At 41.0% G+C, this 144,179-nt stretch overlaps 1 protein-coding gene across 1 annotated transcript; it reads left to right on the forward strand.

The window, feature by feature from the left end:
• The first annotated feature begins 19,955 nt into the window (after positions 1–19,955).
• LOC124553737 (ankyrin-1-like) lies at positions 19,956–118,486 on the forward strand. The gene is made up of 5 exons (XM_047127668.1): positions 19,956–20,028; positions 94,097–94,670; positions 96,839–96,979; positions 112,816–113,331; positions 118,292–118,486. The coding sequence occupies exons 2-4, from the start codon at positions 94,108–94,110 to the stop codon at positions 113,294–113,296; spliced, it is 1,185 nt and encodes a 394-aa protein (XP_046983624.1). The 5' UTR covers positions 19,956–20,028; positions 94,097–94,107; the 3' UTR covers positions 113,297–113,331; positions 118,292–118,486.
• The last annotated feature ends 25,693 nt before the right edge of the window (positions 118,487–144,179 follow it).

Below are 144,179 nucleotides of genomic sequence, written 5' to 3' on the forward strand. Positions count from 1 at the left end.
TCACAAATGATAAGTTTACAAAGGTACATGTATCACATTGGAACAACCGAAATAAAATGTTCAAACTTGCCTACGTTCTGGTTCAAAAATGGCTCTGAGCACTATGGGACTCAACTGCTGAGGTCATTAGTCCCCTAGAACTTAGAACTAGTTAAACCTAACTAACCTAAGGACATCACAAACATCCATGCCCGAGGCAGGATTCGAACCTGCGACCGTAGCGGTCTTGCTGTTCCAGACTGCAGCGCCTTTAACCGCACGGCCACTTCGGCCGGCCCTACGTTCTGTATTTTAATTTAAAAAACCTACCTGTTACCAACTGTTCGTCTAAAATTGTGAGCCATATGTTTGCGACTATTACAGCGCCATCTATCACAAGCGAAAAATGGTGTAACTAAAACATTCATATGTCTTTACGTACTACATGAATATGTAATAAAAAATTGGGGTTCCTAGTTTAAAAAACGCAGTTGATATCAGTTTGACCTATGGCAGCGCTATCTAGCTGGCCAACCATAGCGCCATCTGGTTTCCCCCTTCAAGCTAGACAAGTTTCGTTCTTTGTAGTTTTTTCGTTTGATGCTCCTTTCGTGAGATATTTGGCCCGGTCACTAACAATGAACCACCCTGTATACAGCTGCTGCAGACAACACGTGCGCATGCACAGTGTTTATGTTGGACGGCAAACGTACAGTACATACTTCATTATTGATTCTGCGTGTTGAAGATTTACAAGCACATCCTTAAATATATCCTGCCATTCAACACAAAAAGTCAAACTAAGTAACGTAAATTTACCGATTATACACTGCACAGCCAAAGAAACTGGTACACATGCCTAATATCGAGTAGGGCGCCCGCGAGCACGCAGAAGTGGCGCAACACGACGTGGCATGGACTCGACTAATGTCTGAAGTCGTGCTGGAGGGAAACTGACACCATGAATCCGTAAGGATATGAAGGGGTGGAGATCTCTTGTGAACAGCACGTTGCAAGGCATCCCAGATATGCTCAATAATGTTCATGTCTGGGGAATTTGATGGCCAGGCGGAAGTATTTAAACTCAGTAGAGTGTTCCTGGAGCCACTCTGTAGCAATTCTCGAAGCGTGGGGTGTCGCGTTGTCCTGTTGGAATTGCCCAAGCGCGGCAGAACGCACAATCGGCATAAATGGGTGCAGCTGATCGGACAGGATGCTTATGTACGTGTCACCTATCAGAGTCAGTCGTATCTAGCCGTATCAGGGGTCCCATATCACTCCCACTGCAGACACCCCACACCATTACAGAGCCTCCACCAACTTAAACAGTCCGCTGCTGACATGTCGGGTCCAGGGATTCGTGAAGTTGTCTCCATACCCGTACACGTCCATCCACTCGATAGAGTTTGAACGGAGACTCGTCCGACGAGGCGACATGTTTCCAGTCATCAACAGTCCAATCTCGGTATTGACGGACCCAGACGTGGCTAAACCTTTGTGTCGTGTACACGAGTGTGCCTTCGGCTCCGAAAGCCCATATCGGTGATGTTTCGTTGAATGGTTCGCATGCTGACATTTTGTGACGGCTCAGCACTGATATCTGCAGCAATTTCCGGTAGGGTTGCACTTGTGACACGTTGAACGATTCTCTTCAGCAGTCGTCGGTCCCATTCTTGCAGGATGTTTCTCCGGCCCCAGCGATGTCGGATTCCTCATATTCACGGTACACTCGTGAAATGGTCGTATGGGAAAATCGCCACTTCATCGCTATCTCTGAGACGCTGTGTCCCATCGCTCGTGCTCCGACCATAACACTTCATTCAAACTCACTTAAATCTTGATAAGCTGCCACTGTAGCAGCAGTAACCGATCTAATAACTGCACTAGACACATGTTGTCAGGCATTACCCACCGCAACGCCGCATTCTTCTTGTTTACATATCTCTGTATTTGAATACACATGCCTATCCCAGTTTCTTTGGGGGCGTCAGTGTAAGTTTCACTGTTGTTGTGGTCTTCAGTCCTGAGACTGGTTTGATGCAGCTCTCCATGCTACTCTATCCTGTGCGAGCTTCTTCATCTCTCAGTACCTGCTGCAACCTACATCCTTCTGAATCTGCTTAGTGTTTCATCTCTTCGTCTCCCTCTAGGATTTTTACCCTCCACGATGCCCTCCAATACTAAACTGGTGATCCCTTGATGCCTCAGAACGTCCTACCAACCGATCCCTTCTTCTAGGCAAGTTGTGCCACAAACTTCTCTTCTCCCCAATCCTATTCAATACCTCCTCATTAGTTATGTGGTCTACCCATCTAATCTTCAGCATTCTTCTGTAACACCACATTTGGAAAGCTTCTATTCTCTTCTTGTCCAAACTACTTATCGTCCATGTTACACTTCCATTCATGGCTACACTCCATACAAATACTTTCAGAAACGACTTCCTGACATTTAAATCTATACTCGATGTTAACAAATTTCTCTTCTTCAGAAACGATTTCCTTGCCATTGCCAGTCCACATTTTATATCCTCTCTACTTCGACCATCATCAGTTATTTTACTCCCTAAATAGCAAAATTCCTTTGCTACTTTAAGTGTCTCATTTCCTAATCTAATTCCCTCAGTATCACCCGACTTAATTCGACTACATTCCATTATCCTCGTTTTGCTTTTGTTGATGTTCATCTTATATCCTCCTTTCAATACACTGTCCATTCCGTTCAACTGATCTTTCAAGTCCATTGCTGTCTCTGACAGAATTACAATGTCATCGGCAAACCTCAAAGTTTTTATTTCTGCTCCATGGATTTTAATACCTACTCCGAAATTTCCTTCTGTTTCTTTTACTGCTTGCTCAATATACAGATTGAACAACATCGGGGAGAGGCTACAACCCTGTCTCACTCCCTTCCCAACCACTGCTTCCCTTTCATGTCCCTCGACTCTTATAACTGCCATCTAGTTTCTGTACAAATTGTAAATAGCTTTTCGCTCCCTGTATTTTACCCCTGCCATCCTCAGGATTTGAAAGAGAGTATTCCAGTCAACATTGTCAAAAGCTTTCTCTGTCTACAAATGCTAGAAATGTAGGTTTGCCTTTCCTTAATCTAGCTTCTAAGATAAGTCGTTGGGTCAGTATTGCCTCACGTGTCCCGATATTTCTACGGAATCCAAACTGATCTTCCCCGAGGTCGGCTTCTACTAGTTCCTCCATTCGTCTGTAAAGAATTCGCGTTAGTATTATATTTCACTAGTATGCACAAATACCACACAATAAAAGGATAAGAAACTTCACTAAACACCAATGGTACGAATATAATTTCGGCGTTCATCCAGTGTGACTAGCAGAACGCTAAACTGTACCTAGACAGAAGCTGTTTTAAAGTATTATCCATCTGAAAATTTGCCTTGGTACAAATTTACACCGTCTAATAGAAGACGCAGTTCGTAAACCTGTATGAATAGCCCATTGCAAAATGTTGAATCAGCCAGAAATGCAGGTTTTTCTTGTAGAAGGTTCATTGGCCTTGTGGCTTAGGCTGGGCCGGCCTGTGTGGCCGTGCGGTTCTAGGCGCTACAGTCTGGAACCGCGTGACCGCTACGGTCGCCGGAAAGCCTCCGGGCGCGCTCGAATCTCTCTAATTTTACATTCGTGATCGCCTCGGGACGTATAAGTAGGGGGAAACCATATATTCGATACCTCATCCAGAAACGCACCCTCTCGAAACCTGGACAGCAAGCTACAACCCGATGCAGAGCGCCTCTCTTGCAGAGTCTGCCACTCGAGTTTGCTAAACATCTCCGTAACGCTATCACGCTTACCAAATAATCCTGTGACGAAACGCGCCGCTCTTCTTTGGATCTTCTCTATCTCCTCTGTCAAGCATGCCGGGGTGGCCGAACGGTTCTACGCGCTACAGTCTGGAACCCCTCGACCGCTACTTCGCAGGTTCGAATCCTGCCTCGGGCATGGATGTGTGTGATGTCCTTAGTTAGGTTTAAGTAGTTCTAAGTTCTAGGGGACTGATGACCTCAGAAGTTAAGTCCCATAGTGCTCAGAGCCATTTGAACCATTTTTTTTCCTCTGTCAACCCGACCTGGTACGGATCCCACACTGATGAGCAACAAAGTATGGGTCGAACGAGTGTTTTGTAAGCCACCTTCTTTGTGTCCGGTCGTCTCATGAGCTTTAAAAATGAAGGATACCAACCACACACGTCTCTGTAATTACTTTATCTACATCTACATTCATACTCCGCAAGCGACCCAACGGAGTGTGGCGGAGGGCACTTTACGTGCCACTGTCATTACCTCCCTTTCCCCGTTCCAGTCGCGTGTGGTTCGCGGGAAGAACGACTGCCGGAAAGCCTCCGTGCGCGCTCGAATCTCTCTAATTTTACATTCGTGATCTCCTCGGGAGGCACAAGTAGGGGGAAGCAATATATTCGATACCTCATCCAGAAACCCACCTCCTCGAAACCTGGACAGCAATCTACACCCCGATGCAGAGCGCCTCTCTTGTAGAGTCTGCCACTTGTAATGGTACTTGAATTACGTTACCATTATGGTACCTCACCTGAACCTCTCGATACCAGTAATATTCTACTGTGTTTCTGTTAACTACTTAACATATTTCTGAGACAACATTCAGATTTGATTTCATTTGTGATACATCGATATGTTTACATTGCAATGATATTATTCTTATGTGTATTCTTTCTTTTGTCACTATGATCTTTGACGTACCTGTAACTCCGATTTTTGGGCGCGTAAGCGATTATTAGTTGGTTGTTAAGTTGTTAGACAGTCGGACCTTGAAAAGGTCAAGTCTTGGACGTCAATGTTGGAAAGACGCATGTTATAGTTGGCTTATAAAATGTCAGGAAGATGTTTTCAAGTATGTTTTGTATATTGTGAAGTGATGTTTTGTGTTTACGTGATATTGCAATTAAGAGGAAGTATAACTTAATTTCGGAGTGCTGATTTTTTTTTTATATCACCATTGTGCTAACTTTGAAAGGTTTAATCTCCAAGAATGGTTTGTGAAGCGCATGTAAATAACTTTTGAATATAGCAGGATAAAACCTAGGCATTTTTGCATCCGAGCTTGGAATCATAACCCCCTAGATTTTCAACGATTGAGCCATGATTTTACGACGAGACCAGCGTGGGAAACACGAAAAGATGAGTGCCTAGTTTTTTAATTATTACATGAAATGACTATTAACTGTGCTCTAATGACACCTGCCACACAATATGACTGTTGTTGCCCGAAAATGCAGTATCTAGCAGCGTGAGCAACACCACAATCGTTATTAAAGTTTCACCTTTGTTGTGGTAGGGTTGTTAAGACACTTCCGTAACGCTACCACGCTTACCAAATAATCCTGTGACGAAACGCGCCGCTCTTCTTTGGATCTTCTCTATCTTCTCTGTCAACCCGACCTGGTACGTATAAAGACACATTTGCATGCCGTGCATGAGTTTCCTCGGAAACGCGAAATCTTAATTAAATAATTAATCTCCGACAAATAAATAAAGCCTATGGCACAGAAATGCAGCGCTATGTCGCTGATAAAACAAAAATACAATTAGGACACTCTTATGTTTCATTAAGAAGAAGTAGGTCTGGTACAATAGCTGGTGCGGGAGGCACGTATATTTTATTAACTGGCACACCGCCATATTTGATGTTATATAAGAACACTGCGAGCTGCAATCTCACTAGGCACTCGACTCTGTAAAGATTCTATATTTTTGAAAGTAAGTTGAATTATTTAACTGCAGGCTTATTCGTTGAATATATCTGATTTAACTAACTGTGTAAACTTTTTTATGTTTAGCAGACAGTCAGCTCTGTACGACGTATTGACATGGCTGGCAAATTATTCTAATATTGAGATTTTGAGTCCGCACCTACCGCAGTAGTCTTTGGAAACGATTTAAATACGAAGTCCGATTATTTGAGTCACATTTCACGGTCAACTACGAATAACATTGCATTTAAGAAAAAGCCATTGTCAAGCGTCTGATACAAAATAATTATAAGTCCACGTTCTAGATAAGCAAATATTAATTACAACCAATCACTATCATACATATATAACAATTAATATTTTATTTTATTTTTTTATTTATTAATTTTATATACGGATCCCACAGTGATGAGCAATACTCAAGTATAGGTCGAACGAGTGTTTTGTAAGCCACCTCCTTTGTTGATGGACTACATTTTCTAACGACTCTCCCAATGAATCCCAACCTGGCACCCGCCTTACCAACAATTAATTTTATATGATCGTTCCACTTCAAATCGTTCCGTACGCATACTCCCAGATATTTTACAGAAATAACTGCTACCAGTGTTTGTTCCTCTATCATATAATCATACAATAAAGGATCCCTCTTTCTATGTATTCGCAATACATTACATTTGTCTATGTTAAGGGTCAGTTGCTACTCCCTGCACATCTTCCTGCATTTCGCTGTAGTTTTCTAATGCTGCAACTTCTCTGTATACTACAGCATCATACGCGAAAAGCCGCATGGAACTTCCGACACTATCTACTAGGTCATTTATATATATTGTGAAAAGCAATGGTCCCATAAAACTCCCCTGTGGCACGCCAGAGTCTGTAGACGTCTCTCCATTGAGACATAAAAAACTGATAAGCTAACAACAACAAGAAAAGAAAACTCGGGACCTCACATCCAAAAAAAAAAAAAAAAGAAAAGGCGCGAAAAATTTTCCCGCGCAGTAATTCACGTACCATCGAGACGAAGCACGACTGAAAAATTTAGAAATTCATAAAAAGAGCTTCAATTACACTACTGGACATTAAAATTGCTACACCAAGAAGAAATGCAGATGATAAACGGGTATTCATTGGAAATATATATTATACTAGAACTGACATGTGATTACATTTTCACGCAATTTGGGTGCATAGATCCTGAGAAATCAGTACCCAGAACAACCACCTCTGGCGTAATAACGGCCTTGATACGCCTAGGCATTGAGTCAAACAGAACTTGGATGGCGTGTACAGGTACAGCTACCCATGCAGCTTCAACAAGATACCACAGTTCATCAAAAGTACTGACTGGCGTATTGCGACGAGCCAGTTGCTCGGCCACCATTGACCAGACGTTTTCAGTTGGTGAGAGATCTGGAGAATATGGTGGCCAGGACAGCAGTCGAACATTCTCTGTATCCAGAAAGGCCCGTACAAGACATGCAACATGCGGTCGTGCATTATCCTGCTGAAATGTACGGTTGCGCAGGGATCGAATGAAGGGTAGAGCCACGGGTCGTAACACATCTAAAATGTAACGTCCACTGTTCAAAGTGCCGTCAATGCGAAAAAGAGTAGACCAAGACGTGTAACCAATGGCACCCCATACCATCACGCCGGGTGATACGCCAGTATAGCAATGACGAATGCACGCTTGCAATGCGACCATCGTGATGCTGTAAACAGAACCTGGATTAATCCGAAAAAATGACGTTTTGCCATTCGTGCTCCCAGGTTCGTCGTTGAGTACACCATCGCAGGCGCTCCTGTCTGTGATGCAGCGTCAAGGATAAGTGTCAAGGGTAACCGCAGCCATTGTCTCCGAGCTGATAGTCCGTGCTGCTGCAAACGTCGTCGAACTGTTCGTGCAGATGGTTGTTGTCTTGCAAACGTCCCCACCTGTTGATTCAAGAATCGTGACGTGGCTTCACGATCCGTTACAGCCATGCAGATAAGATGGCTGTCATCTCGACTGCTAGTGATACGAGGCCGTTGGGATCCAGCACGGCGTTCCATATTACCATCGTGAACCAACCGATTCCATATTCTGCTAACAGTCATTGAATCGCGACCAACGCGATACGATAAACCGCAATCGCGATAGGCTACAATCCGACCTTTATCAAAGTAGGAAACGCGATGGTACGCATTTCTCCTCCTTACACGAGGCATCACAACAACGTTTCACCAGGCAACGCCGGTCAACTGCTGTTTGTGTATGAGAAATCGGCTGGAAACTTTCCTCATGTCAGCACGTTGTAGGTATCGCCACCGGCGCCAACCTTGTGTGGAAGCTGTGAAAAGCTAATCATTTGCATATCACAGCATCTTCTTCCTATCGGTTAAATTTCGCGTCTGTAGCATCTTCGTGGTGTAGCAATTTTAATGGCCAGTAGTGCATCAGTCTTTCTTATTAATTTCGTCCAAATCAAAACCTCATTCCAACTTGTTTATCATTTAATTACGAGAGTGGTCCCCGTCCTCGGACCAGTTCAGATTGCAGCATTTACCAGCTGACGTGATCAGTAGACTTGGACACTGTTTCTATGTTTCGATACAGTGTATCGATACGTGGTACTGTCTCAGTGTTTCGAAGCGGCTATGTTTAAATGTTTCGAAACAGTGGTGTTTCATACCGCTCTGTCTCGGATACCGGGACCAGATTCGATCTCGAGCCAGACACAGAAACTGTATCGCTGTTTCAAAATAACGCTGATTCAGTCCACTTGTGCTTGGAAGGGACTAATTGTGTTGACACACTGACGTTTCATTCCGCTCTTGTGTAGGACGAGATTCGGGCACGGTACAGATACTGAAACATTTAACATCTCACTTCATGAAACACTTTCAAGTGTGTCGAAATCTTTTTGACACACGACAGCACGAAGCTTAAGGCTTCCGAAAATAAAGCTTCATTTCTAATTGACTGCCCTATTCCGAAATGGCGTAATATCTGCTTTATAAACACCAACAAACAATAAAATAACGCACATTATTTGCATTCAAATTAATAAAAATGTGAAAATATTCAGTTAATTTACACATCTCTTATAACACACACGTGCTGCAACTACAGTCGAGCTTGATCAATGCATGAAGATGCCACTGATACACGAATCACAAGATCCATTGCTGTGGTGGAAAGAAAATTATGTGTTGTTTCCTACGCTGTTTGAAATAATGAAACGACGTCTTTGTGCTATGGCCACCTCTGTTCCATGTGAGCGCATATTATCAAAGCGGGGGCAAACAATAACAGACAGACTATCCCGTCTTTCAAGCTAAAAAGTATCAAAAATGGTATTTCTAAACTACAACTTAGAACAGGTACAGTAGATCTATACAGAAATGAAACAGTAAAATTTCAGATGAGTTTGTTCTTCTCCGGCAAATATGCACTGAATTTGTATTTGACTGGATTTTGTTTAGTCCACTAAATCTTAGATGTAGCTACCTTATAAGAACATTTTTCTCAGTTTTGTTGCACGCAAAAGACACCTCCGTATTTGCTCACCATTCAGTGAGTTTAATTCTTTTTTTGGGTACATTCATTTATTTATGTGTTCGAGAATAATTATCTGATTTATGTATGTATATGTTTGTCTGTTGTAAATGTGCTATGTTTGGTTATTACACACTATAGGCATCTAACTTGTGTATCATAGATAATTCTCAGGCAAACCAACAACAGTACTTAGAAACTTTTGGATTTGGCTTTCAGATGCTGTGATAAAAATTGCATTTCGACAGCAACTTAACTTTATCTCTGATTTCCTGGGGAAGTTTGTAATAAAATGATAACACATCTGCTTGTTGTGAATACTTGAGGGAACTCGATATACCTGTACTTCAAACAAACTTCCGTAACAAGAATTCTAAGTTGTGTAGAGCCAGACCTGCCATGATGTAGGTATCACAAAGGCATTACACTGTATGAATTGTTTTAAACTTTAGTTTGGATTTTATACTTCAAGGAAACATACCGCAAACAATGGAGAATTTAACTGTGAGTAATAAAAGTGTGAGTGGGACACTCATAAACGTTAATTCAGTGCATCGCTTCCCAGAATGCTATCTCAATAAATTATATTCTACGATATGCCTTTTGAAGAGCACATACAGATCATCACTCATGAATCCTATCAAAATTAGGCACTAGAATACAGGGAAACGAGTTTGGCGAAATCTGTTATGTCAAACATACAAACTCTGACCTCAGCCAATTGAAAATATGAAAGTCACATGACACGAAAACAGCGCATTTGCTGTAGCAAATACGAGACTGCCAAGACACCTAAGTGAAATTTTCATACTTTCAGCGATATGATTGGCGCTCTCTCACCTTATTTGTGTTTATATGGCAATATTTGTACAGTAGACACTCAATATGATATAATGTGTGGGCCTATACAATTACGAAACACGAACTGTTTCACTGTTTCGAAACCGTTTCGAAACATTATATTGTACTGTCTCATTTGTTTCGAAACAGTTGCGTGTTTCAGTTTGCCCATGTCTAGTAATCAGTAAAGCTGCATGCCCTCAGGAAAAATTACAGCTGTAGTTTCCCCTTGCTTTCAGCCATTCGCAGTACCAGCACAGCAAGGCCGTTTTGGTTAGTTCGAATGGTTCGAATGGCTCTGAGCACTATGGGACTCAACTGCTGAGGTCATTAGTCCCCTAGAACTTAGAACTAGTTAAACCTAACTAACCTAAGGACATCACAAACATCCATGCCCGAGGCAGGATTCGAACCTGCGACCGTAGCGGTCTTGCGGTTCCAGACTGCAGCGCCTTTAACCGCACGGCCACTTCGGCCGGCCGTTTTGGTTAGTGTTACAAGGCCAGATCAGTCAATCATCCAGACTGTTGCCCCTGCAACTACTGAAAACACTGCTGCCCCTCTTCAGGAACCACACGTTTGTCTGGCCTCTCAACAGATACCCCTCCGTTGTTGTTGCACCTACTGTACGGCATGGAGAGCTGCATCAAACCAGTCTCAGGACTGAAGACAACAACAACAACAACAACAACATGTCTAGTAATCAGTAACGTTAGGTACCAGTAGCAGGTGATAACGACTGCTACCCCGTTAGTGGGGAAGACCGCCCGAGCTGTTGTCTGCCACTGTGACTGGCTGCTCTGTTCGGAGACGGCGTGCCAAAACGCTAACTTTTTTATTATTAATATTATGAAAACTGGGCATTAAAGTTCCTTGACACTAAAATAAAAGCATATCTAACTAGCAGGGTATCGCCGCTTATTTCAAAATTCATAACAATGAGCAAAACTAAGAACAAAAGTTAAACAAAAATAGAGACGAAGCGCTTCGGGTATCTTCGGGTCACTGAAACGCGAGAACAAGCGAACGTTGTTGTGATGCCTCGTGTAAGGAGGAGAAATGCGTACCATCACGTTTCCGACTTTGATAAAGGTCGGATTGTAGCCTATCGCGATTGCGGTTTACCGTATCGCGACATTGCTGCTCGCGTCAGTCGAGATCCAATGACTGTTAGCAGAATATGGAATCGGTGGGTTCAGGAGGCTAATACGGAACGCCGTGCTGGATCCCAACGGCCAAGTATCACATGCAGTCGAGGTGGCAGGCATCTTATCCGCATGGCTGTAACGGATCGTGTAGCCACGTCTCGATCCCTGAGTCAACAGTTGGGGACGTTTGCAAGACGATAACCATCTGCACGAACAGTTTGCAGCAGCACGGAACTATCAGCTCGGAGTCCGTGGCTGCGGTTACCCTTGACACTGCATCACAGACAGGAGCGCCTGCGATGGTGTACTCGACGACGAACCTGGGTGCACGAATAGCAAAACTTCATTTTTTCGGATGAATCCAGATTCTGTTTACAGCATCATGATGATCGCATCCGTGTTTGGCGACATCGCAGTGAATGCACATTCGAAGCGTGTATTCATCATCGCCATACTGGCGTATCACCCGGCGTGATGGTATGGGCTGCCATTGGTTACACGTCTCGGTCACCTCTTGTTCGCATTGACGGCACTTTGAACAGTGGACGTTACATTTCAGATGTGTTACGACCCGTGCCTCTAGCCTTCGTTCGATCCCAGCGAAACCCTAAAATTCAGCAGGATAATGCACGACCGCATCTTGCAGGTCCTTTACGGGCCTTTCTGGATACAGAAAATGTTTGACTGCAGCCGTGGCCAGCGCATTCTCCAGATCTCTCACCAACTGAAAACGTCAATGGTGGCCGAGCAACTGGCTCGTCACAATACGCCAGTCACTACTCTTGATGAACTGTGGTATCGTGTTGAAGCTGCATGGGCAGCTGTACCTGTACACGCCATCCAAGCTCTGTTTGACTCAATACCCAGGCGTATCAAGGCCGTTATTATGGCCAGAGGTGGTTGTTCTGGGTACAGATTTCTCAGGGTCTATGCACCCAAAACCGAGAGAAAATGTAATCATATGTCAGTTCTAGTATAACATACTTGTTCAATGAATACCCGTTTATCATGTGCATTTCTTCTTGGTGTAGCAATTTTAATGGCCAGTAGTGTAGATCGCAATGACAACAAGGTCAAATCACAGCCACACTGGAATATATAATAAGCACGCCCCCAAATTATCATGGAGCAATAACATTACCCGTCTCCCAGTAAATTACCAGGAAACTTAGAGATCACTTCCAGTTCCCTTAAGGCACTTTCAACAATAAATAAACATACCAAATTCTGCCTTGACAAATGATCAAACCATTAACTCTACAGCTGCCGGGCACGTACACAACCGCAGCCAGTCCCAAAGCGGACAGTTTGTCCTAAAACAAGTTAAAATTTTGCATCAAAACCATTTAAAACACACACTCCACAGACGACGAGAAACGAAATGAGGCACATCAGCCTGCTTAAAGTAGCCACTGTGGAACAAAGTTCAGATCCATCTCCGGCAGCCTTCCATGCCACAATAAGTTTCAACAACCTTCTTAGTTAAACACAGACTAACTTGCAGCTTGCAAATTACGATCTGGGGAGCTGTTTTGCACGTCAAGGCGGCCAATGATCGGCACCGAACATCCAGCGCGACCCAAAAGACAAGGGCGGCGAGCACGGCGAGGCCCGTGTACCAAGGTCAGGGGCGCGGGTTTGTTTTCGACACAAGTTGGCTCGTTCAACGCCGACCGGAGACTCTCCCGTCACACGTTCACCCGGAAAACCGCCTGGGGGACCAGTCAAAGATAGCAGGACAGCCGAATATCGATATCAGTGATGCAAGTAGAACACCTTAGCGCCAGCTTCCACAGCTCACCTGGAAAGGATAGATGCGACGGGATTTCACTTGTTTGCAACAAGCGTCGCCACTCGCATGTCCCTAATTTTATTTCTGTTGCACGAAAAGAAGGGCCAGCCACCGCAATTTTTTTTTCCTTTTTTTTGCGTATTTCGCACTGCACCTGATCGTGTTGGAGAGTCTCTGTTTTAATAGATTATGCTGTGGCGGGATTCGAAATGGCTTCCTGGAACGTCAGAGTGGAAATATTCAGAAAAAAGTCCAATTACTGATTTATCACACTGCGAAATGTTTTTATTGGCGAAATTGTTCCATATTTACTCTCTCGTACCACGTGTTTAATCTTCCTTCGTGCTTAGAGAAACTAAACTACACTACTAGCCATTAAAATTGCTACACCAAGAAGAAGTGCAGATGATAAACGGGTATTCATTGGACAAATATATTATACTAGAACTGACATGTGATTACATTTTCACTCAATGTGGGTGCATAGATCCTGAGAAATCGGTACCCGGAACAACCACCTCTGGCCGTAATAACGGCCTTGATACGCCTGGGCATTGAGTCAAACACAGCTCGGATGGCGTGTACAGGTACAGCTGCCCATGCAGTTTCAACAAAATGCCACAGTTCATCGAGAGTAGTAACTGGCGTATTGTGAAGAGCCAGTTGCTCGGCCACCATTGACCAGCCGTTTTCAATTCGAGAGAGATCTGGAGAATGTGCTGGCCAGGGCAACAATCGAAAATTTTCTGTATCTAAAAAGGCCCGTACAGGACCTGCAACATGCGGTCGTGCATTATCCTGCTGAAATGTAGGTTTTCAAAGGGATCGAACGAAGAGTAGAGTCACGGGTCGTAACACATCTGAAATGTAACTGTTCAAATTGCCGTCAGTGCGAACAAGAGGTGACCGAGACGTGTAACAAGTGCCACCCCATACCATCACGCCGGGTTATACGCCACTATCGCGATAACGAATACACGCTTCCAATGTGCGTTCACCTCGATGTCGCCAAACACCGATTGGACCATCACGACGCTGTAAACAGAACCTGAATTCATCCGCAAAATGACGTTTTGTCAATCGTGCACCCACGTTTGTCGTCGAGTACACCATCGCAGGCGCTCCTGTCTGTGATGCAGCGTCAAGGGTAACCACAGCCGTGGTCTCCGAGCTGATAGTCCGTGCTGCTGCAAACGTCGTCGAACTGTTCGTGCTGATGGTTGTTGTCTTGCAAACGTCCCCGTCTGTTGATTCAGGGATCGAGACGTGGCTGCACGATCCGTTACAGCCATGCGGATAAGATGCGTGTCATCTCGACTGCTAGTGACACGAGGCCGTTGGGATCCAGCACGGCGTTGCATATTACCCTCCTGAACCCACCGATTCCATATTCTGCTAACAGTCATCGGATCTCGACCAACGCGAGCAGCAATGTCGCCGATACGATAAACCGCAATTGGGATAGGCTACAATCGGACCTTTATCGGAGTCGGAAACGTGATGGTGCGCATTTTGTCTTACTTAAGCGAGGATGACAACAATATTTCACCAGGCAACGCCGGTCAACTGCTGTTTGTGTATGAGAAATCGGTTGGAAACTTTTCTCACGTCAGCACGTTGTAGGTGTCGCCACCGGTGCCAACCTTGTGTGAATGCTCTGAGAAGCTAATCATTTGAAAATCACAGCATCTTCTTCCTGTCGGTTAAATTTCGCGTCTTTAGAATGTCATCATCGTGGTGAAGCAATTTTAATGGCCAGTAGTGTATTAATCGCGCATACTCTTTTCGACGTCGCAGATGCCGTACCGCAGTTTCCTATAGCGGCGACTGTAAAATAAGATGGATTGTCTGATGATCCGCACAACGCGGAGGTGATGACGCAGGGCCCTGACAGCGCTCCAGCGAGGCGCTCGTGGCTGACCTCTACACCTGGCGGTTCCGTACCGCCCCGAACAACGGGCAGAGCCAGCCGCAGCTGCTGCCTTGTCGTGGCTGCACACACGCCGAGCCCACATTCAGCTCTCCGAGCGAGACTGCGGGGCTGCCGTCCAACGCCTTCCTGTTCGCCTGGGGCAGCGCGGCATCCGACCTGCCGCACACTGAGGCTCCTGCAGGCGTTAAACACGGCGAGCTCAGCGTGAAGCGCGCTCCCTAACTGTACAGCTGACCGGCGACAGTGATACACGCCCACGATTTACTGCGCCTGTACAACGGTCCGTCTGGAAAACGTGCACTTTTTTGTTCCCAATTGCCTGGTACTCTAGGGCCAACGGCTCCCGTCACATTACCGAAGTTAAGCGCTGTCGGGCTGAGCTAGCATTTGGATGGGTGACCATCCGGTCTGCCGAGCTCTGTTTGCAAGCGGGATCCACTCAGCCCTTGTGCGGCAAACTGAGGAACTACTTGGTTGAGAAGTAGCGTCTCCGGTCTCGTAAACTGACATACGGCTGGGAGAGTGGTGTGCTGACCACATGCCACTCCGACCCGCTACCAGTGACGCCTGTGGGTTGAGGATGACACGGCGGCCGGTCGGTACCGTTCAGCCTTCATGGCCGGTACAATAATAATGTTGTTGTTGTGGTCTTCAGTCCTGAGACTGGTTTGATGCAGCTCTCCATGCTACTCTATCCTGTGCAAGCTTCTTCATCTCCTGGTACCTACTGCAACCTACATCCTTCTGAATCTGCTTTGTGTATTCATCTCTTGGTCTCCCTCTACAATTTTTACCCTCCACGCTGCCCACCAATACTAAATTGGTGATCCTTTGATGCCTCAGAACATGTCCTACCAACTGATCCCTTCTTCTAGTCAAGTTGTGCCACAAACTTCTCTCCTCCCCAATCCTATTCAGTACCTCCTCATTAGCTATGTGATCTACCCATCTAATCTTCAACATTCTTCTGTAGCACCACATTTCGAAAGCTTCTATTCTCTTCTTGTCCAAACTATTTATCGTCCATGTTTCACTTCCAAACATGGCTACACTCCATACAAATACTTTCAGAAACCACTTCCTGACAAATTAATACTCGATGTTAACAAATTTCTCTTCTTCAGAAACGCTTTCCTTGCCATTGCCAGTCTACATTTTATGTTCTCTCTACTTCGACCATCATCAGTTATTTTGCTCCCCAAATAGCAAAACTCCTTTACTACTTTAAGTGCCTCATTTCCTAATGTAATTCCCTCAGCATCACCCGATTTAATTCGACTACATTGCATTATCCTCGTTTTGCTTTTCTTATTCTTCATCTTATATCCTCCTTTCAAGACACTGTCCATTCCGTTCAACTGCTGTTGCAAGTCCTTTGCTATCTCTGACGGAATTACAATGTCATCGGCGAACCTCAAACTTTTTATTTCTTCTCCATGGATTTTAATACCTACTCCGAATTTTTCTTTCTTTTTCCTTTACTGCTTGCTCAATATACAGCTTGAATAACATCCGATAATAATATATATAATTAATAAGTTAGTTATTTTTTTTGGAATGTGTAATCCATAATTGCTTTGTCAGGAGGAAAGCTAATAAATGAAAAGTACAATTAATTTAAATATCTCTTCCGCATACACAAGTCACTTACTTAATCTTTTTTTATCTTTTTTGTTGTTTGAAGTGAAGATCAGTAGACTCTTAACGTGCTGGAGAAACGTTTAGTTTGCGATCTTAAAATCTCAGGGGAATGGAAAATTGTCTTCTCGCCTCGCGAGAAAATTCAGATTAGCTCTGAATTAATTTCGTGGGTATCGCGTTGACAACATAAGAAAAAATGTAGTAAAGAAAAATGTGTAACGTTTTATAAATTGTGGATTGGTAACCGTTACTATGAAATGAAAGCGGAAATGCCGAACACAAAGTGCGTTTTTTATACAGACATCTGACATCTCGAACACTAATCGTACAGTTTTGAACAAAATAAAGAATTGTGCCGTATTTCGGCGAAACAAGTAGAAATTACAGTAAGCTCGGTTCAGGAGCGAAAGAAAAATATTCATAGTAAAATCATTTCGGTAATTACAATTGTCGATAATAATGACACAACTAAACAAATTCCTAAAACGAATACAATTTCAGTTCATTTGAAACAAAATGTAAGAACATAGGAGTCTGGTAGCGTAAGATGCTGTCGGAAGGGTGCGCGAGTAAAGAGAGAAAGAAAAGACGAGCGCGCATTCTTATATGGGACAAAATACAGACGATAATGCTACGCCGTTCTCATTATCCTGGTCGTACATATTCGCTGACTTCCAGCGCAGTCAAGTGACACAAAGATTAAATTCTATCTTTAACTTTTGATATTTCGATAGGAAAGGAAAATACTACATTATTACGTCGCGGGCAGGACACAATATTACACCAGTTCGGGCGCAGTAAACTGCCGCTGTCAGAGCACAGATTCTTTCGGTTAATCTTTGCAGTATCTCACAGTTATCTCGTCCAGATGCCTTTCCTCTGCTGAGCATTCTTCGTTCTCCTTGTATTCCGCGATCGCTTCTTTACATAAGACGAGAAATTCTTAGTATTTTTAGTCAGATACATTGCCGATATTTTATTTACGAATTCATCAAACACTTCTGCATTGCACTCTTTGCGCTAATTTGGACTCTGACTAGCATTTGTTTGCCAACCAAACCTTCACTTCGTTTAACCCATTATTTGTCATTGTCTCTTTGTTGGGACGCAAATATCTTATTTATTTTTGCACAAGCAATTAATCCTTTAGCTTTCGTTTTTGTATCTAACGGCTGAACTGACTGCTACAATGCTTGCAACCGAAAAGGAATAATTTTTCTCTAACTAAGGTTTTTTTTTTGGGGGGGGGGGGGGGGGGGAGGAATTAATAAGCCCATGTTCTGTCCATGCACTTAGCTTCGCTGTGTGCCTGCAGGTAGTTTCTGTATAATAAGTAATTTTTCAGATCTGCTGAAGTAACTGCCAAATCATTTTATGCGTCCCAATAAAGGGCAATGGAATGTTACATTATTACTACTTTGTTGATGTGCCATATGACTTCTTCTTAGCGTTTATCCCACACTAGCAGAGTTTGCTTGGTGACACATCTGACTGCATTTGGGTCTAATGGTTCAAATGGCTCTGAGCACTATGGGACTTAACATCTGAGGCCATCAGTCCCCTAGAACTTAGAACTACTTAAACCTAACTATCCTTAGGACATCACACACATCCATGCCCGAGGCAGGATTCGAACCTGCGACCGAAGCAGTCGCTTTGTTCTAGACTCAAGCGCCTAGAACCGCTCGTCCACCGCCGCCGGCTGCGATGTATTTATGTCGTTGTCATAAACAGGCATACAACTTAACGGCATTTCTTATATGGCTACTGTAGGACGAGTGATACTTAAGATATTGTTATAGCGGATTGGTCATTGTGAGGGAACCTGCACAGGTAACGTGACCAGTTTTGACGCAACTCAACAAGCAACAAACCTATGATGAAGTAGAAATGAATACTGGTTAAATGATAGATGAAACTGTTAGTAAATATTAGTTTCTCTGTGACAGAAAACTTCTTTTAATCACAAGTAAGTACGTCAAGAAATGCGAGATTTTTATTGTTCAAAGAGGTGGGAGGGGGGGGGGGAGGGGAGGGAGGGTTGGGTCTTTTTGGGGGAGGAGACCAGACAGCGAGGTCATCGGTCTCATCGGATTAGCGAAGGATGGGGAAGGAAGTCGGCCGTGCCCTTTCAAAGGAACCATCCCGGCATTTGCCTGGAGCGATTTAGGGAAATCACGGAAAACCTAAATCAGGATGGCCGGACGCGGGATTGAACCGTCGTCCTCCCGAATGCGAGGGGAGGGAGGGGGAAGAGAGGAAGAATAAACACCACTTTCACAAGAGCCTATACATGGGTAGAAATTGATAAATAGGCAGAGGTTGTTACTACATAACAGCCATATTTAAAGACATTGTTACCGAGTTCTTAACTCGTTACATTTACTATTTACAAATTATCACGCAAGTTGCGAGCATAGATTCATACAGCAGAGTAATATTATATTTCAGTCTTCCCGTTATATGAAAATGGCTTTCTAGATACCCCCATACACATTAATTGCTGTTTAGAAAGCTTCTACGAGTAATATCAAATATTTTATAAGGCATATCGTATAAAGTTGCGTGTATAGTTTCATCACCCGCGAGATAAACATTGCCGATTGCTCAGGGTTGGGGGAAAACATGTCGGACGATTCAGCCTATTATATAGGAGCTCCATGTCCCGCAGTGAGGACGCGCTTGACGAAAACACTTGCGCAACCGTGCTTGATCAAGCACGCCCAAAATCCTCCCGCCTGTACATGGTTCAAGGATACTTGTACAAGCATCAGTTCATTTGTCAGGAAATGTCAAGCTCAGACAACGATGTCCTGGCTTTGGCAGCCTTTTGGCTCGTGTTAATGAAAAACAAAAGAAAAGAGAAAATATTTTATGTGTATCGAAGAATGGTTAAAGAAAGGAAAACATTATTCCCGTAATATTTGCGGTAGACACACTGAGGAGGTTGTCTCATTGTACTCTTGTTTTCCTTCTATCTTCTCCCTGAAATATTGCATTCTTTGAGTTTATCTACATTATAGTACAACCGAAGCGGTCGCATTGTTCTGGATTGAAGCTCCTAGAACCGCTCGGCCACCGCGGCCGGCCATTTGGATCTGTCAAGGGCATTTTCATAGGTGACACTGATTAATTTCATATGCTTCTTGATACTGTCCGTGCATCGTGTGCGTATTGTATTACTGTATGACGTCAGTCGCAGCAAGTCGTTCGTGGAGAAAGGCTGCAAGACGCGAAGGTCACGACTCGCGCGGTTGGCCTTCCACCAGCATTGGCGTGGGGGGAGGGAGGGTTCCGCGTGACGTCAGAGCTGCTGCCGCGCTGGCTCTTGTTGGGCAGTCGTTCGCGATACGTGTCAAGCAGAGCGTGCAACAGGGCAGACGCGTGAACAGCAGAGGTAGGACAGCTGAGCCAGTTTTGAAAGACGCGATATTATAAAGTCAGACATCCAGACAGTTATCTACTGGAGCTGGAAGTGGCGAGTCGCGAAATGTGTGGCCTCAAAAGCGGCGTCCACTGGTGTCAGTGGCTGTGCGAATTTCGCGAAATCGCAATCTGTGGGCTTTCGTGTTTACGTGGTTCATTTGCAGTAAAACATGGCATACCGCACAACTGCAATGCGACAGCTGCTACGTCGATATCTTGTCAGCAGTAGAAATCAACGTATCGTAGTAACCGAGTGTGTAAATAGCGTTGCATGTCGGCGTCGGTATTTCGTTTACTTTTCTGTAAGAGTAACCGCGTGGTCATTTGCTGCCAGTACCACAAAATTTGAGGCAAGTTCCTAACATATGATTTCTTCAGTTTCAATTACGACGACTTCCGACTCTCGCTTATTGTGCGAAAACTGTATTAGTTTCTGTGTACGCCTAAATGGACAATGCTAGCGGGTCAGAGTGAAAGCGCACTCATTTTGATTAATTTTTCTTTTGCTACGAATATACAAGACAAGAGGAGATGTTGAGTCATAAGCTGATTTACCAAAATGTTTAATACCAATTTCAAACATATGATAGGTACGATAGGCAATTACATCTCTATCATTAAAACTTTCAAGACCAGGTACACTAGAAACTCCGCTACCACCTCTTACTATGGCAACGGTGAACCATCCCTTTCCATGTGAAAAAGTGTCGTTTATATCCAAGCTAAAATTAAGAGAACATCCAAGAAATACACAAGGTCCATAACAGTCTTCACTGGAATGCGATTTTTCTTGTCTCCTGATGTTGTAAGTTCAATGCTAGCGGGTCAGAGTGAAAGCGCACGGCTAAACAGACAGTTTTTGCATAGAGAAAGTAATAACAATGTGGACATTACAATGATAATAGCGATCATAATTTTAATACGTGACCATCGAAAATTGAACTAAACATTTTTTAAATTAATTATATAAAGATGTCAATGAAACTTATACAATTCGGAAGGAACTTCTACATCTACATATCTACATATATACTCCGCTAGCCACCAAGCGGTGTGTGGCGGAGGGCACAATTCGCGTCAGTCATATTCCTTCCCCCCCACCCCCCCCCCCCCCACCCTCACCCCGTCTTTCCACTCACGGATCGCGCGACTGCTACGGTCGCAGGTTCGAATCCTGCCTCGGGCATGGATGTGTGTGATGTCCTTAGGTTAGTTAGGTTTAAGTAGTTCTAAGTTCTAGGGGACTAATGACCACAGCAGTTGAGTCCCATAGTGCTCAGAGCCATTTGAACCATGGATCGCGCGAGGGAAAAACGACTGTCTGAATGCCTCAGTACGAGCTCTAATTTCTCTTATCTTTGAATGGTGATCATTGCGTGATTTCAAAGTTGGTGGTAATAATATATGCTCTTCATCTTCGGCGAAGATCGGATTTCGGAATTTAGTGAGCAGCCCCTGCTGTTTAGCGCGCCGTCTATCTGCAAGAGTGTCCCACTTCAAACTTTCTATGAGATTTGTAACGCTCTCGCGATGGCTAAATGTGCCAGTCACGAATCTTGCCGCTCTTCTTTGGACCTCCTCAATCTCTAGAATCAGACCCAACTGGTCAGGCTCCCATTCAGACGAACAGTACTCTAAAGCTGGTCGAACTAACGTACTGTAAGCAATTTCCTTTGTTGAAGGACTGCATCGCTTCAGGATTCTACCAATAAACCGCAATCTAGAGTTCACCTTACCCGTTACTTGTGTAATCTGATGATTCCATTTGAGATCATTTCGAATAGTCACACCCAGACACTTGACGGACGTTACGGCGTCCAAAGACTGGGCATTTATGTTGTACTCGTACATTAATGGGGATTTTCGCCTTGTTATACGCAGTAGGTTACACTTACTAATATTGAGAGACAACTGCCAGTCATTGCACCACACACTTATTTTCTGCAAATCCTCACTGATTTGTTCACAACTTTCGTGTGATACTACTTTCCTCTAGACAAAAGAAAACAAAATCATGTGTATACATAGCCATTAGTTGAGGAAATATAGTCACACACACATGCACACACTAGAAAAGTTTTCCTTCTAGGTGACGAAATATAGTCACACACACACACACACACACACACACACACACACACACACACACACACACACACACACACACATACACGCGTGCGCGCACGCGCCACACGTACACACAAACACTAGAAAAGTTTTCCTTCGTGTTTGCTACCAACAGGCTTAATGATCAGGTGCTATGATAGAAACTAAACACGAAAATAACAACGTTTCGTGAAGTTGCATTCCAGAGACAGTGATGTTTAAACGTTGCAGATAGTTCATTTGCAGTAACACTCGTATACTGGACAGCTGGGGCGCCGCAACTGATGATGTTTTCAACAGTGGAAAACGAAACGTAATAACGAAGCCGTCGGGGACAACAAACGTGGTTTATTAGCGTCTTTTCAAAATAGCTCTGAGCACTATGGGACTTAACTTCTGAGGTCATCAGTCCCCTGGATCTTAGAACTACTTAAACCTAACTAAGCTAAGGACATCACACACATCCATGCCCGAGGCAGGATTGGAACCTGCGACCGTAGCAGTCGCGCGGTTCCAGACTGAAGCACCTAGAGCCGCTCGGCCACCCCGGCCGGCTAGCGTCTTTTGTTCAGTTAATTTGGTATAAGAGTAAACGGAACTAACTCTTTTTCGTTTGCCGCCATTGCTACAAGATTTAGTGTGTTCCCAACTTTCAGTATCTTTATTTTGAGTAGTCACAGCGTTTCTTATGGCAAGGAAACAATACTTGTTTTACCCTGCCCCGAAGAAGAACATTAAAGGGTCGGACAGTCCGAGGAAGAGCTAGAGGGACACAGCTTTTGCATAGGAAAAGTAATGCAGATTTTGATAGTAATCATTCTATTGTCGTTCTGAATGATGCATTTAAATGTGCACTGAACAGAATTTCAAATACTTCTGAGAACTGTAATTACAGTTTGATGAATTTACATTGGAGATTTCGCCGGCCATGGTGGCCGAGCGGCTCTAGGCGCTACAGTCTGGAACCGAGCGACCGCTACGGTCGCAGGTTCGAATCCTGCCTCGGGCATGGATGTGTGTGATGTCCTTAGGTTTAAGTAGGTCTAAGTTCTAGGGGACTGATGACCTTAGAAGTTAAGTCCCATAGTGCTCAGAGCCATTTGAACCATTGGAGATTTCGTAAAGCAAATTATTTCGCGTCTGAGGTGACTTTACGGCATTCACATTGTGTTGTAATAAGGGATAACTTAATTTGCCGCCATAAGCACAAAATTTATTTTTCAAAGCATTGTATCAAAGACATCTTTCAAACGCACCTTAATCTTGTCATTGTAGATGAAATTCAAAAAAATATCATGTCTCCAAAAAGTAAGAACTCTGCAGGGTTTGGTAATATTTCTAGTAATTTATTGAAATATTCTTGTGTCTGGATAAGGGACACACTCTGTCATATTTTCAATGGTCCCTACAGAAATGTGTTGTTCCCAGCAGAATTAAGAATGCCATTGTGAAGCCCCTGTAAAAAAAGGACGATCAAACTGAACTAACTGTGACCTATATCTCTGCTGGCAGCTTTCTCTAAATTTCTAGAAAAGCTAATACATGTAAGAGTTACTGATCATCTCATGAAGAATGGAATTCTCAGCAAGCCAATTTGGCTTTCAAAAGGGCCATTCAACAGAAGACGCAATCTATGCACTTGCAAATGAAGTCCTAGAAACCCTTAATGAAGAAATGGCAGCACTTGGCGTTTTCTGTGATTTGTCTACTACTTTAGATTGTGCTGATCACCAGATTCTCTTGCAAAAAGCAAAATTAGTAGGAATTAGTGGTGTTTCAGGTAATTGGCTACAGTCGTATCTCTAAGATATAAAAGCAAAAAGCTGTCTTGAATAGCTCAGGTGGAGTATGTGATGTTTCCTCACATTCTGAACGGACTTCCGTTACAGGTAGAGTGCCTCAGGGCTCAATTCTTGGGCCTCTATTATTGCTGATTTTTATAAATGATCTACCATCATGTACAAGCTTGCCATGTAAATTTACACTATTTGCTGATGATACGACAATTTTTATGAGCAGTAGAACAGATAGTAATCTTGAGGAATCCATTAATCACATACTCTCAGATGTGGTTAATTGCCGGCCTCTGGTGGCCGAGCGGTTCTAGGCGCTTCAGTCTGGGACCGCGCGACCGCCACGGTCGCAGGTTCGAATCCTGCCTCGGGCATGGATGTGTGTGATGTCCTTAGGTTAGTTAGGTTTAAGTATTTCTAAGTTCTAGGGGACTGATGACCTCAGATGTTAAGTCCCATAGTGCTCAGAGCTATTTGAACCATTTTTTGTGGTTAATTGGTTCAGAGTGAATGGTCTCTCATTAAATTCCAGTAAGACCAACTTTATTCAGTTCTGTAGAAAATCAGAAAAAGAGAGAGATAAGTGTGACATGTGGTAATCAGCGAATAGAAATAATGGAAACAACAAAAATTCTTAGAGTGCACATTGGCAAGAAAATGAACTAGTCTTCACGTATTATAGAGCTCTGTAAGAGGCTTAACTCTGCTACGTATGCTTTACAGGCTGTCACTACATGTGTTGAACCTAACACTACAAAAGTGGCATACTATGGCTATTTTCACTCACTCCTTGAATACGGCATTATTTTTTGGGGAAACCAGCCACTAGCAAGGAAAGTGTTCATTGCTCTAAGAGTTATATGTGGTTTGCTCCCAAGAGACTCGTGAAGAAATTGCTTTCGAAAACTTAAAACATACACAACTACATGCCAATATTTTTACTCTCATGTGTTTTGTTTGTAAAAACTATAGGTATTTCAACCAAACAGTAATTATCATGAGCGTAACACACAGAGGAAGAATGATATACACAGTGAGCATAGAAATTGGTGCAAAAGGTTGTCCACTATACTGGAAAAAAACTCTTCAATGCTCTTCTTCCTGAAATAAAGGCAGAGATTCATCACAGGAGTATAAGAAAGCACTAAAAATATTTCTGCTAGAAAAGCTTTTTACAATCCAGATGAATTTTTAAATAAATAAATTATAAATTTTAATATTATATTAATACAAGTTGACGTAACACCGCTAAGAAGGTTATTTAACTTGAGCTCGGTATCTGTGTGTATCTGTTTTCCCGCAGTGCTTTATTGATTCTAAGAAAATATGTGTCGTCTTTTTTACTGTATTGCTGCTCAAAGACACTGTATAAATTTTTACATAATCATGTACTCAAATGTCTGTATATGCTATAAGATTATCATGTTGTATTTGTAAAAAAGTGACTCGGGTCCTTGTGAACTCAACCCAGTTGGACCTATGTAACACTAAATAAAATAAAATCAACTGGGCAATTAAAGAGAAATGGAAGAGCTATTTCTAGAACACTCGTAGCTACAGTGTAGCACGTGCCACAGATCAGTTCTGCAGCTAAAATTTCAGATACGCTACATGACATTTGCTATCACAGATAAGGTCCACTGACGCAGTTGGTCAAATTTCGACCACAGGCGATACTAGGAAACACTGAGACATGCGGAAAACTACGTTTTGCTTCTGGAGCGCAAACTACCGAGACTATATTCATTCAGTGTTAGATAATGACAACAGTTAGTGACTTCAAAAAATATTAAACGTAATTTCGAAGCTTTCCTACGTTTTTCTCGCTTACATGCTTAACGTAAAAGATTAATTCATTTGTAAAGTAATCAGAAGACTGGAACTGGTACATATATTGGAGCGCATTTCGTTAAAGCATCTTGGGTGGGTCATTTACTGGTTGTAGTGTAAAATGAATAGTAAACTATGCGGTGGAGTTTATGCCGTTCTAGAACTAGCAGAATGGTTACGTCTGTGAAGTATTTGTTGCATCTACACTGCACGCCTAGATGTGTTTCAAGCTTTGCTGTAAGATGTGGTTGGATAACTCAGCTGGTAAGAACTAGGGGACCGGGCTGATGCCTCATTCACGGCACAGACGTCCGATCTGCCTCATCGTCCAGGCGTGGTTGGCGTTCTGTTGATGGACGCTGCAGTAAACATTCTGTCTGCAGGTGCGAAGGCAACACACGTAACTGCATGCTTGACGAGCACACTTGACCAAGAACGCTTGAGCGAGTGTGTGACAAACTTGCGAGGCGTCAAAACCGTACAAGCAGCTTGATGGTGGATCGAATTTTGATTATGCATGCGTGTGCAAGCATTCAAGGGTCTGTATGGTTCAGCATGTGTGCCAAGAATAGGGGAGGCTTGTGGAAGCATTCGTCAGTGACTTCACTTTATTTTTATTTCGTCCTGTTATACTGCTTTTTTTTGTTTATGAATTTGGCCAGCTATGGACCGCATACAAATTAAGACTTATGGTGTTTCTTTTTATTCCTTTCTTCACAGTACTTCTTCATTTTCTCTCCAACTGCTTGTCTCTGCTCATCTGTCCACACTCTCTTAGGTCGAGGTTTTGGCTCATCTTCTTCATAGTTTGCGTTTCTTATCAGTAGCCTGAAGTGATTGCTGTCACATATTGTTTCTTCTGTAACACCTATTTTGTTGGCATCTTTCTTTACTGCTTCTATCCATCCTACAGTTTTTTTTCAGCTTACTAACTTAATTAAAAATTTTCTTTGTAATGCGTGTTTCTTCCATTCTTATTAAATACCCATAAAATTCTAGCCGTCTGTTCCTCATTGTATCTGTGATATTTTCCGTATTTTCGTATAAATCTTCATTTCTCCTTTTAATCCATCTATTTTCATTGTTTTTCTCAAGAGCTAGAATTTTTCTTAGTATTTTTCTCTCTTTTTTTCTAGTTCTCTGAATTCGCCTTTTTTTCAATGTTAGGCGCTGTGAGCCTAACATTGAATAAATTTGAATAGTACATTACGTGTAAAGGTTGTACTATAATGTAGATAAACTCAAAGAATGCAATATTTCAGGGAGAAGATAGAAGAAAAACAAGAGTACCATGAGACAACTTCCTCAGTGTGCCTACCGCAAATAGTACGGGAATAATGTTTTCCTTTCTCTGACCATTCTTTGATACACATATAACATTTTCTATTTTGTTTTGTTTTTCATTAACACGAGCCAAAAGGCCGCCAAAGCCAGGACATCGTTGTCTGAGTTTGACATTTCCTGACAAATGAACTGATGCTTGTACAAGTATCCTTGAACCATGTACAGGCGGGAGGATTTTGGGCGTGCTTGATCAAGCACGGTCGCGCAAGTGTTTTCGTCTAGCGCGTCCTCAGTGCGGGACATGGAGCTCCTATATAATAGGCTGAATCGTCCGACATCTTTTCCCCCAACCCTGAGCAATCGGCAATGTTTATCTTGGGAGTGATGAATCTATACACGCAACTTTATACGATATTTCTTATAAAATATTTGATATTACTCGTAGAAGCGTTCTAAACAGCAATTAATGTGTATGGAGGTATCTAGAATGCCCTTTTCATATAACGGGAAGACTGAAATATAATAATACTTTGCTGTATGAATCGGTAACAATGTCTTTAAATATGGTTGTTATGTAGTAACAACCTCTGTCTACTTATCAATTTCTACCCACACATAGGCACTTGTAAAAGTGGTGTTTATTCTTCTTCCCCCCCCCCCTTCCGACCCCTCTGTGCAATAAAAATCTCGCATTTCTTAACGTACTTACTTATGATTAAAAGACGTTTTCTGTCACAGAGAAACTAATATTTATTAACAGTTTCATTCATCTAGCATTTAACCAGTATTCATTTCTACTTCATGATAGGTTTGTTGCTTGTTGAGTTGCATCAAAACTGGTCACGTTACCTGTGCAGGTTCCCTCACAATGACCAATCCACTATAAAATATCTTAAGTATCACTCGTCCTACACTAGCCATATAAGAAATTCCGTTAAGTTGTATGTATGTTTAAGACAACGACATAAATATGTCACAGCCGGCCAGGGTGGCCGAGCGGTTCTAGGCGCTGCAGTCTGGAACCGCGCGACCGCTACGGTGGCAGGTTCGAATCCTGCCTCGGGCATGGCTGTGTGTGGCGTCCTTAGGTTAGGTTTAAGTAGTTCTGAGTTCTAGGGGACTGATGACCTCAGCAGTTAAGTCCCATAGTGCTCAGAGCCATTTGAACCATTTTTTAAATACATCACAAATATTGCTCTCCACTTTGGAAACTACGAAAACTCTCAGGAGCCGAAATCTTTTTAGACGAACTGCTTCAGTAAAGTTTTGGCGGTGGGAAGAAACGCAGTTGCCTACGACTGATTTCAAAAAATGGTTCAAATGGCTCTGAGCACTATGGGACTTAACATCTATGGTCATCAGTCCCCTAGAACTTAGAACTACTTAAACCTAACTAACCTAAGGACATCACACAACACCCAGCCATCACGAGGCAGAGAAAATCCCTGACCCCGCCGGGAATCGAACCCGGGAACCCGGGCGTGGGAAGCGAGAACGCTACCGCACGACCACGAGATGCGGGCGACTGATTTCATTTTTATAATTATTTATATTATTGTAAATTAAACTGGTAGAAGCCGATCTTGGGGAAGATCTGTTTGGATTCCGTAGAAATGTTGGAACACGTGAGGCAATACTGACCCTACGACCTATCTTAGAAGAAAGATTAAGGAAAGGCAAACCTACGTTTCTAGTATTTGTAGACTTAGAGAAAGCTTTTGAGAATGTTGACTGGCAGGAGTAAAATAGAGGGAGCGAAAGGCTATTTATAATTTGTACAGAAAGCAGATGGCAGTTATAAGAGTCGAGGGACATGAAAGGGAAGCAGTGGTTGGCAAGGGAGTGAGACAGGGTTGTAGCCTCTTCCCGATGTTATTCAATCTGTATATTGAGCAAGCAGTAAAGGAAACAAAGAAAAATTCGGAATAGGTATTAAAATCCATGGAGAAGAAATAAAAACTTTGAGGTTCGCCGATGACATTGTAATTGTCAGAAACAGCAAAGGACTTGGAAGAGCAGTTGAACGGAATGGACAGTGTCTTGAAAGGAGGGTATAAGATGAATATCAACAAAAGCAAAACGAGGATAATGCAATGTAGTCGAATTAAGTCGGGTGATTCTGAGGGAATTAGATTAGGAAATGAGACACTGAAAGTAGTAAAGGAGTTTTGCTATTTGGGGAGCAAAATAACTGATGATGGTCGAAGTAGAGAGGATATAAAATGTAGACTGGCAATGGCAAGGAAAGCGTTTCTGAAGAAGAGAAATTTGTTAACATCAAGTATTAATTCAAGTGCTAGGAAGTCGTTTCTGAAAGTATTTGTATGGAGTGTAGCGATGTATGGAAGAGAAACGTGGACAATAATTAGTTTAGACAAAAAGAGAATAGAAGCATTCGAAATGTGGTGCTACAGAAGAATGCTGAAGATTAGATGGGTAGATCACATAACTAATGAGGAGGTACTGAATAGGATTGGGGAGGAGTTTGTGGCACAACTTGAGTAGAAGAAGGGATCTGTTGGTAGGACATGTCCTGAGGCATCAAGAGATCACCAATTTAGTACTGGAGGGCAGCAGCATGGAGGGTAAAAATCGTAGAGGGAGACCAAGAGATGAGTACACTAAGCAGATTCAGAAGGATGTAGGTTGCAGTAGGTACTGGGAGATAAAGAAGTTTGCACAGGATAGAGTAGTATGGAGAGAGCTGCATCAAATCAGTCTCAGTACTGAAGACCACAACAACAACAACATCGTAAATTACAGAACAGAATTGAGCAACAGGTCCTGGTTCCCAGTTGTCTTTGCGAAAATCTATGGCCCGTCTTTTCCTTCATGTTAGATTACGTGGAAATCTAGAAATGCAAAAACTATGTTTGCAATAATTAGTGCAGTTCAGAGTTAAGCGCCCGCCCGTATTTACGACGAATTCTTTGGCACATTTAGTTAGAAATCTCCACTCTCATTGTGACTCATATGTAAATAAGTGAGAATATGTTATACAGGGTGACACAGGAAAATAGGTACATTTCCATAATCCAATAAACCTAGAAGTAATGAAAGAAAGAACTTGCATTCGTAGTAATCGGAACCTTTATAACTTTGCCCTTTGCCATTTGATGGCATTTATCTTTTTTTTTTTTTTTTTTTTTTTTTTTAATTACGGCTTAGATGGCGTATACATTCGTGAAATCTGCTGTTGAGATTCCTCATTGACCGCTGCGACATCTCAGCTGGGATACTATGAATTGCATCCCCAATTCTCTGTTTTAACTCACCAGAGTTTTTGGTCGAGTCCTGCAGACTTTGCTCTTGAGGTAGGCGCACAAGAAAAAAATCACAATAGGATAAATTTGGCGATCCAGGGGGCCAGGGAATATCATCGAATAGTGAGATCGCATGGTTGCCAAACAACTGTCGCACATGTGCCGTTGAGTGCCGTGCAGTGTTTGATGTCGCTCCGTTCTGTTGTGATCAGGCTTCTTGAACGTTTGGAAACTTGTTCAATGCAGGTGTAACGGAAGTTCGTAACATCTGCACATAACGATCGGCATTGACAGTTACTGTGTTTCCCTGTTCATTTGCGAAAAAATACGCTCCGGTAATCCCATGTGATGAAACATCACACCATACTGCCACTTCACTAGCGTGTAAAGGGCGTTCACGAACGTCCTTAGGATTTGTGTAACGGTAGTTCTGTTTATTCGCATAATGTGTGAGATGAAAATGTGCCTCATCTGACAACCACAACGTGCTTAGAAATTCGTCGTCATTCTTTACTTTTGTCATCATTTGTTGACAGAATCCTACTCTTAACTAGCAATTGTTGACCTTCAATTGTTGCACCATCTGTAGTTTGTACGGGTGAAATTTTAAATCAAGATGAAGAACTCTGTGAACACTCTCCCGGGACATCCCGACCACTGCTGCTTGCTTACGAATTGAACGCCGTGGCCTCCGTAAGACAGACTCGTGTACATCATGTACGTTTGTTGGAGAACGCACACTTCTCGGTCGTCCTGTTGGTTTATTCTTGAGGGCAGATCCGGTCTCTTCAAAGTTATTAATCCAACATCTTACCAAGTGTTTCGACGGAACGGCATCATGACGGCCTAAATTATAGAAACGTCGAAACCCCCCAAACGACCACTAGTTTTATAAAACATTTTTATGGCTACCGCACGGTGTTGTCCGTTCCACTGATCCATGATTACTGAAATGGCGGACTGTTTACTCGCTAACTGTCACGAACCTGCAGTGCTGCCACCTGCCCATGGGTGCCGCTACTCATTTCGAACAGTCCCGTTATTCTGTGTCACCCTGTACTTTGGCGAAAAACATGTCCGTCAGTTGGGCTCAGATTATAGGACAGCAAGTGGTCTGTAGGCTAGAAACGGCCGCCCGCACAGTGCAGGCAAAACAGCTGAGGCTGGGAGGTGACGTCACGCGGCCAGACTGGTTGGAACCCGTTGTGGTGTTGCAAGTGGAGGGGAGGGGGTAGGAGGGCGGTGGGGGGGGGGGGGGGGGGGGGAGAGGGGCAACAACCGCTCTACCGCGACGGCGGGGCGTAGTGGCGTCTGTGACGTCAGTGCAGTTTGCCGCACACTGCACAGTGCCTTGAGCAATAGAGGTACAGGTGGTTATTTATTCATTTTTGCAGCAGACTCCAGTTCACTGTTAATTCTGTACATGTTTTGCTTTCAGTTTGATTCAAAATACGTGACCAACAAGACTTACCGTGAAAAATTACGATTTAATTGACGAAAGTACACAACTGGCCATTAAAATTGCTACACCAAGAAGAAATGTAGATGATAAATGGGTATTCGTTGGACAAATATATTATCCTAGAACTAACACGTCATTGCATTTTCACGCAATTTGGGTGCATAGATCCTCAGAAATCAATACCCAGAACAACCACCCCTGGCAGTAATAACGGCCTTGATACGCCTAGGCATTGAGTCAAACAGAGCTTGGATGGCGTGTACAGGTACAGCTGCCCTTGCAGCTTCAACATGATACCACAGTTCATCAAGAGTAGTGACTGGCGTATTGTGACGAGCCAGTTGCTCGGCCACCATTGACCAGACATTTTCAGTTGGTGAGAGATCTGGAGAATGTGCTGGCGAGGGCAGCAGTCGAACATTTTCTGTATCCAGAAAGGCCCGTACAGGATCTGCAACATGCGGTCGTGCATTATCCTGCTGAAATCTAGGGTTTCGTAGGGATCGGATGAAGGGTAGAGCCACGCGTCGTAATACATCTGTAATGGAACGTCCAATGTTAAAAGCGCCGTCAATGCGAACAAGAGGTGACCGAGACGTGTAACCAATGGCACTCCATACCATCACGCCGGATGATACACCAGTATGGCAATGACGAATACAGGCTTCCAATGTGCGTTCACCGCGATGTCGCCAAGCACGGATGCGACCATTATGATGCTGTAAACAGAACCTGGATTCAACCGAAAAGATGACCTTTTGCCATTCTTTCACCTAGGTTCTTTGTCGAGTACACCATCGCAGGCCAGCAGGTCTGTGATGCAGCGTCAGGAGTAACCGCAGCCACGGTCTCCGAGCTGATAGTCCGTGCTGCTGCAAACGTCATCGAACTGTTCGTGCAGATGGTTGTTGTCTTGCAAACGTTCCCATTTGTTGACTCAGGGATCGAGGCGTGGGTGCACGATCCGTTACAGCCATGTGGATAAGATGCCTGTCATCTCGACTGCTAGTGATACGAGGCCGTTGGGATCCAGCACGGTGCTCCGTATTACCCTCCTGAACCCACCGATTCCATATTCTGCTAACAGTCATTGGATCTCGACCAACGCGAGCAGCAATGTCGCGATACGATAAACCGCAATCGCGATAGGCTACAATCGGACCTTTATGAAAGTCGGAAACGTGATGGTACGCATTTCTCCTCCTTACACGAGGCATCACAACAACGTTTCACCAGGCGACGCCGGTCAACTGCTTTTTGTGTATGAGAAATCGCTTGGAAACTTTCCTCATGTCAGCACGTTGTAGGTGTCGCCACCGGTGCCAGCCTTGTGTGAATGCTCTGAAAAGCTAATCGTTTGCATATCACAGCATCTTCTTCCTGTCGTTTAAATTTCGCGTCTGTAGAGCGTCATCATCGTGGTGTGCAATTTTAATGGCCAGTGGTGTATATTCACAACAGTTCATTTCAGTAAGTTTCGCGGTAGTGTTCTCGCTACTCGAACCCGTTCGATTCGCAGTGGGGTGAGGGATTTTCACCTGCCCCGAGATGACTGGGTGTTGCTGTGTCGTCTTCATCATCATCACTCAGCCCCATTATGGTCGGAGGAAGGCAAAGGCAAACCACCTCCACTAGGACCTTGCCTAGTACTGCAGTGCGGGTATTCCGCATCGCTGCCGTATGCTTTGTCAAGGACATGATTCATCTGGCTACTGTTAATTTCTATACGAACTGTGAAATGTCTGCCATTAAGGTTTCACAAAGTCCGCCGTCTTCGGCGCTGCCGGCGTGTCTCCTGCATCAACACAGCGTCACCGTGGAATTCCCAGCCACGCGGCTGGACCCCTCTTGCTTCGGCCAGCGTCTGCCAAGACATGGTCGGCCTGCCGAGCGGCCCGTACCGCCACTGCTTCCTCCGAACTTAGAATATTATCAAGGCGCGACGACTAGCCCGCTACCTCACAAATGAAACGATAACAACTCGCGATAAGCTGACCGAACCGCCCTCACTCTGAGGTGCTATAATACTGTGGTCGACCAATAAATACATCTGCCACAGTGCCAAAGACTGACCATTCTTGCGAGCACAGAGGGTCACTACAGCAAGGTTACTGATAGCAGAGTCATCGGCTCCAATCACTGAAACGAGTAACATGTTCTGTACACTAGTGCTGTTCACATGCATGGTATTTTCTTTGTATTTATTGGCTTTTAGAACGCTCCCATATGGCTACCTCAACAGTGGAACGTCATTTCTCATGATACGACCGTAAGAACAGCACAACACCCACTGCCCGAGCGACAAAACCTCCAACTCCGACGGGAATCGATCCCGGACCTCTCAGGCTAGCAATACGCGACGCTGAACAAGGTGGACCATATGTTGCTTGAAATTCAGCCATAGTTGCACAGAATCAGTCACATGGTAAAAAGATAACAACGTGGCAGTTAACTTCATCAGAGACTTACCAATCAACACCACATTATCGATATTCATACTTTGTTCACCAACTGTATGGATAAATTACGTGATACAACTGAAGAGTGGTAAATAATGATAGTAAGTTACTTAATAAAACATATGTTCTATCAGTTGATACGGGCAAGTCTTCAGGTCCAGATTGTATACCAATTAGGTTCCTTTCAGATTACGCTGATACAATAGCTCCCTACTTAGCAATCATACACAACCGCTCACTCACCGATAGATCTGTACCTACAGATTGGAAAATTGCGCAGGTCGCACCAGTGTTTAAGAGGGGTAGTAGGAGTAATCCATCGAACTACAAACCTATATCATTAACGTCGGTTTGCAGTAGGCTTTTGGAGCGTATGCTGTATTCGAGCATTATGAATCACCTCGAAGGGAACGATCTATTGATACGTAATCAGCATGGTTTCAGAAAACATCGTTCTTGTGCAACGCAGCTGGCTCTTTATTCGCACGAAGTAATGGCCGCTATCGACAGGGGATCTCAAGTTGATTCCGTATTTCTGGATTTCCGGAAAACTCTTGACACCGTTCCTCACAAGCGACTTCTAATCAAGCTGCGGGCCAGTGGGGTATCGTCTCAGTTGTGCCACTGCATTCGTGATTTCCTGGCAGGAAGGTCACAGTTCGTAGTAATAGACGGCAAATCGTCGAGTAAAACTGAAGTGATATCAGGTGTTCCCCAGGGAGGCGTCCTGGGACCTCTGCTGTTCCTGATCTATATAAATGACCTGGGTGACAATCTGAGCAGTTCTCTTAGGTTGTTCGCAGATGATGCTGTAATTTACCGTCTAGTAAGGTCATCCGAAGACCAGTATCAATTGCAAAGCGATTTAGAAAAGATTGCTGTATGGTGTGGCAGGTGGCAGTTGACGCTAAATAACGAAAAGTGTGAGGTGATCCACACGAGTTCCAAAAGAAATCCGTTGGAATTCGATTAATCGATAAACAGTACAATTCTCAAAGCTGTCAATTCAACTAAGTACCTGGATGTTAAAATTACGAACAACTTCAGTTGGAAAGACCACATAGATAATATTGTGGGGAAGGCGAGCCAAAGGTTGCGTTTCATTGGCAGGACACTTAGAAGATGCAACAAGTCCACTAAAGAGACAGCTTACACTACACTCGTTCGTCCTCTGTTAGAATATTGCTGCGCGGTGAGGGATCCTTACCAGGTGGGATTGACGGAAGACATCGAAAGGGTGCAAAAAAGGGCAGCTCGTTTTGTATTATCACGTAATAGGGGAGAGAGTGTGGCAGATATGATACGCGACTTGGGATGGAAGTCATTAAAGCAAAGCCTTTTTTCGTCGCGGCGAGATCTATTTACGGAATTTCAGTCACTAACTTTCTCTTCCGAATGCGAAAATATTTTGTTGAGCCCAACCTACATAGGCAGGAATGATCATTAAAATAAGAGAAATCAGAGCTCGAACAGAAGGTTTAGGTGTTCGTTTTTCCCGCGCGCTGTTCGGGAGTGGAATGGTAGAGAAATAGTATGATTGTGGTTCGATGAACCCTCTGCCAAGCACTTAAATGTGAATTGCAGAGTAATCATGTAGAAGTAGATGCCTTACACCGACAGTGATAGGGACTGCCCGCGCTTAACTGAAGGTGCTTCAGTGTCTAGAACACGTTTACTCGAATACTGGCGTGTAAAATAAATTACGCACAAAGATGCCCTTATCTGTTAGGCAAGGGGGTCCGACCCTCCTTCCCCCGCCTCCCCTCCCCCGGCCAGCTCCCAGGGGAAGGAAAGAAACATCCAGGTGTTTTTTCTTCCAGAAATTTACATGAAAGTTGGTATTACGCAGGTTTTTGTGAGGTCAGAACTGCGCCTTTTTTTTTTGGCTTCTTACAAGTTGCTCTGTTTCTTCCAAAATACTAAAATTACTCCACATCCACAGATCTAGGAACCCCCCCCCACACACACACCTAGAAACTATCCTAATGGTTCCCTTGCTTATAGATTAGGCGGTAGGGACGCGAAAAACTGACCGTCTGAAACGGATACTGCTAGTTTAGTTCTGAAGAACCGATATTTTTCTGTGTTTGTTTGGTCTAGGATATAACGGTTTCTTCACTTTTTTACTAACATCTGGATGACGAAACCAGAATACAAATTTTCCTTAGCACTAGCTCTTGGTCTAGCGTTGTTGCCTCTGGATCACAGGGTGCCGAGTTCGATTTCTGGCCAGGTAGGGGATTTTCTCCTCCCGGGAACTAGGTATCGGTGTTGTCCTTATCATGTCATCATCATTCGGGTAGTGGTAAGACTGAAAATGGAAAGAATGGAACTTGTAAGGGCGCTGATGACCATGATGTTGAGCGCTCCACAAACCACCACCACCACCACCACCACCACCACCACCACCATCATCATCATCATCATCATTATCATCATCATCACACTTTCCGTCACGCTACCTCACGTCACATCCCGTCACAACATTCCGCAACAATGGATTTCAAATGGCAGCATCCATACTGGCCGTCGTGTCAGCTCATATCACATCACGTCACCGTTCAGGTTTGTCCGGAAGAAAGATTTGACGGCCGGCGTTGTCGATCACGTGACCTCGGAGCTCGTTTCCGCCCCATACAATGCCATGTGCACATTTCCCTATTTCGCTTCGTCGTGGTTTTCATGGTTGTTATCAGTTTTTTTGTTGTTCTTTATTCGTTATAAATTGTGTCGTTTCGTTACTTCTTTTGTTCAAAGTTATAATTTTATAATAGATGACGAAAAATTAACTGAAGCAGTGAGGCAGCCGTCTGAATTGTGAGCGTACAAAATTACTTGTCCCATACTGCATTTATAAAGTTCATTTTTGTACATACCGGTATCGTACGTAATTTTTTAGAATGAAATGGTTCAAATGGCTCTGAGCACTACGGGACTTAACATCTTAGGTCATCAGTCCCCTAGAACTTAGAACTACTTAAACCTAACTAACCTAAGGACATCACACACATCCATGCCCGAGGCAAGATTCCAACCTGCGACCGTAGCGGTCAGGCGGTTCCGGACTGCAGCGCCTAGAACCGCACGGCCACCAAGGCCGGCTTAGAATGAGATGCATTGCAGTATGTCTGTAAGTTGAAGCGAAATATGTGCTGTGGGTAGAACCCAACTGATTAGGAAATGGGAATTATTTGTATGTTGCCAGGTATTTGTGCTGTTGAAACCTTCAGGCACTGCAACACTGACATAATGCCGATTTTGTGAAGTATACATCAAATAATGTACTAGAGCTGTTTGTTTGAATACGTGTTTCTCGCAAGTTTAGTTATTGTTAAGTAGTTGTCTGTATTGTGTGTGAAACAGTTTTGCAAACATCAGTGGTCAATATTTATGTGGTTTCACTAGCTAATCCCAGTAGAAATAAAGCACTTGAACAATTAGAAGCCAAATACAAGGCGTAAAAATTATTCTATAAATCTTGAAGGGAATGGTAACGTGCGAGAGATGACTGTTGCACAAAAATTTGCACTAGCTGACAACTAAACTCTGTAAGTAGGCTGTTTATGTTTTCTTTTTGGCAACGTTACGTAGCGCTCTGTATGAAAATCACTGGCTGTGCTGTGTGTAGTCTGTGGCCAGTTTGCATTGTTGTCAGCCACTGTAGTGTTGGGCAGCGGCAGCTGGATGTGAACAGCACGTAGCGTTACGCAGTTGGAGGTGAGCCGCCAGCAGTGGTGGATGTGGGGAAATGAGATGGAGGATTTTTGAGTACAGAATGGATGTCATGAACTGCTATATATATTATGACTATTAAGGTAAATACATTGTTTGTTCGCTATTAAAATCTTTCATTTGCTACTAGTAGTTAGTGCCTTCCGTAGTTTGAATCTTTTATTTAGCTGGCAGTAGTGGCGCTCGCTGTATTGCAGTAGTTCGAGTAATGAAGATTTTTGTGAGGTAAGTGATTTGTGAAAGGTACAGGTTAATGTTAGTCAGGGCCATTGTTTTGTAGGGATTATTGAAAGTCAGATTGCGTTGCGCTAAAAAATATTGTGTGTCAGTTTAAGCACAGTTCTGTACAATTGTTCTAAGGGGACGTTTCATATGTCGACCCTTAGCCTAGGGTACCTCACTGGAATCTTCTGATTTTTTCTTGTAGTTTGTGCAATTAGTGTAGCTATTGTTTATTGCTAGCGCGTAATTATAGAGAGAATTTCCTTTGTAGTTGCAGTCTTTCATTGTTGTACAGTACAACAGGTGTGGCACGCATGTAGATTTGCACCAAGTATTTCGCAGCTGCAATTAACTAGATATTATTTGCAGTGCTATGTTAATGTGTTCTCTTATTTTTGCTCTTCAAATTGTGCTTTTCTGTGTTGTCGTGTGAAATATTGTGACAATAATGGCGTGTGAAAAACGTAATACTAGGCTCCAAAGTAAACTGAGAAAAAACAGTGAAGACGAAAGCAGTGTGTTAACGCCACCATGTAATGAATTAACAAATATTCAAAGTAGTAATTTGGTAACTGTGCATAGGGAAATGGAGCGGGCGTCAAATAATGGAGTAGACAGTGAAACAGGTAGAGAACAGGGAAGCATTATCGATCGATCGGTCGGCAACAGCTCGCCTCAGGAATCGGGAATGACAGAACACAATATTGCAAATACTGTAGACTAAGGTTTTGGGTTCTCACCGTTTTCTCAAATGAGTCAAGACACATTTTCCGCTTGTCAAAATGTGAATGTTCCGGTGCAAATTCACTGCCGAAAAGCGCTGAGGAACATGTTTCAGACACCAGTGCACTGTTATTACAGTTAATGCAACAAATGGGACAAAGGCTACAAAAGTTAGACACAACGCTTGAACAAAATCAGAAACAAATGGGACAAAATCTTCAAAAGTTAGACACAGTGGAACATAAGCTTGAACAAACACGTGAAGATTTAACTACTGAGTTACATAACATTGAATCGAAATGTCAAAAAGTCTGTAATGATGTAAAAACACAAATTTGTGACCATTTTCAACCTATTTTTTCGCGGCATGAAAATGCATTACAGAATCACGAAGCAGCCATAAAAGAACTGCAAACTATTGTTCATGAAAATCATGAGACCTTGCAAGCTAAAATTGACTCAGTTGCATCTACCGATTTGGTTACGCAACTTTCAAATACTCAAGAAAACTTAAAGGACACAGTAGATACTCTGAAAATTGGTTCAGAAAGACACATGGAGGAAATTAGTTCATTATCAGGGAAAGTAGTTGAACTTTCGGATCAGCTAAATAATTTATCTACGAAGGTAGATGATAATCTGAATGACACAAAACCAGTAGTCTTTAATGACACAGAAGAGTGCGAACAAATTAGGAAATTCAAACAAAATCAAAATGAAATTAATACACAACATCAAAGACAAATCCGGGAAGTACAAGATCAGCTGACACAGGTAATACAAGAATTACGTAGTTCAGAGGACACTCGCGCCCCAATACGGGAAGAGGGACATAGAAATACGGAACAGCCACAAAATAATAACACAGGGCATTTCGGAAATTATGAAAGAAATTGGCAATGTGAACCGAATTTTGAGATGGAACCGCCGACACGACGTAACAATGACCGACATGCGACTCGCCGACACGATGATTTTGACTATAAGCTGTTCATTACTACACGTAAATTCATAACGTTTAAGAATTCTGCCAACGACATTCATCCACAAGCGTGGCTCCATCAATTCTCTCATTCTTTTCCTCCCAAGTGGTCATTAGAACACGGATTAGAATTTATGTGTGGCTACTTGGAGAATGAACCAGCTGTAAGAATGCGATCGGTCATTCACGATTGTCACAGTGAAGGAGAATTTTACCATGCATTCCTCTCAGCATATTGGTCTCAAGCTACACAAGACCGAGTAAAGCATAGCATCATAATGATGAAACATTTCGAACAATCTGAATTTTCCAGTCTTGTGAAATATTTTGAAGACATGTTGCACAAGAATCAGTACCTGTCAAACCCATACAGCCCCACAGAACTCATCCGCATTTGCTTAATCAAACTGCCTGAACATTTGAGACATATTATTTTAGCAGGACGTTGCAAAGACGACATTGAAGCTTTTCAGGGACTGTTACAAGAACTGGAAATTGACACAGACAGTCGCGGGATGCAAAAACAGGGAAACAATCACTACAGGTCACATCTGTCAGAATTCCGTGACGACAGAAATAATAACTGGACACGACAAGGCTATTCTCACAACACAAATCGTGACCAAAACAGACACCACCCGTATGACAACCACTGGCAGAGTAATAGTTACAGAGAAAGATCGCATTTCCGTAGTAAAGAATATGATAGAGACAATCATAGAAACAGACAATATGGTAACCAGAACTATTATTATCAACGGAGACAGAATAATTTCAGACGCAACAGTTCAGCGGGCAGTTAAGATTCAGGGAGAAATTCTCCACGACGTGACCGACAAGAAAGAAACTGTGGGATCTACCGACATGACGACAGACGATATAATCATAACGACAAACCTGAATTTCATCAGAACTGGCGGGACTCAAACAGAGCAGGGCCCTCTCGGCAAGGCGAATTTGTAGAAGTTAGGTCTCCTAATCCCTGTAACGACGCGCGCCAACAAAGAAACAGACAATGACTCGCAGGCAGCCACTTGCGCCCGCTGGCTCAGGGAAAAATAACATTGACGCTAACCTTGAGCAGAATTCCAGTATTCTTTACGGACGAATACCGCACGATAATTGCATTCAAGTTGAAACTCTGCGTACTAGGAAGAGCAAAGAGCTACACCACATTTCACATGTGAAACCATTTATTGAAAGATAATCTGCTTTTTAACTTTGTCTTTGCCATAAAACGTTTCACTTCACGTTACTAGCATGCTTTAGAAACTGTTACCATGCAACAATGTTTGAAGTTAAATATCCATTCAAGAACCAAGAGAACTTATTTAAACAGAAATTACGAGTGCATTGTTATTGCGAACAGACGACACAGTGTTATTGTGTGTGTACATTCTTGCTTGTTAGTTACACAATTAAGTAACGACTATAAGGCTCACATACTTAGAACATATACTGGTACTGCTAATGAGATTCTAATGCAACATTTTGGTTTACTTGAAAATACATTCTGGATTTAAAGTACTTTCTGTGAGATACCAGATGAGACAGTGGTTAGTTTATGTGACAGCTACACGATTTTATCACGATGCTACTAATGAGTGACAATTTACAATGTTGCTTTTGCGGTGTTTCTGTTTTATATCTGCACAGTTTTTCTGAATTCTTCTGGAGAGTAAAACATGTTTTAGTAGCAACTTTTGTGGTATAGCTACAATGAGACAGCCTTTTCCGTAGCACAACAATATGTTACAGCACAGTAATTCCTTCATCACAACAATAAGCGTAATAACTAAGATATCTATACGCAAAGCATTTCACTTTTGTTTATCATGAGGTAAGTACATTGACTTCTGCAGAACTTAGCTTTCGGAGGACAATAACTACGACACTTCCACAGAGATTATCTTACAGCAAGACGCACATTTAGCGCTACAGGACACGTATTTGAGTGATTAATTTTGTACTTAAATCATTTATTTTTAAACATATTTGAAATACAATGATACAAAGGTTTTCCTTAATACATTTAATTCCATTCTTGTAATCTGTAACACCTGAGGGTATAATTACATTAATCCTCAGGAGGGGTACACGCTTTCTTTGTGTATCATGTGTTTGGCAAGCACAAGGAGCCCTAGCTAATATGGTATTTGCTTATACAACTTTACACATCGGTACCTTATTTCTCTAACACATAAATTACACAGCTATCTGATCATGTAACTGAGAGATAAACATTTTTTTACTATGTCAGTGACACATGTTTACGTAATTACACAGTTGGGTAACTTCACATTTATAAAATTGTATTTTGTCTGTTCTTTGTGAATTGTTCATTTTTTTTGGAACCATTGTGATACTATGAGAGCTTTTAATGATGTATTTGGTAAGGGAGCATGATTTTAAAGTACGTTTGAGGTAGATGACGCTATTGAAATGAGCAGAGAATATTTTTTATGGTTTGAAATTATTGCAGAAAGCTACGACATTTTTGAGATTTTACTGAGGTGTTATGATGTTATTTTTATGACGACGATGTGTATTATGCTGTTGAGGTATATTTATGATCAATAAGCTGATGTTATATGAGGAATCTGATTATGCTATGTAGTTATTATGATGAAATACTGAAGACGTGTTGATGAATATGAATATGTGTATGTGTAATAAGGTAAGGAATAATGAGTAGTGGTTAGGGACTCTGGTTTGTGAATAAGGTTGTTGGAAACCAAGAATCATACTTTAAGTTATGAAATGTATGTAAATGCGTGAATGTATCACAATACCGGCGAAAATTTTTTGGACACTGTTATATTTATAGGATTTTGTTTCTACAGATTTGTAACGCAAATTCTTGACCTGTGAAATATTTTTATATGAGACTGTCACTGTAGCGGAAACTGCTGTCGTAAATATTTCAGTAAGAAAGTTAAGTGACCACCTGCACGTAATGCGTCGTGGGCACCCAGCTGTGTCAGACGCCGGGAGAACAAGTCATTAGTGAGTGTCCTTTTCAGAGGCACAGGTAGAAAAAAAGGGGAGGCCATTAACCTCGCTATTGACATTCCATTATAGAAAGCACCGCAAATACGACACGCTCATTACTTGGAAACATTCTTACATCTGCACACCTGATTATGACAAGTATCTTTCTACGAGAGTTGAGAGAATTTCTACTAACTTATGAAATGTCACATGGCTATTGAATGATATTTTTATGCTTTGCCTTTCATAGTTGCTTATTTCATTTGATATCTGTTTTCCAGCTGTGCTGCAGCATTGGTTTTAAAAAATAAACTTAAATGCATCTCCTAATGTGAACACTTTCTGTCAACAGATCTATTAAATAATTATGTTCTGATCCACATTCTTCGAAAAAGGAGCTCTTGGAATGGAAAGAACAATAAGAAGGGACTGATAACAATAACTGCATATATAATTTTCTTTTCAAGTACTTGGTAATTTTTTGTAGAATTAGTTTTTGTGGTGCACCACTTTAATTACATAGACAATAAGATGTGAATATACATTTCCCTTGTCTGCATTGTTGTCTTTACTGTAATATTTTTATGCTTGAGCTATGTCATGTTTATGTATTTCATTTTCTGCTGCTGTTTGCCAGGCATCGTGTTACTGAATTTGACTTTGTGTTACTCTGCTAAGCCTGTTTTGCTACTAATTTATTATTCTTGTCTGCTGCTCATTGCCTTATATTAGTTGTAATATTGTTGCTTACTTTGCCAATTTGAATTTTTGTCATTGCTGTTTGTATTAATTGTTTTATGCTGCTGCATTGCCTCGTCCCTTGGTATATATATCTGAGCTCAGTAGATTTAAGTTAGCTTAAGAGGGGGTAGACTATATAAGAAACTAACTATGATGAATTGGAAGAAATGGATTAAGAAGCTATAAGAAAATAGTTTGGCCAAAAAAGTAGTGCACAGTGGAGAAAAACTATTTTTGAAAGAGGATGTGAACAGAATACAGAAAGTATGCTTGGATAGGATGTTTTTTTGGTGGAAGCAAAGGTTGAAATAAGACGAAAGATCTATGGAATGAAGTTTTGGGATGGACTGCAGTACCAAATGTTACACTGAAAACGAACCCCGTTCTTTCCTTTTGTGTTATCCCACTATATGTTTGTGTACCCTTGTGTATTTGTTTTCTTTGTGTCTCTGTGTAGTTTCATAGAATTTTTTCTTCTTCTAATACTAAGCTACATTCACTATGATGAGGAATACTGTTATCCTCAAATATAATTGGCATTAATAATATGTTATTTACCTTGTAAATATGCTTAGACATTATTTATTCTGTTTTGTTTTAATGCTCATGTGTGAAGTTGATGTTTCAATAATTATTCTGATCTTTTATGTATTGACTTATGTCATAATTCCTGTAACACTGATGTATATGTTTATTTCTATTCTGTTGTAAAGCCTGTACTACAAATGTTATCTGTATTGTTATGTTCTTTAATGATGTATTTTGTACCTTTGTAATTGTATTCTTATGTTATAAAATTGTAATTGATACCAGTTCATCATATTATTAACTTGTTAGTTACATTTCACTGCACATTTTTCTGTTGGTCATAGTATATGGACAATATGTGAGAAGTAGGGACTGTTAGTGTTTGCACGTGTGTTGATAATTCAGCAAGGGACTGGATAACAGCATTGCTGGTTCTAAGGACAATTCCAAAAACTTTGTGAGTGCACAAGTGGTGGTTATGGACTTGCTATATTAACTGCAAGACTCTTCAATGGTGATTGTGCACCTGCACAGTCACAACAGATGGCTGCTGGCCATCTCTACAAGGACTACACTGGGTCTACATCTCTGATGACCCACCAATACCACAATCTCTACCAGGACTACAGTGGGCCTGTCCACTATTTCTACAAGGACTGCAGTGGGTCTGCACCTCTGGTGGCCCACAAATACCGTAATCTCTACCAGGACTACAGTGATCAGCTCTGTGATGACCTACCTACCAATATTCTTCAAAACTTCGAATGACTCTGCTGTGGGTTTACTCTGTTGTGGCCCATTACCTGTCAGCATGTCAAGAGTCAGCACTGTCTTTCAGTTGGAAGGACAACACTACTTCTTCAAGACTGCATGGAAATCCACTACTTCCGTGTGCGTTGTCTTTTACTGCTCAGACTTTGAAAAAAAAAAAAAAAACACTGATATTTTACTGTGATGAACAATCTGGACTGTCTTTATGGACTGTGAGAAAATTTTAGCTTTTGACCAACATTGTATAAATAAGTGTGTGCATTTGATATCTTTGTTATTGTAATCATGAAAAATTTTTTGAAATCATTATTGGCCACTGCCCAAAACAATTTGTAAAATTTTTTGTGGGGAGCATGGGGGCTATGTAAGTAGGCTGTTTATGTTTTCTTATTGGCAACGTTACGTAGCGCTCTGTATGAAAATCACTGGCTGTGCTGTGTGTAGTCTGTGGCCAGTTTGCATTGTTGTCAGCCACTGTAGTGTTGGGCAGCGGCAGCTGGATGTGAACAGCACGTAGCGTTACGCAGTTGGAGGTGAGCCGCCAGCAGTGGTGGATGTGGGGAAATGAGATGGAGGATTTTTGAGTACAGAATGGATGTCATGAACTGCTATATATATTATGACTATTAAGGTAAATACATTGTTTGTTCTCTATTAAAATCTTTCATTTGCTACTAGTAGTTAGTGCCTTCCTTAGTTTGAATCTTTTATTTAGCTGGCAGTAGTGGCGCTCGCTGTATTGCAGTAGTTAGAGTAATGAAGATTTTTGTGAGGTAAGTGATTTGTGAAAGGTACAGGTTAATGTTAGTCAGGGCCATTGTTTTGTAGGGATTATTGAAAGTCAGATTGCGTTGCGCTAAAAAATATTGTGTGTCAGTTTAAGCACAGTTCTGTACAATTGTTCTAAGGGGACGTTTCAACTCAACCTTACACAAAACAACTTTTCACAGGATATGTTGGCAGTTCGTAACACTGTGTTCTTTATAAAGCTGGTTCAAATGGTTCAAATGGCTCTGAGCACTATGGGACTTAACTTCTGAGGTCATCAGTCGCCTAGAACTTAGAACTAATTAAACCTAACTAACCTAAGGACATCACACACATCCATGCCCGGGGCAGGATTCGAACCTGCGACCGTAGCGGTCGCTCGGCTCCAGACTTTAGCGCCTAGAACCGCACGGCCACTCCGGCCGGCAGGAATAAAGCACTTGAACTATTAAAAGCCAAATACAAGATGTAAAAATCATTCTATAAATCATGAAGGGAATGGTAACGTGGGAGAGATGACTATTGCACAAAAATTTGCACTGGACTGGCAACTAAACTCAACCTTACACAAAACGACTTTTCACAGGATGTGGTGGCAGTTCTTTATAGCGATTCCGGGTGCCATTTGACGTAAAAGAAAGAAACAACTGGTGCTTCGACTTACTAAAAATATTTATAAAATATCTAGAGGAAAATTTAATTATAAGACTCATAAAATACAAATTCCTCTTCCTAAAGCTCCTCATGCAGTGTGTGAAATTCCCCTTCTGTGCAACGTAATGACATTATTTTTTTTGGATCCACATTCTTTTTGCGTCATTTTGAACTTGTGTCTTTCTTCTGTAATCTACAAGCTGTTCCCGCAAACTGCAGTTCTCACGCAAATGCAGTTTAAAATCATCTTGTAAAGATCGCAATTCCCAGGAAAAACGACTGAGGACAGCCACACGAGTTGACATCTCGTGACTTGAATTGACTTGACGTGACGGACCGTGAGAACACGTCTCGACGAGACGGGTGCTCTGACGTGACGGTGCCTCAAGGGCCGGTGTGAATTAAGGTCGGGACACACATGCCCGGACCGTGTCAGGGCCGAGCGTCGGACGAGTGACGGCTGTTCTCCGGTCCGTTCCTGCAGGGGCCACACATGACCCGTGTCTTTGCTGTTCCTTGTAGTGACTCGGACGCGGTGATCTGTGTTTCTGTTTGTGAAAGCTGTAAATCATGTTGACCAATTTTCGTAATAGTGAATTAGGACTTACAGCACTTGCTTTAGACTAAGAGGAAAAAGAACGAAGGTAAACAAGACGAAGAAAATTATGGATCCACAGTGCCTGGCCCGCATCTCTTGGTCGTGCAGTAGCGTTCTCGCTTCCCACGCCCGGGTTCGATTCCTGGCGGGGTCAGGGATTTTCTCTGCCTCGTGATGGCTGGGTGTTGTGTGCTGTCCTTAGGTTAGTTAGGTTTAAGTAGTTCTAAGTTCTAGGGGACTGATGACCATAGATGTTAAGTTCCATAGTGCTCTGAGCCACAGTGCCTGGAAAACGAGACCAGTACAGGGAGAGTTTCGAACACTATTTTCTCACCTCGTAGATTATGAGACTAAGTTTTATGAATATTTAAGATGACGCAGTACACTTCTGTGAACTTTTAAAGAAACTAGAACCAAGGCTGCGAAAAAACGACACGTTCTGGAGAGTATCAGTTTCACCCAGAGAAAGACTGGCTGTTTTTTTACGGTAGGTTAAAGAAAAGTACACAGAACACAAATAAATAAGAAGTTTTAAGGACAGCATTTTTATTTTATTACTTTAGTAATTGAAAGATAAATACATAAGTTAGTAAATAATATAGTTAAATTTCTACTACCCTAAGAAAAACAAAATAGGACTATTCAGTGAATTAGTTTCTGAAGCCGATGAGGATGCAGGGGAACTTGGAGGATGATGGCTTTGGTTATTTATATACGAATTGTGCGAATCCCTTTGCAGATCCAAAAGCTGCTGTGTAGGTTCTGTTGACTCGTTTTCCACAGGTGAAGGATATGGTGTTGAAACAGATTTTTCTGAGGAATTGGAGGATGATGGAGTGAATTGATGGACTGATACGTCATTCGTGAGTTGCTTCAGTTCAAAGTCTTGTACAATTGAAAAAATCCTACTTTTAGCTTGATGAAAAAGTAGTGAATGCCACGATTTTAGGGCTGGTGCTATACCAGCCAAAAAAGCGTCAACTGGGTTTTGTATATCTCTCTGTTTTTCAGCTTTTTTTTCTGCCAAAATGTAAGCCATGAGCTGGCTTGATGCAGATTCTTGTGGTTTAACCTCACGCTGAAATTTTCGTTTCAGTGGTGGTTTGATAAAAGTGTTCTTCTTTGAAGTGACGGACGAATGAGCTGAGGGCGTCTGGGAATGCCGAGTGCGCTCTATCAAATTCTCTGTTTCACTACCCTGTGTTTTAATGATCCATTCTTCATCTGCAATGTCTTCTTGTGTAGACTCTTTTTCGTTTTCAACAATAGACTGCTCCTCTTGGGAATCTGTATTTGATTCTTGTTTATGCTCATTATTGTCTTGCATGTAAGGAACATTGGAAACTATTTCTCGTTCTACCATGTAAGGTAGCAGGAATGTTAAGAGATCTTCAGACTTGTATTTATGTTGATGAACAGCAGCTTGCCCTGAAACAATTTTCCTTTTCTGCACAGTCTTCCTTAGTTGGTCACGAACAGAAGACCATTTTTTTTTTTGCATTCCTCTATTCCACCTGTAGCAAAAATATTTTAAATCGCGTATTTATATTACAATGTTTAAAATGCCGCAAATGTTTTATAGATTATACAGTATTTCTCATCTTATACAGTTAAATTTTTTTCAGGTTCCTTGCTACAGGAGATTCCTTTAAAAGTATTTCCTTCAGCTACAGGTAGGGAAATTCCACAGTTGGAGCTATCGTCCATGACACCTCTAGAGCAGTTATCGATTTATTGTTAGAAGAGGTGATGCCTGTGCCGAATGAAGAAAAATGGAATGCTATAGCTGAGGAGTTTTGGACAAAATGGCAGTTTCCAAACTGCATTGGATCTTTAGATGGAAAGCATGTAACAATACAGGCTCCAAACAACTCAGGAAGTCTCTATTGGAATTACAAAAAAAACATATTCCATTGTGCTTCTTGCTCTGGTTGACCCATGTTATAATTTTATTGCAATAGACGTGCAAGCGTACGGAAAAAACTCTGATGGAGGCATTCTAGTAAATTCAAACCTTGGAAAGTCATTGGAAAACAAGTACGCTTAGCGTCCTAAAGAGTAAAACTTTACCTGGAACTGATGTTGAACTTCCAATGGTAATTGTAGGCGATGAAGCCTTCCCTCTCAAAACATACTTGATGCGACCATATCCTGGCAGGAACTTAACAAATGACGAGGCTATATTTAATTATCATTTGAGTCGGGCAAGAAGAATATCCTAAAATGCATTCGGTATATTGCAACAGAAATTTCGAATATGTAGAAGAATCCTTCAGGGAGATCCTAATAACCTTACAATGATTGTGACGGCTGCGTGTGTAGTGTACAACTTTATACGAAAAATGGAAGGTTATAGGGTGCCCGAACAGAGGATGGATCAAAAGGAAACTGCTGAGGGATCCGGAAGATCATCAAATCTTCGAAACCTACCTCGAATTCGTGGGAGATCAACAGCTGCTGCATTTGCTGTACGAGAACAACTCAAAAAATTCCTGAATTCACGACAAGGGACTGTGGAATGGCAAGAACATGTCGCCTTGGCGATATAACGATGACATAAACCAAACATCTGTTTGTAAAATAAAAAAGTAAATAAATATCTTTCGGGTATTAAAACTTGTATAGTTTTTATCTTACCTTTGGCTTGTAGATCTGTTGCAATTGTCTTCCAAACTCTGTCTTTGTACTCGATATTCCTACAGTTTTCACTTCCCTGATCATAAAGAACAGGAAACTTACGAACTCCTTCTATTAGTCGTTCCACATCCGTGTTTTTGTACACAGAACAGTCTTGCGCAGTTGCACAGCTCACAATACAACTCTACCGTCCGGCCGTGTCCGTCACGTGAGAAATTAAACACGGCAAATCGCGCCCGGCCCGTTGACTTTCCCAGTGCAGGGCCCAGTCAAGTGGGGCCCGCGACGCCACGTTTGTTTTAATGGCGTATTTCGTTGTGCGGGTGACGGCCGATACTCGGACGTGTCTCGGCACGGACACGGTCCGGACATGATGCGTGTCCCGACCTTTGTTAAGGCCTGGCCAGACAGAATCCGGCCTGCCGCTGCGACGGACGGCGCAGCGGTGGACCGGACCACCACCACCTAAAGAGAAGGCCACGGCGTGCTCTTGTGACGTCACGCAAAGCGGGCCAGGGTTGGCTTGGCGCTGCGCTTAAAGAATGGAGACGCACGGCCTGCAAATCTTTGTCAAACGGTTTTACAGAACCTATTCCGTAAAAAATAATTAATTTCTGAAATACTTTTAGCTTTATATGGCAACTTCATGATGAAGTGCCAATCATTTCGATAATGGTCATAACTATTGTGGTATTTCACAGATGAGTATCAAATTTGAGAACGTTGCCATCAAAAATAGGGGTCGCTATGAATTTGTGTTTGATGTATATTACACATTCTATTGCTGAGTATAAAATACAGATGAGGTTTTGAAATTTTCGTAAAACTTTGGATCAATATCTGCTTCCAATCTCGAAAAAATTGAGCATCTGCAGCAACTTCACTTCCGATCGCAACGCGCGGGAATGAAAAATTCATAACGCCTGTCATATCTCGTAAACCGATGGAGATAACGAAACGAGATCTTGGCAAATGATACCACGCAAAGAGGAGAGTACTTTGCCGAATGGTTAAATTAAGTAACTTTATCAATCACGATATAGCAGAAACTATAGTTTATAATTCTTTTTTACCGGTAATGTAATTGCATAAGACTTATCAATAGCCAGTGAAAACGTACGAGTGCGGGATGTAAATAATATTGCGATATACATGATAAAACAAGGTACATTTGTGAAAAATGCACTGTGATAAAGTACATTCTTTCTGGACCAGACAACTATTATTTACACTCACTTGAAAAATTCTGCACTAATACAGTGTATAATATTAAATTCCTCTGCCTTTAGTATCCTAAATACATATTGTGTAGCTGTTTATAGAGCTCCGTCAGGAAAGCTGAGTACATTCCCCAAGCAAACAATCACTTTTAACTCACCTCACATAAACAATTATGCATTGTTATTGCAATGTAAATTTTCTTTCCTGTAAAAATATGGCAGATTTTGAGCATAAGTCAACAGTGAAAATCTACAAACCTTCAGCAGACATTTGCAGCAGTTGGAATGAGACAATGCGTCAAGCTAAGAACGTCAATAATAAATTTAACCTATTTCTAGATTAATTTGTTCCATTGTTTGAGACATCGAAAAATAAAACAGATATGCTTCATACAGAGAGATCGCTTTTTAAACATGAAAACAGCAGTTTCAACATTCGTTAGCATTCATGCTAACTATAGCGAGAGTGAAAAACAACACCCACTCACAAACAGAGAATAAAGCGTAACGGTAATGCGTAACAAAATACTAACTGCAAAGAAATTTGAACACGAATAAAAAGTAACACGAGCCACAAATTTATATTTCGTTTTCAAAATCAAAATAAAGCCACTTGATAACGAATACTAGGCCTATTTACTGCGAACTTTTGCTCACAATTTTAGTCAAATGTATCCAAAATGCAAGATATTCCACCAGAAAAAAATAAAAATTGTAGTAGGTATATAGTTTTTACATACCTTCGTGCGCTCAGTGGGTTGGAAATTGTCCCGATGAATCGCTGAAAGACATTTCCAACGCAGATTCGCATGTTTCGGAAAGGAAAACAACATTACTTTCGGTCGAGTTCCGTAATTCCCACGACACCTTGGCACACAACACTTGTAAACCATATTCACAGTAGCTTCACTACACGTAAACACTGTAATCGCTAGTTTTAAGCACGAATATAGCTCTCGATCCAACAAGCGTGTAGATAAACAAACGCTTCGAAACACAACATGGTGGCCCGCTTCGAGTGACGTCACGACCTGCTATGAATTTCGCGCCGCGGCCTTGTCTCCAGGTGGTGGTGGTATAACCCGTCAGCGGCCAGGGACGCCACACAGGCAACGGCCGTCCGGCCGCAGCGACTGTTGCTGCGTCAGCTGTGTTACACTGTGGAAGGGGCCGAAACCCATTATGAAGCTTGCATGCGTAGCGCGATTGTCTTGCGTTAGACGATTTGGAATCTTCATGCGCGACACGTTATCTTGCACTAGCGATACGAAATGGCACGAAGAAGAGGAGATGTTGGGTGCACGACATTGATAGCAAGAGAGAAAGCTTAGGAGAATACCATCGTCTGTGTATTGATCTAGAGTCTGACGAAGACAGGTTCTTCAAATATTTTCGTATGTCGCGAGAATGTTTCGAGGAAATGCATCGCATGATAAAAAGGTAGCACCGAGAAGTGCACAACGAACTGGAGAAAGCCAATTGATACAAGGCACAGACAAGCCGTTTGTTTGAGGTAAGTTTTACCGTTTGTGGCCTCTTTGTGCTTGAAATAGAAGTCATATAAATTATTCCATTGCAACTGAAACTTCCTGGCAGATTAAAACTGTGTGCCCGACCGAGACTCGAATTCGGGACCTTTGCCTTTCGCCGGCAAGTGCTCTACCATCTGAGCTACCGAAGCACGACTCACGCCCGGTACTCACAGCTTCCATTGCAGCTTTGCTGTATCATATGAAAGATTCGGTGGAAGAAAGTGCTATGGCACAACGTAGTTACGAGTGGAGTGATAAATTTATCTACATTGTTTACGAATACAGCAAACGATAGTAACATTTAGTTCAGTATGTCCCACTAGAGACATTGTATTCATAACATTGTCATTGAATTTAAACAAACATATCTTTGGTTGTTAACTTATCTATTCGTTCTATCGGCATAATTGATTTTAATCTTTTCCAGATACTTGACTACAGGCGACAGTCACCAGACCATAGCTTTTTCTTTTCGGTTAGGACGTTCAACAGTCTCAGATATTGTGAAACAAGTGTGCCAGGCAATGTGGACTGTTCTACAGCCCAAGTATTTACCTACTCCTACAACAGAGATGTGGAAGAAATCTGAAGAAGGATTTATAGAACTGGGGGTTTCCGAACTGCCTTGGAAGCACAGACGGAAAGGCTATCAGGTTACTGGATCCCAGTTCTTCTGTTACAAACAGTTCTTTTCGCTAGTTCTCCTGGCGATCGTTGATCCATGCTACCGAGTTTACAGTAGTTGATATTGGAAGTTATGGACGTCACAGTGACAACACTATTCTGTTTTCTATCAAGAGTATATCGAGGACAAAAGTATTCTATAGTCTGGGAGACGAGTCTTTGGTATTGACAGCTCGGTAGCGTCTTTCCGTTGCCTAGCGACCGCAGGCAGGCAGCCAATGACGGCCTGACTTTGAGCAGGTAGCAAGGCCCACGTTGCCGCTCTGAAACCTGGTCGTGCGCGCCTATGAAACTTACCAGTGTCTCGCGTGCAGGCGGTGCGGTCGTTCGTCGTTTGTCTGAAGTTGAATTCGCAGTTCATTTCGTTTTTAGTGTTTCGTTGTAAACAATGTCTAGTGCGGCGGGTAGTACCAGCCCAACACAAGAAGTGAAACGGAGGAAGAAAAGTGTGCTACACACCCAGGCCCGTGAATTCGTGTGCTCTGTGAGGGATTACTTGGAGAAAGAAAAGGACAAAGGTGGGCCCTTAATTCCTGTTGTTCAGGTTGGGAAGAGAACTGCAGCAGCATTGAAAATAAGTAAGAACACTGTTGTAAAGATAGGGAAAGTATAGTGTAGATTGTGACGAGAGTGGCACAACAAAGCTGCACACACCGGGAAAGAAGCAACCGAGAAGCAAGCAGGTGACAGCTTTGGACGATTTTCAGAAAGACGCTATTCGTCGTCATATATACAGCTATTATAAGAGAAGGGAACATCCCACTCTATCTAAATTACTGGTGTCGCTTCAGAAAGACGATCTTTTTAAAGGGAGAAAATTTTCATTGCGTACAGTGTTGAAATACATAGGCTTCAGCTATTCACTGTTCAACGGACGCAAAATATTAATGGAAAGGACAGATGTAGTTGCATGGCGGTGCAGATTTCTGCGCAGGATCGTGGGTGTGGAATTCTAAAGTATAGTGTGGTTAGATGAAACTTGGGTCAATGCCAGCCATTCTTTACGTAGAGGCTGGAATGATGGAACGCCCGAGGGGACAATGGCAGTGCCTGTTGGCAAAGGAGGGCGTATTATTGTCTTACATGCAGGAACATCGAAAGGTTTTGTGCCAAACTGCTTGAAAATGTTTCGGTCAAAAAAGACGGGAGATTACCACGAAGAAATGAACAGTGTAGTATTTCAAGAATGGTTCGAGACATCGCTTATGACGAATCTGACAAGTCCATCAGTGATTGTTATGGACAATGCGCCTTATCATTCCGTTGTTCACGATAAGGCACCAACCTTGGCAACAAAAAAAGACGATATCATTCAGTGGTTGAAACGGCGAAAAGTAGATTTCAGAGAAGATTTAAGGAAGGCGGAACTGCTCGAAATTGTGGCACAAAAGAAACCCCAGTTTCCAACATATGTAATTGACGAGATTGCTAAAAGGCACGGGCACGAAATCGTTCGGCTTCCTCCATACCACTGTCACTTCGATGCAATTGAAGGAGTGTGGGCGCAGATAAAAAATTACATTGCTGCAAACAATAAAAAATTCACGATCTCTGAAGTGGAAACTCTCCTTCCAGCAGCTATCAATAAAGTGACAAGCGAGACATGGGCAAAAATTGTAAACAGCACTGCAAGTGCCATCAGAGAGGCGGCCAAAACCGAAGGGGTTGTGGAAGAATGCATCGAAAATTTTATTATACATCTGGGAGAGAGCAGTGATAGTTCGAGTAGTGCCTAGGAAGACAATGTCAAATCAGATTCTGACAGTGATGTGAGTGGTGTTTTTCCATTACAGTAACTACAACGTATTCAGGAATGTAAGGAGGGAGTTTGCTATCGACCTACAACCAGATCATCATATTGTGAGTACTTTCTTCAGATTAAAACTCTTAATACACTGACTAATTATTCTGTAGCTTGTAGTAGAACAAATTAATAATGCTAATACTTAACAATGGAAACCAAAACTGCTAATGTTCAACAACTTGCGAAAATAGTTTTCATTTCAGTTGTGAAGTTTAACAAATAACTTTATTATGTTTCAGCATCTTAGATACTTGTACTAAATAGCTCTTATCAGTTTTCGAGTGAATATATTTCAAGCATCAACTTTAAATAAATTCACACGTACCAATACGTATTTTGTCTCGCTTTTATTTCTGCTGCTAGAGAATGCGTGTAGCAGACAGGGCGCCGCGTGCTGTGAGCCACGTTCGGCAACAGCGCCGTCTGCCCGCCGGAACTGTCAGTACCAATCACTCGTCTCACGGACTATACCTCCAAATCAGGGTCGCGTGTATCATACAAAAAGCTGTATTCTCTCACCTCCTCTGTAAGTCTTTCTGTGTCCACGATGCATGCACTACGAGCTGCAAGACAAAAGCCGCCTCACGCCGCTGCTTCCAGTCTGACAACAGAGCAGTTGAATCAGTGTTGCCAACTCTAAAAAACCCGAGTCGCTTGATTCAATATAAAAAGTCGCTAGAAAGTCGCAAAAACTGATTTTACTAGTAGTATACTAAAAATTTCGTGCTGTGAATGGTGCAATAAGCCAGTGGGGGGTTATTAAAATATTAATAAAAATTGTCTCATACATAATTGCTATATTGTCTTAATTAAATGACGCATCGCTTGCAACAACATACATATAAAATACGCTAACGTTTAATTAAACATGTTATCATAATTGATGCAACACATAAATTGTTGTTTCAATCACAGTAGTCAAATGTACTAGAAATATACAACTATATTTGCAACAAGAGAAAGCAGGAACTCAAATTAGGTTACAAAATATCTACATACCGGTATGTGAGCTATTCATCGTCGTCACTCAGAAGATCGAATACCTCTTCTGTTTCATGCTCTGACAGAACTGCTCAAAAGATGATGTTGCAGTTCGACTGGTTTTGTCGCAAAAGAGTAACTTTTGTTCGTTCCAAAAAGCTCCAATACGTCTGACGGTATGTCAAAAGATGCACAATCTTTATTTTGCTTCTTCGGCTGGTCTCTCAATATGATCAAAGCATTAATTGTCTTTAACGATAATCTGTTACGTTGTTTAGTTTTTATAATGTTCATAGAACTGAATATTCTTTCCACTTCTGTATTTGAATGCGGTAGGCATAGAACAGTCATTGCTAGCTGTGAAATCAAAGAAAAAGGATTTTCCCCTGTGGCATTTTTATACTGCAAAACCTCACTCCTATATCGAACAGTGTTACTAGTGTTATTCCACCTAATGAAGTTGATATTATGCCATTCTTACAGCATACCGTCTATGAAATCGCAACTAAAACCCAATTCTTAGGCTACATCCGCTACAACATTATTTTTATTCACGTTTAGTGTTTCTTCAACTTTCAGCATTGACATTTTTTTCAGGTAAGGTGGTTTGTGTTTTTTTTAAATCAATTTTTTGTTTATGCTTAATAGTTTTCGAATGCTTTCTAATATCACACAATTTAGCATAAAACTCTGTTGCACATACTTGGCATCTTGCCTTGGATAAGTCTCCAACGACTGGTTTCAGCCACCCATTGAATTCAGGTTCTGCTTCCCACGCATCCCGATATTTTTCAGCGTACTGCTTCTTCTTCTGCGGTAAATCCATTATGCAAGCCACCACAACGTAAGTTTCACTAATTTATAACCACTGAAAATACATTAAAACTCAGGCGAACTAGAGGTCATGAAACAATCTACTCATTCGGTAACTCGATATCAGTCCTATTGTTCATTGTTTAAAACGTAATAATGTCTGAGATACCCCCACCGAATTGTTCTTGCGTTACCACTGTGCATGTGGTAATAATTTGACTGCGAGTTAACATTTCGGAAAATTAGAGGTTGCTAGAAAGAAATGTATTTTATTATACTTAATGTTACGTATGTTTTTTGTCAATTCGAAAAATAAAGGGAGTTCAAAAGGTGAAGAATTACAGATCGATACGCTATCGACGACAACAGGCTAGTGGGTAATGAATAATGAATTGTTCTATGGTCAAGGCTTTCTTACTCTGTAAGCAATTCCCACATTCAGGTTTACTAAATGCCGAACAATGCTACATGGTGTGCTAAGAACTTAATTTAACTTAGTAATCTAGAACAAAGTCAGTGTACCATCCATTCTATAGTTAAAATCTTAGTGTTGTTAATGAAAATACTGGCCCAAAATAGTTTTGATTTGTACTTCAAAAGTCGTCAGTACTCCAAAAGTCGCCAGATAAGTCGCTAAATAATTTTTGTCGCTAAAAAGTTTTTTTTGTCGCTAAGACGAAAGCAAAAGTCGCCATTTCTAGCGACAAAGTCGCTAAATTGGCAACACTGACTGTTGAATGCGCCAACAGTGGCAGGCAGCGGCCCCGGCTTGCGGCGAATCTGTGATCTGTGACAACCCGGCGGCGGCCGGTGCGTCAGAGCCGCACTCTGTGTTACCGCCGCCATACAGTAGCGGAGGATGGTAAGTTCACCCAACTTGAATATGATGTGACGTCATTATGACGTATATACGCTTTAGTCGATTAACACACCTATCGACTTTTACGAACGTTCGAGATTCTAAACTGTCGTCAGCTAGTGGCTTGTTTTGACACGTTCGATTCTGATAACAGCTCAGTGTGGCAGCGTATATGTATTTCACCAAAATAAAAGTGCTGGATATTAATAGAAATATTCCTGACCGTGGCCTTGAAAACACCATGGACAACACGTTTCGTAAAAAAGTGAAGTCTTCTTATGTCCAGACCAGATAAGATTGTGTGATTGTTGTATTGAATGCTTACGCCGAAAATAATATTTATTTATTATCAATATTTTAGTATGGTTTCATCGAATTGGTCTTGTTAGTACATATTATATTGTAGCAGGGTACTCTTGCTGACTCTTTTTTCTTAATTTATATAGCTGAAAGAGAACTCGTGCAAGTTTGTTAGTTAAATAATTTATATGTCCATCACAAGATAGTCTTTTATCAACCATAATTCCAAGTAATTTTACACTCGGACCGCAGAGACAGGTACCTTAGTGTCCAGTAATGACTGGTGTGTAGAATGATTGAATTTCGAACTTAAAAAGAAAAATATGAGGCATTGTTGAAGAAAAATCGTCGACCGGAGATGAAATACGAGGGGAAGTGGATTTCTCAATGTAATCTTAACGAAAGGTTAGTGTCTTGACGCATCTAAAGATTTTGGCTGCTGAGTGCTTCTTCTGACCGAGTACGAATAACCGACGCACTTCAGCTGGGTCAGAAGTACATCAATTTCTGCTTGAGATTCACAATAACCACGCAATTGCCCGTCGTCATCGATGCTGAACTCTTTTCAGCTTTTGTCTCATTAGTCTCTCGAATGCTGAACACATAATTAGAGACGAGCAACGAAAAACAACGCACAGGACACACACAGAGTACAATACACGATTTAAACGCAAGGAACGCAAAACACATTTAAACGAATGGCGCAGAGCACAGCGCTACCCTGTTACAACCTCTCGAAAGTCCACAAAAGTCGAATAGTCGATATACGGTTTCTATCGTGTTCGGTGTAGCGTGATACGTCATAATGACGTCACATCGTATCCAAGTCCGGTGAACTTAGCATCCTCCTACAGTAGCGAGCGATTCAAGTGCTGCCTGCCGGCTGCTGTTCTAGGCCACAGGCCGGACGGCCAGGCCGCGCGTTCTGTCTGGCCAGGCCTTTAGTGATGGGTCGTTCACGAACTAACGGGTCCATAGGAACGGTTCACCAAGATGGACGGAATGGGCGAGGAACGAATTCTAAAGGAACGGTCTTTCGTAGTTCACTTCGGTCGCGGCTTTCTACTGGTATTTCCCGGGAACGGGGAAGCGGTCGGTCTCGTTCCCTGAACGGCACTTCGGCCGGTCTCGCTCCAGCCTCGGTCCCGTTCGCCTCTGTGTCTCGTTCTCGCTCTCCGTCGGCTGGACTCGTCCTCCTTCGCGTGGCCGCTCGTGGCAGTTCCACTGCCGACTGCTGCTGCTTAGTTGAGAATCGGGTTGTCCGTTTCGTTCGCTACGCACGACCGTTCTAGATCTGTTTTAAACTTTTACTGAACTCTGGACTTCTGAAGGGCTCACGGTACCCTACAGTCTATTCACTGAGAGCTGGGACGAAACATAAACAGTGTCACGTGAGCGACTACGCTCGTTTCCAGAGAAAGCGTTCGCTGTTCACGTGATACGTAGGGGTGTGGAAAATCCTTGGCTCACGTTTTGCAGTTGGCGGCGTTCGGCTGGCTGCCGAGCTGTCTCAGCGGACCATGAGAAACCTGGGCAACAATGTACGAAATATATTTAACAATAGTGTTAAAATAATGTTAAACTGAGTTCATTCCGGCGAAGCAGATTTATTTTCATTCAGGTTGCTAACAAAACGCTCCATTCACACACAATTGTTAATTTTAATAACAATACCAGTAATAATAATGAGAAAGGACGAAACAAGGTTCACTCTGTCGAACTTGAACTGTTTTCGTTGAGGTTTATAACAAACCGCTCCTCTCTCTCTCTCTCCTCTATAATGCAGTCTTAATTTCCACATTTGAGTTTCCACTCGCAAAGGACAAACGGTTGCGCCCATCGCATTCGAAAAAACTACAAAATTAAATTCAGACCTTTCTGAAACTTTTCTCGCTTACACCCCCACAAAAAAATTTAAAGGCGAAAAGTTTGTCGCTTACTATATTTCGGATGATGATTTGGTAAAAATTCTGCATCAGACGTGAGATTTTAATTTACTACTTCACAATTACTGACTCTATTGCGCAGAAAATTTGCGGACGTCATCAACATATAGTACCGAAGCAATTATAAAATTATTTTGCTGTGCGACACACAGTTTAGGAGATATGGCGTGATGAATATAGAGTAACGCGATAAAACAACTTTTCCTGAAAGCTTAAATATTTCTCTTTTTCAGTGCCAATAAATTTTAATGTAATGTAAAAAAAGGGGTCGGTAGGTAGTTCTCGGATCACTTTATCATGCTCAGGTGCCAAATTAAACACGACTTTCGTTTTTTAATTTCTGACGCCCCTGCCTTGTACACCCCTCGACGGGAGCGCTGTGGTCACGCGCGTTGCCGTGTTTAGAATACGTTTCTTGCTTCGGTGAATGGAGTATAGGTCATGGAAGGCAACGCACACTGATCTGCATTTGCACGCAGACAGCTGCCACCACCCTTCACAGGGGAATGGGGTATTTAAAACTCTAGTACATAGGGCGCGAACTATCTCTGACGCAGAGAGTCTACCCCAGGAATTGGAACATCTGAGAACTGTATTACGAAAAAATGGGTACTCAGAGTGGCAGATTCAACGTGCTCTCCGCCCAACCACTACAGCACAACCTGTGGAGATGGATGAAATCGCGAGGGAGGAGGTAGGCACTGCGTTCATTCCATACACAGGCGCACTCTCGGGGAAAATCGCCCGCATTCTGAAGAAACACCGGGTCGGAACTGTGTTTTGTCCTCCGAATAAAACTCGTGCACTGGTGGGGAGCGCCAACGATGGCCTCGGTTTGAGGAAGGCCGGCGTGTTCCAGATTCCGTGTCAATGTGGCAAGTCGTATATTGGTCAGACGATGCGTACCGTCGAGGATCGATGCCGTGAACACCAGAGGCACACTCGACTGATGTATCCGAGCAAGTCGGCGGTCGCTGAACATTGTTTGTCGGAAAATCACGCCATGGAGTATGAACGCACGGGGATTCTGGTACAGACGTCGAGATACTGGGACAGCGTTGTTAGAGAGGCCATCGAAATTCGCACCAATGACGACCTCATAAACCGTGACTGTGGCTATAATCCTAGCAAGGCTTGGGAACCAGCGATTGGGTTAATCGAGAGTAAATCGAGCAAACGTATAGTTGTGACGACCACGGCGGACAGAGCCATCACACCGACGTCATCTCAGACGCCGTCGCAATCTGTTCCACCGCGCGACCGTGGCGCGGGGCGCGGACGGCGGAGGGAGAGCGCCGCGGGCGGAGGGTATTTAAATCGGCCGCCGCCGCGACCGAACCCAGTTCCCTCTGAGCACCCATAGCGTACGGATCTCCGTGCCGGCACGTTCACAAGAGCTCAGTCCGTCAGTTCACCTGATGATGGCGACATGTGTGATCGCCGAAATATTGTGCCCGTTGGACACTTTAGACCGGCAGTACACCCGTGGATATTTTGATTCTGGTTCTTTTCTGTTTTATTCGTCGTCCACGACAGGCAATGAAAATGTATTTTATAATTACGTAAATCACATAAATATTACGTGGTATGTAATACATACATATTTTCAGGTAAGAAAAGGGCATATCAGCTTACTTCACTATTTCGAAAAATAGCAGAAGACACACTTATAAAAGCACAAGTTTTTTTTGTTATTACACATGCAAAGGAAGTCGACACAGCACACATAAGTGGCCATTCCTCCTGTCGAAGAAGTAAAGCCTATCGAAAGAAGCGAATCAGTTTCATTAAGTATTTAACACACAAAGCCAAATCAACAAATCCGCATGTCCTACCCAAGTACACTCAAAGCTAGTTTTACATTCGCAAATATAAGATTGTGGCGCATAATTTTGTCACTGCCATGAATTTCCAAAGGGAAAATAACGAGAGGAAGTAGAGAGACGAGGACTACCTTGGAGCAGCGCAGGCAGCTAAAACTCGAGCTTAGCGACGAATTTGAGGATGGTTTCGTCTAGTCGTATATTGGCTCCAACCTACACTTTGAGTAACCGACCAGAACAACTGAAGCTTAGAAAACGCAGTGTCTTCAACAGTGTTTTTGAATGATTTTAATTGTAAAGCTGTTTGCTCACGTGCAGAATTTGTGATAGTTACATAAAATTTTTCAGTGTGTTCTTACATGATACTCGCACGAGCCGCAGAACTGGCCCATGTGAGTGCGACATCCCATTCACTGACGTTTTATTTTCGTTTATGATCTTTGATGTCATTATTGGAAACCGAGCAATCTATGCTGAAATTTAAAAGGGAAATAATCAGTCTTTATCGCACGAATATACAGGGCGCTACAAAAAGGTACGGCCAAAGTTTCAGGAAACATTCCTCACACACAAAGAAAGAAAGTATGTTATGTGGACATGCGTCCGGAAACGCTTACTTTCCATGTTAGAGCTCATTTTATTACTTCTCTTCAAATCACATTAATCATGGAATGGAAACACACAGCAACAGAACGTACCGGCGTGACTTTCAAACACTTTGTTACAGGAAATATTCAAAATGTCCTCCATTAGCGAGGATACATGCATCCACCCTCCGTCGCATGGAATCCCTGATGCGCTGATGCAGCCCTGGAGAATGGCGTATTGTATCACAGCCGTCCACAATACGAGCACGAAGAGTCTCTACATTTGGTACCGGGGTTGCGTAGACAAGAGCTTTCAAATGCCCCCATAAATGAAAGTCAAGAGGGTTGAGGTCAGGAGAGCGTGGAGGCCACGGAATTGGTCCGCCTCTACCAATCCATCGCTCACCGAATCTGTTATTGAGAAGCGTACGAACACTTCGACTGAAATGTGCAGGAGCTCCATCGTGCACGAACCACATGTTGTGTCGTACTTGTAAAGGCACATGTTCTAGCAGCACAGGTAGAGTATCCCGTATGAAATCGTGATAACGTGCTCCATTGAGCGTAGGTGGACGAAACTAAAATGAGCTCTGACATGGAAATTAAGCGTTTCCGGACACATGTCCACATAACATCTTTTCTTTATTTGTGTGTGAGGAATGTTTCCTGAAAGTTTCGCCGTACCTTTTTGTAACACCCTGTATATTTTTTAAGTATTTTATTTTAATGGTAACTAGTTTCGATCTTTACCATCATCATCACATCATTACATATCCCCGAGGTCTAAACAACATTTTCTTTAGAGGAACTCGGCAACAAAAAACGAATAAGTGACAATAACCTGTACAGTAAAAGTCATAACAACACATAGAAACATTGTGAAGCAACAGACAAAGTTCCTGTCACCATGGTGGCCAACGGTGTCCTTCACCCGTATATCTGTTCATCGACGCCCGTATCTCCATGACGGCGGGCGGCGTCAGTCGCCGTTATATCTCTGGTATGTTATCAGCCTTATCGCAGACGTGCTTTGCTGATATACGTCCGACTCCATGACAACTGACGGCGTCCTCTACCTTTATCTTCGCATCGGTCACGTATCCACGATTTTGTCGTTACTTCCACGTACTGCCCTTTTATTTCTCGACTAAGTAACTTCAATTATTTTCTTTCAGAAGTGTAATTAATGTTTACAGCAGGCAATTTTAAGTCGTTATTTTATACTTTTTCTTTTATAATGCACCCATACTGATAACTCTAAGCGTTTTCATACGGTATCGTCATACGCCTCCTTCCGTACTCGTGCAGTAGCTGAGAGAAGGAGCTTCACCCATCTAAGGCATATCGTTCCTACGCTAGTTAGCATCCGACGAATGTCTCCAGGAACGTACCTACAGCTTTTGCATGGGCGGGGGGGGGGGGGGGGTCCAACACTATCTTTTAGGAAGGTAAACCTGTCTTCGCCCACCACTTAAAAAGATTTTGCTGTTAACGCCAGTAGAGTAAATCAAGCAGAAATTTAATTACATGCGGGTAAAACTGTAGAGAAACACTAAATGATCCAAGCGTCTTTAAATAAAACATATGTATTGTAGCTGATGAGGTATTTATTTATGAAAAAGCAACTAATTGTAAGCTAACATTGGAGGTAATTATATATTTTTGAATATCATTATTAATCATTTATATTAAGCAATAACATTATTATATTAGTCGTTGTATTTAAATTGTGACACTTTGGCATTTTGCTCTAACTTCAGGTCGTAAGTTAATTTAAAAATAAACATTAATTAATTTAATTTAAAGTATTATATTTAGCCTTTTACGTCTTGCTGCTAACTTACTAATAATTTCTTCAAAATCTAGTTGCATCGCCAGATCACGATGAACACTCATTAGAGCAAGACCAGTAAGTCTTTCACCTCCCATTTTATTCCTTATGTAAGTTTTTAGCCTCTTCATAGTCGAGAAACATCTTTCAGGGGTCGCCCGCCGTTGACACAGGGACTCTGGCTAATATGATAAGAAGCTTTTTTGTCGAAGAGAAAAATAGTTCATCACACTGATCAATAACTTGTATTGCAGTGATAGGTTTTTCCTCTACAGATTTCCAGTGATTGTGCTGTATCTCGTATTCACTCAGAATTGTTGTGCCTACATTCTCACCGAGAAATATTTGCACTATCTTCTTAAGATTTTCTTTTGTCCTGGAGTCATTATCGGTTGTTTCGGGCAGAAGCATCTGAATTCCTTCGACTGTTGCTTCATGTGGTTTAAAACGAGCATCAAGTTCTGTGATCACATGTTCAATAAAAGGGTAAAATGCATTTCGACGATAATATATTTCAGCAGTTTCTCCTGGGCTTGCCTTCCAGTCATTCTTGGAACAGTTATGTCACTTGAGCTCATCTGCTTTGCCTGCTCGAAAATGACTGAGAACTCACTTTCATTCCGAATATTTTATAGAGTACTTTTAACTGTTTTCGCATACCTGCAAGTGTTCATCAGGTCAACATTGACCTTCTGCATTGCTTTATTCGGGTTCGCTGTATACGAAAAAACTTTTCGTAATATAACAAGCGACACGATAAATTGGCTATTTTCCATCGCAGTCTGCAGCTAGTATGCTTCACTGGCGACATCCCTACTAGCAGGGACTTGAAGGGCCTCAAGTGTTGCCCGTACTACAGGAAGCATTTCTGCAATTCTCTCAATAGTCACATGCTTTTCGGTCCACCGCCTCTCACAAAGGGAGATCAGCGTTGAATGAGATCTACATCTTCATCTACAGCCATACTCCGCAAACCACCTGACGATGTGTGGCGCAGTGTACCTTGAGTGCCTCTATCGGTTCTCCCTTCTATTCCAGTCTCGTATTGTTAGTGGAAAGGATTGTCGGTATGCCTCTGTGTGGGCTCTAATCTCTCTGATTTTATCCCCATGCTCTCTTCGCGAGATATACGTAGGAGGGAGCAATATACTGCTTGACTCCTCGGTGAAGGTATGTTCTCGAAACTTCAACAAAAGCCCGTACCGAGCTACTGAGCGTCTCTCCTGCAGAGTCTTCCACTGGAGTTTATCTGCCATCTCCGTAACGCTTTCGCGATTACTAAATGATCCTGTAACGAAGCGCGCTGCTCTCCGTTGGATCTTCTCTATCTCTTCTATCAACCCTATCTGGTGCGGATCCCACACTGCTGAGCAGTATTCAAGCAGTGGGCGAACAAGCGTACTGTAACGTACTTCCTTTGTTTTCGGACTGCATTTCCTTAGGATTCTTCCAACGAATCTCAGTCTGGCATCTGCTTTACCGACGATCAACTATATGATCATTCCATTTTAAATCACTCCTAATGCGTACTCCCAGATAATTCATGGAATTAACTGCTTCCAGTTGCTGATCTGCTATATTGTAGCTAAATGATAAGGGATCTATCTTTCTATGTATTCGCAGCACATTACACTTGTCTACATTGAGATTCAATTGCCATTCCCTGCACCATGCGTCAATTCGCTGCAGATCCTCCTGCATTTCAATACAGTTTTCCATTGCTACAACCTCTCGACACACCACAGCATCATCCGCAAAAAGCCTCAGTGAACTTCCGATGTCATCCACAAGGTCATTTATGTATATTGTGAATAGGAACGGTCCTACGACACTCCCCTGCGGCACATCTGAAATCACTCTTACTTGGGAAGACTTCTCTCCATTGAGAATGACATGCTGCGTTCTGTTATCTATGAACTCTTCAATCCAATCACACAATTGGTCTGATAGTCCATATGCTCTTACTTTGTTCATTAAACGACTGTGGGGAACTGTATCGAACGCCTTGCGAAAGTCAAGAAACACGGCATCTACCTGGGAACCCGTGTCTATGGCCCTCTGAGTCTCGTGGACGAATAGCACGAGCTGTGTTTCACACGACCGTCTTTTTCGAAACCCATGCTGATTCCTACAGAGTAGATTTCTAGTCTCCAGAAAAGTCATTATACTCGAACATAATACGTGTTCCAAAATTCTACAACTGATCGACGTTAGAGATATAGGTCTATAGTTCTGCACATCTGTTCGACGTCCCTTCTTGAAAACGGTTATGACCTGTGCCCTTTTCCAATCCTTCGGAACGCTACGCTCTTCAGTTTGATCTGAAATTTTCTTCAAAAGGTTGTCCCGAAGTGGAGATTGTCGAAAAATGTTTACTATACTTTTTATGAACTACTGACAGCCTTGGGAGAGCCAGTCCTCACAAAACTCTACCATCTGGTGAGCAAGATGTATGAGACAGGCGAAATTCCCTCAGACTTCAAGAAGAATGTAATGATTCCAATCCCAAAGAAAGCAGGTGTTGACAGATGTGAAAATTACCGAACTATCAGTTTAATAAGTCACAGCTGCAAAATACTAATGCGAATTCTTTACAGACGAATGGAAAAACTGGTAGAAGCCGACCTTGGGGAAGATCAGCTTGGATTCCGTAGAAATGTTGGAACACGTGAGGCAATACTTACCCTACGGCTTATCTTAGAAGAAAGTTTAAGGAATGGCAAGCCTACGTTTCTAGCATTTGTAGACTTAGAGAAAGCTTTTGACAATGTTGACTGGCAAACTCTCCTTCAAATTCTGAAGGTGGCAGGGGTAAAATACAGGGAGCGAAAGGCTATTCACTATTTGTACAGAAACCAGATGGAAGTTATAAGAGTCGAGGGACACGAAAGGGAAGCAGTGGTTGGGAAGGGAGTGAGACAGGGTTGTAGCCTCTCCCCAATGTTATTCAATCTGTATATTGAGCAAGCAGTGAAGGAAACAAAAGAAAAATTTGGAGTAGGTATTAAAATCCATAGAGAAGAAATAAAAATGTTGAGGTTCGCCGATGACGTTGTAATTCTGTCAGAGAAAGCAAAGGACTTCGAAGAACAGTTGAACAGAATGGACAGTGTCTTGAAAGGAGGATATAAGATGAACATCAACAAAAGCAAAACGAGAGTAATGGAATGTAGTCGAATTAAATCGGGTGATGCTGAGAGAATTAGATTAGGAAATGAGGCACTTAAATTAGTAAAGGAGTTTTGCTGTTTGCGAGCAAAATAACTGAAGATGGTCGAAGTAGAGAGGATATAAAATGTAGACTGGCAATGGCAAGGAAAGCGTTTCTGAAGAAGAGAAATTTGTTAACATCGAGTATAGATTTAAGTGTCAGGAAGTCGTTTCTGAAAGTATTTGTATGGAGTGTAGCTATGTATGGAAGTGAAACATGGACGATAAATAGTTTGGATAAGAAGGGATAGAAGCTTTCGAAATGTGGTGCTACAGAAGAATGTTGACGATTAGGTGGGTAGATCACATAACTAATGAGGAGGTATTGAATAGGATTGGGGAGAAGCGAAGTTTGTGGCACAACTTGACTAGAAGAAGGGATCGGTTGGTAGGACACGTTCTGAGGCATCAAGGGATCTCCAATTTAGTATTGGAGGGCAGCGTGGAAGGTAAAAATCATAGAGGGAGACCAAGAGATCAATACACTAAGCAGATTCAGAAGGTTGTAGGCTGCAGTAGGTACTGGGAGATGAAGGAGCTTGCACAGGATAGAGTAGCATGGAGAGCTGCATCAAACCAGTCTCAGGACTGAAGACCACAACAACAACTCATAGACAATTCGAAATTAAAAGAACTACAGTTGTACAACTTACATTGTGTCAATGAAAAGAACTTGGCACAACAATCACTTATCAGTAGCTTCATATGCAAAGTTCTGTATCAGATCACTGAGGATGGCAGCAGCTAGACAGAGAACGTCAGTAAGTCGCATCGACCGATTTGTACTTGCTACTGCCCATTCAACTCCTGTGAACTTGACTTACAGTGTGTTTAACTGTAAGACGGCGGAGATGTGAGGGGAGTGCGGTCAGAGGAGGAAGCTCACACGAAAGCAGACGAAAGGCTTGGAAGTAAAACTCGCTTTAAATGTTGTTCGTAAATGAAACTGAAATCAATATATGTATAAGGATGAGTCACCTAACGTTACCGCTGGAATCAAATACTGACGAATCGATTCCACAGACCGAACGTGAGGAGAGGGGAACCACGTGTGTACGTGTGTACGTGTACCTCACCTCTCATGGTAATGTACATGTGCGTCAGTGAAAAAGACCAATAAAAAGGTGTTAGCATGTGGGCGTAATGTGCTGTTCCAGTCTCTTCTGTACCTAAGGTCCATCACCGTTCCCTCTGGATCCCTACGTAATTCAGTGCTCTCCGATACACACGATCGAACAGCGGAGGAGTGGTACTCAAGCGTCAACTTTAGGTTACAATATCTCCGGATGTAATCAACATTTTACAATGCAACAAACGGCACTGATTACGTATTTGTTTATATGTTCAGATGTGCGAACAAAACTAACGGGGTTCCATTTAAAAAACGTAGGTTTGTGTTAGAAAACGTACTTCCGTGCATTTTTGTATGGTTTGTATTAAACAATTACACTAGCCCCTCTCCTCACGTTCGGTCTGTGGAATCGGTTCGTCAGTATTTGATGTGGTTTACGAAATATATCCAGCGGTAACGTTAGGTGGCTCAAATAAATGTATGTATGTTTGTCTACTATGCGCTCACAAACCATTCATCCGATTGCAATGAAATTTTGGTGAGTTGTTCTCCGAACGCCCGAAAAGAGTAATGCACAATGTTTCAACGATTAGGTCACTGTAGCATCCGTAGCGCAATTGAGTAGTTAAAGGCTTGTCATGCAGCGGACACGGGATTGATTCCCACTGCTCGCAATTTTTATTTCATTTTATTTCATTCCCCGCAATGTTAAACTATTAATTATAAAATTTAAACAGGTCATATAGTATAACGTAACTGTCAATCTCTATATATAAAAATGAATGTATGTATGCCTGCCCTCTGTGCGTTCCCAAACCATTCATCCGATTGCGGTGAAATTTTGATGATTTGTTCTCCGTACGCCCACGAAGGTTCCTAGTCGAAAAAAAGAGATAAGACACATTCTTGAGGAGATATGAAGTCATAAACAATGAGATGCCACCGCGGGAAAATACCCAGATTTATGCATCCACTGTTTGAGAACGAGAGCACTTAGCGACTAGCAACAAACGTTACATACAATTTCAAACTTTTAGGAAAATTTTTCTCGCTGACTCCCGTCACAAAATAATGAAAGGGGAAAAAGGTTGTCGCTTACTACAGTTTCTCAGTACATACCGTAAATCTGCCCCAGTAGGCATGGCGTTTTAATGTATTATTTAGTTACTATTAACTCTAATCGCAATATATTTCGCATACAGTATCCACATATATCAGTAAATGCGCCGGCAGATTTATGTCTCTTTACGACATATAATTCAGGAGATATGACGTGGTAAACATCGAGATGCGTGAAAAAGTGCCGCGTCAGGCATGACGTTTTGTTCTGTTATTTCTTCACTACTAACATTATTCGCAACACGTTTCGCAAACGTGTTAAAAAAAGCAACTGCCTCTTCACTCATTTTGATAATGTTTAGCACAACTGCACAATGAAAACACGCAGAACAGTACAGCGCAAAACATTAACGAAGCAGACGACAATGGCTACCTTGTACAACACAGTCAGCTACGTAATGTTGGCGGCAGTCGAAACTGCGTGCCTACCGAAGCCTCCCGACGTTTACCGACTTCTGCCGATTCAGGACTAGGGAGAGGTCTGCCATCTAAAAGTTTACACACTAGAGATGGGCAAACTGAAACACGTAACTGTTTCGAAACAAGTGAAACAGTACACTGTAATGTTTCGATATGCTGTTTCGAAACAGTGAAACAGTTTGTGTTTTGTAATCTAATAAACCTACACATTTTATCATCTTGAATGTCTACTCTATAAGTATGTCCATATAAACACAAATGAGGTGCGAGAGCGCTAATCATGTCGCAGAAAGTATGAAACTATCACTTGGGCGTCATGGCAGTTTCCTGCAGCAAATGCGCTGCTTTCGTGTTGTGTGACTTTTATACTTTTCAATTGGCTGAGGACAGCCATAGCTGAAGACAGAAGAACCACCACGAACGGAACTGGAGGTGGGAGCAAACTGCAGAACCGACGGATATGCTACTGGGATTCCCACATTCCCTTAGTATTGGTAATATACCCGTACTGCTAATTTACGTGCAGACAAAGGGAATCGTTGTGGATAATAGGCACAGTGACTATAGACTCACAAATAACGCCAAATAATTCGAATAAACAATAAAACATAACAGAAAAAATTTTTGTCTTTCAAGGTGTTTCGAACCGTTACTATAAATTCACCATGCTTCCCAGCCCTTCCCGTTCACCATTACACTATCAGTGATATGTCAAACAGATTGCTGGCAATTATACCTACATCAAATTTATGTATATAATAACCGTCACTCTGCGCCTTTTTTTTTATTCAAAATGTTTAGGCTTACTTGCGTTTCTCAATATGATTACTGTACATGAACAGAGATGTGTATGTTATAAAAAAAGTGTAATTTAACTGAATGATTTTCACATATTTATTATTTTGAAAGTGAATAGTATGTGTTGTTTTATTGTTTGGTTAGTGTTTATAAAGCAGATGTTACGCCATTTCGGAATAGGACAGTCAGCTAGAAACGAAGCTTTATTTTCGGATATCCTAAGCTTCATGCCTGTCAAAAAGATTTCGACACTCTTGAAGTGTTTCACGAAGTGGTATGTTGTGTTTCAGTACCTGTGCCGAGCCCGAATCTCGTCCGACACAGAGCAGAATGAAACATCACTGTTTCGATACAATTAGTCCGTTCCAAGCACAAGTGGACTGAAACAGCCTTATTTTGAAACAACGATACAGTTTCTGTGTCTGGCTCGAGATCGAATCTGGTCTGGTTGTCCGAGACAGGGGCGAAATGAAACACCACTGTTTCGAAACAGTGAACCACAGCCGTTCCGAAACACTGAAACAGTTCCACGTATCGATACACTGTATCGATACACTGTATCGATACAAAGAAACAGTGGCCAAGTCTATTACGCACTGTACCTGTACCTTTGTCTTCAGAGATGGATTTACGTATAGGCCCACCAGGCACGAGCGTAAGGGCGGTACCTTTAGAGGTCGGCATTTTTTTGCATTCTATTGAATATTTTATGTTTTCAAAATAACTGCTCTAACACATGACAAGAATGATTAATATTGTGAAATAACCTGGTAGTTTGAACAAGCCGTAACGACGACAATCGACAATACAAGTTTGAGATGTTGTTAGTTTACTTGGCGACTCAATGGAAATATAAACACTCATTTTCCGTCTGGAATCGAGTTTTCAAAAGTTATTATTGCCATAATGCTGTCGGCTATTAAGTTAACGTTCATTGAGAATAGAGAAAGAGGCGACAATGAAATCAAATTATTCTGCATTGTCATTCTTGTCTTAACGATTTTATCTCATAGCAGTCCGCAGCTCGTGGTCTTGCGGTAGCGTTCTCGCTTCTTGTGCACAGGGTCCCAGGTTCGATTCCCGGCGGGGTCAGGGATTTTCTCTACTTCGTGATGACTGGGTGTTGTGTGTTCTTCATCATCATTGACTCGCCAGTCGCCGAAGTGGCGTCAACTAAAAAGAACTTGCAATACGGCGACCGAACTTCCCCGCATGGGGCCTCCCGGCCAACAATGCCATATCATCATCTCATTTATCTCATAGCACAGTTTGGTCAAGTAATCCAAACTAGTCAGTTTGTCAGTGTTGTGTTTAAAGTAAAAAGCTTTCTCCTCGTGTACAGTGTGGTACGATTTTCAACTGGAACTTTTTATGTACAAATTTTTTTTGTGCAGGTGTTGCTTGACAATTGTATAAGTGTCTTTAACGTGAATAAGAGTGACAAAAACAAACGCACAAAATGAAGTGGGACGCGTATAATACGGTGTGTTTAGGGTTGTAAATTTTTTTTATCCGCCACAGTTTGTTACATTTACTTTTCATCCAATGAACAGTCACCATTTTTGCTGGCATAAAAAGCTACTTCAACATGGACATAGTTGCAACCATTATCCGATATTAAACTTCATAAAATTATATCACACTGTACAGTCTCAGTGATCATAGTTTCAAGTTAGGTACCACAAAAAGAGAGCTCCAAAACAATCACACGCTTTCTATGTTTATATTGACCATGGAAAACTTATTTTAGAAAAATTATAAGAAACTTTCAATAAGTGATTGAATAATTCTGTAAGTTGAGATTTACACTGCCAATACATGTGCCTGTAACCACATGAAATTTCATTAACATCAGACTAACACGTTTCAAGAGTTTTGAAGTGAGTAGTTCCTAGGGTAAACGCCCATAATCCAGACAGTTGTTACTATAAATATAAATAGAAAATAGTTATTAAACATTATAAGCAAATTCTCTCATATAATAACCTAACGCAGAATTAAACTAGAAAAAATTGGTGTGACGTATTTTGCGATAGGCCCATTTGTTCACTTGTAATTAAATGTTAAACTAGAAGGTTCTTCTTTATTTTTTACAAAACTGCGGCTCAAAATCATATAACCCTTTTTATAATGGTAAATAGGAGACTCACCCTTCTTTGCTTCATCCTCAGTTTTCGTGGATGGTCCCGCTTCTTCATGCTGAGATTCCGCATCACGTGGTGACATGCCACTCTCTTTCGAAAGAAGTGCATCAGAATTCAGTGTCTCTGTTTTATAAAAAAAAAAAAAACAGAAGGGATTTCTGTCTTGTCCGTTTCATAGTTTTTTTTTTTTTTTCAAAGACGACTCTTTTAACAACCAAACACACGCACACACAGTTTAAGCTGGCTTAACACACGACGTCCCAAACTTCGTCACTCTAATTGTGTCTAGACTTGGCCACTGTTTCTATGTATCGATACAGTGTATCGATACGTGGAACTGTTTCAGTGTTTCGCAACGGCTGTGGTTCATTGTTTCGAAACAGTGGTGTTTCATTCCGCCCCTCTCTCGGATAACGGAACCAGATTCGATCTCGAGCCAGACACAGAAACTGTATCGTTGTTTCAAAATAAGGCTGTTCCATTCCACCTGTGCCTGGAACGGACTGATTGCATCGAAACAGTGATGTTTCATTCCGCTCTGTGTCGGACGAGATTCGGGCTCGGCACAGGTACTGAAACACATTTAACATACCACTTCATGAGACACTTTCAAGAGTGTCGAAATCTTTTTGACAGGCAATATCATGAAGCTTAGGATATCCGAAAATAAAGCTTCGTTTCTAGCTGACTGTCCTATTACGAAATGGCGTAACAAATGCTTTATAAACACTAACCAAACAAGAAAACAACGCATACTATTCACATTCAAAATAATAAATATGTGAAAATCATTCAGTTAAATTGCACTTTTTTTATAACATACGCTTCTCTGTTCATGTACAGTAATCATATTGAGTAACGCAAGTAAGCCTAAACATTTTGAATAAAAAAAGGCGCAGAGTGACAGTTATTAGACATATACATAAATTTGATGTAGGTATAATTGCCAGCAATCTGTTTGACATATCACTGATAGTCTAATGGTGAACGGGAAGGGCTGGGAAGCATGGTGAATTTATAGTAGCGGTTCGAAACACCTCGAAAGACAAAAATTTTTTCTGTTATATTTTGTTGTTTATTCGAATTATTTTGCGTTATTTGTGAGTCTATAGTCACTGTGCCTATTATCCACAATGATTCTCTTTGTGTGCATGTAAATTAGCAGTATGGGTATATAACCCATACTAAGGGAATGTGGAAATCCCAGTAGCATATCCGTTGTTTCTGCAGTTTGCTCCCACCCCCAGTTCCGTTCGTGGTGGTTCTTCTGTCTTCAGCTATGGCTGCCCTCAGCCAATTGAAAAGTATGAAAGCCACACGACACGAAGGCAGCGCATTTGCTGCAGGAAATACGAAACTGCCAAGACGCCTAAGTGATAGTTTCATACTTTCTGCGATATGATTAGCGCTCTCGCACGTCATTTGTGTTTATATGGACATACTTATAGAGTAGACATTCAAGATGATAAAATGTGTAGGTTTATTAGATTACAAAACACAAACTGTTTCACTGTTTCGAAACAGAGTATCGAAACATTACATTGTACTGTTTCATTTGTTTCGAAACAGTTACGTGTTTCAGTTTTGCCCATCTCTAATTGTGTCCATCCAAGGGGAAGCGACAGAACACACTGGATTGGTTCCGTTCAGTGTTGCCAGCCAAAAATAAGTTAATTCCGCTACGAGCACTTCCAAATTCCACTACAGTTTCAAATGTAATTTATGATATAGTCTACATAATTCCTGACGATATACAGGCTAAATAAATAATTTAAGCTATAAACTAATATATTCCCATATCTTTCCAGCTGGGGCATTTAACGATCAGCGACAGCTAGGACGACAGTGTTCACTGGTGGACCTGAATATCGTGCTTCACTCAAATAGTAGCTGTTAATATAGTAATTGTAGTTTGATGCGACAGGTAATTTTCCTCTGTATATGCAATCTGATCTGGCTAAGGCGTAAGGAATTAATTTACAAGGTTTTTTTTTTTTTTTTTTTTTTTAGCATTGTGTGTGTGAAACGTTTCAATGTTTATTAAAATCACAGTGAAATGTATGAATTTGTTGATGGAGCAATATTTTGATCACCTTCAGTTCTCAGATAATAATCGATACGTTTTTCAAACTTACGGAAATGTCCCTCCGTAATTACGTACGAAATATAATAATGATCAATAACGGTTCTTGTTTTGGAAGTCTATTCATACTAGGCCTTTTAGTTTTAATGCCTGTCATCATGGAGAAAGACTGTTCGGTATCTGCATTCCCGTGCATATATTACATGTTTTGTACTTGGCAGTGAAAATTTACGAGGGTTTTACATTTCGCAAAAGAAAGTTGAATTCCGCTAAATTTTTAACAATTTCATAATTTCGCTGCTACGCCACGAAGGCCAAAAAACTCCAATACGCGTAGCGGAATTCCGCTACGGTTGGCAAGATTGCACTCACTTCCGTTGCACACACAGTGCGGGTGGGGGTAGACACCCCGCCGCAGGGCACAGCTATTTTTTTGCAGCCACATTCCTCCATGAGTTGTCACTACGTCAAACAAGCGCAGTGTGCTACCATTTTGTGGCACGGAGTTTCAAAAGCGGGTATTCTTCTAATATTGGCGTTTTTTTGTGTAAACTAAGGAAGGGGGGGGGGGGGGTCCGGACCCCCTGCCTCCCCCCTTATATACGTCCGTGAATGTCTCCCTTACGTTTCTTGTTCTGCCTCATGTCTCTGCACACCACCCAAGTTTATAAATCTCTTATATTCTCCTTATCTGCTCCTGATTCCCTCTAAGAAAAACATTATTTGCATTTCAGAGATATGTAATGGTCTGATGATCAACGCCTAGACTGAAACAGGTTAACATTACAATAAAATATTTGAAAAATCGTTCTTTTGCGATCAATAATGATTATTTGCTATGATTTCATTTTCGTGGTTGTGATGCATTTATTAATAACAATTTAGCCACTGTTTAATTAACACAGTACAGTTGGCTGTGATTTCCGTCGGGTATTTACGTCTACATTTCACTTCTCTTAATGCCTCGCTACTCCTTATGTTCTGCATATACTGATATTTCCGGACTAGGCAACTGTCTAAACTGGGATAGGCCACACCTACCTATAACGGGAGCGGCATCGACCCATGGCGTAATGATGTGCCATGTGATACCATACAAGCACAGGCAGAGATATGACAGAACGCTGATGATATTTACTTGGTACCTAGTTTTTATGTCTTGTGATGTACATTGTGCTGGCAGTCTGATCTATAGCGTAGCCTAAGATGACAGGCTACAGTATGGTTGTGATGCCTGGTCTATCTTCCTCCTGACAGCCTATTGAAATTGTTAACTGCTGACTCTATGTTGTTAGTAAAAATGGCCAGGTCATCTACAAAGGCCAAGTAGTCATTGTACACCCATTTGTTCTTAGGATCAAGTCTGAACCGCTCTTCATTTGTTTCTTCTTGGGCTAACAACTTTCTACACCAACTATAAGTATTGTTATGGCGCATTTTTAGTTACCGTGAATTTGACATGTGATTTTTCAGCATTTTGATGACACCATAAACCGTAGTAGACGGGCTTTATCGACAATTTCAGTATTTGTTAGTACTAGGCACTGTTCTTCCAAAGCCTAAAGATGCTATTATGCCTGTGCAAACTGTTAGTGCATGCCAGTATTGGGACAAGGCCAGTTCTGAGCCACTCTGCATTGTTGCCAGATGTATCCAAGATGGCGGCGATGATGTCATCCAAGATTGCGACGTGTAGACTTGGTAAAAGTGCATGACATCACCCAATATGGCGACCATGAAGTAATTCAAGATGGCAGATTATGGTGGGGTTTGAATTTTGACAGGAAGATAGATCAATTGGGCTACCTCCAATAACTTAACCCCTTCCCCCAGAAAATGGCGGCAAGTTCAAATTCCATCAGGATAATGCAACACACATCTAAAAACCTAAGAAAAATGGCGGAAAGATAGGTCATTTGGAGTACAGCCACTAACCTAAGTCATCCGACCACCACCTATTCCTTGGGATTAGCAGGAAGTCTGGTAGATATGTCAACAAGCTATCTCTACTAACCTAAGAAAATAGTGAAAAAGAAAGGGCACTTGGACTACCTCCACTAACCTAAGTCACCCGATTGCCACCTCATCCTAGGAAATGGTGAGGAGAGGACTCAACCTTCATTAGATATAAAGTTTTTTATTTTGCACACACCATTTATTTAAACAATTTGATGCAATACAGCCATCCAGTGTGTTCACCATGAGGTCTGGACTCTAACTGACCTAGTAAACAGTACCACCACCAGAGGGCACTCTCACCCATGATGTAATCCAAGACAGCTGATGATGCAAGTACTGTTATCCAAGATGGCAGGGAACAGTGTGGTTGCAATGAGGTCTGGAGTCCAACTGACCTAGTACACAGTACTGCCACCAGAGGGCACTGTCATCATTTCCTTGACATAATCCAAGATGGCGGTCTGGTGATGGAGAGGAAGGGCCTCATAACGGGAAAATCAAGGGTATGTTGTTTATTTATAAAAAATCAGTTTGTGGGGGTTGGAATTCTCTTGCTCATCATTCTCTGCTGTTTGGAAACATGTAGGTCTGTAAGAAGTAATTACATAGACAAGCATGATGCATAACCTAATGTTCAGCACTATGCTCTGGGTGTCAACCTAATGTTTGCCCATTTGTTGGCACTTAACCTATTGTTCTGTTAAGTGCTTTTACATGTCACCCATATTTCCTTAAACTATCGTACCGCCTTTGATACCAAATGAAGTAATTAGTTACGTCCTCCCACCATTTTCTGGTACACTTTTCGAATTTGACATGCTTTTGAACTCCATTTCTGGCGCTTTCTTCTTTGTCACCCATTCCCTTAAACTTTTGTACTGAGTTTTACATAAAAATTATGTAAATTAACCTAGCGTTCTGCACTTAATCTGCTGTTCTGCTCCATGTCACCCACTCGCACACACCCTCCCCTTAACTGTTGTACTGCTAACACGATGATATAAAAAATTTATGCAAGTTAATTAAATCGATATTCTTCACATGTATGGGGTAGTATTTTTTTAATTCACAGCATCCTGTTGGTCTGTGAAATCGATGGAATATAGTTTGAACAAAAGATTGTTAGTAAAAAACACATCATGCCACTCAATGCCTCCGACTCTGCACACGTCCCAAGGATATAGGATAGGAAGATGTAGGAGCCCATTCTTCGCACGTGATGCTGTTAAAGTGTGGATTAATAGAAGAATTCTCATGAAAGTGGTTACATGTATCCTCTGCCAGGCACATTAGTGTGATTTTCAGAGTAGCTATGTAGATGTGGATTTGACCACTAACATCGATAAGGAACGTAGTGAACCCACACCAGGTAGAAAGGTGAATGGGTACCTGCCCAGAAATTGGTCTGGTGCCCTGTAAGCTGTTGGAAAATAACATTTGCCGACCATTCTACCATTGAAAAAATTAATCCAGTACGGTACTGGGGTCAGTAGGTGAGAAAATAATTCATCTGCTCTGATCCACTTGTTACAATGTCCTATTTTTCCACCTACTTGTCACCGTGTGATTGATAAGTGGCAACCCCTTACCCCTCGATGCTAGCCACCACACACCGCCCTCACTCGGGTGATGCAGTGTCTCATGATGCCACTGGTGCAGTCTCTATCTTTTACAGCCATGTACGGGAATATGCTAAGCCTCTTAATTCGTTTCACTTTTTACAGTGTCAGGAAGTCGTTTCTGAAAGTATTTGTATGGAGTGTAGCCATGTATGAAAGTGAAACATGGACGATAACCAGTTTGGACAAGAAGAGAATAGATGCTTTCGAAATGTTGTGCTACAGAAGAATGCCGAAGATCACGTAACTAATGAGGAGGTATTGAATAGGATTGGGGAGAAGCGAAGTTTGTGGCACAACTTGACTAGAAGAAGGGATCGGTTGGTAGGACATGTTTTGAGGCATCAAGGGATCACAAATTTAGCATTGGAGGGCAGCGTGGAGGGTAAAAATCGTAGAGGGAGACCAAGAGATGAATACACTAAGCAGATTCAGAAGGATGTAGGTTGCAGTAGGTACTGGGAGATGAAGAAGCTTGCACAGGATAGAGTAGCATGGAGAGCTGCATCAAACCAGTCTCAGGACTAAGACCACAACAACAACAACAAATTAACCCTTTCAGACTTGATTTTTTGCTGGAGGGAGAAAAATTTTTCTTTATGCTCTAATGATCTTAGCTGATTTTTTAATGATTTTAGACGCAAAATTTATACAAATATATGTATTCGTTTCGAATATATACTTTTTACAGTGTGCTTCATTTTATGGACTAAAATAATTTGTGTTGAAATATACACTGTTGTGACAAATGCACTGATAATTCAATTATTACCATTCGAAAATAATAATGATACTCAGTTATACAGTGCAGTATCACTAACCAACAACTTCCGTGAACTCCTGTGGTGACAAGCTGCTGCACAAAGACTGTGTTTACATTCGCTTGTTGATATTTGTACAGTGATGTCCAACATGTGGCAGCACATGTGCATGATGAAAAGACTGAACACCCACAGATATGCACATCAGGTTTCCATTGAGGGAAAATACTGCTGTTGCAGCTAATACATTCTAAACATTAACGTACTCGGTTTTAGCCAGTGGGTCTGGAAGGGTTAAGCTGAAGCTGTGATGGCAGGTTGTGTGTCAAGCTTGGATATCTCAGTCAATGGAGCACTTGCCCACAAAAGGCAATGATCCCAGGTCCGAATGCCAGTAAAACACGCAGTTTTAATCTGCCAGGAAGTTTCAGCCCAAACAACGCTCCAGATATGGAGACAGCATATCAATAGAGTTATAGAAATAGTATATGATTTACATCAAAGTTATAGATCAGTAAAATGGCTACTGTTCTCGAATGAGAGTTACGCTTGTTTCTGTGAACTGTGTATGTGACAGAACCACCTGGAAATCTGTGATGTACTGGGTTAGACGTTATGGTCCCACACTGTTAGAGCCTTTGTCACCATCAGTACAATCGTCCATGCACAGTGAGGCCCAGTCAGAAAGCTGTTCCCTGCATTATAGGAATATTGTTTCCAGTCTTGCCTCACAAAACTGTGGGACTTGTGAGATTAATGAGCAGAAGGCCAGTGTCTCTCGTAAGTGTGATCAATTTGTATGTGAGTGTGAATGAACTTGCAGAACTGCCACCGTGTGGTCATATAGTGAACTATGTGTGTTTCGTTCTAACGTAGAATGCACTGGTATCAGTCGTAGCATTTCTAGAAGCTTCTTAGTCATGCATCCCATTACAGTAAGGTTACTGAGATCAACAGCGCTTCTATATTATCGTCAAGGAATTGTTTGCAATATTTTCTGTTTTGTGGGGGTAAGTAAATAGTGTTGATATTGTAGTTTAACGAATGCATTAGCCTTTCAAACATTTTATGTGTGTTTGCATTGCTGTTCATTTTTTCCATGAAAATTCAACAGTGGGGGAAAGGATTGTTCACTTGCTGCAGCACTCAATTTTCATGGGGAGAGGACAGGCCCTTCCGTTAGACAGGCTTTCTAAATGGAGGAGTTTACCCACGCAAGAGGTAAAAACTTCACATGAATGCATAAGAGGCTTATATCCCGACAAAAGTAAACGGAAGCAATTGAAAAGTTGAAACAAGATCGTAAAGTTAAGAAATCACTAAAAAATGAGGCTGATGGGATGACCAGTAGGAAGGTTGCTGGTTCTCGCAAAAGAATCTCTAAAAAGAGACAGCTTATGGAAGTACAATGTAAAACCAGCCAAAGCTGCAAATTTCACTTTTTTTACTCAGTGACTAGTTTCGGCCTGGGACCAATTTTCATCATAAGATAGTCAAAAATGGTATTTCCAAAAATGCAAAAAGTGTGCTAAAAATGCGCAAAGAAACACTACAGCCCAGTTATCTCTATGCAGTGTAACTGTTCGTTTGTGCATTCTTGACATGGTTTTTGCATTTTTGGGATTACTGTTCTTGAATATGTTAAAATGATCTGAAAATGGGTCATTGAGTGAATAAAGAAAGAGAAATCTGAAACTTTGGCTGGTTTTCGGATGTAGTGCTTAACAGAAGTTGCTGACCTATAATTATTGCAACATGCGGGAGCTTCATAAATTATGGAAGGTACTTCAGAATGAGACGGTGATGAGTACAGCCTCAGAGAATCCGACGAGGACTACTACAGTGATGTTTTGGAGGAGAGTGTGGCACAAGAGGAGGAATGGGGAACTGTGGAGAAAGAAGCAGAACAAGGGAATGATTGGGCTTTGAAAGCTGTAGAGCGATTAACTACAACTGACTGCACAGTAGTAAGGTACGCTGGTAAAACCTAACTAAGACATTATGTGGGGGAGGTGCTTAAATTTGATGCAGTTGACCCCATTTTTTTGTTGTCGAGGAAATCTTCATTTATCAGTGGCCAAACCACAATATAGGTCCCTCCTAGAGAAGACATTTGCTCAATAGAAAAGAGTGATATTATAAATACTCTTCCACACCCCAGAATAAGAAGAAGGGGGACGTGACCTTTAACACTGAACTCTTCAATTACAGTGTGCAGCAATGTGTATTTCAATACATTTGATTATCATTTATTGTTTAGTTAAACTACTGCTACTTTGATCATCATTATAGTGCTTAAGATGACGAGATTGTTTTCACTTGTAGTTTCCCCGTTTATTATAAACTGAATTATGGGTAGAGATATTGAAACACGTATGTAACGCAGCAGCGATGGCGAGGCATTGTAGCATCTGTGACCAGAGAGTATGCGCTTGACCGCGCGAGTGTTGCGAGCGGTTCTCAGTCAGTAGTAGTCTTTGCGAGTTAGTTGTCGCTATGCAGAGTAGCAGTCAGTTCAGTCGTTGCGAGTCTGTAGCTCTGTCTAGTTGAGAGCAGTACTCAGTCTGTAGTCGTCATGCAGAGCGGTCGGTCAGTAGTAGCAGCCCAGTGCGGTTGTGTGATGTAGGGGGTCGGCAACAATGGTCAAGATGAGGAATAAGGTATACTGTTAATTAATATAATCATTAGATAATGAAAAATTTCATTTATTGTAATTATTCTCCAACAAGTCTCCCAATAATAATTTTTTATTTCAAAAGCATTTTTTCAAAAGTTTAATTTTTTTGAACTAAAGATCTCGTTGCACTTCCCATTTCATTCCACTTCTTTTTGAAGAAAAATTTCACTAAAATTACAAAAAAAAGGAGAATATTATTATTTGCAATGCAGTTCCTCCAACTGGTGCGCAACAACAAGAGCAGATATGTGACATCCATTTATTCTGAGGTAAGACTTTAATTCTGATTGTTTTTACACAGGGCCAAAGACCGATATTTCGGTTTAATTGAATTTTCTTGTCACTGAATGGACTTTAATTTTTTGAAGGATTTATAATTGAGTCAGATTGCGAATTTCACATTTATTGCCATTGTCAGTACATTTGATTGTAGGCAGGTTACGCATAGAGCCATGTCCATCAGCATTTCTAATTAGTATCGTTATTTTCTTTTAAAATTTTTGTGGGGAGGTTACACTTGGCCCCCATTTCTATTAAGTATTGCTATATTTTCTTTCTTTTAAAAATTGCGGTGGGGAGGTTACACTTGGCGACACCCAGTCCAGGATCGTATTTCGTTGAGAGTCTTTTGAGCGACAGTCAGATATCTGCTCTTATTTGCTTAGATATAATTAGGATTTGGCGCTACGCTTTTAATAATATTGTGACTTTCTCTCTACAGGTCAACGGCAATTTGTTGCTTTGTTGTATTTGTGTGTTATTTTTTGCATTGTGCTTATTTATTTTCTGAAAAATTGTGACTATTGTAAAAATGCCGCGAAAGACTGTGAATAGTGTATCGCGAGGTATTTTGAATGAAATTACCGACTCAAACAGCGTGACCGATAGTAATTATGACACGCAGTGTGATGATGACAATCCTGCGTTCACTAACAATCAGTGCAATACAACCACTAATGATGACTTTTGTCTTAATGATGAACAAACGAACTCGGTTATGTCCTCTGTTGATATGACGACAATCGATGACGCGGGACGCTCTATTGTAATGAGCGCTGCCGAGCTTAACACACCCGATTTAGAAAATCTAAGTAATGTACAGACAAATTTTTCGAATGAAAATGGTCAGCGTAGTGAGAGTATGACGGATCCATTTAATTCCGGAACAGTGTCTGATAGTGCACATCCGACTGATAAACCTTTTTGTAAATTACAGAATGACCAAATGGTCACACAAAACGCGACAATTATAGATACACCATCAAACAGTACTGAGAATAGAGTAGGTAATGTCAGCTTGGAGCAACTTATGGCAATATTGATAGAACAGAACAAACAGCAAAGTGAGAAAACTAACAACAATCTCAAACAACTTAATGAACAAGTCAAACAACAGAGTGTAGATAACAAACAATTTAAAGAGAATTTCAAACAGCTTAGTGAACAAATTAGAGACGTTGCCGCGCAGTGCCATGACACTAAGGAACAGTTGCGCGTGGAAATTGAGGCTTGTTCTCAAAAAAATAGCGAAGAAATTAAGTCTGTTGCGCAAGAATTAAGGGAAATGCAAACAGCCGCAACAGAAACACTCAGAGACGAAATTAGCGGAGTCGCTAAACAATGCTCTGAAAAAGCTACACAATTACGGGACGAGTTTAAAGCTATGACGGTAGAACTTTCGCGCTCAGTGGACGCAAAGATAGACGCGAAATTCGAACAGCAGAACACTCAGATAAACGAGCGCTTTAATCAGCACATACAGAACAGTAATACGCGTTTCCGCAGATTTATTCAAGATCAAAACAAAGTAAAACGACAAGTCATGGAAGCAATCACTGCACAAAGACAAGAGGACAAACGTAAAATATTCGCGAAAGCGAAGACGTATGTAGACAATAATATTACTACAGTGTCCGACAAAATTAATACCATAGAACAATTGAACGCGGAATTACGGGATGAAATTTCTGACCTTAAATCAAAAACAGATACACACACAGTAAATATTCAAACAGTGACAGATAGATTCGAACAATTAGATCTAACACAGGATTGTGATGTTATCAAAGCTGATGTTAAAAAACTGAGCGAAACTACGCGCAAGTTACAAAAACAGATTAATGCGTCTGATTCTAAAACCGATGATCAGGTTAAAATACTGACTGAAAAATATGATGAATTGGCCAGTCGTATTGATGTTATCGAAAATACTAATGACAATACATCAGACGATACTGCACCGGTTTCATTTATCCAAACGCCTGAATTTCAAAATTTACAGCAGACAATTAATGAGATCGATTCATCTAACAACACGTTACGTAGGAAGTTATCAAATTTACAACAAGAAGTAACAGAAATGAAAAACACTTCTGTTAATAATACACAACAGACGCCACTTTATGAACATGTGTCAGACTCACGCAGCGCGTATAATTTGGGTAATCTACAGAGAGTACGGGACTTAGATTCCGATCAACCGCAGTTCAATAGATTCTCTTACGATCCTGAACCTGTTTCATTACACAGAGATGATAATTTCGACTATAAACATTTTCTGTCAGTAAGAAAGTTCAAAATATTTAAAAACGATAGAACGCAGATTCACCCACTGGATTGGATTCAACAGTTTAGCTTTGCTCTTCCACCGACTTGGCCTGTAACACATAAACTTGAATTTATTTGCAGTTTTTTGGAAGGCGAACCGGCAACTCGTATGAGACCGATCGCGAGACAGTGTTACTCGGTAGAGGAATTTCAGAATGCTTTTCTGTCAGCGTACTGGTCGAAGACGACACAGCGCGGAATTAAAGACCAACTAATTAGTTTGCCAAACTATGAAAACTCAAATTTTCCCAGTGTAACGCAATTTTTTGAGCATATGGTACAACAAAACCAGTACCTAAGTGAACCGTACAGTGAATCCGCACTTATACAACTATGCATCTCTAAATTACCACGGTCATTACGAGTGTCACTTCTAACGGGCCAGCAAAAAGAAAACATTTCAGCATTCAGAGATCTTTTACAGCTCTTGGAAGTACAGCAATCTGATTATTCTTTTGTAAACAAAAACTTTTTGAGTAACAACCAAGGTCAACAACAGTACTACAATTATGATCAGGGACGTAATTCCAATCGGAAAGATAACAGACGTTTTAGGAACGACAACTACCAAAACTTTAATAACAGGCAAAATTCTAATTATCAATACCGTCAAAATTTTCAGCAACAGGAACAACACTTTAGTAACAATAGAGGTGTTTCACAACAACAACATCAAAACCAGCCGGTTAACATACCTAACCAACAATGGAATACACAAGGTCAACCAGGCTTTAAGGTTTCGCCGCGTGGACGTATAGCCCCTGGTCCAACAAATAGTAACGTACGTCAGCAAGGAAACAACTACGTACAAAGAAGACAGTATTTCAATTCCTATCGTAATGCACCGTATAGGAATGACTATTACGACAGACGTAAAAATAATGAGGACAATTTTCAGCGAACATCTAACAACAGTCGGTCATACCAACAGCAAAATCATACGCAAGAACATATTATCATGAATGAACCCGACAGTAGGTACCATCCAGAGCGTAACACGCCTGGAAGAAGTAATAGGACAGTTCAAATAGTCGAAATGCCACAGAATCCTCCTAATAATAATAACACGTCAGATAGAATCTGACTAAATACTGCACAGGACGCATCTTCTAATAACACAAGCACTACCTTAGACACGCAAAATGTTGTTCACGAAAATGTAATTACTTTTGACGACATCAGAGACACTCTTTTACAGGAAAGACCAGTTATTCAGAAAACCATTTCACATCCTGTTATTGAAATCAAAATTGGTTCTTCGAAATTTTCAGCAGTAATTGATTCCGGATCACCAATATCAGTAATAAATGAAGAGACTTTTAATGAGTGCAACAAAGAGAATACGTATCCGACATTACCATTAGGCAAAACAAAAGTGAAAGGAGCGGTACCGAGTAAAGGAGTAGACGTTAAACTACAGACGCATTTATCATTTTGTATTGGAGGTCATACTTTCCACTCTAATTTTTGGATTGTTCCTTTATTGACAACAGACATTATTTTAGGCATGAATTTTCTGGTACAACACGACGCAGTTATCGACTTTCAGAATTCTTATTTAATGCTAAAGGATGAAAATGTACAATTGGCTTTAGAGTTTCAGCACTCTTTATCTACGGAAGAACAAACAATTAACCGCACAGAGGTCATTTCCGCAACACGTAACATAGACTGTAATCCCACATTGTTCACGGATACGTACGTACACAACTATAATACTCCAGACGAAGCTGACTACGACGTAATGCAATTGATTTCTGATAAAGTTAAAGAGAGCAGTGCAACTACAGACGACGAACGAACGCAGTTACACAAAATTCTTTTTCAGCAAGCTCCAGTTTTTGACAATGTTCCTGGTACTATGTCCGGATTTATGTATGAATTTCAAGTCAAACCGCATGACACATTTAAAGCAAAGCATTATCCTATTCCATACATTCACAGAGAACAAGTTAAAAAAGAATTGCAGGATATGCTCGACCAAGGAATTATAGAACCAGCAGTTAGTCCGTACATAAACCCGCTACATATTGTTAAGAAAAAAGATGGCTCACTTCGCCTTGTACTTGATTCACGTCACATTAATGACATTATTATTAATGAAACAGATCGACCACAGACATTAGAGGAACTTTTACAGAAATTTCACGGTACAGCTATTTATTCCACATTAGATTTGAAATCGGGATTTTGGCAAATTCAACTTCATCCGAATTGTAGAAAATATACAGCTTTTCTCTGTTTCGGCGACTGTTATCAATTTTGCAAACTACCGTTCGGCTTAACTATTTCTTCTGCAGCTTTTATTCGCGGTTTGAACACAATACTTCCGACAGAACTTAAAGACAGAATTACGACGTATGTAGACGACATTCTTATCGCAGAAGCTAACTGGTCCGAACACAATCTGATTCTTGAAGAACTGTTACAAACTTTTCATGCACAAGGACTTACAGTTAATCTTAGTAAATCGCACTTTGGCAAAACTTCTATAAAATTTCTTGGACACGTAATTTCAGCAGAAGGCATTGCACCTGATCCAGAGAAACTTCAAGCTCTACGTGACATTACTGTTCCTACGACGAAGAAACAATTACGCAGTTTTTTGGGCTTAATTAACTTTTTTCGTAAATTTATTCATCATTCTGCTTTAGACACACCCAGATTATGTCAATTAACAGGTAAAAACAGTATTTGGTCTTGGGATAAGCAAGCACACTCTGAATTCATGAACCTGAAACATGCTCTGTTGAATGCTCCACTGTTATCGCACCCAGATCTTACCAGAAATTTTTCCATTGCCACCGACAGTTCCAACACCGCTTTAGGCGTACACATTTTCCAGGAAATAGAAGAAGATGGTTCAATAGTAATTAAAAACATCGCATTTGCAAGTCGCATTTTGTCACCTGCTGAGCGAAATTACTCCGTTACAGAATTAGAAACATTGTGTGTTGTATGGGCTTTCACGAGATTTAGGCACTTTCTTTATGGCAGACATACCACCGTTTACACAGACCACAGAGCGATACAATTTTTACTCTCGGCTAAATTCACTCACGACAGATTAAGCAGATGGAAACTTTATTTGCAAGAATTTAATTTTACGATTGTTCACATTCCCGGCACACAAAATGTTATAGCAGACGCACTATCGCGTTCTCTCGGCAACAATCAGCAAGACGTAGCAACCAACTTCTGCAAAACAAATTTCAGTGTCATGTACATTCAACAAGTTGCATTTGAAAACTTTATTTCATCGTCATTACAGGACATAGCAAAGGAGCAAAATAAAGACAATGTGTGGAAAGAAATTAAACAGCTTTGGCAAGATAAGAATAATGTTACGATTAGGAACCACTACACAGTGCGCAATGACATTCTGTTTCGCCGCTCTCATCCTGACAGCAACAGCTGGTTATTATGCATTCCTGACGAACTGGTTAACAAATTAATCTGGTACACTCATTTAAGTTACGCACATTACGGAGCAAGAAAATGTTTTCTTATACTGAGACAGAACTGTTATTTTACTAACATGGAAAAACGTATACGACGAGTTTTAGCGTCTTGTAAAATTTTGCCAGAAAGCTAAATCAGACACCACTTCACATATTCCTCCGTTATATCCCATTATACCTGTTAAATTAAGACACATGGCCGCTGTAGATATTTTTGGTCCGATTCCGAGAACTAACAGAGGTTTTTGCTACATTTTTGTCGCTGTTGAGCTCACTTCAAAATTTGTTACTTTCACTCCATTACGCAAAGCTACTGCTAAAACTGTTTCGAAAGCATTTGTAAAACATTTTCTATTTCATGTAGGGCATGTAATGAAAGTAATTTCTGATAATGGATCTCAATTTCGTAGTAGTGTATGGACACGCATGTTACGAGCTAGAAACATTTCTCCGATCTATATATCCAAGTACCACGCTTCTTCGAACCCTTGTGAAAGATTAATGAAGGAAATTGGTAAGCTGTGCAGAATATACTGCCACAAAAGACATATTGATTGGGATACACACATACTTTCATTCCAAGATGTAATTAATTCCATTCCAAATGAATCCACTATGCTATCTCCGACTGTTATACTGAAAAACGTTGAACCACCGAACAAAATTAAAGAATTAATAGAATTCCCCAAAAATCGTCGCCTACGACACCACGAAATAATTGACATTGCGCTGAACAACATCAAACGTGCCGCAGAGCGCCGGAGAAGACAGCAAAAACAGGTTTGTACACGCCACGACTTTCACGTTGGACAGAAGATATTAGTACGTACACACTATTTATCCAGCAAATTAAAAGGTAAGTGCAGTAAATTTGAACTTCTATACGCAGGTCCGTATCGGATTCGCAGCATCCCTCACCCCAATGTTGTACACGTCGAAACTTTGAGAACCAGAAAATCGAAAGGCAATCACCATATCTCAAACATTAAACCGTTTATTGAGTGAAACCACTGTATGATTCAACACACTATGATGCCATTTACTAATGCAATTAATTCACCTGACTACTTATTGATGATTATCGTATTTTTTTTCTTGGCAAGTGCCCGGCAAGGTAAGGTTAGCAGGTCGCTTTTCTTGTCGTTACACATCAGACCGTGCATATTTTTCCAGATGAATTTACACATTTACGACTATTTCTGCAATTATATTTATGTGACTACTTATTGATGATTATCGTATTTTTTTTCTTGGCAAGTGCCCGGCAAGGTAAGGTTAGCAGGTCGCTTTTCTTGTCGTTACACATCAGACCGTGCACATTTTCCATTTTTTGTGTATATGACTGTACTCCAGTTTTGTTTGTATGCATTATGAAATAGTTAAGATATAACACACACCAGTCGACTTTGACATTTTTTTACCTTATGACATCTCAACATCGTGACTGTTTCACATTTTTTTTGCTACTGCATTGTATTATTCTGTGTACATTTTTTCGCATCCGAACACTGTCAATGTCTTGGACATATTACGTTTTCTGTCATGTTATGCTGTATGGTTAATTGTGTCACCATAAACCAGTCATTATTTAGTGGGTATAGGATTTAAATGCAAGACATTAATCTTTGTTCATCAATTTCAGAAAGGAATGATGATTCTAAGAAATAAATTTAACATAAATGGGAGTTTCACCTACGGAATAAACGAAAGGAGATGCAATAACTTTATGAGGAAGAGTAAAGGGATCAGGATTAACAAGCATTAACAAGACTATACTATACTCATCACAGAATAGCAGTCTTAACTAATTTTTTCTTTCAGAATACAAGGTGATTGATGCAGGCTGTCAGAGAGAACTACACATCTTAGTTTTAGTGATGAAATATGCTAGAGATAAGGAATAGTTATGTAATGAGTAACGAAGTGATTTTTTGCAGATGATAATGAGTACTGATGAATAATGATGAAGGATATGGTATTATGAATAATGAAGTTTTTCTTTACAGGTGATGATAATGGTGAAGTTATGATGATATGGATAATGAAGTTTTTTTTTTCTTTATGCCACGTAGTTATTTAAGTATTTGTTGCGGTTTGCTTTGACAGCAGGTGTTACATTGCATAGTAGGATGACGGAAAGTTTTGGAAAGGACAGCTATGGAACACATTTTATACACATTTCACTACTTGTTAATTCGAAGTTCACTACTTTTCAGCATAGTGTGCGTTTCTTCTTTCAGGTCAATAATCCGTTTTTGTATTTTTTCCAGGAGAAGTTTTTCATGACACTTACTAAACCTGTTACTTATTATACCTGTTCTAGTACTTGCATTTTTATTTATCATTTATAAATGTGATCACATGTACTGCCTTGTTACATAATCTTGCTACAGCTGACTCATGACGAATGACGTTACCTATCCTCATTTGCAGCAATAGGTCAAAAGCAAAAAGTATTATGCCTCAGCAATTAATTATCGATCCCAACGCAATGCATTGCTACCAAAAAAATGTATTACCAGTCCCACATAATGTCACTAGTTTATGATAATTCTGAATAATACTGATCAACTCTGAATAGCATGTCACTCGAGTAATGACCTCTTAATGAGACTATATTCAAAATAATGCTTTGTCACTAGCTAATAACTGCCACTGTTTATTGTAATGCCTGTGATTACTAATGATTTGACTGTAATTAACTGATTTTTAATAATGACTTTGTAATGATCTGAATAATACTGAATGATGAACTATGTTTTATTCTATTCAATACTTGATGGCCACTGAGTGCCAATAATTAATGTCAATCAACGAAATTGTTATTAATTATGCCATTAATTAACTCTTGTTTTCAATGTTCATACTTTGTAATTGGAAATGAATGTGACGGTTTAATAATGCTTTGTAATTAATTAAGGCTAATAATTCTTAATATATTGAAATGACAAATGATCAATTAATTAACTGTAATTATACAAATGATTAATTAACTGTAATTAGACAAATGATTAATTAACGACAAATGATTAATTAACTGTAATTAGACAAATGATTAATTAATGACAAATGATTAATTAACTGTAATTAGGAAAAGGTTAATGATTCTTGATTATACTCTGTAACTGAAAAGAATGCGATTATTTCATAATGCTTTGTAACCAGGAAAAGAAGGCTACTGATTCTATGTAAAACAATTAATGAACATTTTTCTGTAATACTACATACTTGGTACAGAAATGTTCAATAACTGGGCTATGAATGCCACGAACTATCAATGAAGACTGTAAGTGTCAATATTATGTGACTTGATGTCCTTCACCTCATAAGCTGACTACCCTGAATTACTGCAATGTCCATTTGTCCTGTTTATCCCAGTGATCATGGAGCACTATATTTGGTTTTGCACTAATTCTACGTTGGTGTGCCTTGTAAGAGTGTGGTGTTGACACGACATGCTGTCCACCACCATGAGCGATGAAGACATTATTATGGTCCCACTGTTTGGTGTACCTAATGTACTGCCAAAATGAAAACATGGAACATTACTACGACAGTTCAGTGTCTTGGCTACACTGATAAATTCTGATGGGAAAAGAACTTCAAGTTGTGTCACTTGGTGTTGTACTACTGTGGAAAGATATGGACTTTCAGAGCAGCTGTGTGCAATCTAAAGTGCTACAACCATGATGCAATCCTTCCCTTTCCTATCCTGATTCTTGTCACATAAAGAAAAAATTTTTTTTTTGGTAACATCATTTATGTTCATAGGTTATACATTTTTCGATTCGCTAAACTCCAGTGTGAGTACACTTATGTCACTGGTCGACATGATGTTTGCCATTATGTTTATTTGTTGTGAAAATACTAAAGACATTTTTCAGTGCATGTGCACTTTGGACATGAATTTTTTTTGCCATTATGTTTATTTGTTGTGAAAATGCTAAAGACATTTTTCAGTGCATGTACACTTGTCAACATAATATTTTGCCAGTCTGTTTATTTGTTCTGAATATGCTAAAGAATTTTTTCAGTGCCTGTGCACTTTGTTATCTGTCAAATAATTTGTATATACTTTTCTGATTTGCTACTATGTTTTGTACTCACATTTTGTCTTTGTCTGATATATTTTGTACTTAGTGCGTGTGCACAACATTTACTTTATGTACTACATCTAATTATTCTTGCCAGTCTGTTTATTTGTTCTGCATATGCTAAAGAATTTTTTCAGTGCCTGTGCACTTTGTTATCTGTCAAATAATTTGTATATACTTTTCTGATTTGCTACTATGTTTTGTACTCACATTTTGTCTTTGTCTGATATATTTTGTACTTAGTGCGTGTGCACAACATTTACTTTATGTACTACATCTAATTATTCTTGCCAGTCTGTTTATTTGTTCTGCATATGCTAAAGAATTTTCAGTGCCTGTGCACTTTATCTGTCAAAAAGTTTGTATATACTTTTTTCTGATTTGCTACTATGTTTAGTATTCACATTTTGTCCTTGTCTGATATATTTTGTACTTAGTGCGTGTGCACAACATTTAAATATTCTGTAAGTTGTAGGATTTTGTTAATTAAAGAAAAATTTTGCCGCGCTTGGCAAGTCCAAATGACTCACCATCGCTGCCAAATTTTTGCCCCCCGAGTGGAGGGTTATGAAACACGTATGTAACGCAGCAGCGATGGCGAGGCATTGTAGCATCTGTGACCAGAGAGTATGCGCTTGACCGCGCGAGTGTTGCGAGCGGTTCTCAGTCAGTAGTAGTCTTTGCGAGTTAGTTGTCGCTATGCAGAGTAGCAGTCAGTTCAGTCGTTGCGAGTCTGTAGCTCTGTCTAGTTGAGAGCAGTACTCAGTCTGTAGTCGTCATGCAGAGCGGTCGGTCAGTAGTAGCAGCCCAGTGCGGTTGTGTGATGTAGGGGGTCGGCAACAATGGTCAAGATGAGGAATAAGGTATACTGTTAATTAATATAATCATTAGATAATGAAAAATTTCATTTATTGTAATTATTCTCCAACAAGTCTCCCAATAATAATTTTTTATTTCAAAAGCATTTTTTCAAAAGTTTAATTTTTTTGAACTAAAGATCTCGTTGCACTTCCCATTTCATTCCACTTCTTTTTGAAGAAAAATTTCACTAGAATTACAAAAAAAAGGAGAATATTATTATTTGCAATGCAGTTCCTCCAACTGGTGCGCAACAACAAGAGCAGATATGTGACATCCATTTATTCTGAGGTAAGACTTTAATTCTGATTGTTTTTACACAGGGCCAAAGACCGATATTTCGGTTTAATTGAATTTTCTTGTCACTGAATGGACTTTAATTTTTTGAAGGATTTATAATTGAGTCAGATTGCGAATTTCACATTTATTGCCATTGTCAGTACATTTGATTGTAGGCAGGTTACGCATAGAGCCATGTCCATCAGCATTTCTAATTAGTATCGTTATTTTCTTTTAAAATTTTTGTGGGGAGGTTACACTTGGCCCCCATTTCTATTAAGTATTGCTATATTTTCTTTCTTTTAAAAATTGCGGTGGGGAGGTTACAATATACATCCTTAACATCTGTCAACTCTTTATCCTGATGAGAAAACTCTGTTTTCTGTGATACATCATTAGCCTAAAATGTATTCTATGACACAATAAATCTAGGATTTGATGTTAAATATTTTCTTGAGGTCACAAGCATTGTGACACATCATGGAACAACAGTTGATAACTCAAAAAGCTGTACTCCAGTTTTGGAGCTTCAGCCATAAACATAAACGTCAGAATACATGTTATTGTGGGGAGATTATCAGATAAAGGCATCTACTGTAGCACTTCAATAGCTCTTTTTGACCTTGTTGGTATTGTGCTAGACCTACACCTTGAAAGACTTCGAGATCCAGTGACACAGCACTGTAGCTAGAAACTGAAGAAACAGTCTTCACCCATTCTGAAGGCATGTGCAGAATGAGGGTATTTTGAAACAACAAGGGAAATAGTGATACTGTGTTGTTGAAGATCTGTAAATAGTAATGCTGTGTTGTTGAAGATCTGTAGCTATTATCTGTGGGATCAGCTACACACAATAAGGTATTTACCAACTGTTGTTTCATCCGCCTGTACAATGTACAAATATTGAGAGTGCTGTGTAAAGGAAAAGGGCTGCTCAGTGATGCTATGTTTCAGAAACATCTGCAATGGCACCCATTATCAATGTTGAGACTGCAGCCGTGGACCTGGGTGCCCTTCTGGATGCAGAGGATGGCGCCATTGTGACGATGATCGCGGGGGAGACACGGTTGATGGCGCACAAGGCAGTCCTGTCTGCCAGGAGCCCCGTGTTGGCTGCCATGTTCCAGCACGACACGCTGGAGGCCAGCAGTGGCCAAGTCACTATTCCAGACGTGGAAGGCGAAGTGCTGAGGCAGATGCTGACCTATATGTATACGCTCCAGGCCCCCAAGCTGCCCAACATGGCCCCCAAACTGCTGGCAGTCGCAGACAAATACGGCTTGTCAGCCCTGAAATCTTTGTGTGAGCAGCAGGTGATTGCACAGCTGGCCGTCGACAACGCAGCGGCCGCGGCTGTCCTCGCTGTGAGATACTCATGTCAGAACCTCACTGCGGCCGCCATCGCTTTCGTGAAGGCCCACACGCACAAAGTATTGGCCACACAGTGTTGGGCAGATGCAATGCGGAACCAGCTTGAAGATGTGATTGAAGTAACTAGGCTCCTCGCTGAGCCATCAGCAGAAACCAGGTAAGCACAAGACAAGCAATTCTTCTTTTATTCCCATTTTGTTTGGTGTGTGTGTGTGTGTGTGTGTGTGTGTGTGTGTGTGTTAAACTGTTTGTCACTGATTTTCATTAGATTTGTCTGTGCTGTAATATGCACCATCGATGGTCATTCCGAAGTAACTAACGATACTTTCATTTCCTTTTCATAACAGGTTCAATGGTTCTCTAAACGTCTATTTGGAGTTAAGTAAGCTAGAAGATCGTGGAAATGTATAGTTTTTTGTAGCTTCGTAACCTGTTTTCATCTTAAACAAATCCATTCTTATTTTTTCATCACTTCAGTTATATTCCTTGTGTACAACACATTGTTATTTAAATTTTGGCATCAAGCTTCTGAACAAAGAATTGTTTACAGTGTACCCAGAAGATAGCATTCACGCTGGGGCTACAAAGGTGCGCTTCTCAACACAAAAACAGACACAATGACAGAAGCAGTTTGTAGCTAGAGAAGCGAGTTCACAGTTCTTGTTTTGCACGATTTAAAGGTCACAGTAAACCTCTTTACAAAAAGCAGCCTCCTGTAGTTTTGTGTCTTTACTGCTGTTGATAATGATACACCTATAAATGGCAGCATTAGAAACAAGTTGAAGTTGAGAAAGTATGTCACTCTTTACTAGCACCAGGGGCGTTGTAGTATGCTCAAACATGAGAGAGGGAAGGGAATAACATATTTACAGAGTCCCATTTCTCATGTTGCCAACTATAAATGCTGACCTAGTACAACTTTTACATGTAATAAAGCTTATCACTAGGCCCACAGCTTTCCCACATTCATGTCCCACAGTACACATTCAGTGGCCATAACCACATCTTAGAGCTGACAGACAGATCTCTTCATATGTCAGAAGCCTAGTAACTGGCAGTCCCAACTTTCACAAGCAGCCACATTAATGTTGATGATTGCACTGGATAAAAACACCTAATTAGAAGTGCAGTGTATTGGTCTGTAATTAAGAGCTGACATTTCTTTCATCCTGCCACATCGTGTGCCTGCCACAGTACGGAATCGTACAACTTTGGGTGTTGTGTAATTGGCTTTACTTCCTCAGTATATGACAACAATGTGCCAACAATTTCCTTAGTAAATTATTTTATTACCTCCAAACAGTACAGGGGGTATCTGATATAATTTTTAAGGCACATCATACGAAATACACCAGGCTCTAACAAGAAGTGTATGGGCCACAGTGGAGTTGTGTATCCAGGACATCCCATAAACAAGGTGCTGTAAGCACAGGCGCAGTAGGATCTAGCTGATAACTTGTAACCCACCTGATGCACACCCTAAAAGAAAACAAACGAATCAATATAACCAAATAGCTGCTGCAGGCATTCACAGAAGATGCTGGATCTTCCTTTCACACTGACTCCTCTCTATTAAGCCGTAGCCCTGAATGTGAGTTCTATTTTAGCACACTCCATTCTACAGTGCAGACATGGATGGTGTGTACTGGTTAACACAATTGTCAGCATGGTAGATTAGATTAGATTAGATTAGATTAGAAATAGGTATCTAATCTCTGCTCTCCTGCTTTGTTTGAAGTTCTCTATGGTGTTACTAATATTTTTAATGGCAGCTAAATTTGCCACTGATTTAGCTCCATTCTGTCATTAATCATCACCCTTGTGGAATGCCATCTTCTCTGAATTGCCTTTGTTGCTATGTTCAAAACCTTATGTCTGTTCTGTTCATTTCTCTGTCCTCTTATAGCCTAGTCTGTGACACACAAGCTACAAATGATTTGAACAACATTTGATGATCAGTCTTACATTAAATACATTTACAGATGTGAGACAACTTCATTAATGCTCTTATAATTTCTGTGTGATTATTGCTTTAGTGATGTATTAGAACTGTTCTGTACAGTAATTCTCCTGTTAGTCCAGCAATACTATTGGCACTTATATTTACCTTTACTTTGTGCATAATTTTGAACAGTTTGTTGTTTAGTTTGTAGTAAGGTACACCTGTGGAGACTGTAAGTAATTTATGTTAAATGATAGACCATTTTTGGTGGCAGCATGTGTTCTATTACATTTGTACCCAATCGCAATGCAGTACTGCCTGAAGTAAGCAACCTCCTGACCCCCATGTGAAAGCACTCACCCACCCACTGCCTCTATGCACAGCATGCTGGCCACTACAGGGAGCACCCCCACCTCCAGCTCTCAGTTCCACAGGGACCACAGCCAGACTCGTGTCACCAATGCGCAACTCACAGCTCCCAGCCATACTCCTCTGCCGGACAATGCCATCGTCTCTCGCATGAGGTGAGTTCCACTTGTGCTGTTTCCACGCTCACAGTGCTACTTATTTTGGTGTTAAATATGTTACTGTAAAATTGAATTTCCTGTTTTTTCCTCTTTATGAGGAAAAATCTTATTTTATGTTTTTGAGTTATGATATGGTGACATTTAAAATTTTGAACAGGTGTGCATGAAGGAGGTGTACATCCTTTTCTGGATTAACAGTGAGAACTATGTTCAGTTCAAAGTCACATAAATGCAATTATATGGGAAGTGTGCCATAGAAACTGTATTATTTCCCAGAGATTCTTCAATGTAGTTTCTGCTCTCTGTCATGGTTGTGTGTCATAAAATTTAGTCCTCAAGGAAACTGTTGTGAAAGCAGGGTTTTGGTGCACTGCCATTCCAGGAAACCGAGATGTTGTGAGAATTACTAATTGGAGTTTCTCAGAAACACATCTTGAAGCAACATTAAGCAGAAAAATGAGGCAAACAGTGAATGTTAACATCTGAGTGAGCTTATGGCTTGCTATGGGTGCGTTCCAATGTGATTTGATATCTAGTCAAATGATTTTTTGAATCCCTAAATATTGAAATTTTCTGCCAAAATAGAAGTTGAACCTGGCTATCATGCTTAACACAAGCAGTCACCGTAACTATTACACTGTCTGAGTGTGTCTCCAATCCAGACTCCAACATTCATTGTCACTGATATTCCCACTTATGATGTTCACACACTAGTATCAGAGCTTCTCACATGGCGTATGTGGGAATAACAACAAGTGGGGAACAGAGTTGATGGAGGACCATGACATACCTTAGTGCAAAGGATATATAAAGAGTACCTATGATGTTAGCATTTGGAAATCGTGAATGGAGATCATCAGCCACAAATCACAATGGAAGTTGATCATTAGTTGAAAATTATGATTGTAGTAACCAGGTAAAACATGAAACCAATTGAAGTAACAGAAATGTGGCTTTATTCATAAACCTTTGAACAATAATGGGAATAATCATCTTGTGACTTCTAATGTGACAAGACAAAAGAATCATACAGAAGCCGCAACATAAGCCATAAACAGAAAAACTGAAGTGACTGGGTGCAAATAAAAGAACATAATGAGGGTGAATTAGTGCTGCTCCATGCATATACAGGCATGAATCACAAGTAGATGCCATGGTGGAGACGTTGCCATGTGCATGTTTCCTCTAGGCAGCCTCTAGTGACTGGCCAGCACTGATGCAGTTAGTGGTCGATTTGTGTACACACTGCAACACTGTTCACTCAACACCCTCACACACACTAGTAGAAGGATACAACAATGTTAATATTCCCAATCTTCCCTCTCATTTAAACTATTTTCCTCTTCTTCAGTGTAGCCTTTATCATCTATACAGGGTGTTACAAAAAGGTATGGCCAAACTTTCAGGAAACATTCCTCACACACAAAGAAAGAGAATATGTTATGTGGACATGTGTTCGGAAACGCTTACTTTCCATGTTAGAGCTCATTTTGTTACTTCTCTTCAAATCACATTAATCATGGAATGGAAACACACAGCAACAGAACGTACCAGCGTGACTTCAAACACTTTGTTACAGGAAATGTTCAAAATGTCCTCCGTTAGCGAGGATACATGCATCCACCCTCTGTCGCATGGAATCCCTGATGCGCTGATGCAGCCCTGGAGAATGGCGTATTGTATCACAGCCGTCCACAATACGAGCACGAAGAATCTCTACATTTGGTACCGGGGTTGTGTAGACAAGAGCTTTCAAATGCCCCCATAAATGAAAGTCAAGATGGTTGAGGTCAGGGGAGCATGGAGGCTATGGAATTGGTCCGCCTCTACCAATCCATCGGTCACCGAATCTGTTGTTGAGAAGTGTACGAACACTTCGACTGAAATGTGCAGGAGCTCCATCGTGCATGAACCACATGTTGTGTCGTACTTGTAAAGGCACATGTTCTAGCAGCACAGGTAGAGTATCCCACATGAAATCGTGATAACGTGCTCCATTGAGCGTAGGTGGAAGAACATGGGGCCCAATCAAGACATCACCAACAATGCCTGCCCAAAAGTTCACAGAAAATCTGTGTAGATGACGTGATTGCACAATTGCGTGCGGTTTCTCGTCAGCCCACACATGCTGATTATGAAAATTTAAAATTTGATCACGTTGGAATGAAGCCTCATCCATAAAGAGAACATTTGCACTGAAATGAGGATTGACACATTGTTGGATGAACCATTCGCAGAAGTGTACCCATGGAGGCCAATCAGCTGCTGATAGTGCCTGCACACGCTGTACATGGTATGGAAACAACTGGTTCTCCAGTAGCACTCTCCATACAGTGAAGTGGTCAACGTTGCCTTGTACAGCAGCAACTTCTCTGACGCTGACATTAGGGTTGTCATCAACTGCACGAAGAATTGCCTCGTCCATTGCAGGTGTACTCATCATTATAGATCTTCCCCAGTTGCGAATCATAGGCTGGAATGTTCCGTGGTCCCAAAGACGCCGATCAATTGCTTCGAACGTCTTCCTGTCGGGACACCTTTGTTCTGGAAATCTGTCTCGATACAAACGTACCGCGCCACGGCTATTGCTCCATGCTAATCCATACATCAAATGGGCATCTACCAACTCCGCATTTGTAAACATTGCAAAGACTGCAAAACCACGTTCATGATGAACACTAACCTGTTGATGCTACGTACTGATGTGCTTGATGCTAGTGCTGTAGAGCAGTGTGTCACATGTCAACACAAGCACCGAACTCAACGTTACCTTCCTTCAATTGGGCCAACTGACGGTGAATCGAGGAAGTACAGTACATAATGAGTGAGGATTGTTTCCTGAAAGTTTGGCTGTACCTTTTTGTAACACCCTGTATACTTTATACCTCCCCCCTGATCTGATAAATTATATTCCCATTTATAATGATTAATTTTGTTTGGGAAGAAATACAACTTTACTGTTCATTAAAACTGAGCTCTTTGGCTGCCCTGCAAAATCGTACTTTAGTTTTTTCTATTCAGTTCATCCCCAAAATAAGTTTCTCATTGGGATCAGCTGTCACAAAGTATCCCTGGATAAATGTTAGGTTATTGATTCTGACAGTAGAATCTACTTACTCACAACTTCACTATAACTCCTCATTGCTATTTTAATCTAAATACCCATCACAGACAACTCAACAAAATCTGTTTGTGCTTTGTTCTACCCCTTAACTTTCATACACATCAGAAATTGGAATTCCAATTCAATTGATTCCCTCTCAACTTATCAATTTCCATATGAATGTCTGGACTGCCTTGTCTCTTACTATCGTCCTTATTTTCTTCATCATACAAAACATATTTCTCAATTTCTGCTAAGCCTGCATCTATTATTTCATCTTTATCTGTGTGTGTCTTTCTACTCTTAGTTGCATGGTACCCACAGCAGTATTAGTATGTTCTAAGTTATCTGAATTGTTTCTTGTCTCTTCCCACCATTCTGGATGCAAACTTTCACGTACCCTTTCCACTGCATTTATCATTGTACCATCTCTACTTTCATTATAACAATGGTTCCAAGTAACTTTTAAAATTTCATTCCTTATGCATTTATCAAACTCTTTTTTTTATCTTCATAACAACTACCTGTAATCAATAATATCAACTGGTAAAATCTTACTCTTACATTCCTCTCTTGTCACAGTTCTGGCCTAAGTAGGCATAATTATCATCACTGTTCTCATAACTACCTCCCTCGAAAACACTCTCTCGAACTTCTACATATATTGTACCATCTTAATCCTTTATACAAATCTATTTCACTTCCTGTTTTCTGCTCGACATCATTACAATATCTTCACTATCCTCATTACTGATAATCACTAATCTCATCATAACCATTTAACACATTCCTTTCACTCTCTTTACTGTTAACATCTAATGCAATCCCCCCCGCCAGGTACATGACTGTAGCATCAACATTAGTTGTAAACTCTTCATCTATATATGCTACAACATTAGTCATTAACTTATGTAAGCCAAATCCATCAAAATAATTGTCATCGTCGTCCTCTCCCATCAAACTTTCATTACTGAATACACTGTAAAAATTCACTAGAGATCTTGCATTTGATTCTGTGTCCACACTATGAGTAAACTTTTTGTGATGTTCTTCATCCATATATCTATATTCATACCAAGTGGGCATTGATTTAAATCAATAGGAAAAGTTGAAAATCTGTGCTGGACTGAGATTCGAACCCAGTTCTAATGCTTACTAGGCAGACCCTCTGACCACTAAGCCATCCAGACACAATTACTATCACAACTGCTTGGACTACCCAGCATGCCTCCCATCAGACACAAATTCTCAAAGTATCCACACATTACTATAGTAGTGTCCCTCTTGATTGGTAGTCCATGATTGATACATTGAGAATTTGTGTCTGAAGGGAGGTTTGCTAGGGTAGTCTGTGCAGTTGCAGAGATCACTGTGTCCAGATGGCTTAGTGGTCAGAGCATCTGCCTAGTAAGTACGAGATCTGGGTTCAAATCCCTGTGTGTCTTAATTCATAAAGGCTGTTGGATCAAATTGGTGTCTGTTGTTTAAGACATGTATGAAAGAACTATATATATATATATATATATATATATATATATATATATATATATATATATATACTGTGACTTACCAAGCGAGACAGCGCTGGTAGATAGACACAATAAAAACACACACACGCAAATTTCAAGCTTTCACAACCCACGGTTGCTTCATCAGGAAAGAGGGAAGGAGAGGTAAAGATCAAAGGATGTGGGTTTTAAGGGAGAGGGTAAGGAGTCATTCCAATCCCGGGAGTGGAAAGACTTACATTAGGGGGAAAAAGGGACAGGTATACACCTGTACACACACCCATATCCATCCGCACATATACAGACATATGTCTGCTTTTGTCTGAGCAGGTGAATGAACTGGAGGATATAAGCTGAACATGGACAAAAGCAAAACGAGGATAATGGGATGTGTTCAAATTAAATCAGTTAATGCTGATGGAATTAGATCCCGAAATGAGACATTTAAAGTAGTAGATGATTTTTGCTATTTGGGAAGCAAAATAACTGATGATTGCTGAAGTAGAGGATGCAATCTGTTAACTCCAAGTATAGATTTAAGTGTCAAGAGGTCTTTTTTGAAAGTATTTGCGTGGAGTTTACCCACGTATGGAAGTGAAACATGGACAGTGAATAGTTTAGACAAGAAGGGAATAGAAGCTTTGAAAATGTGGGGTTCCAAATGAATACTGAAGATTAGATGTGTACATCACATAGATAATGAGGAGACACTGAACAGAATTGGGAGCAAATAAATTTGTGGCACAACCTGACTAAGAGAAGGAATCGGTTGGTACAACACATTCTGAGAAATCAGTACTAGATGGAAGTGTGGTGTTAAAAATTGCAGAGGGAAACCAAGAGATGAATACAGTATACAGATTCAGAAATATACACTGAAGAGCCAAAGAAATTGAGACACCTCCATAATGTCGTGTAGGGCCCTTGTGAGCATGCAGAAGTGCTGCAGCATGACGTGGCATGGACTCGACTAATGTCTGAAGTAATGCTGGAGGGAACTGACACCATGAATCCTGCAGGACTTTCCATAATTCCGAAAAAGTACAAGGGAGAGGAGATACCTTCTGAACAACATGTTACAAGGCATCTGAGATATGCTGAATAATGTTCATGTTTGGGGAGTTTGGTGGACAAGAGAAGAAACTCAGAAGAGTGTTCCTGGAGCCACTTTGCAGCAACTCTGAACGTTTGGGATGTCGCATTGTCCTGCTGGAATTTGCCCAAGTCCATCAGAATGCACAACATGAATGGATGCAGATGATCAGACAGGATGCTTATGTACGTGTCACCTGTAAGAGTCATATCTAGACATATCATGGGTTCCATATAACTGCACACGCCCCACACCATTACAGATCCTCTACCAGCTTGAACAGTCTGCTGCTGATGTGCAGGGTCCATGGATTCATGAGGTTGTCTCCGTACCCATACTTGTCCATCTATTCAATGCAATTTGAAATGAGACTTGTCTGACCAATTAACACATTTCCAATCATCAACAATCCAATGGTGGTGTTGACAGGCCCAGGCAAGGTGTAAGGCTTTGTGTTTTGCAGACATCAAGGGTACACAAGTGGGCCTTTGGTTCCAACAGCCCATGTTTTATTGAATGGTTTGCACACTGACACTTGCTGATGGCCCAGCATTGAAATCTGCAGCCAATATCAGTAGGGTTGCACTTCTGTCACGTGGTTTTGCTATATACAATTGTACATGTGAGATAATTGGTCTCACAATCTACTGCAGAGCACACTTTTATCTAGTGGAAATTTGTGGTAAGTTCTATGGGACCAAACTGCTGAGGTCATCGGTCCCTAAGCGTAGACATTATTTAATCTAAGTTAAACTAACTTATGCTAAGTACAAGACACACATCCATGCCCAAGGGAAGATTCGAACCTCCGACGAGTGAAGCATAACAAGGCGCATCAGACAACATGGCTACCCCGTGTGGCTTATCTAGTGCTGTCCAGCTTTGTAACGAATGCACACCTGGAATGGGCACTGTCCCTTGGAGGTAAACAGGTTCTCATAAACGGTAATGTAAGGCTCACAGATACAAGACAAAATACCTGCACCAATGAACATTTTAAACACAGCCCATATAGGTTCAGTTTTTGATCCAGAAACTGCTTTTCCTTCTTCTCTTGTAACTTTATCATCAGACCAGAGGTGCACCAAAACACCACAAAATCATGAAAAGCTCATTTTGTCTCAAAAAATGGGTAAGCAATATCCATCTGATTGAAATTTGCTCAGAAGTTTCACATGTGCCGTGTATAAACCAGCTATTATTAGTAGACCAAAGAATACCATGGTTCTACAGAGTCAATTTTAGTCAAGCATTCAAGATATGGGTATAGAATTTCACTCTGTTGTGCACAATCATTTGTATGCACTATAGCAGATTCTGCATGTGACTGGTGATGAAAATCCTGAGACACTCTGCCCTTCTTTGTATTTGTGGTCTAAGGTAACATGGACTATGTGCAGTTTCGGTGTTACACTCTCGGAAGTCTGCTTGATCAACAGGTACTATGTCATAGGTCATCTGTCCACTACTAGATACAGGAGTAAGCACACTAGTTTCGTGAATACCATTATCATCATCTTCACACTTATTAACATTCACCTCATCTCCAACCTGTATATTTTCCTGTCGCACCTACAACAGCAACCTTTTATTTCTGTTTCCAAAAATTGTTTCATTATCTTTGTGCTAAAACCTGTTTGAGTCTATAGTCCCTTTCAAAGTGTATATCATGATCCATTATGTATCAAATATAACACCACACCTTACTTCAACAAAACACAGTTCTTAACTATGAATTTGTTCCAACCATGCATTAGTATGTATTTTCTATGAATTGGTTATAACAGTGGACATATAAATGTTGGTTGTGAAGATAAATTGTTACCAAGTTTTTATTTCCATAGTAAAGAAATATAATATTGGAAATCATATATTACATACTCAGAATATTTTCTGGCCCTATTGGAAAAATTTCAAATTGTACTTTGAACAGTGATACATGCATAAATGATTTGCCCACCTATAATAAAAAGTCCATAAAAAGCATATCAGGAGGATGTGAACCATATGTCTAAACTGTTTCTTTGTAGGTAAAAGAGTCTTGAAGTCTAGAAGGACCCCAGTCAACAAACAAGGCTTAACTTGCAGTTTCTTGATGATAGCAATTTGAGGTGTATATCTTTTGCTGCAGTTATCTGTACCTGAAAGGAAATCTCAGGTTGTCTGCACTATCAGGCAATTCCTGTTTTGTTGCTCATATGAAAATAATGTTGCCAAAACTTTTGATTGCTTTAGAATTGTTATTTATGAGGGCTGATCAACAAAGACTGAGACTGTTGTTTTTTGACAGATGTTTATTACTCTATTTCAATGTTTACATGATCTTTCTTGAAGTACTTCCCTCCTACTTGAATTCACTTTTTATAACATCTCTGCCAGTCCTGCAGGTATTCTTTGTCAGGTCCTTGAGAGTCATCTGACTTTTTATGAGCACTGCTTCAGAGTTTTCAAATCGAATGCCAGAAAGCTTTGCCTTTAGTGATGGGAAATGTGAGGCCACACACTGTTCTGACGAAGTCGCCACTGACACTGAGAAAGCTCTAGTCACTTCCTTGCTTCCTCAGTTTAGCCAATACTGACTTGCACTATGCTGCTGTCGCCGTAGTATGAGGGGGAGTTTCATTCTGGTAAGTCATTCCGCCACAGTCAAAACATGTGATCAACTTCACTTTCCTGCAGATGGAACAACTCTGTCATTTTTGGTGTTGGAGAACCAGGCGATTTACACAATTTGCTATCTCATTTTCTTTAACATAATTATCATGCAGCCATGATTCTCCACTGGTGATATCCAATTGCAGAAATGCACCTCCTCCATCAGAAAAGAGACACAGCACCTTACAGCTTCTCTCCACTTGTACAGCCTTTTGTTTGAGAGCCAACAGATGTGGCACACAATGGGCACAGTATGGGTCATATGGAGATGGAGATGGTAATGCATAATTGTAAAAACACTGCCGTATGAAACTCTCAACACTTCACTGAGGTTGTGTAATGTTCTCTGCCAATCCTCACTGACAGTCACACCAGCTGTGTTGACATTGACTTATGTCACAGCAGAAGCCAAAACAACAGGCCTGCCTTCCTCAGCATGGACAATTCGACCCTCTTTGAATTCCTTTAACTACCTAAACACGGTTGCATGAGGCAGTGCATCTTCAACCTACACTTGTTGCAGCTTTTTGTTTCAGTGAACATAGAATTTTATTGTGCTGAACTGCTCCTCTCATATCACCTCCACTATCTGGTATGCAAAATGCAAATAACAGCTGCCTATTGATATGAGAGTGCTGCCGCTTGTGGATATTATACATAAAAACTTGCCCTTTTCAAATGTTATGGTACAGATAGGGAACTTATAACGGAAGCTAGGGCAAAAATCAACCTGTTTTTATTAACCAGCCCTCATATTCGCATAAAAAACTAGCACACATTTCATGTCTGAAAATGAATTTAACATTGACCTCTACAGACTTGAAAAATTCTAGTCTCCCTCAGCTGTTGGCGCAATTCCTTGGTAGTTTACAGTGATCCAGGCATGAGTACAGGCATTGTTTAACAAAGTAACTGCATTGCTTAGAATTACAAGTGTAGTAGTTCTCCAGTAAAGGTTACAGAATTAGATTTTTAAATCATTAAAATCACTTCATAATAATAAACATGCTGAAATAATACTGTTATCATTGCCAAAACATTCAAAATACCTTTCCACAGTAATAAATTTACAAAACATTATAACTTTTTAAATATAAATTTTATTTTGGTGTTTACATAAGTCCTGCACTTTTACATAAAGCTGAATAATATCTAAAATTAGATTTTGATGTCTAAATTTTCTAAGTCTGAGTTTCAGCTCTTGCTTACCTTCCTTGTGCATGATTTTGAGTGGATACTATATTTCATGACAATTAACCATAATTCATCATTATTGTACTCAGAGTATCATTATTCCTTGAATTTAGATAAAAAATTATATTTTAGTGTGTGCTTATTAAGCTGCTGCACTTCACATATGCGTTACAAAGTGATATCACACAGTCCACTTGTACTTGTTTTCGTTAAGTCAGCTAATTCTGTTACTTTCCAATAATTAACAGAGGAGTTTGACGAAAAAAACTGGCACATCATGCAAAATGTGTGCTTAAACATAAATGCGGGTGCTAGGCAGGCCTGCTGGTTTTGTCCTCATATTTGACCACAAATGGCACCTGTGCTATGTTTTCAATACATTACAAGTGTCAGTCCTTGTCAGAACAGCTTGTTCTGTGTAGTTGTTAGTTCATTACATAACAGATAAGTGAACTGAAATGTTGGTTAACCATGGTTAGTTTTCAGTGTTTCAAGAGTCACCTAGCAAATATTTATACCACTTACAGCAGAAGCTAAGTCACAATGTGGCCACAAATGTGTGCAGTGTGTCCATCATGTGGACACTCATTGAAGAGAACTGTGATGAAAAAATAAGAGGGTGCAAAGGTCATTGCAGAACTGAGCGCCACACACACAAACCCTGCCAGCACCAAAGCAACACCAAGGGAGCTCCATAAGCAGAGAACCACATGTTATGTTGCAGTTCCAGAACCACTCATCAGTGATGGAAATGCCCTTAACAGGAAAACACAGTGCCAAAGCCATAAAACCTGAATGATGGAGTAGTGGAAGAATGATGGAGTAGTGGAATAAAGTACGGGGTGGCACAAAAAGAATGCATGGATTTGAAACTAGTGTAACTGGCTCTATTTTCATCACATACAAAATGTACTCACATCACTACAATTGGTAATGTAACCAATCTATAAATTGTCACGTTTTTCATGTTGTAAAAACGTCAGGCAGATACCGGCCTTCTTTATAAATACACATTAAAAGTCTTTCTTCGAAGCTCACCATCAATTTCATCAACATGTAGTGAAACTGCAGGAGTTTCTTAACGTATTGCAACTTTCACGTCATTGAGTGTATGAGGTTTGTTACAGTACACTTTACTTTTTAGGTAACCCATAAGAATAAGTCACAAACTGACAAATCTGGCGAGCGTGGTGGCTCACTAAACATGAGACCTCATGTTGGGGAAACATTTCTTGAAAAACTACGAAAGGGATCATTAGCCATGGGGGGTGTTGTTGGAACCACATGTCTGCCATGTTCATCCCTATACTGTCCTGTTGTGGATGCATGAAATTGTGTATCATTGCAACTTAATGTACAGCATTCACTGTTACACTAACACAACTTTCTTCACAAAAATAAAGCTCAACTATTCCCACTTTGGACACTTCACATGCTGCACACTGACTTTCGATGCACGTCTTGTGGGTTGTCTGCTGCCCAGTAGTGACAGTTTCGTGTGTTTACATAACTGTCTGTGAAATTGCACTTCATCGCTTATCATCAACACATCATCATGAGCAGCAAGTACATAAAGCGTTCTCTCACAAAACTGTCTCTGTTCATCATAATCAAGATCATGAATCTTCTGCACCATCATAATTTTCTAAGGATGAAAACATAACTCATCCTTCAGGATGTGCTGTAGCAAGCGACGAGAAAAGCCCAGAGTTGAAGTGCGGCATCTAATAGAGTAGCAAGGACTCGGAAGAACAGATTCTCTACTCTATCGACTTTTCCTGCACGTACACCATGTGGGAACGACCAGGTAATGTCTGATTCAAGAATGACTTGGTTGTGCAACAAGAGGCAACCCAGTGCAACATTCTGCTGTAATCAGGTTTTCAACCATTTATCAGAACATTGAAATGTGTATGGAAAAGTCGTTGAACTGTCATCAAGGAGTCATTACTTTTTAAAAAATGTTCAGTAGCGAAAATGCTATGATGCATGGTCCACTGCACCATTACTACTGACACTGAATGCTCTAACCTACAAAACAACTGGTCCCCCACCTCTGTCATTCTGCTCACACACTACACAAGCCAAATCCACTTTTTGTGTCATTAGTTGGATGAGTCTTGTTTCACACTGTTTACAACTTCTAGCCAAGTTTCCACCCAAGAGTGAAACATGCAGGTTCTGTGTTTATTTGTTTACATCATACTCTATTATTTATTTTTAATGCTACACGTATGTGTGCGTCTGTGTGCGCGGGCATGGCCGCACGCGCGCGCGTGTGCGTGTTGTATGATGATGATTCTGATGATGATGTTACGAGAAGAGAGAGGATAAAACACATTGCCAGAACAGAGTCTAGTACTCACAGATAGCACAAAGGGCACTGTCAAACTTGACATCCCCATCTGATGGGTGGTTCACTATCATAGTGTCACATGAGACACTGCAGATAGTTTTGGTATTTGACCCTAGCCACTGGCACAAATTCTGGTGATCAAGAACTTAACACCACTACCTCTTCTTCCCTTGCTGTCCAAATACTGGGAGTGAAAAGTTTTTCCACAATCAGGATTTGAACCAGCTTACCCCCAGGTTGAGGAATCACCGCAAAAGAGTGCGTTAGAGACCTTGACCATGAGGGTGGGCACATGGAGGGGGTTTGGTGATGATTTGAGCAACTATATAGTGGTGTTCCATTGTGGTGACTTCTTTCATTCAACCCCACTGACTACAGCCAATGATGCGCTGCACCTGCCAGACATCAGCAGCTCCTGTCAGTTAATGTACCACAGCTTTTCTCCAGCATCTGTACTAATAACTTTTGCTGCAGGTAGCTTTTTGACCTCGACCTGGAGCCATGCACTCTTAACTGTCTTTGTTCCCACTTCTATAAGGAAATGTCTCCCAGCAGCACTCACAACAACTCTGCCTGCACAATGACACGTGGTTTACCTTAGCCATCATGCCTCAATGGCGTTAGCTTCAATGGTAAAGCTTGATATTGAGAGTCAGTTATCATAGTTACTCGAAGCCCAGCAAGCGGAAGTAATTCTACAATCACGCTGTTTGAGTTATGATCTTTTGGAAGGTTCAGTACTAGAAAAATGTAACACCAGATACCTGGCACATCCTTCCAGTATTGGTGCTGGAGTACTAAGCATGTGAAGTGATTATTAGTGCAGTGATGTGATACTGAGTGCTGGAAGTACTAGTTGACCTATTTTACAATTCACGCACCTGGATGTTTTGGCACCCTTTCACCAACAAGTGTGCCCAAAGACAAATTCCTTTCTGACTGTGCTGGTTCCCTTCACTGCCAGACAAATTCATTCTTTAGTTTTAATTTTGTTTTGTATAGTAACCAAAATATCTCTCCTTTGTTTGTGTGAGTCGTGTGTAAGGAATGAACACTAGCGAGTGCATCTCTCATCTGTCCCTGGCATACCAGGTCCCACGCATGAGCTCAAGTTAATATTTTTAGAAACTGTAAGATACTGAACATTGCCTCAGTGATATCTTATGTGGTCATTTAAATTAGCAATCGGTTCATGTATGTTGTAATAGTTAGATCCCTGGACTAAAGACAGGATTATTTTCATAAAAATCAACCCCAAGTTTCATTTCACTGGCTGTGACCTTTCCCCCTTTCCTCACAAACTACTCCCAATCCAGGGCCTGTCACTCCCATTCTAATTACCAGTGCCAACAACTCGACCATTACTACTTATGACGTACGTACCTGGTCGCTCAACTTCTGCCTTCATCTTGAACTCCTGTGGAACTTCATAGTAGCAAAGATGTTGTGGACCCCATTCTGGGCACCGATTTTCTTGGCCATTACTGTCTACTGGCCAACATAGCAAAGTGTTATTTAGTTGACAGCACCTTCGGCAGGTCCATCTGCTGCAGTGCCCATTCTGTTATATGTTTCGCTGTGATGCACCTGGCATATTCAGACCCATATGCTGAGCTTCTTGCAAAATTGCACAGAATGAGTTTGAAGAGCAGCTCATCAACAGCATGCTTTGCCCTTCCAAAAGCCATTTGGCCTGAGCGGTTCCTGGTGCCTGTGTGGCAGTTATCATAAGCTCAACATCTGCACCATTCCACTCCTATGCAGCACCTTGGAAGCAACTACCTTCAGTAAGATAAACTGCGTCAAAAACTGCATCCAAGGCCCGGTCGCCTCAGAGGACATTGAACTAATAACCATAATTGTGCCTCTTGACCTGTTCAATAGCACAGTTGACATTCATCCTCTGCAGTACTGTACAAACTTGGCAGCAATTTTTAGACAACATCTTGTGCGGTGCACTAGATCCTTTTGTATACTTAGATGATATATTCATCTACCCCACGCCAGCCGGTGTGGCCGAGTGGTTCTAGGCGCTTCAGTCTGGAACCGCGCGACTGCTACGGTCGCAGGTTCGAATCCTGCTTTGGCCATAGATGTGTGTGATGTCCTTAGGTTAGTTAGGTTTAAGTAGTTCTAAGTTCTAGGGGACTGATGACCTCTGATGTTAAGTCCCATAGTGCTCAGAGCCATTAGCCATCTACCGCAGAGACAGCAAGAACACTGCCAACAAGCCCATGAAGTTTTTCTCACCAACAGAAAGCAGTGGTAGTAGCCAACACTAAAAAATGTGTTTTTGGGGCAAACGAGGTTGAATTTCTCATACAAGTAGTCTCAACTGCTGTTTCCCACCTCTCCCCAAGAAAGTACAGGCAGTAGCGAACTTCCCACAGCCTACCACTTACAAAGGACTCTGGTGTTTAATCAGAATGGTCAGCTTTTTCTGACACCACTTCAAGGATGCCACCAGTACTAAAGAGCCTCTTAGTAATGCACTTCATACTGATAAGAAGAAAAGTCATAAAGCAGTCTCTTGGACACAGGGCATGATCAAGAGCTTTGAAAAGACAAAATAGGACCTAACCAATGCCACAGTTTGTCCCACCCACCCTCCTGGCAATTATTGTAGATAAAAGGCAAAGTGTTATTCAAGTCATCCTCCAGTAACACATGGGCAACATCTGGAAGCTCTTCCAAGATTTCTGATGCACAACGCTGGTGGGCTGCACACAGATAAAAGTTTCTTGCTGTCTATGAAACCATTTAGTATTTCCAACTCTCAGTTGAGGGATGCATCTTTACGGTCTGTAATGATCAGTGCTAACTCACCATCAGCTTTTGTAGGAAAGATTTAAATCAGGTCTCCCCCAACACTTTAGACTACAAGTGTACATTGAGCAATTCCCTACAGAAATCTGGCTTGTCACCAGCGTCAATAATATTGTGGCAGATTGCCTTAGCCATTCCTGCACCACCACCGAGCCACTAAATTACAGTGCTCTAGCTATCACCCAAGACGATTACACAGACTTAAACTGGTCCCCTCAGGACTCATCAACGTCCATTTACTTCCTGTGGTAAGCTCTGAGTGTAAAATATGATGGAATATGCTCAAAGATCTATCACAGCCCAAAAGGTCTATCAGCCCCCTTCCTTCTTGTACCTTTCCATTCTCATGATCTCAGACTCCCTGGGGGCCATGCATCTGTAGCTCTGATGAAACAGAGCTTTGTCTGGCCAGGCATTAGTGCAAATGCAGCAACTGGGCAAGAGACACCAGTGGTGTCAGGTATCCAGAGTGTTCAGGAAGCCAATGTTAGTTTACAGGAAGAGGGCAGGTGGGAAAAATTGACTTAGGGTTATTCTTACACCTGAAATATTTTGACTAACGAATCTCATGTGAAGCAATTACTTTCTCTATTTGGTGACATTGTGTCATAAAATTTGCAAATAACTTGGCTGAACTTTTCGCTGTCAGCTAAGAAAAAGTTCTTTAAATACACATGATTGCTTTCATGTTTTTCCTTCTTAAATGTCAGTAGGGGCTCCTGCATATAGAGAGTTTGTTTTTCATGTGTTAATTGTATGTTTCAATGTATTAAAGTTCGTTATAAGCAGCTTTCTGAGGTGAAAGTAACTCACTGTTTGTAATGAATTCTGACAAAATATGAGAGTGAATTAGTTTTTAGGTGGAATTTAGAAAGTTTTAATGGCAAGTAAATGAACACTTTGACGAAGGGACACTGTTATCTGTTTGTATCTTCTACACTGACTTTTGGATTTTTATGTGTTATGGAAGGGAGGTATTTGATTTGTCATTGGACAGATGGGTATTCAAAACTGCTCACAGATTCACTTCCATGACATTTTCCTTCATTTGGCATGTGTATTTATGGTAAAGTGTAATAATCTTGATGTTTTGTGCAGGAGTCTTCCTCCAGAAGAGAAAGGAAGGAAGCTGATTGAGTCAGCTCGGGCGGGTGCAGTGCAAGAGCTGCAGGCACTGGTGGCAGCAGGGGCAGACGTGAATGCTTGGGATGAGGAGAAGAGGACTGCCCTGCAGTGGGCAGGAATGGGTGGACACGTAGAGGCGGTGAGGTCTCTACTGGAGAGTGGTGCCGAGGTAGGGATCAGGAATATAAGGCAGAACACGCCTCTTCATGCAGTTGCAGTTGCTGGCCATGCAGCTGTGATTAGGCTACTGACATCATATTCTGCAGACCCTAACGCCAGGGGTAATTTGGGGAGGACACCGCTGCACTGGGCAGCATACTGTGGTCATATTGAGGCAGCAGCTGCATTGCTGGAGGCAGGAGCCAACAAATGGGCCAGGGATGACAGTGGAGCCATCCCTCGTCATCTAGCCAGTGAGAATGGCCACCAGCAAATTGTTGATTTGCTGACATGAAGCTTGAAGTCTCACGGACATCTGCAGTAAAACAAGTAAAACTTTGCTGTATATCTTATCATTATTTTTAATATACAGAATAAAAGAAATTGATCATCATTCATTTCTACCCGCCATTATGTAGTACGTATAAGTGCACTGGTAACACCTCTATGGGCTTGACAACAGGAAACATCTCTATCTAATGTAAGTAACCTTCCTTTTGATAAAGCAGTCTGAACTACACCCAATGACAAACCTTTACAGAACTCAAAATTTGAAAACACTCGCTTCATTACCAATAAATTCCAGTTTTCTGTCCTCCCAGTGTGCGATGTCAAACAACTCACTGTAATCCAGCCATATGGTATCTTTGACAACTGCCAATATTTTGACAGATACACACCCAATTGTTTTCAACATACAAATGGCAATATATCAGAGATTCTCAAAGAAGTTAATCTAGCTGTATCCCCATAAGTTGTTTGACCAGACCTCTACATAATTTGGTTACTGACAGGTAGAGGTCGGAACATGTTAAACTAGTGTAAACTGCATCATACCCAGATTACTGCCACGTAAGCTATATAGTTGGAATGCATCTGCACGGACTAAATTTACTTATCTCTACAATGCAGATGGTGCAATAATTTCTGTATCTAATTATAATACTACATTACTTGCAATATTAAACTCACACCTTATTCTTATTGTATGGAATCATATAACCAGTGTACATTTCATAAAGGAGAAGTGGGCAATAACGTAAAATTGAAAGATCCTCACATGGGTGCAAAGTTACTATTATGAAAACATATTAATATCTGTCAGGTAATTATACCAATCTCATGTTACAGAATGTAACAGCAAATGTTCCCACTTTCCACATTTTCCTTACTTAGATCTTCAGTGAATTTCCCTCAGCCTGGTGTCATGTCAGTACTGTACCTGAGGATCCACCATGCAACCTGAATAGCAACCCTAGCTGGGCAGGCGGTATTGCTAATGGCACCCTCACTGCCCCAGCTGGCAGTTTGCCCAATTAGGGCTCAGATGAAATGTACATCTGATGGGAGGATTACAAAACTACATATGTCACAAGAGACATGAATGGTCATCGACTCTGAAGGAATAAAAACCAATAATGCTTGTAATATTTTAGAAGATTACTATGCACATAGACAGAAATTCGTAATTATCTAAAACAGATAAGATAACAATAGAACATCAAGTGATGTGGTGCAGTGGTTAGCACTCTGGACTTCAAAACCGCATCCAGCCATCGTGATTAGATTTTCTGGGATATCCTTAAATTGCTTCAGGAAATGCCAACTTCCTTCCCCATCCTTTCCTAATCCGATGGGAGCAATGACTTTGCTGTTTGATTCCCTCTCCCAAATCAATCAACCAACCAACAACAATAGAACCTTGTCTCTCTTGGAGATTGCCACTGACTACCAAATAGTAACCACAGCCCATATTACAACCTGCAACGTAGCTCTCATGGAAAGTTAAGAAATTTAGTATCTGAATTTTGGGATAGTTAAACAGTCTACAATGGAGTATAACCTAAAGATTGATTTTAAAATGAAATTTTCACTCTGCACTCTGTTATATGAAACTCACTGACAAATTGAAACTGTGTGTCAGACTGACATACGAACTCAGAGCCTTTGCCTTTGGGTAAGAGGTGAGCTGCCCAAGCACGACTCATGGCCTGCCCTCACAGCTTTAGTTCTGCCAGTTTCTTAGGAGAGCTTCTGTGAGGTTTGGAAGGTAGGAGACTAGGTACTGGCAAAAGTAAAACAGTGAGGACGAGTTATGAGTCCTGTTTGCGCACCGCAGTCAGTGCAGCACTTGTCCATGAAATGCAAATATCCCAAATTCAAGTCTGCCTGGCACACAGTTTTAATCTACCATTAAGTTTCAAGACCGATTTGTTTACCATAAAACATTTTGAGAAGTGGCCAGAAGCAGTAATACACAGGGAAATAAAAGATTGTACTTGCAAGGAATAAAATCTCTATCTTCATAATATTGTCATGAATACATTTCTTCATCAAAATACAATTGTCCAAAAAACTGAAACTGTGCTTGAGTCAGGACAGGGATTTACACTCGCGAGCGCAACAATTTCTTAATTCTGCACACGAAATGTGGCACACATCAGGCAGAATCAAGCAGGTGAGGCGGTAGTGAAAATCATAGATGCATAGTAAATAAAATTTTGCTTCTCTGGCCCATAAATCAACTTAATAATTCTAACTGAACAGAGGTCTGAACGTGTGAAAAGTGACTTACTGTAAGCATTGGTCAGCAGCAATGTAGATATCTTTGCTGACTGATATTATACAGTTTCTCCGAGTTTAACTGAATGTTAAAGCAAAATATATTTTTCTCAATTTTTGTAAAAGATAAGCTATTCTGTATTGATGCTCGTAATGGCAGCTGCAGACAATGAGCCTTTCTTACTTCAGTGCCTCAATAAAGCTGCACTACTAATGTCATTCACACAGTAAGTCATCAGCCAGTTTGAGGTCTTCATGAGAAGTTTTCATTCAAAAGTGGTTGCACAGTAGTTTTAGTACAGATGATTTGGGTTATTTATGGGCAATATACACTTGGTACATCGTTATGACAGCAGTGGGTAATTCTTATGGCATCAGCTATTTTGTGCTCTGAAGCTTCAACAAAGAAACAAAATAGGACATTAAATATAATTTTGACATGTGTTGATATAATCATTGAAAGAGCATCTTGAACAGAAGGGCCACATCTATGACAACCAGCAAGGATTCTGAATTCATCAAGCATGTATATTCCATCTCATGCTTTTTTCATATGAAAAGCCATTAGTCAGGGCAGCCATGTGGATGCAGTATTTCTTAACTTGACTTCTAAAAAGGGTGAAGGGTTTGACTCACTGACATTAAATGTAATTTGTGACTGTAATGAGGCTTTCTGCATCAGGAAGAAGCAGCATCTTACCTTGGATGGAGGATCATCAAAAGAAGTTGGTGTACACCGTGCAAGTCTGTCTGTACCCTTGGTGTTCATATTATATATTAATGACCTGGCAGGCAATAAAAAGAATGTGAGCATTTTTGTCGATGAGTTACCTGTATAGAAGTGCTGTGTGATAAAAAACACCCACAATTATTCATATCTTAATAAGAATTAAAAGTGGTGCAGAGATTGACAGTCATGTTAAATGATGAGAAATGCTGTGCACTTCGCAAAATGTTTAACGTAGTATCCTATTTGAATCGGTTAGTGTCAACTGAAATCAGTCAACTCACAGAAATACCTAGGTGTAACTGTTTGTGGGGATGTAAAATGGAATGATGGTATATGCTCAGTTGTAGATAAAGAGGGTGGCAGACTTTGGTTCATATGTAGGATCTGGGGAAAGTGTTTATACCTGTTTTGCATATTTTTTGGAATATTGCTATGTTGTTAACAACACATGAAATAGACTTAATGAGGTATATTAAACATTTAGAAAAAAAGGGCAGGGTAAATAGTCACAGGTTTGTTTGTTCTGCAAGAAAGTGTCACAAGAATGCTAAAAAAAAGAACCTGAAATGACAGATGCCTGAAGATATACAAATATCTTTCAAAAGAAAATTTAAAAAAATTGAAAACTGACATTGAATGAGCATTATGGGAATATAGTACGAACCGCTACATAAGAGACAAGATTAGAATAATTACAGCATACATAGAGAGAATAATGGTCATTCTTCTCTCTCTCCTCTGCATTTAGTACAAAGCAAGGCATCCTTTGCCATTTACTTCAGTGTTTTACAGAGTTTGGTTGTTGATACAGAAATGTTCAAAAGCACACCTGAGCAGTGTACAGTAAATGACAGTGTACTTGATGTTAACATTGATTCATTTGTTTCTCAAATGGAAAAAATATTAACTGTATTGCCTCCGTATGAGGCATACTGTCCCTTTCATTATTGTCGACGTCCCAGTGCAGGAAAACTAAACAGCCAACAAAAATGTAGAACAGTTTACTTTCAATAACTTTGTTCTGCATTTATCCAGCAGGATTTTGTGAGAAGATTGTCTTTCTTCGAAATAGTCTCATTTAAGTTATCTCACAATGCTAGTTACACTTTCCACTACAAAATATTGTGCCGCTAAAGTCACTGGAACAAGTCTTAAAACTTATTCAATGTCTTGCATCATGCCAACAAAACATCTGTGCACTTGAGTAGTTCGCATGGTCCGCTGTATGTCAACTACTGAACAGATGCACTGCACTTCCAGCTAATCTTCCCAATAAATGTGAATATCCCATGCTGTTTAGATGCTGAATCACTAGGTAACAGATAGCCTGACACTAACCTGCATACTCACAATGCTACCGTAATATTGACAGTTGTTAATGTGCAAGGTAGGAACTAAAGACATCAAAAAATGGAAGAAATATGCTAAACAATGGCACAGAGGATAGAAAAGAAAACATTTGGTGTGCCATTGTCAAAGGGAGATGTATGAGTGTTAACATGGGGCTTCCTTATGCTTTCTCTACTTGCGTTCACATGCCCTTGTATGTTCCACAAGTCCCTCCATGGTCTTGGGTGACATACACTGTAGCTCAGTCAAAAAAAGGTGTAGAAAACACTGTGTAAAGTTGACCATTGGTCTACTCCAAGTTTGTTCTGTTCATCAAATCCAGGTTCACTAGCCAACTGAAGTAAGTACTTTGAAAAGTAGCTGTAATATATTTTCACACAATTTCCCAACTGGTGCCACCATGTCCGTGCTGAAAGGTATGTACACTTTTATAATTCTCACTCCACGTACAAATGTTCGTTTAACACCTACAATGGAACACCCACCTTAAAGGCAGCTATATTCACTTTTGTTCCACTAGAGACACCGAAAAATGCGCTACAATTCTATCCAGCCAAAGAGGGTCTCATTTGAAATTTAGTCATAGTGTAGTGAAGGTCACGTGCTTCGTCATGCCAATTTACTGAACAAAACTTGCTTCCATTCCAGACCCACACCACCTTTCAGATGGATGGTGGAGGTAAGAGCACGTATTCACCTGCCTTACAGATTGATGTTCCTGAACTCGCATTATTGTGCCTCACAAGCAGATAATCCAACACATTCTTTGTAAGTTCTTTTACGTGACATTTTAAGTTACTTGAATTCACTAAAGCTTAAGTTATGTCTTAGTGAGTTTGCTTAGAGAAATTGGGAGTGAGTAACTATGCTCATAAAAATCGCAGCTACAATGTTATTTACTTTTAAGTATGGTTTGAGTTCGTTTTAGTGTCGTTTTGTGTCTTTGTAAACTACTACGCCCTCGAAATACATTTTCTGTACATAGTTGTGTACTTTACACAGTAGCAATTTTTATTTAATTCATTATGTTACATTAATTTTTAGCTTTGTTTCTTGGTTGTTCGCTGATTTGTGAAGATAGATTGCTACCCTTTTTACAACTATTTTCATTAATTATATTCGGCAAGGAAGTCCTAGCCTATGTTGATCTCTAAGTCAGGCTGGTTTTTTAGGGTGCAATAGCTGGAAATATGCATTCAAATGCGTCTAACATGTGAAGCAGATAAATTATCCAGATGACAGAGATGTTTTTGGAAGACTCTGACTCTGAAGTTGACTCCTGTGATTCAGATGCACCTGACGAAAACAATGTCACTTATAGAACACAACACAGGCTAAGACATGTACGAAAATGAGTATTTAGTATGAAAAGAATGCCACCATTTGAAAATGCCAGCAGTCTCAATTCTGATGATAGTGTGCCAGATACGATAATCATGGAACGTAATCCTTTGAATTCACCAAATGTTGCAAATTCCTCTGATACTTTATCTTAGGGCATTGAAGTGGATCTGTCGGTTGTTCCTGTATACCGAAAATATGTGAAGACTGGTAAAACTGCTTGAGAATGTAGTAATAAAGTAATAGACGAAATCGATACAAGTAACACGAATCTGGTTTTATTCGTAATACTCTGAACAATATCAGAAATAAGCTTCTCATGATTTCACACGTAACAAGACAAAAGAATCATACAGAAGGTGCAAGATAAGCGATACACAGGTCAACTGACGTGAGCAGAAAAAAGTAAAAGAACATAGTGTGTGTATATAGGGGTTAGTCCCCAGTAGACAGCACAGCGGAGACTGTGCCACGTGCATGTCTCCTACAGTCGGCCTCTGGTGGCTGGCCCATGGTATTGCTATTGGCGCTTGATTTAAGTACCCACACACACACAGACACACACACACACACACACACACACACACACAGTGACTCTACACTTGGTACACTCAACTTCACACACACTAGCAGCGGGGTATAGCACACATCTCCATGATGTGAGAGGGTGCCCACACAACAGAGGAGATGCCAGAGACCTGATGAGAGACACATCCATTGGATCTGAAGTTGCAACAGTCAGTTCCAACAGCAGGAGCAGAAAAATGTGCCAAGCAGGCACAAGATGATAGGACCACAACGCGTGGAGGCATGTCCAAGGGTAGTGGGCCTGCCACCGCCGAATGACAGCACTGCGGAGGAGGCTGCCATTACCCAGTGCAGGTCTCAGTGCACGGAAGTCTTGGCTGAACCCACTGGCAATGATGGCTGAGGCAAGGGGGCTGGTGGAGGTGGCCCAACTGGAACAGCAGGTGGCAACAATGGACTCGAAACTGGAACCTCAGGACGCCCCATGTCGGGGACAGCTGATATTACATGGGTGCCTCCACAGCAGGTGACGGGTTCGAGCTGGGGTGGGGTGGCGGGTGGGGGGTCAGAACAGGCTGCAGCGATGGAGGCAACATCCACAAACTGATAACTTCTGATGGCGACCAGGGCCACAACTGATCAAAGAGGCATGCCACCAGCCTTTCAGCTATGTGGACGTCAGAAAAAAGGCATCAGACTGCTCAGCTTCCCTATAGGCATGAAGTATTAGGTGCTCAGAAGACTGAGAAGGGCACCAACTGGTGAAAAAAATGGTTCAAATGGCTCTGAGCACTATGGGACTTAACTGCTGCGGTCATCAGCCCTCTAGAACTTAGAACTACTTAAACCTAACTAAGAACATCACACACATCCATGCCCGAGGCAGGATCCAAACCTGCGACCGTAGCAGTTGCGTGGTTCCAGACTGTAGCACCTAGAACCGCTCGGCCACACCGGCCGGCCATCTGGTGAAGATTCCACACAAACTTTTTCATTTGGCCCTTGAACGCACACACTAGTCATTTCACCTCACAGTTTGATCAAGAGCGGGATGGTGCAGCCATAATATTCCAAGATTCTACTCCAGGCAGGTGTAAAATAAACGTGCGCAACGAAAAATAATAAACTCTAAAATGAAGATTTGGCCCTGTCTCACTACTCCCTGAATCAGATCTCAGGATCTCTTAATGGACTTTAACATATAAGTTACAACCTAAACATAAATGATGAAGGCAACTAATCCTACAAAATGGTAAACGTTGTCCCTGCTTATATATTTATTGTAGCTTAAAAAAACCTTTATATTACAAAGTTTACATTTCCTAAGCAAAATTACTAATCAATTGCCAAACTTTGCCCCTTATTATGATGTGCGGTCTAATATCAATAACACAAAATGACTGACATCATCCACATACCGAACACTGGAAGACACTACTTTCAAAGATGATCTATGGTGGTGTGGAATATCAGTGGAAAAATAAGCTGAAGAAATTTGCGATATCACCGGCTGCATCCGGTGCATCAAAGTGATGGTTCTCGTACTTGTCTGCTGTGTTAGAAGAACTCCAGCCACAAATAAACTCTTTCAAGTAATAGGACGGCAGAAGGCTATACTATAATACTGTCTTCTCCTCTCTGTGTTCTACAAACAAGAAGCACCAACTCGCAGCCCCAAACACAGAGTTCAGATAATGTCTCAACATAAGTATAGGCAGAGGAAGTGCATTCAATTACTGAATGCTGCATACTCAACTACGACTTCCAACCCAGAGGTGAAGTCTACAATCGTATAGGTTCCCAACAGTACAGTGCTTAACTGTTATAACTATAAACAATACAGGAAACAGGAAGTCTGTCTGTATCAACAAAGCTGATACCGAGTGACCGTCACGCACGGACATTCAGAACGGAAGACCATGTCTCTCTACTGCTGGCTCCCCAGCAAAGCTCAGCTCCCCACCATTGTTATTCCGAAAACGAATCATATTCCCGAAACCACGGAATATTCTCCCGCTCTACAGATTCTTCCAAACGCCGACCAAACATATTTTAGTCTTTTGTCGTCCAGCGCTGAAAGTTTGCCAGGAAAAACCTATACTCGTACAATGGCATGCTTCTGAGTAAAAATCCTTGGAAATAACCCATCTGTGTGGTTTCCGAGGTGCCGCTTCTTCATTCCTCTCACCTGGGTCCAAGATTTTCCTTCAGGTTCAGCTACAACACTGGCCGATCGCGACTCTATTGTGCTCCAGCGCTTAGGTGCTATGACATCCGTCATGCTATTTCCTGTGTTTAAGCAGGACCGTCACACCTGTGTTGGCCTTCCACCCAGGACTTCAGTTCCGCCAGCAGTTTCATTTCCACTGGTGTTCCAACCCCTACTAGTGTGGGCAATGATTCATTACGCTGTTTTTATAATAAAGACACTCCATCACCTTTCATGCAATAAGAATTAACAATTATTTACAAGACGTACGTGACAATGTTAGTTTGCTTTATATATTCATATATAGGATGTACAACCTATCACATGATACCTAATTGTATTTGTAGATCACAGCAAAGTATGTGGATGAGTGCTTGTAAGGTGCGAAATTATAGGATTGGGTAATTCTTACAGTATTATCTTATCCAGTATAAAATCATATGACCATCAATTGTCTGTTCAAGCGAAGTAATAAGAATACTGAACCGTATCATCTTCACCGAGCCAGGTGGCGCAGTGGTTAGACACTGGACTCACATTCGGGAGGACGACGGTTCAATCCCGCGTCCGGCCATCCTGATATAGGTTTTCCGTGATTTCCCTAACTCGCTCCAGGCAAATGCCAGGATGGTTCCTTTCAAAGGGCACGGCCGACTTCTACATCTACATCTACATCTACATTGATACTCCGCAAGCCACCCAACGGTGTGTGGCGGAGGGCACTTTACGTGCCACTGTCATTACCTCCCTTTCCTGTTCCAGTCGCGTATGGTTCGCGGGAAGAACGACTGTCTGAAAGCCTCCGTGCGCGCTCGAATCTCTCTAATTTTACATTCGTGATCTCCTCGGGAGGTATAAGTAGGGGGAAGCAATATATTCGATACCTCATCCAGAAACGCACCCTCTCGAAACCTGGCGAGCAAGCTACACCGCGATGCAGAGCGCCTCTCTTGCAGAGTCTGCCACTTGAGTTTATTAAACATCTCCGTAACGCTATCACGGTTACCAAATAACCCTGTGACGAAACGCGCCGCTCTTCTTTGGATCTTCTCTATCTCCTCCGTCAGACCGATCTGGTACGGATCCCACACTGATGAGCAATACTCAAGTATAGGTCGAACGAGTGTTTTGTAAGCCACCTCCTTTGTTGATGGGCTACATTTTCTAAGCACTCTCCTTCCCCATCTTTCCCTAATCCGATGAGACCGATGACCTTGCTGTCTGGTCTCCTTCCCCAAACAACCCAACCCAACCCCGTATCATCTTCATCTTTGCCTAGGTGTGGTGTGTCGTCTTCTGGAGCCTTGGCTTTGCTCTGCCGCGATTGGTCCGTTTGCTTTTAAATTTCTGGGGGCACCGCGTTCTGGGGAGAGACCTGCTGACGACGAGAGTATCGAGTGCTGCTGCCGGAGTGAGACGGGGAGTTTAGTTTCCGGTTGTGTGGCAGCGCAATGTTGCGGGAAAGGTGGTATAACTTCCTGTGAACGCACGTGACTGCTACGAACGTGTGTACGCGGGACGGCGGCAGTGACGGGCTGTGTGATAAGGAAGCTCGGCGTGGCAACTGTTGACGCGACGTGTCCGCGTTGCTATGGCGGAACTGGGTCGATCGACATAACTCGAGTTGGTGCTGGTTGCAACCTGTCGCCGAATGCCTGTCTGCCTTCTGGACTAACGGTGAGAATTTCTTGACTTCATGTGTCTCACTCAATTTCTGCCCGCGTCGTCGGGTGTTTCACAATTTTAGTAGGCTCAGGCGTGCCCGAAATCCCGATTCAGTGACCTGCTGTTATATTGTCAAGTGTAACTATCACTAGAAAAGAGTGTTAACTCTCTGTGCCTTAACCCAGATAACCCTGACGTCCTTCTGGAAGGACGGCATCACTCATTGTTGAAATTATTTATTTTTGCGAATAACGCATTGTTACAACGGACTGTGACACATTGTTATATGAAGTAGGCAGAGTCAGTTGCGCGCTGCGACAGTCAATTTGACGCTGTCGTTCATAGTGAGTGAGAAACTGTGTCTTGAAAATAGGGCCAGTTTTACCATGGACGAACTGACCGACCTTGTCGTCGATGGGTATGTATATTTTCTTTCATATTGCGTCAATAATTCTGAAACTTGTCATATAATATCTTAAAGAATTAACCTATATTATTTATGGGTTTATATTATTATTGAAAGTTTTCGTCAGTTGTAATTCAATTATGTTTTCAACCGTCCTTCCAGAAGGACGTCAGGGTAATGTGTTGTCATTTTGTATTCACAGAAAACGATGTACACTGATGGAACTTTTGGACATGCTAGAATCAAAAGATGAGGAAATACCTAATACTGGTGTGAATGTAACATTACACCTCCTCAAAATGCAACTGATGACGTAACAGGTGAAGATTTGGGTGCTGAAGAAAATCCAAGTGTACATAAATTACCAGCAAGTCAGCTCAATGCTACTGCGCTACATGACCTAAAAGAGAGGGGCTTGGAAGCATCAGGAACAATAAGAGGAAACAGAGTTAAGAATTGTATTCTATCATCTGCAGATAAAATGATAAAAGAAAATAGAGGATCATATGAAATTTTTTCTGACTCAGCATCTGGGATTTCCATTGTACGTTGGAATGACAACAATGTTGTTACTGTAGCCACCAACTTTGACAGAGTGCAACCACTACGCTCTACAGCAAGATTTTCCAGGGAACAAAAGAAAAGGATTAGCGTGCTTCAACCTAACTTATTACACTCCTACAATACTCATATGGGAGGCATAGATCGAGCTGACGCTGATGCTCCATAAGAGGGAAAAAGTGGTATTTCCCGATCATTGCACATTTTATAGACATTGCAGAGCAAAATGCCTGGGATCTTTACAAGCACAACGAAGAACCCATAGATAATCTGACATTTAGTCATCGAATTGTCACTGCAAATCTTGAAAGTAACAAAAGAGTCACTACCAGCAGAGGACGTCCTAGTAAGAGGGCAAAACTAGATTCTAGATTTGATGGAAGAAAACATTATGTTGCTGAATTACCAACGGACGAGATAACAAAAAAGAAGAAGCAGCTGAAATGTCGAAGTTGCCACAAAAAAACTACTTCTATGTGCCTAAAATGTGACAACCACTTCACGTTTGTTGCTTTTTGTCTTATCATACTAGTGCATAAAATATGTGTATAGGTTATTTTCTTTGTTTTTTTGTATTTATTAGCTGTTTTAGCCCATAATTCAAATTTATTTATGTTTATTTGAAAGTATAAAAACCAAAACAAGTCAATTGTGCAATCTCATATACTTTAAAAACATGTTCCCTTATTGTCCTGACGTCCTTCTGGAAGGACGCCCATTTTTGGAAACACTAAATAAAAATAAATACTCAAAAATGTTTTTACTTTCTTCCTTACAACCTTGTGAATGAATGTAGATAAGAAATAAATCAATTTTGAAAAAAAAAAAATAATTCAGGACTATCTGGGTTAATAACTGAACCTAAAATATTATCTGTGGTTGAAATTTTATTCTGACCCAAGTGCAATAACGATTTTGTATTTTAAAATTTGTTGAGTGGTATTATTATTTGGTACTGGTCGTCACATTTACGAAGTCGAAGATTTACGAAGGCCAGTGGGCGTCTTTAACAGTTCCTGCCTAGATAGGCGTTATATTTTGAACCATGCGTTTCAATGTTTAGTAATTTTTATTTTATGTGGTATAGAGAGTTGCTGTCACGCCCTATGTGGACGATTCGCCACGTTGGTGAAGTTTCTAGTTGTTCTGCTGGTCTGTGCCAAATCGCTAAAGCAGGCAGTCCTTGCACAGCTGATTGTAAATTTTTTCTAGTGGTGAGGAGCACAGGCTGGTTTTAAGTGCTAACTCACTAACTTCAACCATTCTCAAATATTTATTGCTACTGATATTCATGCCCTTCAGGCCGAGTGGCGACGTCACTACCCCTTTTGGTTATTAATTTTATCTTGTTACTTTGTTTCATTAAAAAACCTTTGGTATATGAATTTGTCTTTTGGTCTTTACTGCTCCTTTGGACGAAGTAAATTAACTGTTGGTTTTGCATTCTTGTAGCATTATCAAAACAGCATTTGTGCTGATATTTGATTGGCCCATCTGGCCAAATGATTAAAGTCGTTCCTTTCAGTAACATATTGTATTATCAAAGGTGTTGGGTCCTTCAGACCGTAATTATCTCCTTATGTTGAATCTTAAGGTTGTCATTCTGACATTACAGTTGTGAATGTTCAGCGGCCCTTCAGGCCTGGAATTTAAAAAAAATTTATTGTGTTTTGTGATATACAGGGTGAGTCACCTAACGTTACCGCTGGATATATTTCGTAAACCACATCAAATACTGACGAATCGATTCCACAGACCGAACGTGAGGAGAGGGGCCAGTGTAATTGGTTAATACAAACCATAAAAAAATGCACGGAAGTATGTTTTTAACACAAACCTACGTTTGTTTAAATGGAACCCCGTTAGTTTTGTTAGCACATCTGAACATATAAACAAATACGTAATCAGTGCCGTTTGTTGCATTGCAAAATGTTAATTATATCCGGAGATATTGTAACCCAAAGTTGACGCTTGAGTACCACTCCTCCGCTGTTCGATCGTGTGTATCGGAGAGCACCGAATCCAAAGGGAACGGTGATGGACCTTAGGTACAGAAGAGACTGGAACAGCACATTACATCCACATGCTAACACCTTTTTATTGGTCTTTTTCACTGACGCACATGTACATTACCATGAGGGGTGAGGTACACGTACACACGTGGTTTCTGTTTTCAATTACGGAGTGGAATAGAGTGTGTCCCGACATGTCAGGCCAATAGATGTTCAATGTGGTGGCCATCATTTGCTGCATACAATTGCAATCTCTGGCATAATGAATGTCGTACACGCCGCAGTACATGTGGTGTAATGTCGCCGCATGCTGCCACAATACGTTGTTTCATATCCTCTGGGGTTGTAGGCACATCACGGTACACATTCTCCTTTAACGTACCCCACAGAAAGAAGTCCAGAGGTGTAAGATCAGGAGAACGGGATGGCCAATTTATACGTCCTCCACGTCCTACGAAACGCCCATCGAACGTGTACCTCACCCCTCATGGTGCGTCAGTGAAAAATACCAATAAAAAGGTGTTAACATGTGGACGTAATGTGCTGTTCCAGTCTCTTCTGTACCTAAGGTCCATCACCGTTCCCTTTGGATCCCTACGTAATTCGGTGCTCTCCGATACACACGATCGAACAACGGAGGAGTGGTACTCAAGCGTCAACTTTAGGTTACAATATCTCCGGATGTAATTAACATTTTACAATACAACAAACGGCACTGATTACGTATTTGTTTATATGTTCAGATGTGCTAACAAAACTAACGGGGTTCCATTTAAAAAAAACGTAGGTTTGTGTTAAGAAACATACTTCCGTGCATTTTTTTATGGTTTGTATTAACCAATTACACTAGCCCCTCTCCTCACGTTCGGTCTGTGGAATCGATTCGTCAGTATTTGATGTGGTTTACGAAATATATCCAGCGGTAATGTTAGGTGACTCACTCTGTATATATGTATACCAGTGAATAAGTGTTTTTTAATGTTTAATAAAATTAAATTGTGTTTGAAACTGTAACCTCATTGGGGTCTAAGCTTTCACTCCCTGCAGCTTTTGAGCTCTGCTTATCTTATGTTTTGGTTAAGTTTTCCCATACCACAATGTATCAAATACGAGGGCAGAGGAACACTAGAATCATGATATGTTCTTCTAAAGTCATTCTGCCTTCGTTGTTGGGTTTATTACCATAAGTTTACTTATTACATGTTTATTATAATCTGTCTGCCATTTATGTTTGGGACACTTTTCCGAGACGTGACAATTAGAATACACAACATCAAAAGAAATTATCTAACATTCCAAAAATTTTAATGCTCTTTTAAAAATGGCAGTTCCCATCTTTCTTTAGACTTAAGGCCCACGCTCTCTGTCATTCATCCACCCCTAAGACATAGGTTGAGGCAAGATATATTAAAGTATCCTAATCTTTTCAAAGTGGTCATCCGGCAAATTACATGTGCTTCATTTACCCATTAATATGCAAGACAAGCAGTTACGTCAATTATTCAAGAGGTTATCTACTGTTCATTATCCAAATATATAAAATTCTATGAAACATTCTGCGTAATTTTTAGTCGGTCATATTTATGCTCTTGGTTTACATCACAAAAAACATCATTTTACCAACTGATTGACCAAGTCTAGTGTTACCCTAACGTGTATACTCTTTAAACATTTCCAAAATCTTATGTTCTAAAGCAGGGGAGGGCAGGAATCCTACAGGTGTGCGGTGCAATTGCACGCGTGCAGTTAACAGGTGTTCTGCTCGCACGCAGGGGCAAGCTGGCCACCCGCTTCTCTCCCATCCCCACCATACCGTCTCTCCGCTCCTTCCTCTGTAATGCGTTTTGTTTCCTAGCTTGCTTTATAAGGCATACCGTTTGTAGGAATGCTTGAAAGAAATCATGCTTTGAAAGAGTACCTATTACCTACGATACGTTTTATTTATCACAGGTGGAGTTTACAATACGTTTAATGTCTGGAACAAAATTTCTACATACAGACAAACGCAAACAGTTACTCAAATTTTCATCACTGATGTTTGCTCCTAACCGAGACTTATTAATTTTCAAAAATCTCTCACATACGTATGTCGAAGCAAACATTGACATTATCTTCGCGGCTTCACAATGGACCGAGCGAGGTGGCGCAGTGGCTAGCACACTGGACTCGCATTCGGGAGGACGACGGTTCAATCCCGTCTTCGGCCATCCTGATTTAGGTTTTCCGTGATTTCTCTAAATCGCTTCAGGCAAATGCCGGGATGGTTCCTTTGAAAGGGCACGGCCGATTTCCTTCCCCATCCTTCCCTCAGCCGAGCTTGCGCTCCGTCTCTAATGACCTCGTTGTCGACGGGACGTTAAACGCTAATCTCCTCCTCCTCCTTCACAATGGAGTCTATTACATGTCTTGCCAAAACGAACTTGTGTCTCAGACGAGAATTACACTGTAGATCTATTAATTGCCGGCCGATGTGGCTGAGCGGTTCTAGGCGCTTCAGTCTGGAACCGCGTGATCGCTCTGGTCACAGGTTCGAATCCTGTCTCGGGCATGGATGTGTGTGATGTCCTTAGGTTAGTTAGGTTTAAGTAGTTCTAAAATCTAGGGGACTTGTGACCTCAGATGTTGAGTCCCATAGTGCTCAGAGCCATTTGAACTATTTTTTGATCTATTAATTCTATTTGCAAATTGGGATGAATATCATCTACAGAAACAGCAAATGGTCTCGAGAATCATTCTAAAGCTTGGGATAAATATGATAGTCCCCCAATTGCTTCAGAAATTCCTCATTTATTGCACCAAGTACGGAAACATATTCCTTGCGATTCTATTCTCGCGCAGTAGACAGAGTAGGGAAATGCAGTGCGTTCCCTGACGAGAGCTGTTGTTCCCACAACTCAGGCTTGCTAGTGAAAGCTTGCACCTTTTCAGTCATTTCACAAAGTAGATGATTTTCTCCATGCAAACTTGTGTTCAACGCATTCACGTGGACGGTAATGTCCACTAAAAACGTAAGGTTGTTATCCACTCTGGATCTTCTAACTTGGGATCGTACCTTCCCTTGTCGTTTAAAAACTGATTTATTGGTATTCTCAGCTCAGAAAATCTGTGGAGTACGTTACCGAGGCTAAGCCAGCGGCCTTCACTGTGGTACTGTATGTCACCGAACTATTCTCCAATTTCAGCTAAATATGTGTGAAACTATGTGTAATACCGTCGTATCTCTAATAATTAACTACCTGAATAACCACTTGCTTGACGTACTCCAGTTTTGCTGCTTTTGCACAGGGTACTTCTTGGTGCAAAATGCAGATGGTGCTGTACAATGACTCTTCTGTACGCTGAGGCTTTTTTCATAGTAGTCCAAAAAATCCCATTTGTTCCCCTTTCATTGCAGGTGCTCCGTCTGTTTTCACTGACACCAAACGTTCCCAGTTTAATCCAGTTGAATCGTCAGCTTCTTCAACGGCTTTTAGGATGTCTGGGCCGGTAGTCTTGCTTTTTAAAGATGTCATATCTAAAAAATCCTCTATGTGCAGAGCAGTGTCCCAGCCGCAGACATAAATAAATAATTGAGTGGTGTCTGAAATATACATGGACTCATCAAGTGCGATGGAAAATGCAATAAACTTCTGCACTGCACTCCTTAATTGACGGTAAATGTCACCTGCCATGGCACTTATTCGACGACTTACAGTCTGTCGAGAGAGTGATAGCTCGAAAATGATTTTTATTCAGTGGGCAAAGTATATCAGCAGCGTCATTGATGCACTCCTTTATAAATTCACCTTCAGCAAGTGGTTTCTCAGGTCTCGCCATATTAAGCGCTATCTTATAACTTGCACGTACCACCGGGCTATCATTGTTGTCGTTCCATAAAATGTTAAATCAGTTAGAAGAGAGACACAACGAAAGAAAGTCGCAGATCTCTTGTGGCAAAAGCAACTTACGTCAGATTCACCTAGTATCGTCAGGTCGCTCTTCTTAAGCTCATTCAATTTCCCCATCCACTCAGAATCCGACAATAAACTTTACTCGTCCTTGTGATATTTATTATAACGGCCTTCAATACTAAACTTCCGCTGACCAGCGAGAATACTGCCACATATTAAACATTTCGAATTTTCACGTTTCTGCACAAAGAAAAAATGATTCTCCCATTACTTTTTAAAAGATAGCAAATCTCCACTTCTGCGTTTCCTTGATTCACTCTGCATTTTCTGTTTCTTGAAATACAACGTTCACTACGTAGTGGTCGCTTCGCTTCAACGCCCCCAGCTTAGCCTGCCACTACACCGACTCAACCTGCCGGCTGTCGCCACTGCCCCATTCGACGGCTGCACGCGAGCAGCACACGTGCAGCGCTGTGCGCTCATGAGCCGCGTGCAACGTTTGCCCGCCCCTGGTCTAAAGTGTTCTTTGATGACTGCATTTACATTTACTGTGACAATTAATATTTGTAATAAGAGTTCGGACTGACCACCAATTTATCTAATGTGTTTGATCACAGTGTGTTAAATGTAATACATAAAGCCATTAACAACCCATAGTATCATTAACAAAGAAATGACAAGCAATAATTTTACACAAATACTTACACAAATAAAATTCTGGAAATACGCAGATATACAAAAACCGTGAAGGACATCGCGTCATTATCAAAGAGAATGTCAAACAATATTTTACATTAATACATACACAAATATTTTCTTAAGACTAACCTGGAAAATAAGTACAAAACGTTTACACAAATGGTAGATATCGGAAACTGTTAGTTTGTGGGTGTAACTGTTCAGTGTTCACTACCTTTTTTATCAAGAGTCACACACTGATTCGGATTTCACGACACACTTTCGTCTTCATTTGTGTGTGGGGATCGAAGATCCAGTTTTATGAAGTTAGGACACGAAGATTGTTCGAGATCGGACATGTTGCCTTTACAAGTCAGTCTTGGGACCGTCAGCCGATTGTTGATCTCGTCAGGTTATCAGTCTCTCGCAGAATTGATGATGCGGAAGAATCCTCAGATTATACAGCCAGATAAGTGGGTGTATGATTTGAAACAGCCAGGTTTTCGTCGAATTTGCACATAATATGAGGGAGGTACAGTCAGGCAAGATCGTTATAGGTCACCTAGAATTCTTCTGCGTCGGCTAAGAGAAGTGTAATTGTGCCTAGTCTTCATTTCTTCATGTTTCTTCTTTTACTATGTGTTCCTACTCTTCTGTTCTTCATATCGCTTCTTTATCTTGATATAACTATTGTATTTTGGATAAAGATATCAGTAATTGTGGACAGGTAGGTTAGCTGTTTGGTGACCCTATACATGGAACTTGAGTCGTTGTGTGCGACTCAAATTCCTCAAAAGTCAATGGCAGGTGAGTGCAGAAGATGGCGGAGGACTGCAGAAGAAAGCAAACACAGTTGACAGTTCCGTACAGCTATTATCAGTTGCTGTAGGCTTACTTGACTGTATTATGTGTATAATTGGCTTATCTCATCTCCATCATGTAGTACAACAGTGGAGACAAATCATCAATGGCCGTGTAAATAGCCATGTTGCCCCAAACGAACAGGACTGTTGCGGTTGCCGGCCGGCGTGGCCGAGCGGTTCTAGGCGCTTCAGCCTGGAACCGCGCGACCGCTACGGTCGCAGGTTCGAATCCTGCTTCGGGCATGGATGTGTATGATGTCCTTAGGTTAGTTAGCTTTAAGTAGTTCTACGTTCCAGGGGACTGATGACCTTCGATGTTAAGTCCCATAGTGCTCAGAGCCATTTGAACCATTTTTTGTTGCGGTTGCTGCCTGTTACCTGCGCCGTCATTGTCTGCCGCCAGAGAGCTTCAGATCGCCCATCAATAGCCCATCTGTTTGCCCACGTCCGCAACTGGGCTTTGGTTTACATACGGCGTCCCTCTAGCCTCCCGTTCCATCCGCACATCATGTTGTTGCCTGTGTGTCTCGCAAAGTTTTTTGCGAATCCTGTGCTCACTAACGCCCACAATTAGTTTCCGATTTACAACAATTACTATACAATACATAACACAATTTACGGACATTTATGAAATATAAAATTTTAAGATGCCGTCATTAGTGAGGATATTTACCTTTACATTTATTTCTGTTTTATTTGTATTGTTAGCCAAGACACGTATTTACTATTATTATTTTTATAATTTTTTCATATAAAAAGTTAATGGTACTAATAAGAGAACACACCCCAACCTTTGTACTGTAATTATTAAATATCTGTCGGCACCTGTATACATATAAAAAAAATACATGTTCATTAATTGTCATACAATCGTAGTAGCATTATACTCATCACCAGATCCAATGTTAATAATTGCAAATTACTTGTTAACTATTTGTTACACTACTGTTAATTACTGGCCAGTAGGATTTTTGTACTAGTCTAACTACTACACTGTCGTGGGTATCACAAGATCATTCGATCTCATGGATCTTGGTTCCGTCGTGGCTGTCGTCGTGAATATCTGTGAACAATAAAGTGCACGTTCGCACACACACAAACATACACAGATGAATGATTAGGTGGGCCTCTTCTTCATTTCATGCTTTGGTTTGTTTCCTGCGGACAATTGTTAACTCCATAGCAAGTTTAGTAAAAATTGCTGCTAGCTTCTTTAATCATATTTTTACGTGCCTTTTCTCATGGTCTTCCTCTATACTACCTTCATTGTCGCTGTCCCCCTTTTGCAGATCTGCTGCTGTTACCGTTCTCTGGTGGTCTCTTCTTTTTATCTTAATAAAGTTACATTTTATGAATGGTATCTGGAAATATAAAGATTTTAGTACGTTATATAGAATTACTGCTCATTAACATGACTGCATGTCCTTACGTATTAACCTGTGTGACATGTGCTTTGAACGTACAGCTTCGCACTTTTCCTTTATTACCTTTTGCGTGTCTATATCCCCTTATTACACTTCTATTTCATATTCCTCTAACACACAAATATTATTTTGGTGCACTCATACGGAATTCCGCAGAACTGGCCACCATGTACACAACTATTCCATCTCTTTGTACAGCATAAATACAACTGTCCCATACAAATAACGGTGAGCTCTCATATAGACACGTGGAGCTGGCCACCTATTGATCTCCCGTTTCTCTGAATGGAGACAAATCATACTTGGAAGGCACACCTGCGTGCACCGGAAAACCTATTAGCAAGTCACTCATTTATTATCCTATTGCTTAACATGTAAAATAGACACTCATTTCTAAATCTTTTCTGACGTTCTCTCCTAATACGTTCTACACCAAATGGTTAACAATTTTTTATCTATTCACACATCTTTACAACATTTTTACAGTACCACACGTTTCTCAATTTGACTTTATTCCTTCATGGACAGAGAGCACATCTTAAACTCTAAACACTTTCTAAAATTGTACACTCAGCTTGCTGTGCACATATTTATGGTCCACACAAGAAACTTACCCTAATTTTCTTACCCAAGACATCCCGCCCTTTTATGTACTGTAGTACCTCTTTTAACATGATAATATTATAGAAAATTTGGTACATCTACAGATACCTTCAGTGTAATACTTAATTCCTAACTATATACAATACTTTACTTTCGCCATACCAACTCACTTTCATTCTTCCTCCTTATTCTACGCTATTTTGCTGCATTCTCCCAGGGTTGGGTGGTCTAATTTCAACTGAGTGTTCCCGATGCCTGTTGCTATTCATTACACCCCATTCTTGATCTGACCATTGACAAGTTTCTCTATTGTCACCCCATGATGCGCCATTATTTTGTGGCTCCCATCTCCAGTCTTTTTGTTGCCTATATTCTCTGCCATAGTTCCTCCATTGTCCATTATTCCCACTACGATCACTCTGGTCCTTGTATTTGGAGGCGCACGATTTACAATGTTTTGCCAATTATGGCCTCTATTATTCCCTCAGTTGTTCTCCTTTCTTTTACCTTGCACGTCTCTCTGCCTACGTTTTTCTCGGGCCTGCTGCTCCTTGAAAGTGAACTCCAACTGTCTTAGGATACCTTTGAACCCTTCTACATCACTGCCACATCGGCCGACGAGTATTTGCTGGTAGGAAATTGGCACTTCATGTAACATAACGTTATGATCTCAGCCGGTGTGCATGGATCGTCCAAATACTGATTTTTCTTGGTCATGTTTTTGAAAAACTTTGCCAGACTATGGAACCCTGAACTCTCAAAGTCTCTGCTCACCATTATTTCGTGCTTGTCCAGTTTGTACATCAGAGGCCAGTGAGGAGGTAGTGATAAATCAAATTGTCCCTTGTCTCCCTCGTCTTTGTAGTGTTGAAATTTTCGTACAGATATAAAATGCTTAAAATCGAAAATTTCATTAGAGTTTCTTCCCGCTCGGCCTATCACACTGTCACTTGGCGCTAACTTTTCCTGTCTATCGTTACCTTGGGCATCCTCTCCTCTATTCCCTGTCACGTTTTCCTCACTGAAAAAATGTTCCGTGGTACGCATTATCGGATAACAATTATGCATAAGAAAGATTTCATTGCTGTTCTCCATATTCGCAATTAGTGATCTAGTCGTGCCCTGTGTAGTTGCGGGGACCATATCTCTAGCGATATTTAATTCCTGTGCAGATACCCTTTCAGTCACAAAAAAAACCCAGAAAATGATGAAAGATATGGTGATGTCGTCACTTAGCCGCTATTTTTTAAGGAACAAGTACCCCTATGCCCTGAGGTCCATGGACTAAATGACACGTGCGTAGTGGTAAGAATGTCATCATAGGATAAAGAAGATACGAGTCATTTACTTACATGTTTGTATTTAAAAAATGCATTAACAGGAAAGAACTGAAAAGCCACACAAAAACAACTACAACACAGCAACAAAGGCACTACACTCCCTCAATATAAACCTGGTATTGCTCCGAAATCCCATAGAAAAAAAAGGACGAACTAAATAGTTCACTTCTTGGTATTCTAATCCGCATCACCTCCCTCTGAATGCCGAAATTCAGTTACCGGATCGTACCACAATAGTACACTTTGATCAGCTAAACCTGTTTCACAGACTGGTTGAGCTCGCTGAGTCAGCGCCGCCTGCTCCTGCCTCTAAAGTTGCTCTGATGGATAAAGGTGTCACCACAACAAAACAGAAAAAGAAGAAAGATATGGTGCTATCATTACATCCTCGCTATGGTTTAAGAAACAAGCTCATCTTCACCCTGAGGTCCATGGACTATATGAGACATGTATAGTGATAAGAACATTACCATAGGATAAGGAAGATAAGGATCATTTACTTACTTGTACTTGTTTGTAATTTTAAAAAGCATTAGCAGGAAAGAACTGAAAAGCCACACAAACACAGCTAGATCACAGCACCAATTTCGCGGTGAATGCTGAAATTCAGTTACCGAATCATACTTCAATTGCACGCTTTGATCAGCTAAAGCTGAACCATGGACCAGCTGGGCCCCCTCAAGCTAAAAACCTGCTCCTACCTCTAAAGTTGATCTGACCGATAAAGGTATCACCACAACAAGAGAGAAAAAGAAGAGTGCTAGGGTAATACCATCATGTCCTTGATACGGTTTATCAAACAAGCACAGCTTCGCCCTGGATCCATGGACAAATTGAGATGGACGTAGTGGTAAGAATGTCGCCATAGGATAAGGAAGATAAGGATCATTTACTTTGTAATCTCCCAACAGTTTACTTCCATAAGCTCGGAATAATAAAATGTGACTAACCCCTCAATAAAATTGTGACTCATATATAACCTTTCAACATTTAACTGACCGTGAATCTAAACTGGTAAATCTGGACGTAAGCAATGCTGTGTCATGGCACTGAAAAAATCATTCTGAATAGATTGAAAATTCTCACCTCAATGAAGTCGCCGGATAACGTGTATATATCTGCTCCTATAAGAAATTTTTCTGGCACAGCCCAGTGCAATGTTATCCACTAGGTTTGACATGTATAAAAAGAAAGAACTGATTTTTCTTTATGATAATCGGAATGACCATGGATAGGAGAAATTAGTAAAATCTTTAAATTCAGATGAATGATTGTCAAAAGTTAATTTTATAAGAAAGATTATTATTAAAAGACTTTTTAAGAACATTTACATGGAACTTGATATAACAATAGTACAAAAATCAGTTGTTACAAATTACATATACACGCAGCTGCTTTCATGTACAGCCATCGCTCTCCACGTCCGACCCAACCGCCTGACTGCGAGCTACTACCCCTACTGCTGCCGGAGCTACAACTACTACTGCTGACGGAACTGCTCTCTGGTCTGCAATTATATTGTAGTATACAAATCGCAGGCAGTGTGTGAGCAATCCATTGAAATTACATCTGCTTGATTGCGCTAGCAATAAATTCCTTAGTCATGGATCTCTTACATAACCCTCCACTGGGGGGGAGGGTAAAAATTTGGCAACGATGGTGAGTCAGTTGGACTTCCCATAAGCAATAAATTTCTCTATAACCTATTTAGTTTATTAAGTCTGCAGTCACAGAGTGTATATATATATATATATATATATATATATATATATATATATATATATATATATATTAAAAACAAAGATTCTGTGACTTACCAAACGGGAAAGTGCTGGTAGATAGACACAATAAAAAACACACAAACACATACACAAAATTTCAAGCTTTTGCAACTCACAGTAGCTTCATCAGGAAAGAGGAAAGGAGAGGGAAAGACGAAAGGATGTGGGTTTTAAGGGAGAGGGTAAGGAGTCATTCCAATCCTGGGAGTGGCAAGACTTACCATAAAGGGAAAATGGGACAGGTATACACTCGCGCACACACACATATCCTTCCGCACATATACAGACACAGGCAGACATATGTAAGGGCAAACAGTTTGGGCAGAGATGTCAGTCGAGGCTGAAGTACAGAGCCAAAGATGTTGTTGAGTGACAAGTGACGTACGGGGGGCGGCAATTTGAAATTAGTGGAGGTTGAGGCCTGGTAGGTAACGGGAAGAGAGGATACATTGAAGGGCAAGTTCCCATCTCCGGAGTTCTGATAGGTTGGTGTCAGTGGGAAGTATCCAGGTCACCTGGACGGTGTAACACTGTGCCAAGATGTGCTGGCCGTGCACCAAGGCATATTTAGCCACAGGGTGATCCTCATTACCAACAAACACTGTCTGCCTATGTCCGTTCATGCGAATGGACAGTTTGTTGCTGGTCATTCCCACATAGAAGGCTTTACAGTGTAGGCAGGTCAGTTGGTAAATCACGTGGGTGCTTTCACATGTGGCTCTGCCTTTGATCGTTACAGGACTGGAGTAGGTGGTGGTGGGAGGTGCAGGGGACAGGTTTTACACTGGGGGCAGTTACAAGCGTAGGAGCCAGAGCGTAGGGAAGGTGGTTTGGGGAATTCATGGGGATGAACCAGGAGGTTACGAAGGTTAGGTGGACGGCGGAAAGATACTCTTGGTGGAGTAGGGAGGATTTCATGAAGGATGGATCTCATTTCAGGGCAGGATTTGACGAAGTCATATCCCTGCTGGAGAGCCACATCCAGAGTCTGATCCAGTCCCGGAAAGTATCCTGTCACAAGTGGGGCACTTTTGGGGTTCTTCTGTGGGAGGTTCTGGGTTTGAGGGGATGAGGAAGTGGCTCTGGTTATTTGCTTCTGTACCAGGTCGGGAGGGTAGTTACAGGATGCGAAAGCTGTTTTCAGGTTGTTGGTGTAATGGTTCAGGGATTCAGGACTGGAGCAGATTGTTTGCCATGAAGACCTAAGCTGTAGGGTAGGGATTGTTTGATATGGAATGGGTGGCAGCTGTCATAATGTCATAATGTCATAATGATACACTACACTAGTGTATCATCGAATTTGAATAATTATTGGCACTCACTGGCCAGTTACAAAGTGTTTATGTAGTAATACAAAACATTATTCAGTATTATTCAGAAGTCATCATTCAAAACAGGAATTACTGCGTGTAGCAACAAGCTGCTAGTGACTATATTCGATATCATGCATGTGACATAAGACATATCTAAAATGTAAGACATTGGAACTAGTACTCAAGGTGCTTAGTCCAATAATACAGAGACATAGTGTTATCAATACATCAGAAAAATTTGCATTATATTTAAGATTAGAAATAATCTTAAATGGTTAGCATTATTCAGTTGTATACTGGTAATAGTTGGGACTAGTAATAATTTCTTTGTTGTACTAGCAATTCATTACATTGGCATAAACAGTCAATTGCTGGGGCATGAAAATATTTGCTTTTGACTTATTGCTGGAAATAAGGATTATTAACATCATTCATCATAAGTTAGCCGTAGCAAGGTTATCAAACAAGTAGAGTATATGTGATCACATTCATGAATGATAGACAACTGGGTAAAAAAATGCAAGTACTAGAACAGGTTTAATAACTGAGTGCCTGTAGTATATAACATAAGGACATATTTCAGAAATGATGTTAATATCATGAAATGCTTCTCCTGGAAAAAATACAAAGTGTATTATTGAGCTGAAAGAAGAAATGTATTCATATTATGCTGAAAAGTAGTAAACTTCAAATTAACAGGCAATGAAACGTGTACTTAATTTGTATGTACTCTGGCTGTCTTTTCCAAAACATTCAGTCATTAGACTATGCGACGTATGACATACTGTCAAAAAGAACTGCAACAAATACTTAGATAACAACATAGCATCTCTTAACTAATAGTAAATATATATACTTCATCATTATCATCATTTGCAAAGAAAAACTTCATTATTCATTTAACAATATTCTTCATATAACTATTCATCATCATTTATTATCATCTGCAAAAAATAGACACTTCATTATTCATTATTCTTATTACCATTTTCTTCATACAACTATTCATTATCATTCATTATTTCATATATCAGAGAGTTTCTTACTTCTAGCATCCATCACTAAAATTAACATGAGTAGTTTTGTCTGACAGCCTGCCACAATCGCCTCACATTCTGAAAGAAAAATTATTAGTCAAGACTGCTATCATACAGTGTGTATAGTATGTTCTTGTTAATGCTTGTTAACTGCAATTTATTTACTTTTCATGACAAAGTATTGTATCTTCATTCTTTCATTCTGATGGTAAAATTTCCATTTCATACTGTGGTTGTTTAATTTATTTCTTTTACACGTTATTGCTTTCTGAAAATGATGAATATTTATTAATACCTTGCATCTAAATCATATACCCATTAAATGAAAGCGTGTTTCTAATGATATGATTAAGCATATAGCACAGCATATCAGAAAACGTATTAGGTCAAAACCATAGACAATTTTCAAGTGCAAAAATGTACACACAATATCATAATGTAATAGTAAAAAATGTAACATAGTCAAGATATTGGGATATCATAAGGCAAAATGTCAAATCAACTGGTGTTTGTTATATCTTAAAGATTTCATAGTGCATACAGAGAAAATTCTACTTTCGATAGGAAAATCATCATATATACAAAAAAATGGAATAAGTGCACGGTCTGATATATGACAAGAAAAGCGACCTGCTAACCTTACCTTGCCAGGCACTTGCCAAGAAAAAATATGATCATTATCAGCAAGTAGTCACATAGATATAAGTGCATAAGTGGTCATATGAATATCAGGAAACGGCATTACAGTGTGATAAATCATGAAGTATGTTCATTCAATAAAGGGTTTAATATTGGAAATATGGTGATTGCCCTTGGTTTTTCTGGCCCTCGAAGTTTCGACATGTACTACATTGGGGTCAGGAATGCTGCGAATTCTATATGGACTAGCGTATAGAAGCTCAAATTTACTGCATCTACTCTTTCCTCTGTTGGATAAATAGTGTGCGTACTAACATCTTCTGTCCCTTGTGAAATTCACGGCGTGTACAAACCTGTTTTCGTCGTCTTCTGCGGCGTTCTGCGACACGTTTGATGTTGAGCGCAATGTCAATTATTTCATGGTGTCGCAGTCGACGAGATGTAGGAAAAGATACTAATTCTTTAATTTTATTAGGTGGTTCAACATTTTTCAATATAACAGTTAGAGATAGCATAGTAGATTCATTTGGTATGGAGTTAATTACATCCTGGAATGAGAGTATGTGTGTGTCCCAATCAATATGTATTTTATGGCAGTATATTCTAACTATTTCTTTCATTTATCGTTCGGAAGGGTCCGAAGAAGCGTGACACCTGGATACATAGATCGGAGAAATATTTCTAGCTCCTAATATACGTGTCCATATCGCAGATCGAAATTGTGGTCCATTGTCGGAAATCACTTTCAATACAGGCCCTACATGAAATAGAAAATGTTTAACAAATGCATTCAAAATAGATTTAGCAGTAGATTTACGTAACGGAGTGAAGGTAACAAATTTCGAAGTGAGTTCAACAGTGACAAAGATGTAACAAAAGCCTCTATTAGATCTGGGAATCGGTCCAAAAATGTCTACAGCGGCTATATGTCACAATTTAATCGGTACAATGGGATGTAATGGAAGAATATGTGAAGTCGTGTCTGATTTAGCTTTCTGGCAGTTTTTACATGACGCTAAAACTCGTCGAATACGTTTCTCCATGTTGGCAAAGTAACAGTTCTGTCTCAGTATAAGAAAACATTTTGTGGTTCCATAATGTGCATAACGTAAATGAGTATACCAAATTAATTTGTTAACAAGCTTGTCAGGAATGCACAATAACCAATTGTTGCTGTCAGGGTGAGTGTGGCGAAACAGAATGCTGTTGCGTACAGCATAATTGTTTCAGATGGTAACGTTATTCCTATCTTGCCAAAGGAGTTTAATTTCTTTCCATACGTTGTCCTTGCTCTGCTCTTGTGCTATGTCTCGTAATGACGACGAAATGAAATTTTCAAATGCAACTTGAATATACATGACGCTAAAATTTGCTTGGCAGAACTCGGTTGCGGTGTCTTGCTGATTGTTGCTGAGGAAACGGGATAGTGCGTCTGCTACAATATTTTGTGTACCGGGAATGTGAAAAATCGTAAAATTAAATTCCTGTAAATAAAGCTTCCATCTGCTTAGCCTGTCATGTGTAAATTTAGAGGAAAGTAAAAACAGTATACCTCTATGATCTGTATATACGGTAGTATGTCTTCCATAAAGAAAATGCCCAAATGTGGTAAATGTTTCAAGTTCTGTAACACAATAATTGCGTTCAGCAGGTGACAAAATGCGACTTGCAAAGGCGATGTTTTTAATTACTGTAGTACCGTTTTCTTCAATTTCCTGAATGTGTACGCCTAAAGCGGTGTTAGAACCGTCGGTAGCAATGGAATTTCTGGTAGGATCTCGGTGTGATGAAAGTGGTGCGTTCAACAAGGCATGTTTCAGATTGACAAACTCAGACTGTTCTTGGCTATCCCAGGACCAAATAGCGTTTTTACCCGTCAACTGACATAATCTAGGGGTGTCTAATGCAGAGTAATGAATTAATTAACGGAAAAAGTTAATTAAAGCCAGAAAGCTCCGTATTTGTTTCTTGGTCGTTGGAACAGTAATGTCACGTAAAGCTTGAAGTTTTTCTGGGTCAGGCGCGATGCCTTCTGCTGAAATTACATGTCCAAGAAATTTTATGGAAGTTTTGCCAAAGTGCGATTTGCTAAGATTAACTGTGAGTCCTTGTGCACGAAAAGTTTGCAACGGTTGTTCAAGAATCAAACTGGTTCAGACCAGTTAGCTTCTGCGATAAGGATGTCGTCTGTATACGTTGTGATTCTGTCTTCACGTTCTGTCGGCATTATAGTGTTCAAACCGCGAATAAACGCTGCTAAAGAAATTGATAGACCGAAATTGATAACTATCACCAAAACAGCTCACATTGCCATTGATGTTGCCTATCTTACGCATGGACTACTCAGTTTGTATATTTTGCTTATTTTTTCATAGTTCCACACAACTTCTTCCTGTTTTCTCGATTGATCTGTGTTCAGTTTTTCAAGGCCTATCCAAAGGGTACGACACGAAATTGATATGACCGACCTACAAACATAAAGGCCGTGTACTTTCTTGAAGATGGCGACAACTTCACCCGGCAATAGCTACTTCGAAGATGGATGGAGGTCAGAAATTTAATACCATAAAACCTTTGTAGTTGCTCCTCCAGTGCTTCCGGCCGGGTACACGCAGGAACAATAATTTTGTTGATGTTCCTAGCGTCTAGAACAAGTCTAACACTTCCGTCGTGTTTAAATACAGACAATAATGGGCTCAAATATGGAGAGTCAGAGGGCTCAATTATTTTCCAGTTTTAACATTTTGCTGATTTCCTGTCGTACTGCTTTCTTGCAGGATTGCGCAACTGCATAGGTGGCTTTACAGTAGGTGCTGCGGGGCTTAACTTTCATGTCGAATACATAGTTGGCTATAGATCCCGGTTTCTTAGAAAACACATTGATAAATTGTGACAACAGGTCGTATAGTTCCTTTCTTTGTCGGTCACCTAATTTTCTTGGCTGGACAACTATACTTTGGTCCTCATAAGTCGAATGACTAGACTCTTATCACTGCATCTGAGAGTGCATATACCTTCATACAAATCTATGATGACACGATTTTTACGTAGAAACTCCATTCCTAGAAGGCAACGTACTGACAGATTTTTTAACAACGAAAAGTACATGGTACGGTGTCTGATGCAAATCTCACTGGTACATGAATTTGTAGCGTCACTTTTTGAACCAAAGAGCTTACAGCTGGGGATACAGTACACCCTTGTACTGGCAATGACAGAACTTTTGCTACATAACACACTTTCTTATATACACATAAAGACAAAACATTGATATTGGCACCAGTATCTAATATAGTGGTACATCATGAATATGAATCATAGTGGATGCCTGAACCTGGTTTTCCCATAAATCCTCACCATTCAAAACATAATTCTCTTTCAACAAGTCATCCCGTACGTCACATATCGTATAATGTTGTTTTGTCCTCTAACGAAATCGCCCCAAACATGTTCCACAGCTTCCCCAAGGAGGCAAGAAAAAGAAGCTGTTTTTTGTTTTCCAGATGTTCATTAGGTTGAATTTCGCTCATAATTACCTTTGAAGTACTGGTTGGTACGCTTGGTAGGAAGTTTGCTTCCGTATTCCACATAAATTGAGGGCTATTTGCTGGAATTTCAGCCGAGATTGTGTGTGTTGGCCGGTTTGCTCGGGCATAGATTCGAGAAGTTTGAAGTTCATGATTTTGAAGCTGATTGTTAGTAAAAGGCGGCGGACTATTCCTAAAGTTTGGAGCATACCGTTGTTTGTATTGCTTGGAAGGATCTGGAGCATTTCTCCCTTGAGAACAGTGCTTGAATCTAGGTTGGTTACCATACTAATGTTGGCTGTCGGTATTAATACAGCGTCCTTTTCCATTGAAATCATTATTATTGCCTTAGCGATCGTTATTGTAGCAATAGCGGTCATTGTAATTAACCGGTGAATTACCATATTGCTGTTGTGTTGTCTGGTATATGGGGTGATACCTGTTTTGATCCTGGAATTTATGTTTCTGCTTCCCGTTGCGGCAATAGTATTTGTTATTATCACACGGCAAGTTGTGTCCTTTACTTTTGTTGGGTTGGTATGACATATCTGAGTCTGCGCCTACGCCGCAGATATTTCTCAAAGTACCTACGGAGACCAGCACTTCTCGTATTAAACGGTTCAGCATTATATACTTCCTTCCTAAGGCGTTGTTGTATGCCTGAACTCCAGAATTTGTTCAGGAATTGCTTTTCGAAGTCAGCGTAATTATTACATCTG

Source organism: Schistocerca americana, chromosome 11 (assembly GCF_021461395.2).
Source record: "Schistocerca americana isolate TAMUIC-IGC-003095 chromosome 11, iqSchAmer2.1, whole genome shotgun sequence".
Classification (NCBI taxonomy): domain Eukaryota; kingdom Metazoa; phylum Arthropoda; class Insecta; order Orthoptera; family Acrididae; genus Schistocerca; species Schistocerca americana.

Bases quoted from the DNA above. Each gene is read 5' to 3' on its own strand.
- LOC124553737 (XM_047127668.1), top strand. From the start codon at position 94,108: ATGGCACCCATTATCAATGTTGAGACTGCAGCCGTGGACCTGGGTGCC. The intron at 94,671-96,838 runs GTAAGCACAAGA...CTCTATGCACAG, and splicing joins GAGCCATCAGCAGAAACCAG to CATGCTGGCCACTACAGGGA. The intron at 96,980-112,815 runs GTGAGTTCCACT...TGTTTTGTGCAG, and splicing joins GCCATCGTCTCTCGCATGAG to GAGTCTTCCTCCAGAAGAGA.